This window comes from Doryrhamphus excisus, chromosome 16 (assembly GCF_030265055.1).
Source record: "Doryrhamphus excisus isolate RoL2022-K1 chromosome 16, RoL_Dexc_1.0, whole genome shotgun sequence".
Taxonomy (NCBI): Eukaryota; Metazoa; Chordata; class Actinopteri; order Syngnathiformes; family Syngnathidae; genus Doryrhamphus; species Doryrhamphus excisus.
The window spans coordinates 16,664,023-16,808,201 of NC_080481.1; the positions used below are offsets into that span (position 1 = coordinate 16,664,023).

At 36.5% G+C, this 144,179-nt stretch overlaps 7 protein-coding genes across 13 annotated transcripts in view; 1 reads left to right on the plus strand and 6 right to left on the minus strand.

Moving 5' to 3' along the window:
- Nucleotides 1-7,185: 7,185 nt before the first annotated feature.
- On the minus strand, nt 7,186-24,235 carry calcrlb (calcitonin receptor-like b). Its single transcript, XM_058051599.1, has 15 exons — nt 24,193-24,235; nt 23,463-23,506; nt 23,247-23,392; nt 21,817-21,888; nt 21,601-21,739; nt 21,404-21,514; nt 19,142-19,254; nt 18,946-19,037; nt 15,785-15,911; nt 15,538-15,691; nt 15,400-15,460; nt 13,067-13,133; nt 12,750-12,968; nt 10,359-10,400; nt 7,186-8,044 (listed from the first exon to the last, which is right to left on the minus strand). The coding sequence occupies exons 4-15, from the start codon at nt 21,883-21,885 to the stop codon at nt 7,838-7,840; spliced, it is 1,401 nt and encodes a 466-aa protein (XP_057907582.1). The 5' UTR covers nt 21,886-21,888; nt 23,247-23,392; nt 23,463-23,506; nt 24,193-24,235; the 3' UTR covers nt 7,186-7,837.
- Nucleotides 24,236-24,769: 534 nt separating this feature from the next.
- fam171b (family with sequence similarity 171 member B) lies at nt 24,770-34,917 on the minus strand. Its single transcript, XM_058052382.1, has 8 exons — nt 34,378-34,917; nt 33,989-34,222; nt 30,925-31,017; nt 30,690-30,842; nt 30,431-30,601; nt 28,775-28,888; nt 28,583-28,706; nt 24,770-28,521 (listed from the first exon to the last, which is right to left on the minus strand). Exons 1-8 carry the CDS (start codon nt 34,565-34,567, stop codon nt 27,297-27,299), a joined length of 2,304 nt encoding a protein of 767 aa, XP_057908365.1. The 5' UTR covers nt 34,568-34,917; the 3' UTR covers nt 24,770-27,296.
- Nucleotides 34,918-35,742: 825 nt separating this feature from the next.
- LOC131104447 (glycerol-3-phosphate dehydrogenase [NAD(+)], cytoplasmic-like) lies at nt 35,743-51,019 on the minus strand. 3 transcript variants are annotated; one of them, XM_058051627.1, is made up of 9 exons: nt 50,706-51,019; nt 44,748-44,911; nt 44,345-44,522; nt 42,136-42,276; nt 41,924-42,062; nt 41,734-41,846; nt 39,482-39,715; nt 37,530-37,636; nt 35,743-36,499 (listed from the first exon to the last, which is right to left on the minus strand). In XM_058051627.1, exons 2-9 carry the CDS (start codon nt 44,840-44,842, stop codon nt 36,403-36,405), a joined length of 1,104 nt encoding a protein of 367 aa, XP_057907610.1. In that variant the 5' UTR covers nt 44,843-44,911; nt 50,706-51,019; the 3' UTR covers nt 35,743-36,402. The 3 variants fall into 3 exon arrangements, with proteins under 3 accessions (XP_057907610.1, XP_057907609.1, XP_057907608.1); XM_058051626.1 differs by lacking the exon at nt 50,706-51,019 and adding an exon at nt 50,297-50,325; XM_058051625.1 differs by lacking the exon at nt 50,706-51,019 and adding an exon at nt 45,000-45,180.
- LOC131104446 (oxysterol-binding protein-related protein 11-like) lies at nt 45,394-60,031 on the plus strand. Its single transcript, XM_058051624.1, has 13 exons — nt 45,394-45,776; nt 46,008-46,076; nt 46,164-46,339; nt 47,926-48,005; nt 50,735-50,920; nt 53,388-53,586; nt 54,222-54,355; nt 54,419-54,559; nt 56,093-56,555; nt 56,636-56,822; nt 56,889-57,071; nt 59,280-59,433; nt 59,510-60,031. Exons 1-13 carry the CDS (start codon nt 45,661-45,663, stop codon nt 59,564-59,566), a joined length of 2,145 nt encoding a protein of 714 aa, XP_057907607.1. The 5' UTR covers nt 45,394-45,660; the 3' UTR covers nt 59,567-60,031.
- A 3,921-nt stretch (nt 60,032-63,952) lies between these two features.
- orc4 (origin recognition complex, subunit 4) lies at nt 63,953-73,975 on the minus strand. The gene is made up of 14 exons (XM_058052251.1): nt 73,925-73,975; nt 72,734-72,800; nt 72,524-72,600; nt 72,365-72,455; nt 72,211-72,286; nt 72,050-72,135; nt 70,724-70,772; nt 66,249-66,400; nt 65,988-66,161; nt 65,827-65,913; nt 64,585-64,693; nt 64,427-64,522; nt 64,301-64,368; nt 63,953-64,229 (listed from the first exon to the last, which is right to left on the minus strand). The coding sequence occupies exons 2-14, from the start codon at nt 72,788-72,790 to the stop codon at nt 64,047-64,049; spliced, it is 1,305 nt and encodes a 434-aa protein (XP_057908234.1). The 5' UTR covers nt 72,791-72,800; nt 73,925-73,975; the 3' UTR covers nt 63,953-64,046.
- Nucleotides 73,976-78,683: 4,708 nt separating this feature from the next.
- Nucleotides 78,684-102,156, minus strand: LOC131104611 (methyl-CpG-binding domain protein 5-like). 4 transcript variants are annotated; one of them, XM_058051970.1, is made up of 11 exons: nt 102,104-102,156; nt 97,873-98,091; nt 97,530-97,763; nt 94,340-94,442; nt 93,943-94,114; nt 89,622-91,961; nt 82,531-82,763; nt 81,329-82,456; nt 79,778-79,851; nt 79,633-79,708; nt 78,684-79,565 (listed from the first exon to the last, which is right to left on the minus strand). In XM_058051970.1, the coding sequence occupies exons 3-11, from the start codon at nt 97,640-97,642 to the stop codon at nt 79,503-79,505; spliced, it is 4,302 nt and encodes a 1,433-aa protein (XP_057907953.1). In that variant the 5' UTR covers nt 97,643-97,763; nt 97,873-98,091; nt 102,104-102,156; the 3' UTR covers nt 78,684-79,502. The 4 variants fall into 4 exon arrangements, with proteins under 4 accessions (XP_057907953.1, XP_057907954.1, XP_057907951.1 ...); XM_058051971.1 differs by having other exon boundaries at nt 97,530-97,681; nt 97,829-98,091; XM_058051968.1 differs by adding an exon at nt 101,757-101,929 and having other exon boundaries at nt 97,530-98,091; nt 102,104-102,143.
- A 2,827-nt stretch (nt 102,157-104,983) lies between these two features.
- The window catches only part of acvr2ab (activin A receptor type 2Ab), a 65,453-nt gene continuing 26,257 nt past the window's right edge, over nt 104,984-144,179 (minus strand). The window contains exons 4-12 of one of the 2 annotated variants that reach the window (XM_058051972.1): nt 142,512-142,666; nt 127,538-127,561; nt 121,949-122,092; nt 121,686-121,829; nt 115,962-116,107; nt 115,756-115,870; nt 115,550-115,688; nt 115,333-115,463; nt 104,984-112,656 (exon numbers count right to left, since the gene is read on the minus strand). In XM_058051972.1, the coding sequence (XP_057907955.1) occupies nt 112,462-112,656; nt 115,333-115,463; nt 115,550-115,688; nt 115,756-115,870; nt 115,962-116,107; nt 121,686-121,829; nt 121,949-122,092; nt 127,538-127,561; nt 142,512-142,666 (1,193 nt within the window). In that variant the 3' untranslated portion in view covers nt 104,984-112,461. The remainder of the gene's footprint in view (nt 112,657-115,332; nt 115,464-115,549; nt 115,689-115,755; nt 115,871-115,961; nt 116,108-121,685; nt 121,830-121,948; nt 122,093-127,537; nt 127,562-142,511; nt 142,667-144,179) is intronic. The other variant, XM_058051973.1, reaches the window with a different exon arrangement.

The following is a 144,179-nucleotide window of genomic DNA, read 5'->3' on the forward strand; positions in this document are numbered from 1 at the left end:
ATCGGTTGATATCAGTATCAGATTTTTTTTCCTGATCATGAAAGCCAATATTTTAAAAAACGTTGTTTAAAATAAATAAATAAAATACTCTCAATTTTTGATACCGATATGTGTGTGTGTATATATATATATATATATATATATATATATATATATATATATATATAATATTTTTTATTATATATTTTTTTTTAACAACATTTTTTAAAATATCGTTTTTCATGATCAGGAAAAAAAAAATCTAATACTGATATCAACCGAAAGTTGAAATGTTGATACTAATAACAGTAATACTCGTGTATGACACGTACGAAAAATTCAAACAACGAAAAAATGATGACAAAAACAGCAAAAAGGAGGAAAAGACGAGAAAAAGTTGAAATATTGACACTAATAAAGTATTTAGGGATGTCGATATCAACCGATAATTGCATTTTTATGCTGATATCGGGCCGATAATTACTTTAAAAAAGTTGAAATGTTGATACTAATACATTTCAAACAAGAAAACTACAAGAAAAGAAGAACAGCAAAAATGAAATGAAAAAGAAAAAGGCGATACACCATAAAAAAAGGTGCAAATTAATAAATATATTCTATTTTTAGCATATCTATCTTTTTGAAATATGCCCTGGAAGAAGCACGGCTGCCCTAAAACGCTCCAAGTTTGTTCGCATGGCACCTCCTTTCCCCCCACGGGGTCTCCTTCTAACGCTTCCGACTCCACCGAGGAGCCTCCCTGGAAGATTTCCCAGCAACTCCTTTTCCTTCCTGCACGTTCCTTCGTAAGCCCACACATTAAATTTCCACTCCAAAACACAACAAGGAAGAATAAGCCGCTACTGCGCCTTTAAGATACGATAAAAGTGCCGTACAGGTTTAACGTCGCCATTTTCAATTCCTGATTGATCCCCTCACACGCTGCGTGTCACACATCCCTGATTGGGAAAGGAAAGCCAGCGCTTGAAGGCCTCACCTTTTCCCAAGTGGGAGGAGCCTACCCGGTGGCGGCACACGGGACAATGGCAGGAAACTGGAAGAGGAGCGAAGGAGTTCCTGTTGGCAAGACCGCGCCGACGTGGAGGGCGGCGACACGCCTCGCGCTTACCGCACGAGTGCAGGACGTCGAGGTTTACAACCTTCTAAAAATATAGATTTTTTAACATCATTAGAGCCCTCTGGACATGAAATAACACCCCTATGTCATCTTTACAGTCCTATTACCCAATATAGTAGAGTTTTAGCTTGTTGTGTGTGGTCTATGATTATGATAATTATGATAATTATGATAATTATGATAATTATGATAATTATGATAATTATGATAATTATGATAATTATGATAATTATGATAATTATGATAATTATGATATTATGATAATTATGAGAATTGTGATAACTATGATAATTATGGTAATTATGATAATGATAATTGTGATAATTATGATAATTATGATAACTATGATAATTATGATTATTATGTTATTATGGTTATTATGATTATTATGATTATTATGATTATTATGATTATTATGATTATTATGATAATTATGATAATTATGATAACGATGATATTATGATATTATGATTATTATGTTATTATGGTTATTATGATTATTATGATTATGAGTATTATGATTACTAAGGGGTGGCCCAACCAGTTATTATGTTTTCACACCACCGTATATTTATATATAATATAAATAATATATAATCGGAATAATATGTATTATTAATTATATTAATACATATTGATAAAATTATAAAAAATATCTATTGTGTATGGATATTATATAAAAATAAATGTATTAATAATTTAAATATATAAAACTTTTGTTGTGACATTTAATTTGGGTTTGAACATTTTTTGCAGAATTAATAAAAATTATATTTAATATCTATTATGTATGGATATTATATAAAAATAAATTCATAAATGATATTAATACTTTAAATATATAAAACTTTTCTTGTTACATTGAATTTTAATTTGACCATTTTAAGCATTTTTAACCAAAACATTGCAGAATTAATACAAATTCTATGTAAATATTAGATTGAAACATTTAATTGTGATTAATGTCACTCGGTCCATAGTTAACTCATAATTAATCGCATTAATCACAGATTTAAAAAAAGGTTTTATTGACTGTATCATAAGTAGGGATGTAAATCTCTGTGGTAAATGATTCAATAACGACCCTAATGAGGATAAGCGGCATAGAAAATTGAGGAATGGGTGGATGGATTCCAAAACAAAATGGCCGTCGACGCCAATGGTGGATAAAATGACGAAATGGGGAGATACGACTATGAACGCGTGACTTTGGTCTCCTTTGCAAGGAAGTAAAAAACCCACCCAACCCGACTGAGATGACGCCATCATCGATGACATCATCACGTGATGACCGCCTCCAACCGCCGTGACCCCCGCATTAAAGCTCGTGGGTCCGAGAGAACCCTGTCGACTTCCCTGCGTCCCCACCCTGACCGGGTCACATCCACAGAGGTGGACCGCATAGCTCACCCTTGAGCTGCATGCACCCCCCCACGCCCCCCCCCCCCATCGCCCCCCCACCACCACACCCTTAAGTACGGCCAAGAAGTCGTTCCATTGTTCTCAAGAGCACACAAGGGGCGACGTCACCAAGCACATTTGGGAGGGGCGTGTGTGTGTGTGTATGTGTGTGTATGTGTGTGTGTATGTGTGTGTGTGTAGGTGTGTGTGTATGTGTGTGTGTGTATGTGTGTGTGTTCTCGTCTTCCATCGTTTGCGGTCCACGGCATATTCCAAAAACACTTCTCTTCCTTCTCTTCACTTCGCAAATATTTCATTTTTACGACTTTATTGCCATAATATTTTCATTTTATTCTTGCCTACTTTTCTTTAATATTTCAACTTAATGCTACTAAAATGTTTTCTCATAATATTATAATAATAATATATAATAATATTAATATATAATATATTATATCAAATATTAAATACATTATATTAATATCGTGTATTAAATATACTATATTAAATATTAATTTATTAATATATTAATATATTAAGAGGAAGAGTCAAAATATCAAGGGAAAAGTATAAGAGAATAATATATAATAATTTTAATATATATTAATTATTATATATTCAGAGCAAGAGTCAAAATATTAAGAGGAAAAAGTATAAGAGAATAATATATATTAATTTTAATATATATTAATTATTATATATTAAGAGGAAGAGTCAAAATATTAAGAGGAAAAAGTATAAGAAAATAATATATATTAATTATTATATATATATTAATATATTAATATATATTAATATTAAGAGGAAAAGGTACAAGAGAATAATATATATTAATATTAATTATTAATTATTATTATATATCATTTTTTACTCTTAATATTTTGACTCTTATTATATACTCTTATTATTATTATATATATTAATATATTAGTATTAATATATATATTATTCTGTTATACTTTTTCCTCTTAATATTTTGACTCTTCTTATTAAATATTAAATATTAAATATTAAATATTAAATATTAAATATTAAATATTAAATATTAAATATTAAATATTAAATATTAAATATTAAATATTAAATATTAAATATTAAATATTAAATATTAAATATTAAATATTAAATATTAAATATATATTATTCTCTTATACTTTTTCCTCTTAATATTTTGACTTTTTTGTTCAAGGTCGCAGAGGTGCTGGAGCCTATCCCAGCTGTCTTCGGACAAGAGGCGGGGTACACCCTGGACTGGTGGCCAGCCAATCACAGGGCACATATAGACAAACAACCATTCACACTCACATTCATACCTATGGACAATTTGGAGTCGCTAATTAACCTAGCATGTTTTTGGAATGTGGGAGGAAACCGGAGTACCCGGAGAAAACCCACGAGGAGATGGCTGAGAGTGGAATTGAATGCGGGTCTCCTAGCTGTGTGTCCTCTGCACTAACCACTCTTCCTCCGTGCAGCCATATTTTGACTTTATTCTTGTTTTGTTTACTTTTATTCCTGTTTTTTCTTAGATATTACATTTTTAGGCATGTGACCTTTGACACCCCTTAAGTGTGCGTAGTGAGAAGTTCCAAAAGAATGAAGGTCATGGCAAATGGAGGTCAGTAAGGGAGGGGTGGTCATCATCAACAAACAAACAGTCAACATCCTGCTTGGTGTGTGGAGTTCGCAGGTGAACCTGAACGCCTCATTGATGGCTTTTGCAGACCAGGAAGTCCCGCCCTTTCTTAAAAGCGTCAAAAGAGAAATAGTCTCTTCCTTTGCCAGTCGACAGAGTCAACGTTTATTTACAACCTTTTTATGATGTTTGTCCATACATGGGATGTATCCACAGTCGCTGTCTGAGAACGCACCCAAAACAATATATATATATATTCTTATTATTAAATTATCTATATTATGTCTAATTGCGTCCATGTTAATATTTTGTAAAGCAATATGCTAACAAGTTATGGATGTATCAAGGAAAAAATGCATCTCAGCTTTTTCATATACTGTAGGTGAAAAAGCCTATATATAGTATATATAGTGTATATATATATATATATATATATATATATATATATATATATATATATATATATATATATATATATATATATATATATATATATATATATATATATATATATATATATATATATATATATATATACTATATATATATATATAGTATATAGTATCAGCCTCACTCTTTTTATACTCCAAATATTCCAACTTTCCGAAATAATCTTCTCATGATATTATGACTTTATTCCCATAAACTTATTCTCAAACCCAATTTACTTTTTATTGTTTTGTTTACAAATTTAAATTATATATTTTTATTTTTTTATAATTTATTTTTATAATTTTTTATTTATTTTATATTATATTTATATTATAATAATAATATAATTTATATTATTATTACTATTATTGGTTTGAATGACTTCAAGAATGCAAACAATGCTAACATGCTAACAAAATATATACATATTTTTTATAATTTATTTTAAATTTTATAATTTTTTTATATATTTTATATTATATTTGTATTATATTTACATTTTTGATTTGCACACTAAAATTAGTCCCAAATTTATTTTAATATCTACATATTTACTGTATTTACTATATTATTGGTTTGAATGACTTCAAGAATGCAAACAATGCTAACATGCTAACACCTACAAAAATAACACAAAGTGTTTATGTAAGTGCTGACCACTGAAAACCATAAACATGTTAGCAAAATGATGTTAGCATGCTAACACCTAGCATTATTGTGATAATATTACTAAGCTAACATCGAGCATGATGACGCTAAGTGTCTGCTCAATTTAATATTCATGAATATGAATATGCCGGTATGCTCATGCAATGCTAACATGCAAAGGTTAGCATGCTAATACCTAGCATGAAAGTGTTCATATAAGTGTCCAGCCATTAAAATGGGTTGTAAACTTATTTAGTTTTGCTGGTTTCTCATCATACAACTTTTTTTGAAGCCAACTAATATACGGTTTCAAATAACAAACGTTACTCTACAAATGTTACAAGTTCAAATATTAAGGGAATAAAGTCATTATTAAAAGATAAAAATTACAAGAAATATTAAATAATTGGACATTTTGAAAAAAAATTTGCAAGAAGAAAATTTACAACTGGAATACTGGAATAACATTTACTGGAATAAAATTTCTAAATTTCATTTAAAAAAAAAGTTGTAGTCTAAAGAGAAAAATAGGTTGCAATATTATGAAAATAAACTCATAAATAATAATAATAAAGTATAAAATGAACTATTAAGAGAAAAAATAGTCATTTTAGTAGCATATGGTTGAAATATTTAAGATTTTCAATTTTATTTTAATGTTATTAGAAACAAAGTTGTAATTTTTTGAACATTTGGTGAAACTGAAAAATATTATTGAAATAAATTCATAATTACGAGAAGAAAATTTACAAGAAGAATGTTAAAATAATTGAAAAAAACACCTGAAATGCCAGAAAACAGCTACAATTTTAGAAAAATAAAGTCAAAATATTAAGAGAAAAATGTATTGTAAAATACATATAATATAAAAAATAATAATAATAAAATAATATTAAAAAAATATATACATATATAAATATATATATAAATATATGAGGAATATATAATATATATGAGGAAAATTTTTATTTAAAAAATTACATTATTGTTTTTTTAAATACATAATATGTAAAACAAAAGTAGATTTTTGGAAAATGAGGTTGGGCAAAAAGTTATATTATGGGAATAAAGCCAAAATATTCAGAGAAAAATGTATTGTAAAATACATATAATATAAAAAAATAATAAAAGAATATTAAAAAAATATATACATATATAAATATATATATAAATATATGAGGAATATATAATATACATGAGGAAAAATTTTATTTAAAAAATTACATTATTGTTTTTTAAAATACATAATATGTAAAACAAAAGTAGATTTTTGGAAAATGAGGTTGGGCAAAAAGTTATATGATGGGAATAAAGCCAAAATATTCAGAGAAAAATGTATTGTAAAATACATATAATATAAAAAAATAATAAAATAATATTAAAAAAATATATACATATATAAATATATGAGGAATATATAATATATATATGAGGAAAATTTTTATTTAAAAAATTACATTATTGTTTTTTAAATACATAATATGTAAAACAAAAGTAGATTTTTGGAAAATGAGGTTGGGCAAAAATTTATATTATGGGAATAAAGCCAAAATATTCAGAGAAAAATGTTTTGTAAAATACATATAATATAAAAAAAATAATAATATAAAAAATATATACATATATAAATATACATATATATACATACATATATATATATATATATATATATATATATATATATATATATATATATATATATATATATATATATATATACATATATATATATATACATATATATATATATATATACATATATATATATACATATATATATATATACATATATATATATATATATATATATAAATATATGAGGAATATATAATATATATGAGGAAAAAATTATTTAAAAAATTACATTATTGTTTTTTTAAATACATAATATGTAAAACTAAAGTAGATTTTTGGAAAATGAGGTTGGGTAAAAAGTTATATTATGGGAATAAAGCCAAAATATTCAGAGAAAAATTTATTGTAAAATATATATAAGATAAAAAATAATAATATTAAAAATATATATAAATATATATATAAATATATGAGGAATATATAATATATATGAGGAAAAAAATATTAAAAAAATTACATTATTGTTTTTTTAAATACATAATATGTAAAACAAAAGTAGATTTTTGGAAAATGGGGTTGGGTAAAAAGTTATATTATGGGAATAAAGTCATAATATTACAAAAAGAACAAATACAAAAATTGAAGTTTCAAAAACTAATAAATACAAATGAAAAATGAAGTTTTTGTCCACTTACAGTATATGACATAATTGACATGCATTTTTTTTTCGTGAAATGTATTCTTAGCATCGCTACACGTGTTGCTTTACAAGATATCCAAGCGGCAGAGTCATCATTCTTCCGGCTGGAAAAAGTTTTGGACGCGTTGGCTTAAGTGGAAGTGGAGTTGATCATCTGACAAGGTCCTCAACAGCATTTTGGAATCATCACCACCTGAAGCTCAGCGTTGTTGCAGCTACTGTATATACAAAAACGTTTTCTCCATCGTGCTTTCATTCGATGACGTCTAAACGTGCAGACGAACGCCAATGGAGTCACGGCTAAATCCACCGGAGTCTGGAATCCTCGTCAGACAAAAGGGCTGTCTGATCGGAAAATGTCGGAGTAGCTTTTGCCGTTGGTCTGCTCGGTGTGAGAGTCGATGCTGTAGCAGCGGTGGACCTCGGTGAGCGACGACGCCGCAAAGGACGCCGAGCGGAAGAGGTCGGCGTTGGCGAACGTGCCGGCGAACTGCATCTGCTGCTGGTTCCAGTGTCTCCGCACGACGCTCTGCACCTTGAGGCGGGGCGGGGGTCCCCCAGGTCAAAGACAGGCAACAGTTGCTGGGTCTCGAATTGAAGTCATTGAAAAGTCGACAAGCCGTCGATGCGGACCAGCTCATTATTGATCAGTTTAGAATACTTTGAATGCATCTTCTGAATACTTTATATTTGTATTTGACTTCATTTTGCCAGTTTTATGCATAAAAATACTAATCATAGGCAAAAAATATGTACAACTTGCTTAAATATGAATTATTGTTGGAATAACAGGCTGTATTCAAACACGAAACAGCATGATTTATTTATTAAAGAGGACCTATAATGCTCATTTTTCGACCATTTGTATTGAGTTGTGTTCTCCTGTAGAGCAGCTACACACAATAACCCGCATAGAAAACCTTTTAGTTTTTGCAGAGTCTGCACTTTTTCCTGTTTTAATGTATTCCATCCACTTCGCCGTGATTGGTCACACGACCAAAGTGCTTCCTAACTCCACACTCTTTATTGCTCTCTGTTTTCTACCATATCTTACTTATTGTGTGGAAATATAAGCTAATAACTATAAAAGCAATCTTCACTCGCTAAATGTACTGCAAAAAAGGCCAGTAAGGATAATTCATAATGCCGCCTACAGAGAACATACTAACTCCTTATTTCTAAAATGACAAATACTTCAACTTGCTGATATAGTTCATCTTCAAACAGCTAAAATAATGCATAAGGCTAAAAATAACCAATTAGCTAAAAATGTTATTCCAATACTTCTCTACAAGAGAGGAGAAATATGACCTCAGGGAAGAAGTACATTTGAAACATTTATATGCTAGGACTACGTTAGCGTTAGCATAGCATTTCAGTATGTGGAATCTCGAACCTCGTACTTCGGTACGTGACTAAACTAAACTAAACTAAACTAAACTAAACTAAACTAAACTAAACTAAACTAAAATAAAATTAAATAAAATTAAAAAAAAATAAATTAAATTAAATAAAATTAAATTAAATAAAATAAAATATAAAATATATATTAAAAAATATATATTATAAAAATAAAATATTAGGAAAGCAGGAAGTGAACAAATGTAACAGTTACTGATTGTAAAAGTACCAGATGGAGGGGTAGGATTTAATAAGCTTTGCTTCTTCCTACTCCTTTTCCACATGTGGAACTGTTGATGCATGTTCAAATGAAATAAAACCATAACTATGAACCATATCAGGAAGTCCGCCCCTCTGTGACATCACAAAAGGGGCAGTTTTACCACGCCTTCTGAAACGAAGCGTTTTGAGCCATATCAAACTTCTTTCAGGACTCACTTCCAAATGCGCAAACCTCATTATCTGAAATTTTGGCATCGTTTAACACGAGAATATAACATTCTAACAACATTTATAGGTCAGAAAAGTGGAAAAAGCAGAATAGGTCCTCTTTAATATATTTAGGAATAAGTGAAGCCTTGATATTCAAAGGACGACTGGACATAAAAACAGGAAGCAAAGTCAGCTCCGTCGTCCGAATATAAAGTCATGCATTTCTCATAATATTCCAACTTTTAATAAAAAAAACTAATTTTCTTTAATATTTCAACTCTATTATTGTCATAAAATTTTCTCATTAGAATACAGATTTTTTAAAAAATATTTTGAGGCCTCTTGTTGTTCATTTTAACTTTATTCTTGCAAATTGTCTTCTGGTAATTATGACTTTATTCCCATGATATTTTGACTTTATTCTTGTAACAAGAACAGAACCTTTTCCACACCCTAATTTAAAAAAAAAAAAATTCTCATAATATTCAACTTTTTAAAATCCCCTCCACACAGTGATGGCTGAGGGTGGAATTGAACTCGGGTCTCCTAGCTGTGTGGCCTGCGCGCTAACCACTCGTCTGCTGTGCAGCCCAGTGTCAAAAACGTGAACACATATTTTATTTTATTTTTTTTATAGTTAAAATTACTTTTAAGACATGATGAGGGAGAGAGACACCACCTTCCTGTTTTGCCATGACTTATTTCTTAAATTCAACATCGTTTCTCATTTTCTTTATTAAAAAATGCTACTTTTTTGGCTCCATTTGGGCTTATTGTTGCAGCCGTGATTAGAAGAAAAGCAGGTGAGTACTGGAGTCAAGAAATAACTCATGGCAAAACAAGAAGGCGGTGTTGACATGAGTCTGCCAGTCCGAGTTCTGCTGTATCACATGTTTTTTTTGAGACCATAATTGCTTGTTATCTACATGCAAGATTTCAAATGTGTCATTAAATACGAATGGGTGGGGTTAACACTGGTGGCGTATAAGTAAGTGGTGAAATCATGAGTGGCTTACCTCCCCATTGAAGAAGCAGAAGATGGTGGACACTAGGAGTCCCTGCAAGTGTAAAAAAAAGTTTTTTTTAATTTCATGAATCATGAATGTGTCCAAACCCTTCTGGAAGTAAAAGCATACAGTCACGATTCGACTCTCCCAGCTCCACAATTTACTGCACCCGACGTCATAACAATATGAGTTCAAATGTGCAACATGTATGTACCACTTTTTTTTTGTTTGTTTGTTTAATTCCTTGGGGCGCCTCAGATTTTTCTGTTGCTTTAGTTGTAAATTACAAAAAAAATATTATTCTCAAACACGTGGCCCGCGGGCCAGATGTGGCCCGCAGGACACTAGTTTGAGGCCCCCGCCTTGATATGAAAGTTGTTTGATATGGATGCTGTATGGTATCATGTACCCAGAAAAAATTATTACGTTTCATTAATGTTCATGTTAAAGGTTAAATAACTGTTAATAGTTATCCTCCCTATCCGTGTGGAAGTGGTACGTTTTTGGCTATTTAAGTTGAAAGGAAATAACTTGAAGGCTACCATATAGGTCGCTAGCTCTCTAGTTTGCGAGTTAGCATGTGTCTCAAGACCCTGCAGTTGCGCAATATGTTGTAAATAAAAAGAGTATAAATGTGACTATAGTCGTGTTTTGTCATGTCTACAGGGCTCTAATAATGCTTTGTTCAATTTAATCTGAAAAAAAATAATTTTTTTCCTTTTTATTATTTTTTTTTACTTTTTTTTCACCTTTTTTTCCTTTTTATTATTTGTATAATTCATTCATTCATTCATTTTCTACCGCTTTTTCCTCACGAGGGTCGCGGGGGTTGCTGGAGCCTATCCCAGCTGTCTTCGGGTGAGAAGCGGGGTACATCCTGGACTGGTGGCCAGCCAATCACAGGGCACATATAGACAAACAACCATTCACACTCACATTCATACCTATGGACAATTTGGAGTCGCTAATTAACCTAGCATGTTTTTGGAATGTGGGAGGAAACCGGAGTACCCGGAGAAAACCCACGCATGCACAGGGAGAACATGCAAACTCCACACAGAGATGGCCGGGGGTGGAATTGAACCCTGGTCTCCTAGCTGTGAGGTCTGCGCGCTAACCACATGACCGCCGTCAATGCTAACATAAGCATGCTAAAATTTATTTTGCTATTTTTATGAATTTCAACTAAAGTAGAGATGGCCGAGGGTGGAATTGAACCCTGGTCTCCTAGCTGTGAGGTCTGCACGCTAACCACGTGACCGCCGTCAATGCTAACATAAGCATGCTAAAATTTATTTTGCTATTTTTATGAATTTCAACTAAAGTAGAGATGGCCGAGGGTGGAATTGAACCCTGGTTTTCAAGCTGTGGGGTCTGCGCGCTAACCACTTGACCACCGTGCCGCACCAGAACATATATTTAATATTTATTTTGTCTAATTTTATTTATAAAAGTGTTATACTATCAGCTGTTTTTTTTGTATCCAAAATGTATCCAAAGTCGCTGTCTGAGAACGCATATATATATATATATATATAGTATAGTATATAGTATATAGTATCATATAGTATCATATAGTATCAGCCTCACTCTTTTTATACCCCAAATATTCCAATTTTCCTAAATAATCTTGGTATATTTTCTTCTCTTTATTCCCATTAACTTTTTTTACTTTTTATTGTATTTTGTTTACAAATTTAAATTATATTTTTTATGTTTTTTATAATTTATTTTAAAAAAATTTAAAATTTTTTTAAATATATTTTAAGAAAAGCACTCAGAAAGTGCAGAGCTCCGCCCCCATAGCCCCCCCCCCCCCCCCATATTTACATTTTCAATTTGCACACTAAAATTAGCCCCAGGTTTATTTCATATACATATACATATACATATACAGAATGGTTTGAATGACTTCAACAATGCAAACAATGCTAACATGCTAACACATGCTAACAATGCTAATATGCTAACACCAAGAAAACTAACACAAAGCGTTCATATAAGTGCTGACCACTGAAAACCATAAACATGTTAGCAAAATGTTAGCATGTTAGCATGCTAACACCTAGCATTATTGTGATAATATTACCGGGCTGTATTTTGCCCACCCCTAATGTATGTGTTAGCGGCCTGTATAAAAGCATGGAAATAGCGGCTGAAATAGCGAGATGTTTACAGCCACGTTGAGAAAACTGATTGCTGATGGTTATGTATTCATTTCAAAACGGATGAGATGATATCGGCAAAAAAGCCGACATCCCTACATATGATCCCAAATCGGAATTGACCAGCGACGTCCTGTATTGACTAGCCTCATATTTACATTTATATTGTTTATATTTTTAAGCTTGAAAATGCAAAACATAAGCAAAAACGACGTAAAAAAGTTGTAGCGCTCACCTGGTAATGTATGAGGATCTCCATGATGTAGAGGTAGATCTCAGAGACCCAGTGCTCCTGAGGCTTGTAGGGCAGCAGCACGAACTGAATTCCGAGCAGAGGGATGAGGATGAGCGTGGCCCTCACCGCCCTCATGTAGAGGCTGGACTCGGCCTGGTGGGTCACTCTCAGCTTGGTGATGAGAACCCGCACGATGTTCAGCAAGAAGAACAGGTTCACCTTGACGAGGAAAGATAAAAAAAAAAGGTGGATGACCGATGACACCTGAGCGAGACTTTTCGTGAGGGTGGGGGCAGAGGTGGGGGGGTGATGCTTACCACCAACGCGGCGCAGATGGGACCGTGGATGATGTATAGAAGGGACGTATCCGAGCTGACCCAGCATCTGTCAAAACAAACATCATAGGAAAACAACATCATTCATTTTCTACCGCTTTTTCCCAGCTGTCTTCGGGCAAGAGGCGGGATACACGCCAGCCAATCACAGGGCACATATAGACAAACAACCATTCACACTCACATTCATACCTACGGACAATTTGGAGTCGCCAATTAACCTAGCATGTTTTTGGAATGCTAAAAACATGCACAGGGAGAACCTAACCCTAACCCTTTTTTCCACAACCTAATTAAGCCTTACCGGTACATTGAGCTATCATGCAATATTTGCACAGTAGCATTTTTTGTCATACGTAGAAACTATTATAGTAGCTGTTAGCATGCTAATGCATTTTTTGTCATACGTAGAAACCATTATACTAGGTGTTAGCATGCTAAAGTCAGCATGTTAGCAATGCTAACATTCATTCATTCATTTTCTACCGCTTATCCTCACAAGGGTCGCGGGGAGGGGGTGCTGTCTTCGTGCGAGAGGCGGGGTACACCCTGGACTGGTCGCCAGCCAATCACAGGGCACATATAGACAAACAACCATTCACACTCACATTCATACCTATGGACAATTTGGAGTCGCTAATTAACCTAGCATGTTTTTGGAATGCTAAAAACATGCACAGGGAGAACATGCAAACTCCACACAGAGACGGCCGAGGGTGGAATTGAACCCTGGTCTCCTAGCTGTGAGGTCTGCGCGCTCACCACTCGACCGCCGTGCCGCCCCTGGTTTGTATTTTTGATTTTTCATTCATTCATTCATTCATTCATTTTCTACCGCTTTTTCCTCACGGGGGTCGTGGGGGTGCTGGAGCCTATCCCATTTTGACATGTGGGCCAAGTTTTTTTTCCTTTTAATTATTTTTTTTCCCGTTTTTTCTCCTTTTTTTCCTTTTTATTATTTTTTTTCCCGTTTTTTCTCCTTTTTTTCCTTTTTATTATTTGTATAATTCATTCATTTCATTTTCTACCGCTTTTTCCTCACGAGGGTCGTGGGGGTGCTGGAGCCTATCCCATTTTGACATGTGGGCCGCATTTTTTTTTCCTTTTTATTATTTTTTTCCTGTTTTTTCTCCTTTTTATTATTTGTATAATTCATTCATTCATTCATTTTCTACCGCTTTTTCCTCACGAGGGTTGCAGGGGGTGCTGGAGCCTATCCCAGCTGTCTTCGGGCGAGAGGCGGGGTACACCCTGGACTGGTGGCCAGCCAATCACAGGGCACATAGGAAAGCAACTGGTTTGTATTCATTCATTCATTTTCTAACGCTTTTTCCTCACGAGGTTCTCATATTATAACTTTTTCCACAACCTAATTAAGCCTTACCGGTACATTGAGCTATCATGCATGCTAATGTTAGCATTTCAAGCATGCTAATATTTGCACAGTAGCATTTTTTGTCATACGTAGAAACTATGATAGTAGCTGTCAGCATGCTAATGTTAGCATTTCAAGCATGCTAATATTTGCACAGTAGCATTTTTTGTCATACGTAGAAACTATTATACTAGGTGTTAGCATGCTAATGTTAGCATTTCAAGCATGCTAATATTTGCACAGTAGCATTTTTTGTCATACGTAGAAACTATTATACTAGGTGTTAGCATGCTAATGTTAGCATTTCAAGCATGCTAATATTTGCACAGTAGCATTTTTTGTCATACGTAGAAACCATTATACTAGGTGTTAGCATGCTAATGTTAGCATTTCAAGCATGCTAATATTTGCACAGTAGCATTTTTTGTCATACGTAGAAACCATTATACTAGGTGTTAGCATGCTAATGTTAGCATTTCAAGCATGCTAATATTTGCACAGTAGCATTTTTTGTCATACGTAGAAACCATTATACTAGGTGTTAGCATGCTAAAGTCAGCATGTTAGCAATGCTAACATTCATTCATTCATTTTCTACCGCTTATCCTCACAAGGGTCGCGAGGGTGCTGGAGCCTATCCTAGTTGTCTTTTGGGCGAGAGGCAGGGTACACCCCGGACTGGTTGTCCAGCCAATCACAGGGCACATATAGACAAACAACCATTCACACTCACATTCATACCTATGGACAATTTGGAGTAGCTAATTAACCTAGCATGTTTTTGGAATGCTAAAAACATGCACAGGGAGAACATGCAAACTCCACACAGAGATGGCCGAGGGTGGAATTGAACCCCGGTCTCCTAGCTGTGAGGTCTGCGCGCTCACCACTTGACCGCCGTGCCGCCCCCATTTTTTTTTTTTTTTAATGAAAGCCTCACTTGTCATTGTAGTAGCAGTGGCGTCCAATTGAATGTAAGACTGCTGGTACCAGCGGGAAACCTGCACAAAAACGATAAACACATGCTGGACTTATTTGAAGGAAAAACAGGCAAGCATTCGGGCTGCTCCATGCTCACCCCAGCCTAGCAAATAATACCACACCAGATGCTGCTTCTCAGCAAACACGGCCACCACAATCAGAGTGTGCAAGTAGATGCCCTCACACAGCATCCAGAAGTAGTTGCAGCTCAGCAGGTAGAGGTGCACGAACATGAGGAGCTTGCAGCTCGCCTGTCGGTAGAACAGCATCTCGGTGATGATGTGACCTCAACACGTGGAGACGACAACAATAACAATAACAACAACCGGTTGGAAATGGCTCACCGAGTCGTTATGCGCGTGCGCCTGTTTCTTCACCACAGTTGTCAGCCACACCACGGTGATGATGGAGTTCAGAACAAAGGACACAAAGAGGTTCTTGTGCAGCGTGATCCTCTGGCAGCTCAGACTCCTAGGAGACATTTAACTTATACCAGCCGTCTTCAGGCGAGAGGCGGGGTCCACCCTGGACTGGTCGCCAGCCAATCACAGGGCACATATAGACAAACAACCATTCACACTCACATTCATACCTATGGACAATTTGGAGTCGCTAATTAACCTAGCATGTTTTTGGAATGTGGGAGGAAACCGGAGTACCCGGAGAAAATGCACGGGCAGAACATGCAAACTCCACGCAGAGATATCCGAGGGCGGAATTGAACCCTGGTCTCCTAGCTGTGGGGTCTGCGCGCTAACCACTCGACCGCCGTCAATGCTAACATAAGCATGCTAAAATTTATTTTGCTATTTTTATGAATTTCAACTAAAGTAGACTTATTAGCTAGTTGTTAGCATGCACACGTTAGCTTAATTATAACATTTTCAGCATTTTCAGATGTAGGCACTTAAATAAACACTTAGCGCTGTTATACTAGGTGTTAGCATGCTACTCTTAGCATGTTAGAATTGTTAACTTTATGTCTTGCAAAGCCTCCCATGGTTTGTTTTCATTGTCAGGGAATGGCGCTAAAATAAATAAAAATAAAATAAGGTCTTTTTATTCATAATATTAGAATATTCGTTGCAGATTACGACTTGTTCCTCATTTTTCTTGTTGCTTTATTCCAAAATTACTGCAGATCGTTCCATTTTTGCTGTTGTTGTTGTTGGGGCTATTTTGGATTACCTCCATTTAAGCGTTTTAATGTTAATATTTTTCTTTTATGCAAGCGTTTTTTCTGTCTGTGTTCAAAAATAAGTCGAAAAGTTCTGAATGGATTTGGATGAAATTTTCAGCAATTGTTGAAAATGAGATATGGAACAACTAATGATATTTTTGGGGGGTGATCCGGATCACCGTCTGGATCGAGGGTGTTTTTTTTTTTTTTAAAGGATTCTTTTAACATTGGGAGTGTCATGATTTACTCAACTTCGTCTGCTGCCCTTCTTCACACATTTTTTGTTATTTCGTTAACCTAGCATGTTTTTGGAATGTGGGAGGAAACCCGAGTACCCGGAAAAAAACCCACGCATGCATGGGGAGAACCTGCAAACTCCACACAGAGATATCCGAGGGCGGAATTGAACCCTGGTCTCCTAGCTGTGAGGTCTGCGTGCTAACCACTCCAACGCCGTGCAGCCCCTAAAGATATTATGTACCTAAAAAAAGCATTCAGAGAGCGCAGACCTCCGCCAAGTTCTTTAGCCCCCCCCCCATATTGTGATTGGCATCAAAATAATAATCCTATATTTTTGGATCAGGAATAAAAAACATAAAAAGGAATACTAGCAACATGGCAGTAGGAAACAAAAAATTGGTGAAGAAGGGCAGCAGACAAAGATGAGTAAAGAATCCTTTAAAAAAAAACATCCTGGATCCAGACGGTGATCCGGATCACCCCCCAAAATATCATTAGTTGTTCCATATCTCATTTTCAACAATTGCTGAAAATTTCACCCAAATCCATTCAGAACATGTCTAGTTATTTTTGAACACAGACAGAAAAAACGCTAGCAAAAATTAAAAATATTAACATTAAAACGCTTAACAGAGGTAATCCAAAATAGCCCCAACAACAACAACAGCAAAAATGGAACGATCTGCAGTAATTTTGGAATAAAGCAACGAGAAAAAGTCGTAATCTGGAACTAATAATCTTCTAATATTATGAATAAAAAGACCTTATTTAAAAAAAATTGAAACTAGAAAAGCAATCGGCGAGCGCCATTCCTTGACAATGAAAACAAAGTAATCATGTTTCCTCCCACATTCCAAAAAACATGCTAGGTTAATTAGCGACTCCAAATTGTCCATAGGTATGAATGTGAGTGTGAATGGTTGTTTGTCTATATGTGCCCTGTGATTGGCTGGCCACCAGTTCAGGGTGTACCCCGCCTCTCGCACAAAGACAGCACCCCCACGCGACCCTTGTGAGGATAAGCAGTAGAAAATGAATGAATGAATGTTAGCATTGCTAACATGCTGACTTTAGCATGCTAACACCTAGTATAATAGTTTCTACGTATGACAAAAAATGCTACTGTGCAAATATTAGCATGCTTGAAATGCTAACATTAGCATGCTAACAGCTACTATAATAGTTTCTACGTATGACAAAAAATGCTACTGTGCAAATATTAGCATGCTTGAAATGCTAACATTAGCATGCTAACAGCTACTATAATAGTTTCTACGTATGACAAAAAATGCTACTGTGCAAATATTAGCATGCTTGAAATGCTAACATTAGCATGCTAACAGCTACTATAATAGTTTCTACGTATGACAAAAAATGCTACTGTTCAAATATTAGCATGTTTGAAATGCTAACATTAGCATGCTAACAGCTACTATAATAGTTTCTACGTATGACAAAAAATGCTACTGTTCAAATATTAGCATGTTTGAAATGCTAACATTAGCATGCTAACAGCTACTATAATAGTTTCTACGTATGACAAAAAATGCTACTGTGCAAATATTAGCATGCTTGAAATGCTAACATTAGCATGCTAACAGCTACTATAATAGTTTCTACGTATGACAAAAAATGCTACTGTTCAAATATTAGCATGTTTGAAATGCTAACATTAGCATGCATGATAGCTCAATGTACCGGTAAGGCTTAATTAGATTGTGGAAAAAGTTATAATATGAGAATATAAATTTTAGAAATAATAAATAATAAATCCAAATTGCAAGAAGAAAATTAACAAGAAAAACAACAGCAAAAATTGAATAATATGCAGTAATTTTAGAATAAAGCAACGAGAAAAACGAGAAAAAGTCGTAATCTAGAGAGAATAATGTTCTAATATTATGAATAAAAAGACCTTATTTAAAACCTAATGAGGGTTCAAATAAAATGAGAAGTTTTATGGGAATGAAGTCAAAAATATAAAGAGAAAAAAGTAGCAATTTTATGACAATAAACTTGTTGTCCTGTACCATCTCAATCACATGATTATTAGTAATATTGCTAGTTATTGTTGCACATGCTTACTTAAAATGGAAGAATATGGCGAGGGATATGGTCAGCGAGACCAGTGAAAGTCCGTGTCCGATCATGACCAGGTAGAAATGAGTCATCGCCGCCTTAAAAAAAAAACAAAAAAAACCACAAAGTTTCCAAATCCCGCTAAAGACATTCCGTTATAAGCTGCGTGTGTTTTTCCGGCGTCCATGTGATCGACTCTCACCGTGCCGTGGTGTGTGATATTGGCTCTACAGTTGGTAAAGTTGGTCCATGTCCGGTTGCTCTCCGGGTGGCGCCACCACTCGCCCGTTTCCGTGCAGACTTTGGACGCCGTTGCTGCCGGCAAACACGCCGATGAGTGGATTTTTACCCAAAGTAAGATTCCTTATTTCTAAATGGAATATTTTTGTAGTTACAGCACAGAAAGCCTGTACATTATTAGAGCCCTCTAGACATGAAATAACACCCCTATAGTTACCTTTACACTCCTATTACCCAATGTAGAAGAAATAATAACAGAAAAGAAGACATAAATAAGACCTGTTCTGGTGTGTTATTATATTATATTATATCATATCATATCATACTATACTACAATAAACTATACTATACTACATATTATCATACTATACTATACTATACTATACTATACTATATTATATTATATTATATTATATTATATTATATATTATATTGTATATTATATTATATTATACTATATTATATCACACTATACTATATTATATTATATTATATTATACTATACTATAATACACTATACTATACCAAACTATACTATACTATACTATACTATACTATACTATACTATACTATACTATTTCCCCAAAGTAAGATTCCTTATTTCTAAATGGAATATTTTTGTAGTTACAGCATAGAAAGCCTGTACATTATTAGAGCCCTCTAGACATGAAATAACACCCCTATAGTCACCTTTACAATCCTATTACCCAATGTAGAAGAAATAATAACAGAAAAGAAGACATAAATAAGACCTGTTCTGGTGTGTTATTATATTATATCATATCATATCATACTATACTACACTAAACTATACTATACTATACTATATATTATCATATTATATTATATTATATTATATTATATTATATTATATTATATTATATTATATTATATTATATTATATTATATTATATTATATTATATTATATTATATTATATTATATTATATTATATTATATTATATTATATTATATTATATTATATTATATTATATTATATTATATCATACTATATTATATTATATTATCTTATATCACACTATACTATACTATACTATATTATATTATATCATACTATACTATACTATACTATACTATTTCCCCAAAGTAAGATTCCTTATTTATAAATTTTTTGTAGTTACAGCATAGAAAGCCTGTACATTATTAGAGCCCTCTAGATATGAAATAACACCCCTATAGTCACCTTTACAATCCTATTACCCAATGTAGAAGAAATAATAACAGAAAAGAAGACATAAATAAGACCTGTTCTGGTGTGTTATTATATTATATTATATCATATCATACTATACTACACTAAACTATACTATACTATATATTATCATATTATATTATATTACATTATATTATATTATATTATATCACACTATACTATACTATACTATATTATATTATATTATATTATATCACACTATACTATACTATACTATACTATACTATACTATACTATACTATATCATACTATACTATACTATACTATACTGTACTATACTATACTATATTATATCATACTATACTATACTATACTGTACTATACTATATTATATTATATTATATTATATTATATTATATTATATTATATTATATTATATTATATTATATTATATTATATTATATTATATTATATTATATTATATTATATTATATTATATTATATTATATTATATTATATTATATTAGCCTGTACAGTACAGTACGGAATGTTTCACTTACTGACACCTAGTGACCAGAGTAGAGAACTGAATGTATCTTCTGAATGCCTTATATAGTATATGTATTTTACCTCATTTAACCATTTTTATGCTTGAAAATGCTTAATTTAGGCAAAAACTACATTACATTTCTTTTAATATGCATATTTTTGAAGTAATTATAGGCCTATTGAACCATAAATTAACCATGAATCATTAATTAAACTGCGTATTTTTGATTTTGAAGTTGTGAAATGCAAACCCTGGCAACGACACAATTTTGAAAGCTGCGCATTTGTATGTGGCACAAACATCTATACAATACTGTGGACATAAATGGTAACACTTTACAATAAGGTACAGAAAATTACAGTATTTAATGAGTACCTCATTGGTTCCTCAGTAACTACTCTAAATTGATGTGCGTTATTAGTTCCTCGTTAGTTCTTCATTAGTTCCTCAGTGTTTTGTGTACATTATTGTAAAGTGAGACCAATGAATTCATAAACTCACCATAAGTGTCAAAGTCTTTGAAATAGTCTGGGCAGCTCTGCTCTACCGTGAGTCCACGCTCGGTTTCATCCCAGCACAGCCAACCATCCCATGTTGTGTTGCACACGGCTCCTGCAGGCAAAACAAACAAATAATGAACCTCACACGCGAACGTGCCGCTTTGCGTGTTCCGCCAACTCGCCGCCTCACCACCTCACCCGTGGTCTTGGCTCTACGGTGCCAGTCTCCTCTCACCATACGCTGAAAGCACTCGTACTGGGCCGTGACAATTTGGATTCTTGTGGCCAGATGTTCCCCGTGATGTTCCTGATCTTCAGAACTTTCAGCCATCAGAAGCTGCTTGAAGCATCACGAGTAGTTAGAAATTTTTCATTCCCGCGTAAAAAGCAGCTTTTGTGTGCGTCTTTGGAAACCTTGCTCAGGGAGAACATCAACAGGAGGAACGTGACGCCGTTCAAGTCCGTCTGTGCTGACAGACGCATGGTCTGTGGGAAAACACATGGGAAACGTATTGAACCCCTTTGGTCCTTTTCCAGATGGTACGACTCTAACCGGAACGTACTTTAACCAAATCCATTTGTCACTTGGTATTTCTTCTGTTTGGAAAATTTAAAAAGCCTACACCAGGGGTCTCAAACACGCGGCCCGCGGGCCAAATGTGGCCCGCAGGACACTAGTTTGAGGCCCCCGCCTTGATATGAAAGTTTAATGTTTGATATGGATGCTGTATGGTATCATGTAAACAGAAAAAATTATTATGTTTGATTAATGTTCATGTTAAAGGTTAAATAACTGTTAATAGTTATCCTCTCTATCCGTGTGGAAGTGGTAAGTTTTTGGCTATTTAAGTTGAAAGGAAATAACTTGAAGGCTACCGTTTAGGTGGCTAGCTCTCTAGTTTGCGAGTTAGCATGTGTCTCAAGACGCTGCAGTTGCGCGATATGTTGTAAATAAAAAAAGTATAAATGTGACTATAGTCGTGTTTTGCTCTAATTTTAATTTTAATCTGAAAAAAAAAATTGTCTACCCACTAACTATATGTGGTTTCTTAAGTTTTTATTATTTGCCGTTTTATTATTATTATATTTATTTATTACTGATTGATTGATTTTCTTTATTCTTGATTTGTTTATTTAATTTTTATCTTATTTTGTGTAGAAAAATAAAAATTAAGATATTTGAGAACAGTGGAATGTTTTATCAGAGCTTTTATTGTAGAAAATTGGAACCAAAGCACTGAAAAAGTTTGTATATTTTTCTGTTTTTAATAAATTTTATTAATTTTTTGGGGGGGGAAACCTGATGCGACCCAGCCTTGCCCAGACCCTAACTCCAGTGGCCCCCAGGTAAATTAAGTTTGAGACCCCTGAGTTAAACTAATAATAAATGTGAGCATAATGTTTATTCTTAAACTGACACATTGACATATACTACTGTATATTACATAATCGCCCTAATAATAATAATCATACCATTAGAATGCTGCAGCTTCAAAACCCAGCGTTATTTATTTAACAGAGAGTGAAGTTTTGGTGCGTACTATTAGATTATGTGGTCATAAAGTTGAAGCTTCTCTCTTCCCTTGTCCACCTCAGCTTCCTTCCTGTATGAGTTATGCGTGTTAAGCAAGTTTAGCCACACAAGTCCCAATGCAGCCCGAAAACCTGCAGCGACTTCCTGTAAATACCCCATTATTAGATACAGTTGACCCCAAAGAATGCATATATGGTTGTTACTAGAACATGGAAGCATTTATTTACCATCACTAGCTCTACTTGAATCCATTTTAAATAAGATTTCAAATGACACTGTGTGTACAATGAAAGTATAAACACCATCTTACCTTTTTGCAGGTGAGTCGTAAAAGAGTCGCCTAATCCTGAGACTTGTTCGTTCGGTCTTGGTGTATAATAAAAATGGTTCAGGTTCAGAACTTGATGGGGGTCCTCAGTGTGTCTGGTAGTGTTTCCCTGCACAGTCTGAGCCGTCCTGATAAGATACAGTGTGGATGACATCTCCACATGGGAATTTCGGCTCTTTAAATCGAGTCGCTACTTACGAGTCGGTTCACTGACAACAAATTTTCGGCTCCTGAATGGCTACCTATAAATACAACACAATACACTAAATAAACAAGATACATTTAATAAAAAATATATACACCGTACATTACTACAATACACTATATTATATTTGCAGCTTGACTTCGAAGAGCCGAATCTAAGAGCCGTTTCGTTCACGACCGACACACAAGAAATGACGTCATGAGAAGTGGAGGGACACCCTCGAGCTAATCTTTTTAGTGAAACTACACCGTTTGATTCAACTTAACGAGTAATATAATAACTTATAACAACTTATATAATAACTTTAGCAATGTGTGCCTTTTTTAACTTTTAACTTTTAACCCACTAAGCCTTTCTACTGTGTCATTTTGATGCACTAAATATACCCGTTATTCTCAAGTCAAGTTGCCAACTCGCAACTCAATTATTCTGTCGAGTCGTATAAATAAATAAAGTAAAAATACATTATGATCACATACCTTTTGTTACGTTATTGCTGATTTATGTAAAATAAAGCCGTATTGTAACAGCGTCCTCTGCTGGCTTTTGTGTCGTCACACCGCCATGGTTTCAATCATGGGCGAACTTTTGATTTCAGAGTTTGAGAGCGTATAGAATTGGAATATATGGTCGAGAGACCTCATTTACAACACTTTGCCTAAAGTTCTGTAATGAAACTTAAGTAAAGCAGTAAGGTTTTGTTTCTCTGGTGAAGTCACAAACCTCGGTCACAGTTGTTTACCTTTCTCCTCATTCAGCCATCTTGAATCTCAAACACTTCCTGCTTGCCGCAGTCTCAACTTAAACATGTAACTGTGGCGCCATCTTGTGGTCAAAATAAAGCAGTGTCTTAAAATAGCATGTGGAAACACCACAACGTTATACAAAGCCTAAACATATCAGCTTATATCTCGTGTAAAAGTACAAAAATAAGTAGAAAATATGAAAATATGAGACATACATTTATTGATTGGTATATACGATCTGGTATATATGACATATATATGACTGATATATATGATATAGGACTGTGATTCAGTGTCGTTCTTTTACTGGGGAACTTTTATTTTGAAGGTCTGGTTTTACTGAAAGATGTACTTGTGAGAAACAAAACCACAAGTTAACGTGGTCCCTCTTTGTTTACTCCTGTGACGATTTATTTATTTTGCAATCGAGCAAAGAAACGGGACAAAAAAAAGTGACAGATGCTACCCAGCATGACTTGCGGCAGGAAAATCAGTCACACAAGCTGGTTTGCAAGTCATATTTCAGCTGTTGTATGTTATTAAAATGATAGGAATGACAATTTTGATAAGTTTAATAATTTAAAGCACACAAAGTGATACATAAATATACACCACCGACAGGAAGTAAGCTATAAATACACAAATACAAATACATTCAGCAAGTTAACGAGGAGCAAACGACTACTGTACTTTATATCTTCAACGTGTTCATTCATATGCCCGATGACTGATTTAAGTGCTCGACGTGTTGCTACATTTAAAAAGAACGTAGATAATATAGATAATATATTACAGCAGCGTTTTGTTCTGAAGTAAACAAGAGAACCACACAAAACAAACACTATCACAGTCACCGTTTTGGACTATTTACACACAAATAAACGAATCTCGCTGTAAAACCAAGCTGGAATCCACAAAGGAAGACAACATTTGGTCGAGCTTTAAACATCTATTTTGCTGTAAATATTGCTGGGTTAGGAATTGTGCCGAATTTGAATCCTGAATGGAAATTACAATGAACGGGGTCTCCTGCGCAAATTTATTTATACACAAAATAAGTCTAGAAATGCTTAAAGCAAATCTCCAAGGCACAAAACGTAGTTTAACAAAAAAAAAAAAAAAAAAAAAGAATGTACTTCAATTCGGGCTCTGCTAACTCGGTAAATTTGAAAAAAGGAAGCTAGGTAACATGGCAAGGTCGTGGTTAAATGCGAGACTTGTACATGTGTGAGTTTACGCGGCTACTAGACTTATCACGCTAACACATTTTCCTGGTTGATAATTGTGACATGTCATTATTGTAATTCACATTTCAACCACCAGATGGTGCTAAAGTGTAGTGCACCTGTGTTGAGCCACATTAGCTTAACACAGAAGTACTATTCATTCATTTTCTACCGCTTTCCCTCACGAGGGTCACTTGGGGGGGGGGGGGGGTTGGAGCCTATCCCAGCTGTCTTCGGACGAGAGAGGCGGGGTACACCCTGGACTGGTGGCCAGCCAATCACAGGGCACATATAGACAAACAACCATTCACACTCACATTCATATCTATGGACAATTTGGAGTCGCTAATTAACCTAGCATGTTTTTTTTTTTTTTGGAATGTGGGAGGAAACCGGAGTCCCCGGACGGGGAGAACATGCAAACTCCACACAGAGATAGCCGAGGGTGGAATTGAACTCGGGTCGCCGAGCTGTGACGCCTGCATGCTAACCACTCGACCACCGTGCAGCCGCTAATCATATTCATTCATTTTCTACCGTTTATCCTCATGAGGGTGGCGGGGGTGCTGGAGCCTATCCCAGCTGTCTTCGGGCGAGAGAGGCGGGGTACACCCTGGACTGGTGGCCAGCCAATCACAGGGCACATATAGACAAACAACCATTCACACTCACATTCATACCTATGGACAATTTGGAGTCGCTAATTAACCTAGCATGTTTTTTTTTTGGAATGTGGGAGGAAACCAGAGTACCCGGAGAAAATTGGACTTGAACCCTGGTCTCCTAGCTGTGAGGTCTGCGCGCTAACCACTCGCCCACAGAAGTACTATGTTGTTTAAAATCAATTTTTATGTAAATTACGTTGTTGTTGAGAAAAATCACTTTGTTCATTCTGTTTAAAACCGAGGCTGAACGAGAGGTCTCACTCTGTATGTTTATTCCACTATAGAACCAATGCGCACAAACAGATGCAGAGTGAACCCTCTTGTCATCCAGAGACCTTTTTTTTGTATTATTATCGTTCGATTTATTGAAACAAGTGATTGGTGACTCGAGTGAATCAAGGATCCGATTCATTTTATGACAATGATTCGGGTAGCCGATGCACATGTGCGAGTTTCTGCACTCGGGTAAATTGAGTACCGAATCCACATATGTTCGTGACTAGTGATTCATGTGCACCGAGTACCCGATTCACAACTTGTAAAGCTCCGTGATGGATGACCTGAGTAAATTGAGTACCTGATTCACGCAAGTGACTTCAGTGTTCGGAGTAGCCGATTCATTCGAGTTTCCACACCGTATGTATTTGTTGCACATGAGCGACTCTTGTGAATCGAGTACCCGAGTCACGTAACGTTCGCCAGGTGCACTTGGTGATGGCTGATCCGAGTTAATCGAGTACCTGATTTACATGCGTTCAGTAACGAATGACTCCTAAGAGAATCAAAAGAATCAATTTTCCCTAACAACATTCCTAACAACTAAACTACAAATATTCCATGCAAATGAACATTTCCGAAGCGAAAATTCAAAATGGCACATGAGTTCACCCCTGCTGGAAGTTTTTTCTTTTGGAGGGAAAATCTAAGCCGCAACGACATACGTTGTTCCGTGTTGTGTCCGTCCTGAAAAAAGGCACCCTCAAGTGTTGGGAATTGTGGATCATTGAATCCATGAGAGGAATCTCGCTGGTGATCTTCACAATATGTTTGCAGGGACTCCATGCCTCGCTGTTGGGATTCTTTGGAAAAGTTGTAGAATTCCACATTTGGACTACAATGATGCCGGTCAGAGGAAAAACAAGCTTGGATCACTTCCGAATCCGATGTGGGAATGAACTTCAGGCTTTTGTTTAGCGTCGCTTAGTCAGAGGCCGTCCCTCTCGAATGTGCTTTGTATTCCGTTTTTCCGATTTCACCTTCTCCCGTCCTTTCCTCAGACGGCGTGGAGGCGGAGTCCCTCTCGCCTCGCTGTCATCCTGAGTGCTGGACGTATCCATCCCGTCTTGCTCCTCGGGAATGTTGGAAATAACACCACTGCTTCCGTCGAGAATGTTCCTGAGGGAGGGGTCTTCTGGCGTGCAGGTGGCAGTGGTGCCGCTCTCACTGCTGCTCAAGTCCTGGTCTTCGCTGTACCTTCCGCTTCTTCCGGGATGCGGAAGCGACGAAGCCCTGAGCGACGGCCTTTCCCGCTCCACTTCACGGATGTTATGCTGAGGCTCGTTCATATCCACACCGGAATCCAGGCTGGTGTCGTTGCTGCTGGGGGGGCGGTGGCGGCTCTGCAGCTCAATTATGGAATGCCGCACCTGAGCGGCCGGTTTTCCATCTAAGGAGACAAACCAAGCTCTGGGATGGGATGACGACGATTTTCCCCGCGTCAGCTCCAACAACGTGTGCTCTGAGATCAGTTGCAGCTGTCTCGGAACGCCGTGACCACCGCTGAAGGCGTCCATCCCGGCTGCTTCGTTGAGGGTTCCCGGTACTGAGACCGAGGACTCGAGGAGGTTACTATAGCGACCCCACTCTTTGCTGGGCGGAGTTTCCAGAGACTTGGGATCATCCTGGTTGCTTTCCTGTTGGTCGTTTTGGACTTTTCCGAGTGTCTGAGTGTAGCTGTCTTTACTCGGAGCCTCGGAATCAAACTCGTTTCCGTTGCGGGGGAATGTCGCCGACTTGCAGCCGGCTTTCTGGGAATCTTGGGGTGCCGGAATGATTGCCACCGACTGGTTGTAAATATGAAGCAGCTTATCCGGGAAGTTTATGTTGCTGTGTTCTATTCTGCTCCGAAGTCGAGATACTTCCTCGTTGCTGATGTAGTGAGGATGAGGAGTTGAAATATTCTCGTAAAAAGGAGCCGTCCGCCGCCCGGATGGATCCTCGACGTAAATATTGTAGTTGGCTTTGTGCCTCGGAGTGGAAGAAGGATCACATTGGACACTGCAGGAAGCTAGCATGTTCTCACCTGAGTGGAACAGCAGACCTTCTTCCATGTGCATGGAGGTGGTTTGGTCCTTTTTCACCACTGTGAGTTTGGAAAAACGGGCACGCCTTTTCCCGGGATCTCGGTGGGAATTGCTAGAAAAACATTTCAGTCAATTATTAGCAAAACATTATCGTAATTAATTAGATTTCTTACCCGCAGTGACACAACAGGAGTGACAGAAATCCAATCACGACAACAAGCGTTCCCGCCAGTATTCCCGCCAACAGGAGCGTGTGGTGGGACATGAAATCCAAAAAGATTCCATAGCCATGGTGATCTAACACATGATCATACAGAACATCAGCATCGAATACAACACCGAAGCAACCTCACATTCATATTCACCATTGGATGGTAGGGGGGCGGCGATCCAGCATCCCAGGTGGGAAGCGGTGTAAGTCCAAACCAGCTCCTCACCGGCTGTCTTCACTACTCCCAGACCTTGATTCTCCCAGGCACCTCAAAGTAATCATTCAAGAGATATTATATACTGGACTTGGGTAACCTTCCTGGTCCGGGCACCAACATGGGCTCCGACTGAGAACCTTCAGAATGTGAGTCAGGCTGAAGACCCAGACTGGCTTTTATGGTAATGGTAATGGTAATGGTAATGCTAATGATAATGCTAATGGTTTAATTTCATTTGAACATGCATCAGATTACAATTGAATGCATCCCATAATCAGTTCCCAGTTCCACATGTCCAAAAGGAGTAGGAAGAAGCAAAGCTTATTAAATCCTACCCCTCCATCTGGTACTTTTACAATCAGTAACTGTTACATTTGTTCACTTCCTGCTTTCCTAATATATATATTTTTTCCCATCCATCCATCTAACCCTAACCCTATTAATTTTTTTCCCCAAAACACAAAAATAAATAAATAAATAAAAAATATACAAATCCTAATTTTTGCCCACTAGTAAGCGCCCCATGGAGAAAAGAGTGGACAGTGGTGCGCTATGGGAGGGGGCGCTCTCGTAGAGACCAAACATGGGGAGATTGTCCCCGAACAAGAGGGTTCCGCAGGGCCCCTGCTTCCGGAGACCGGGGAGGGGGCCGGGCCCAGGGGAAGGACCGTGCATTTCCCTCCTCCTCCTCAGCTAGAGGGGGAGGGGCGGATTCTGTGCTGACGCCTAACCCTAACCCCTAACACTTAACCCCTAACCCCTAACCCCTAACCCTACCCCTAACCCTAACCCTAACCCTAACCCTAACCCTAACCCTAACCCCCTAACCCTAATCCTAACCCCCTAACCCCGAACCCTAACCGTAGCCCTAACCCTAACCCCCTAATCCTAACCCCCTAACCCCCTAACCCTCACCCCCTAACTCTAACCTCCTAACCCTGTAACCCTCTAACACCCCTAATCCTAACCCCCTAACCCTAACCCCTAACCCTAATCCTAACCCCCTAACCCCCTAACCCTCACCCCCTAACTCTAACCCCCTAACCCTGTAATCCTCTAACACCCCTAACCCTAACCCCCTAACCCCTAACCCTAAACCCTAAACCCTAACTCCTAACCCCCTAACCCTAATCCTAACCCCCTAACCCTAAGCCCTAAACCCTAACTCTAACCCCCTAATCCCCTAACCCCGAACAATAACCGTAACCGTAACCCTAACCCCCTAACCCCCTAACCCTAACCCCATAACCCTAACCCCCTAACCCAAACCCCTAATCCCCTAACCCCAACCCTAACACCTAACCTTAACCCTAACCCCTAACCCCTAACCCCTAACCCTAAGCCCTAACCCCTAAGCCTAACCCCCTAACCCCTAACCCCCTAACCATAACCCTATGGACAATTTGGAGTGGCCAGTGAACTAAACAAGACTGAGCAGCGAGAGCTAGTTGGTCATGGCTGGTCCCACCAACTATAAATGTAATTTTTGCACTAAAATGTATCATTCGCTATCAAACAAAAGAAAATACAACGTACTTATGAAAGTTGAGATATCATACCAGGGACCCTTTAATGCGTGACAGTGACTCCTACCTGTCTGGAGGTTGAAGGCCCAGGCTGGTACGGTGTCGGAGGCGCGGAGGCGGGTGCTGCCCCCGAGAGGCACGCTGACCTGGATGGGTCCTCGAACCTGGAGCTCTTTTCCACCCACATAGAGAAGGACACTGATCGCAGCCACCGGTTTCAGCTCAATGCTTTTAAAACCTGGGTTTGATACCGACGAACTGTAATTTGACGGTTGCATGTATAGAACGTACTATGCAGTTTTTCCGGTCCGGTACTTGACACCCACCTGATCCGTTGGCGACAATGCCTGGCGTGCAGTTGTCACAGTCCTTGGCTATCTGTGGCACGGTCAGGTAAGCCGTCACTGACGAGATGTTGCTCCTGTCGGGTTGTGCCAGGAGGTTCTTGGGGAACATTATCTTTGGTTGGGAGGCACTGTCTGTGTGAAAAGGGACCCGAAACAACCGCAGTTACCTTTTTCTAACGGCAAGACTTCCCACTTGGGCCCTGCGCTGACTTACCGGGTAACTTGGCTGTGATCAGCACCGAGTCCTCAAACAGCCAGATGTTGCCTTGCCTCTGAGGGATCAGCAGCAACGTCACAGCGGAGAAGACTGAGGGATGACCACATCCATTAGAACATTGAATGGGAATCTTGCAGAGAAACACTTTGTTAGCCTAGTTATGGGTTACCACTTCCACACAGAATGCGAGGAGAGACATTGAGCAGATAGCACTCAACTCTGAAGGGCTTTTTAATGTTAAATTTGACTCTGTTTTCTTCGAATTTAACAAAGGAAGACACCAAAAATCTACCACTTCCACACAGACTGCGAGGAGAGATATTGAGCACAGAGCACTCAACTCTGAAGGGCTTTTTAATGTTAAATTTGACTCTGTTTTCTTGTAATTTAACAAAGGAAGATGCCAAAAATCTACCACTTCCACACAGAATGCGAGGAGAAATATTGAGCAGATAGCACTCAACTCTGAAGGGCTTTTTAATGTTAAATTTGACTTTCTTTTCTTTTAATTTAACAACGGAAGATGCCAAAAATCTACCACTTCCACACAGATTGCGAGGAGAGACATTGAACAGATAGCACTCAACTCTGAAGGGCTTTTTAATGTTAAATTTGACTATGTTTTCTTCGAATCTAACAAAGGAAGACGCCAAAAATCTACCACTTCCACACAGAATGCGAGGAGAGATATTGAGCAGATAGCACTCAACTCTGAAGGGCTTTCTAATGTTAAATTTGACTCTGTTTTCTTCGAATTTAACAAAGGAAGACGCCAAAAATCTACCACTTCCACACTGAATGCGAGGTGAGATATTGAGCAGATAGCACTCAACTCTGAAGAGCTTTTTAATGTTAAATTTGACTTTGTTTTCTTTGAATTTAACAAAGGAAGATGCCAAAAATCTACCACTTCCCCACTGAATGCGAGGAGAGATATTGAGCAGATAGCACTCAACTCTGAAGGGCTTTGTAATGTTAAATTTGACTTTGTTTTCTTTTAATTTAACAACGGAAGACGCCAAAAATCTACCACTTCCACACAGAATGTGAGGAGAGACATTGAGCAGATAGCACTCAACTCTGAAGGGCTTTTTAATGTTAAATTTGAGTCTGTTTTCTTCCAATTTAACAAAGACGCCAAAAATCTACCACTTCCACAACGAATGCGAGGCGAGACATTGAGTAGATAGCACTCAACTCTGAAGGGCTTTTTAATGTTAAATTTGACTCTGTTTTCTTGTAATTTAACAAAGGAAGACGCCAAAAATCTACCACTTCCACACAGAATGCGAGGAGAGATATTGAGCAGATAGCACTCAACTCTGAAGGGCTTTTTAATGTTAAATTTGACTCTGTTTTCTTGTAATTTAACAAAGGAAGATGCCAAAAATCTACCACTTCCACACAGAATGCGAGGAGAAATATTGAGCAGATAGCACTCAACTCTGAAGGGCTTTTTAATGTTAAATTTGACTTTCTTTTCTTTTAATTTAACAACGGAAGATGCCAAAAATCTACCACTTCCACACAGATTGCGAGGAGAGACATTGAACAGATAGCACTCAACTCTGAAGGGCTTTTTAATGTTAAATTTGACTATGTTTTCTTCGAATCTAACAAAGGAAGACGCCAAAAATCTACCACTTCCACACAGAATGCGAGGAGAGATATTGAGCAGATAGCACTCAACTCTGAAGGGCTTTCTAATGTTAAATTTGACTCTGTTTTCTTCGAATTTAACAAAGGAAGACGCCAAAAATCTACCACTTCCACACTGAATGCGAGGTGAGATATTGAGCAGATAGCACTCAACTCTGAAGAGCTTTTTAATGTTAAATTTGACTTTGTTTTCTTTGAATTTAACAAAGGAAGATGCCAAAAATCTACCACTTCCCCACTGAATGCGAGGAGAGATATTGAGCAGATAGCACTCAACTCTGAAGGGCTTTGTAATGTTAAATTTGACTTTGTTTTCTTTTAATTTAACAACGGAAGACGCCAAAAATCTACCACTTCCACACAGAATGTGAGGAGAGACATTGAGCAGATAGCACTCAACTCTGAAGGGCTTTTTAATGTTAAATTTGAGTCTGTTTTCTTCCAATTTAACAAAGACGCCAAAAATCTACCACTTCCACAACGAATGCGAGGCGAGACATTGAGTAGATAGCACTCAACTCTGAAGGGCTTTTTAATGTTAAATTTGACTCTGTTTTCTTGTAATTTAACAAAGGAAGACGCCAAAAATCTACCACTTCCACACAGAATGCGAGGAGAGATATTGAGCAGATAGCACTCAACTCTGAAGAGCTTTTTAATGTTAAATTTGACTCTGTTTTCTTCGAATTTAACAAAGGAAAATGCCAAAAATCTACCACTTCCACACAGAATGCGAGGAGAGACATTGAGCAGATAGCACTCAACTCTGAAGGGCTTTCTAATGTTAAATTTGACTCTGTTTTCTTCGAATTTAACAAAGGAAGACGCCAAAAATCTACCACTTCCACACTGAATGCGAGGTGAGATATTGAGCAGATAGCACTCAACTCTGAAGAGCTTTTTAATGTTAAATTTGACTTTGTTTTCTTTGAATTTAACAAAGGAAGATGCCAAAAATCTACCACTTCCGCACTGAACGCGAGGAGAGATATTGAGCAAATAGCACTCAACTCTGAAGGGCTTTTTAATGTTAAATTTGACTCTGTTTTCTTTTAATTTAACAAAGGAAGACACCAAAAATCTACCACTTCCACACAGAATGTGAGGAGAGATATTGAGCAGATAGCACTCAACTCTGAAGAGCTTTTTAATGTTAAATTTGACTTTGTTTTCTTTTAATTTAACAAAGGAAGACGCCAAAAATCTACCACTTCCACACAGAATAAGAGGAGAACTTTTCTCTATTATGTCATGTCAGACTGCACAGATCCATGGCTGCAAGTTAAGGTAGTGCAAAGTCATAATGCATCAATGTAACACCTGAATACTACATATGAGTCATATTTTAATATTTTTGACTAATAATAGTCCATGTTCTAGTTCCAGCTGGTGTTATACTCACCGGGTCTCCTTGTGGTACTCCAAGGCAGTGATCTGGGAACGTACCCTTCCATGGTGCCCACCAGGGTGAGCCTGAGCCCGGGACTGTAAGGCACCCAAAGCACAGCATCACCTTTCTCCCCGATCCGGGTGGAGCCGCTCAGGGTGTGGTTGACATAAACCCCCACTGAGGCTCCTGGCAGCAGCTGGCGTGTCACCAGGTCTCTCACCAGGACCTTGAGGGCAAACCGGGGATCTGGAAATCACACAATAACACCAAGCAGCCCCCCACCATTAAGGTGGGATACTAATATGGATGCTTCCCAAGCAAATATGTGCCAAAAATACCGAAAATAGCAACAAAAGACATCCAATTTCGACATGTGTAATTATTACAAACGATGACATCACCTTCGGTTAAGGCGGTGGCCCCGGGGGAGGGAGGCGCGGTGGCGACGGTAAGGCCATTGTCCCCGGGCGATGCGGGGGGAAGGCCGCCGCCCTCCTCCGCGGCTCCCACTGTCGCATCCAGGCAGGAAACCAGAAGCAAGGACGGCACAAAGAGCAGCAGTGGAGTCAGGCGGCGCTCCGCATCGGGCATGGCGAGACGGGGAGCAGGCCCAAAGACATAACGGACGGCTAGGAGCAGGGGGTGCGGGCCATAAAGTGGGGGGGCTTACGTGCTGGTTCTGGTCCGTGTTGTTATAGAGCCCGAGTGGGTTGAAGATGCGCTGGTGCTGAGGCTGGGCGTGTGTAGCCCGAGATCGTTTACGCTGAAAAGACGTATCACTATTTCCCGACGATTCTACCGAAATGAGTCCATTCCTCTGCCGACCATTTTTAATAATGTGTAGCCTCCTGTGGGACTAAAATAGATACATTGATTAAATAGATAAACCTCGGAGAGACTGAAAAGGGAAGCATCAAAGTGGGACGTCTTCCCATAGCCGCGTCTTTGGTCGAGGGCTGCTGTGACGTCATCGCGCACATTGTGCATGCTATGGTTGTAGCTAACCCCGATAGCACAGGGGGCCAAAACATGAAGGTTACTTTAGGTTGTGGGCCGAAATGGACATTAACCCCCCCCCCCCCATTAACCCCACCCCCACCCACATGAAAAGTGCATTTTGTTCGTGTCCATTCAGTTTCTACTTTCCAATAGTCTACAGTTTACGGATATACGACTATGGTTGTTTTGGCGTAGTTGTTCGTTTAAATAAAGTTTTTGTTGGTCGACCGCCTCTTCATCATTATGTCATTACCCGGAAGAGGCTACAATATTTTGACAACACAAAAACATCACAGTCTGTGAGATGTCGAACCCGGAAGTGTCTGCATCTGTGGAATGGTCAGATTATACATTTCCCAGCATGCATTGCTGTAGTTAAAATGATCACTTTTGACTGTCTTTTGCCTTTTTTAGGTTTTATTTTGTACAGACTGAGTGTAATAGATAAAGTACTGCCATTTATTGTAATGTACAGTTAAGTTATTTTGACTTTTGTCTGTGAATTTAGCACCCTAATTAAGAATAGTTGTGCATTTTATGCTATATATAATAATATATAATAATCAGTTGTAATTGTACTCTTAGTATTCTCGGTTTGCTCCAAACGTTACTTTATTCAAGGTCCCGGAAGTGGGCCAACTCCAGGCTATTTTCAATTACAAAAAAGGCAATTTGGGTTCTTGTAACAAAAAAAATACACAGTAGCATAAAGTTTAAATATTAAATTTGTGTCTCTTTATTTCTTTTAAGTTGGAATATGAGAAACAAACAAAAGAACACATGAAGTTGTACTTTTTTTTGGAAAATTAATTTGCAGAAAATGGCATAATGTTACAAGGGTTTCAGTCAAAATATCTTGGGAATGAAGTAATAATTCTGGGAATAAAACAATTTTAAAGAACAGCAAAAATGCACAAAAAAATGCTGTAATTTTACAAGTCAAAATATATATTAAAAATAAAGGTATATTCTAGTCACAATTTTCCAAGAATAAACATATAATGTAATGAGAAAAAAATAATAAATATCTAAATAAATGTGTAATTTTTAGGGGGGAAATGTTTGAATATTTTGTAAATAAAGTCAAAATATTATGGGAATAAAGCCATAATACTATAAAATGAAATTCATGAAGACTATTTCAGAAAAAAAGCAGCAAAACTAGGTGCAAATTAAGAGCAAAGACCAAAGTTCATACAAGAAATACACTTTTTCACCTGTAACACGAAGCTGAGATGCATTATTGTTCTGGACATAGATAAGATATAACCCCTGCGGTCCTTGCTGGAAAAACGTTCAACTAAGACAGATATTACGTTACATTTGAAAAAAATGAAAGAAATAATGCTGGTTTTGTTCGTCCTTTAAAAGGTCACAAATATCCACAGGAGGAGCAGAAAGGGTCTCTCGCACACATTCGAGTCCCATTAAACGTGCTCCGGGTGGTTCTGCAGGCAGGTGATGAACTCCTTCACCTCTTTGCCCTCGAAGCAGATCAGGTAAATGGCTGCAAACAACGGGAATCTAACCAAGGGACAGAAACACATTTTTAAACTACACTCTAGAAAAAGAAAAACGCAACACATTAATGAGTGGCCTTTTAGTGTGGCCAGGTGTGCACTTAGTCATGCTGTCCAATAGCAGGATAAATAAATATATAAATAAATAATAAATGAATAAATAAATATATATATATATATACATACATATATATATATATATAAATTTATATATTTAAATTTAAAATAAATTAAAATTAAAATTAAAATTAAAATTAAAATTAAAATTAAAATTAAAATTAAAATTAAAATTAAAATTAAAATTAAAATTAAAATTAAAATTAAAATTAAAATTAAAATTAAAATTAAAATTAGACTTTATTTCCAAAATATTCAAACATTTCCCCCCTAAAAATTACACCTTTATTTAGATATTTTTTAATTTTAATTTTAAGATTATATATATATACATATATAATATATTATAATAATATATTTTAAGATAAATATATATAAACAATAATAAATAAATAACAAATAAATTAAAATTAATATTAGACTTTATTTCCAAAATATTCAAACATTTCCCCCCTAAAAATTACACCTTTATTTAGATATTTTTTATTTTAATTTTAAAATTATATATATATATATATATATATATATATATATATATATATATATATATATATATATATATATATATATATATATATATATATATATAAATATATATAAACAAGAATAAATAAATAACAAATAAATTAAAATTAAAAATTGACTTTATTTCCAAAATATTCAACCATTTCCCCCCCTAAAAATTACACCTTTATTTAGATCTTTTTTAATTTTAAAATTATATATATATAAGATAAATATATATAAACAATAATAAATAAATAAATAAAGGATAAGCGGCATAGAAAATGGATGGCTAGTCCTATGGATGGATGGATGTATTCAGTGTCTGTCAAGTAACAAGAAGCAGTCACGGCACTCAAAATACACGATCCAATACACGGCAAAATACACGATCCAATGGCCGGATGACTTACTTGCTGACCAGGTCCTTCTTCTGAAGCATCTTGTAGACCTCAGCGGACGTTTGTGGGCCCTGCAGTTTCTGGCCATTGAGCATTTCGACCTCCAACTCTGTGATGGACTATTGAAAGAACAGCCACAAGATGTATGAGAAATTGGCATCTCCACTGCTCCATTTGTAGCACTGTTTAAAGTAAATAGATAATAGTCATCGTCATTATTATATTATATTATTATAGTGTTGTGTTCAGTAACCCCTCGCTTATCACGGTTAATTTGTTCCACAATCCCAAAGCTAGGGTCTGGGTGAAGCTGGGCCGCATCAGGTCAAATAAATAAATAAATAAAAAAAAACAAAAAAAATTATATATATATATATATATATATATATATATATATATATATATATATATATATATATATATATATATATATATATATATATATATATATATATATATATATATATATATATATATATATATATATATATATATATATATATATATATATATATATATATATATATATATATATATATATATATATATATAATTAAAATATAATGTAAATGTTAATAAATATTAATTATATATATTAATATATATATATATATATATATATATATATATATATATATATATATATATATATATATATATATATATATATATATATATATATATATATATATATATATATATATATATATATATATATATATATATAATAGTCTTCTATGCTTTTGCTATACCCTCCACTTTTTCAGTGCTGTGGTTCTTTGGAAAAGCTCTGATAAAACATTAAATTATTAAAAAATATTATAAATTATGATAAATTATTTTTTATTTATTATTAAATTATTAAGCAAATGTTTAATGTTAATTTTTTGACACAAAATAAGAATGAAAAATGAATAAGCAAATCAAAAAACAAATGAAAGAAATTAACTAATTAATTTTTTATTCATTATTAAATTATTAAATAAATGTTTAATGCTATTTTTTATTTTTCAACCCAAAATAAGATGGAAAAATAAATAAGCAAATCAAAAAACAAATGAAACAAATTAACAAATTAAACTTTCATATCAAGGCGGGGGCCTCAAACTAGCGTAAGTTTGAGACCCCTGAGTTAGAGTATGTTTACAACCTTCTAAATAACCATTTTTAACATTATCAGATATGATAATGCCTTCTAGATATGACATAACATAACCCTTATATCACTTTTACACTCCCATCGACTCCTCAGAATAATTAAAAGTACAATTCAAAAAGATTTAAAGAAGCAAATTTAAATTCCGCAAAATTCCGCGGGCCAAATGTGGCCCGCAGGACACTAGTTTGAGGCCCCCGCCTTGATATGAAAGTTTAATGTTTGATATGGATGCTGTATGGTATCATGTACCCAGAAAAAAATATTACGTTTGATTCATGTTCATGTTAAAGGTTAAATAACTGTTAATAGTTATCCTCCCTATCCGTGTGGAAGTGGTAAGTTTTTGGCTATTTAAGTTGAAAGGAAATAACTTGGAGGCTACCGTTTAGGTCGCTAGCGGTCTAGTTTGCGAGTTAGCATGTGTCTCAAGACCCTGCAGTTGTGCAATATGTTGTAAATAAAAAGAGTATAAATGTGACTATAGTCGTGTTTTGTCATGTCTACAGGGCTCTAATAATGCTTTGTTCATTTTAATATGAAAAAAATCATTTGTCTACCCAAAAACTATATGTGGTTTCTTAATTTTTTATTATTTGCCGTTTTATTATTATTATTATATTTATTTATTACTGATTGATTGATTTTCTTTATTCTTGATTCTTATTTTAATTCATTTAGCCACTTTATGGCTTAAAAAGGACTTTGGTTATATGTAAATATAACAGCACAACTTATGAATTATTATCTTTTTGAAAAATCGTGATAAGTGAAGCTGCAAAATGAGAAGCACACCGTCAAAACCCACCTTAGATGTTTTGACAAAGGCCTCCGCAACTTTGCGGTTTCGACCCCCGTAGCAAGTGGTGACGAGGTCAGCGACGCCGCAGCTCTCCAGGAAGGTGCTGGAGTCCACTTGGCCCTGGCAGAACAACTTGGCGAAGGCGACCATCTCCATCAGACCCAGCCTGATCACCGCCGCCTTGGTGTTGTCCCCGAACCCGAGGCCGTCGCAGAACCCCGCCCCCACTGCCACAATGTTCTGACACGGCAAAAGGGTACAAAGTGTCATTTTTTGTTTTCCATGTGATTGTGTTAATATTAGCTATAATTATGCACGAACATAAACATCTATTTCTGCTGAGATTAATTTAAAAAAAAAACAGCAAAATTTAATAAATTTTTAAATAAAAATTTTCATTAAAATTAATCATTTTACAAGAAGAAACTAAATATATAAAAGGGGACATATTATACTCATATTTCAGCTCTTTGTAATAAGTTGTGGACTTCTTTGGGATCCTTAAAATAAAATTTTTCATTAAAATTAATCATTTTACAAGAAGAAAGTAAATATATATATATATAAGGGGACCTATTATTATATTATACTCATATTTCAGCTCTTTATAATAAGTTGTGGACTCTTACACGATAATCCACACAGAAAGCTTTCTAGATCTTCCAGAATCTGCACCTATCCAGCTGTATTTCTTTGGGATCCTTAAAAAAAATGTTTTCATTAAAATTAATCATTTTTACAAGAAGAAAGTAAATATATAAAAGGGGACCTATTATTATATTATACTCATATTTCAGCTCTTTGTAATAAGTTGTGAACTCCTAAACGATAATCCACACTGAAAGCTTTCTAGATCTTCCAGAATCTGCACCTATTCCAGCTGTATTTCTTTGGTATTGGATCCCGAAATCCATTCCGGAAGTAGAGACTAGACCAGGGGTGGGCAAACTACGGCCCGGGGGCCACATCCGGCCCGCCAAGTGTTTGAATACGGCCCGCCCAATCTTTCTTCGCATCATGGCCTGAGCCAACCTTTTGATGGTTGTATCAATTTCGTTGTTTGACATGGTCTGTTGTTTACAAAGTGCTCCTGAAAAAAGAGACACAAGCACATAATAATAATAATAATTAAAATAATAATTATTATATTATTATAACTATTATGATTATTATATTTATTATATTAATGCTAATTATTATATTAATTATATATAATAATATTGTTATATTTGCATATTTTACATAATAATAATATAATAATTATTATTTTAATTTTATTTTAATTATTATAATATTTTCTTATTTTTAAAATATTTAAATATAAATATAAAATAATAAATAATAATAGCTGTTACTGGACTGTTACGTGTAAAATATATAGTCTGCCCCCCCCCCCCCCCTGGAAATTTTGTTATATCAATGCGGCCCGCGAGTCAAAAAGTTTGCCCACCCCTGGACTAGACAGTCATTGTGTGACATTGTGTTTGTTTTTATGTATTAAAAATGTTATTTTTCAAAGGTACACTTATATAAATAAAAATGTAAAACCACTCGACCACCGTGCCACCGTGATTAATCACGATCAAATATTTTAATCGATTTTAACCATTCATTCATTCATTAATTCATTTTCTACCGCTTTTCCTCACGAGGGTCGCGGGGGTGCTGGAGCCTATCCCAGCTGTCTTCGGGCGAGAGGCGGGGTACACCCTGGACTGGTCGCCAGCCAATCACAGGGCACATATAGACAAACAACCATTCACACTCACATTCATACCTATGGACAATTTGGAGTCGCTAATTAACCTAGCATGTTTTTGGAATGTGGGAGGAAACCGGAATACCCGGAAAAAAAAACCCACGCATGCACGGGGAGAACATGCAAACTCCACACAGAGATGGCCGAGGATGGAATTGAACCCTGGTCTCCTAGCTGTGAGGTCCGTGCGCTAACCACTCGACCACCGTGCCGCCGTGATTAATCACGATCAAACGTTTTAATCGATTTTTTATCACGATCAAATATTTTTAATCGATTTAATCACGATCAAATATTTTAATCGATTTAATCACGATCAAATATTTTTAAGCGATTTAATCACGATCAAATGTTTTAATCGATTTAATCACGATCAAATATTTTAATCGATTTTAACCAGTCCAAACTGTATTCATCCGCACCAAGAACTCTGGTCTCTTGTCTAGAGTATGTTGGCGCTAACGGCAGATTTTCCCCGGACGCCGCCCCTTCCTGGTACCTTCAGGGCTCCACACAGCTCCACCGTGTCGCTCTCCCGCACCACAGTGATGCGAAAATTAGGAGTCTGGAACAGCTCTTTGAAGACAAGCCCGTTTGCCTCATTTGTTGAGCCTACGGTTTTGGAAATAGAACGTTCACAAAGCAGGACAGCGTAGATACGAAGCAGTGATCATGAAGAAGTGACTCACCGATGGTGGTTTCACAGAACTTCCCGTCAGCCACCTCACTAGCGATGTTGGCTCCCATCAGCACGCTGACTTCTATCTCCAGTTTCTCACGAATGATGTCCGAGATGAGCTTCAGTCCATGCGGACCCTCGTCAATGCCCTGCAATGAAGCCATCTTTGAATGTTCGCTGTTGTGTGCAGAACATAATGATGCGATATTATGATGTTCTCACTTTGATGAGGGAGATGCCGATAGCTCCATCTGCAACGTGAGGTTTTATCTGGTCGCAAACCGAGCCGATGAATTGATGCGGGACGACAAAAACCAGCAACTTGGCTCCTTTCACGGCATGAGTAATGTCTGGAACAGCCACCTGTCCAAAGCGTCAGGAACAACGAGAAGGCAGACATTAATTTCCTGTTTCGTAATGTTTCTCCACTTTGAATATATTTAGGAAAAACCCAAAAAAGAGTGAAGCCACATAAGTTAAAGAGCAAAGCAAGCAGTCAAACTTCAGTTTTAAAACACCTTAGTTTTTGTGTGATTCGGTTTTAGATGAAAATGTTTGACACAAATTGCCCTGGGCTGTATTTTATTTTTCTTTTATATTTTTGGTTGTTTATTTTATTTTATTTATATTTTATTGTCTCTGGCAACACAATCCGAAATAATAATAATTAATAATAATTAATAATAATTTACAATAATTAATAATAATTAACAATAATTACTAATAATAATAAATAATAATAATAATAAATAATAATAAAAAATAATAATAATAATAAATAATAATAATAAATAATAAATAATAAATAATAAATAATAATAATAATAAATAATAATTAATAATAATTAATAATAACTATTAATAAGAATTAATAATAATTAATAATAATTAGTAATAATTAGTAATAATTAATATAATAATTTTACCAGAATAAAATAAAAAAAATCAAGAAAAATGTTTCAATTTAATAATAAAAAAATTGTAATTTCACAAGAATAAAGTAATATTACAAGGAAAAATAAGTCGCATTTTAGTAGTTGAAAAATTAAAGAAAAAATATAATTTTTTTCAAGTCATAATATTATGAGAAACAAACAAAAGTTCATTTATCCGTTTAATTCATCACGCATCATTATTTCACATTGTTTCTGCATGTAGCGCTATAATTACTCTCTATAAATTTTATTTTTATTTTATATTTTTGGCTGTTTATTTTATTTATATTTTATTGTGTCTGGCAACACAATTCCCAAAAAATTGACGAAAAAAAACCAACTAAATACCAATAATAATGGAAAAATTCCTAATAATTTTACCGGAATAAAGTAAAAAAAAATCAAGAAAAATGTTTCAATCTAATAATAAAAAAAATTTAATTTCACAAGAATAAAGTAATATTACAAGGAAAATAAGTAGCATTTTAGTAGTTGAACAATTAAAGAAAAAATAAAAAAATTTTCAAGTCATAATATTATGAGAAACAAACAAAATCCATTTAATTCATCACACATCATTATTTCTGCATGTAGCGCTATAATTACTCCCTATAAATTGTATTTTTCTTTTATATTTTTGGCTGTTTATTTTATTTATATTTTATTGTATCTGGCAACTTTATTTCTTGTTTTCTTTCTCATAATACTACATATTTTTTTCTTTAATATTTTAACTCTATGCTGCTAAAATTATATTATTTTTTTTCCTCATATTACCAGATTATTCTCATCAAATTGCAACTTTTTTTCTCATTAGAATAGCAACATTTTGACTTTATTCTTGTCAGATTTCCGCTGTTGTTTTTTTTTAACTATAATTTTACATAATTTCACCTTTCTTATTATTATTCTTCTCATAGTATTTTCACATTATTCCCATAATAGACCTTTTTTTCCTAGCCTAATTTTCAAACAATTAGAATGTATTTTTTGGTTTTGTTTGTTTCTCATAATATTATGACTTGAAATATTTTTTTTCTTTCATTTTTCAACTACTAAAAAACTACTTATTTTTCCTTGTAATATTATTTTATTCTTGTGAAATTACAATTTTTTTTATTATTAAATTGAAACTTTTTTCTCTTCATTTTTTTTTACTTTATTCTGGTAAAATTATTAGGGATTTTTCCATTGTTTTTTTTTGTCTAATTTTTTGGGATTGTGTTGTCATTTTTGGAAAATTAGGTTGTAAAAAAAAGTTAGAATACTACAAGAATTGAAAGTAGAATTGGAAAAAAATAATAGTTGGAGGGGAAAACACAGCAGAAATCGAATGAACAGTTGGAATTTCACGAAAGAAAAGCAGAAATTCTCAGATTTAAAAGTAACTCAATGAGATAAAACTAATATCATGTCAGTCGCATCCCCGAACCCTAACGTGAACTTCTTATTTTACAATTCCCAGTTATTCCCATGTGTTAATACTGGACAATTACCACATTCCTCGGCAGCTTGTGGCCTGGCAAATATTTCAGATTTTCATGCTCTGTGTTGATAATCTCCGTCAGTTTTCTCCCAGAGACCATTTCCTCATAAACCCACATGTTGACCACTGGGTCGAACCGGTTGGAAGATCTGACGTTGCATCCGACAATTTTGGCAATTGAAGAGCCCCTTAAGAATAAACAACAGTAGAATGAAAACATTTGCATTAAAGCTAATTAATTAATCATTCGGTGAATAAACAAATGCAAACTAATCACAGCTACTAAACGAATCATGTCAAGTGTGCTTTCATGCTATAAAACTGACTTCTAACCAAGTCAAATAGTTTTTTTTCGACTCGAATTAGCAATTATAAAAACACAAAAATAAATATATGATAATATGAAAATGTACCAATTTCCTGATCCCACGATGCAGACTTTTTTCCCAGGCATTTTGTCTCCTGTGACGCTTTTCAGACTATGAGCTGTAGTGTAACAATACTTCATTTCTTCCGTGTATCGTAACTTCCTTATACGCCCACGCAGTGCCAGTGAATCAGGAACAACACATTTCCACTGCAATAAAAAATAAACATTTGAACAAGATTTTTAGTTTTTTTTTGGTAAAATATCTAATAGCAATATTTATTTCCTACACGCTCACCATTCGATGTGAACGGATTTGACTGCGAATTGCATAAAGTACGATAAACATATTTTCACCTTACGCACACAATATGTACATATATAAGTTATACTACTTTTTTTTATAAATTATTTCCATAAACTACACCTGCGGAAAGCGAGAAATAGCGTCAAAATGTTACTATTATTTACAACAGCGTCACGCCGGAAACGAGTGTTCCAGGAACTTCCGGTGACAGTGTTAAATACAAACAAGTGCGCATTCGGATAGAATATTATTAAATATATGTACATTATTATTTATATGCATTCATTAATTAATAATTAAATTTAGTTTATATTATACATTTATGTATGTTGTTAATTTTATTAAGACTCAAACAAAGACGAGTCGGGTCACGTGATCTATTTCCGGTCCACGGACGTGAGCTACCAGGAAGACAGTCAAGCTAGCTCACTCAGCTGGGCATGTTTTTATCAAGTATTGCCGAATAGAGCAAATAAACAAGCGGTCTGCTGTGGCATGTTTGGCGAATACGAGATGAAATTCCAACGCCGCTCTACATTTTAAAAGGAACCTCTCCCTCTTTTGTTGTTTTTGTGAGCTAGCTTGACGGGTTAGCTTCAGGCCAGTTTAGAGGCTGCGGCTAAAAAAAGGTGGTGGTGTGTTGCCAGTGACTATGCAAGGGGAAACCACGGCAATAAGAATCACGGAAAACGAAGGTAAACTGGATGTATTCCCCCAGAATAGGACTCCAAGCTCGGGTAGAGCAAGTACCAAAAGCTGGCAGTATAGGTGAGTGTTTTTAGCATGGTGAAGCTCTTGACTGAATAGTATTGTGTGTACTTCACGGACATCCATACTTTAAAGTGCTTGAATTGACACACTGCTATTGTTTTGGATTATTAGTCACACTATAATAATGTAATAAAACTAGAACTCGCATCCATTTTCAAAGAAATTAGCAGTAGAAGTGTATATTCTGATTGTTTTGATCTGTTTTTATATTATAACATCACTTGACAGTGACCACATGGAGAATATTGATGGCTACTTGATGAAGTATACCAACCTGGTGACAGGCTGGCAGTACAGGTGAGGTGTCAATCATTCACAACTGCTGATGCAATTTCACTGACATTGAGTTGCCACACCTATTATTATTGTTGTTGTTTTTTTTAGGTTCTTTGTTCTGAACAATGAGGCCGGATTTTTGGAGTACTTTGTCAACGAGCAGTCACGGCCTCAGAAACCACGTGGCATGCTCGCCCTGGCTGGGGCGGTCATCTCCCCCAGCGACGAGGACTCGCACACTTTCACTGTCAATGCAATCAGTGGCGAGCAGTACAAGCTCAGGGGTGGGTTTGAAAAGTCTTATTCTAATATGCGTTGGGAATAATAGTAAATTAATAATCATTAATCAAATTATAATACAGTAATTCCTGATTTATTGCAATTAATTGGTTCCGACCATAAGTGAATCTTCTCAAATTAGGATTCCTTATTTAGAAATGTAACTAATGACCAATTCTTTTTGCCCGAAGGCAGCTGTGATAGGCTCCAGCATACCGGTGACTCTAGTGAGGATCAATGTAACATCACTGACACCTAGTGGCTATTTTAGAATGGTACATATCGCAACATGTCTGACTAACGGAGTCCGTTTACAGGAAGCTTGTCTTTTTATTGGCTTGCGGCACATTCTAAAAATACAATTTAATGAGAAACAAAAAAAATCTGCAGTATCATTATAAGAATAAAGTACAAATATTAACAGAAAAAGTTCTAATCGAAAAAGAAATAAACGTTTTTTTACATGAATAACATTGCAGAAATATAATGGAATTTTTGTTGCATTAAATTTACGTTTTTTTTTAAACTTTTTTTAAGTCGTAATGTAGGACACAAAACAACAAAGTTTGGGGAAATTAACTTGTGGAAAAAGTTATATTACAAATATAATGGGAAGTCAGTCATAATTTTGACAACAAAATTCAAAATAAAAGAAGTTGAAATAAAAAAACAGCAAAATTAAACAGCTGTTATTTTCTAAAAATAAAATGGAAAAATTACAATGTGTAAAATATATTGTGTACATAAATATAATAAAAAAAAACAAAAATGAGGACATTAACATTTATTTTATAAGAAAATCATTCTAAAGAAAAAGTTGCAATTTTACAAGAATGAACTAGTAATATGTTATGATTAAAAAATTTCATTTTAGTAGCATAGAGTTGAAATATTAAATAAATCTTTTTAAATGTAACATGAAAAACAATACAAAAATACATTTTTAAAATTAGGGGAAAAACTCTAATATGGGAATAAAATAATATGATTTTTTAAAATTTACACAAATTAAGAATTAACTTAAAAAAATACCAAATTTCATACCAATAAGAGCCCTTTTCACCTATATTAAAAAGCTGAGTTGCCGTTTTGACAATGCCTAATTTAGGCACAAAATGAGTACAATTTGCTTAAATATGCATATTTCTCATGAATTATGAGCCCCAATTCAATCGCAAAAACAGCAATGATTTATGAATTAAGATATTTTGAAAAACAGCTGTGACATTCAAAGTGCAATGTCACAACAAACTTGTAGCGCATAATGAACACATTATGCGTATTTTTACAAATAAACACTTAGCAACAGTATAACCGACGAGGTTTCACTCTGTTTGCAGTTGTTCTACGGAATGCCACGGTTCTCTTCCTGCCTGTTTAGCGGCAAGGAACCTGACATGGAGAACGGCAAAATTATTGCGTTCATTTTCATTTATTGTGTATTTAATTCAGTTAGTATCGTCTTTTTCAGAACGTTTTCTAGGAAAAATGTATAATATTCAGAGAAATGCTGATCTTTACTGGTAATTATTCATTGGTGATTCCTGTCTGCTTTTGGGAAAGTAACGCTGACGTGCGTTTTTGCCCTCAGCCACCGACGCCAAAGAGAGGCAGCACTGGGTGAGCAGACTGCAAATCTGTACACAGCATCACACAGAGGCCATGGGGAAGGTAAGACTCATTTTTTTATTGGTCTGCAGTACGCACTAAATACACTAATAAAACTACAGACGGCGAATACTCATTATATGAAAGAAAAATGGGAAAAAGAGCTCAAAAGAAATATTACAGAAACTGCATGGTTGGGTATGATTATGACCCAAAACACCACAACATCATCTCGGGTCTGGAGGGAGCATTGCTGCAAGAATATACAGTAAACCTCGGATATGTCGGATTCAATTGTTCCCAATTGGTTTTGTCCGATATAAGCGAAATCCGTTATATGCGTATACCGGAAAATGTCCGTTTTCCGCATATATCGGATTTATATCCGGTATATGCGTAAATGGGATTTTATCCGTTATAAAAAGGCACTTCCTTGACTATGTTTCCAATGTACCTGGACGCGCAGGCAACGCTGCAAATGACGTCGTATAGCGGCCTGTCACGATTCGGATTCGAATCGGAGCGCCACGATGCGGCCATCCGATATATGCGAGGGAAATTTCATGGAAATGCATTGGAACGGGACTGGAGATTTTGTCCCAAATAGGCGAAATCCGTTATAAAAAATCCGATATATGCAATGAATTTTTATTGGAAATGCATTACAGAAAAATCGCTTCTTTTTTATCTGTCCGTTGTGAGCGAATTTCCGATATATCCGAGTCCGATATATCCGAGGTTTACTGTATTAATAAGCAAATGTGAGTTGAAAAAGCTGACAGTATATAGCTTTGAAATTGAGCTTAAATAATAGAGATGCACAATATATTTTTTTTTTACTTTTTTTTTTTAGCTTTTCAAGACCCATATGATAACTTTTTTAGATAAACTTTTTCAAAAAATTAGATCTAACTGTAGTTTGTGCACACTCGGAGGTAAGAAGGACTCCAAAAAATTTGACGTGTTTATTTGTCAGCATGTTTTTGGAATGTGGGAGGAAACCGGAGTACCCGGAGAAAAGCCACGCATGCACGGGGAGAACATGCAACACGTGTCACGATGTGGGTGTTACCCCCTTGTGACAGCTCTTTTAGTTCCTTCTTTGCCTCAGTTCCTAGTTCATACCCTTATTTTGTATTAACTTCCTGTTTTGCTCTGTTCTGTTTTCAGTTGATTTCCATTATCTCCCGCACCTGTTTCCCATTATTTGGGATTCCTATTTAGGAAGTCGGAATGTGATAGGTGGAATCGACCTCGGGTTTTTGACAAAAACGCAATAGAGTGTGGGAGTGATGTAGCAAGGGGCGACTATTATAGAGGACCAAAACTGCCAAAATAATAAATAAATAAATAAAAGTGGAAATAAAAACAAAAATGACAAAAAATATCAAAAAATTAAATACAAAAAATAAATATAAATGGAAATAAAAACAAAAATATATATACATAAATAAATAAATAAAAGCAAAAATAAATACAAAAATAAAAAACAAGATTCAAAAATAAAAAAAATAAATGTAGAAATAAATACAAAAATAAATATATAAATAGAATTACATATCAATAAATAAATAAAAGCACTCTGCTCTCATATGTATTTATTTCATGCTGCAGACAATGTCAGCTTGAAATGCAGAAGGAAAAACTATTCAAATGAGGGGGCGGTCCTAAATGTGTCTTGGGTTGAACTCTTCGCCTATTGGTTGATCGACATGTGAGTGCGAAAATCGACTAGGTATGCCTGCAAACGGCCACAGCAAGAGGAAGTCACCACACCACTCTCAATGGCGGTAAATATGGCTGCAATCTCCAGGGATCTCCGTTTGCTAGCAGATATTTCGGATAATGCTTCCCCGGATTACCTGCTTTTCCGGGTGGAAGCCTTATTGGAGCCTGATCTCTCTCCTCCCCAACGGAGCTTTTTCGCACTCACATGTCGATCAACCAATAGGCGAAGAGTTCAACCCAAGACACACTTAGGACCGCCCCCTCATTTGAATAGTTTTTCCTTCTGCATTTCAAGCTGACATTGTCTGCAGCATGAAATAAATACATATGAGAGCAGAGTGCTTTTATTTATTTATTGATATGTAATTCTATTTATATATTTATTTTTGTATTTATTTCTACATTTATTTTTAATTTTTGAATCTTGTTTTTTATTTTTGTATTTATTTTTGCTTTTATTTATTTATGTATATATTTTTTTATTTTTGTTTTTATTTCCATTTATATTAATTTTTTTGTATTTAATTTTTTGATTTTTTTTTTTCATTTTTGTTTTCTTTTCATTTTGTTTTATAAAAAACTACAGACGGGCAGTATCAGAACCCCTCGTATCCTTCAATTTTCACCTCATTTCATGTTGTGTGTTTCGGCGTAGAGCAATCCTCCACCCAAGTCATGATATGTAATTCTATTTATATATTTATTTTTGTATTTATTTCTACACTTATTTTTGTATTTATTTTAAATTTTTGAATCTTGTTTTTTATTTTTGTATTTATTTTTGCTTTTATTTATTTATTTATGTATATATTTTTTTATTTTTGTTTTTATTTCCATTTATATTAATTTTTTTGTATTTTTTTTTCATTTTTGTTTTTATTTCCACTTTTATTTATTTATTTATTTATTATTTTGGCAGTTTTGGTCCTCCATAGTTGACGTTTTGTTTAAAAAAATATATAAAAATAAAGTATAAAAAAAAAAAAACTACAGAAGCAGTATCAGAACCCCTCGTATCCTTCAATTTTCACGTACCTCATTTCATGTTGTGTGTTTCGGCGTAGAGCAATCCTCCACCCAAGTCACGCAGCTACTCCATGGTGTCTCAAGGCAGCAGCAGCTCCCCCATGTCCCTTCGCCGAACCAGCCAGAACCCTGCCGCCTTGTTCAACTGGCAGACCCACAAGGGCTCGTCACTCTACTCCAGCAAGCGGTCCCTGCTGCCGGACCATCTAATGGATGCCAGAGAAGTAAGCCATTCAGCACCTGCAATCAAACCTGTATTATCATATAGTATTATAGTATCTTATAGTATTACCTTTTTCCAACGATAACGTTTACTACGGTCTTACAGAAGATTCACGGTTCATTACTCGTATTTTTTTTAAATTACCAACATTTGTTTCAACTCTCAAGTAGAGATTTTAAATAATATTTATGTAGTGCACATGCTTCATTTTCTGCTGTGCATAATTAAAACTTCATACAAAAGCAAAACGGTATCTTATATAATAAATAATACAGAAAAAATTAATGGCAATATTGCCTTCATAGATTCAATAGTATTTTAATCAAACATTAGCCTTAGTTACTTCATATACATGTACATATGTAATATGCTATTAAAATATTACAATTATGAAATAAACAATTTTATTTTTCTTTTATATTTTTTGGTTGTTTATTTTATTTTATTTATATTTTATTATCTCTGGCAACACAATCCCAAAAAATTTGACAAAACAAAAAAAAAACTAAATACCAATAATAATGGAAAAATCCCTAATAATTTTACCCGAATAAAGTAAAAAAAAAAAATAAAGAGAAAAAAGTTTCAATTTAATAATAAAAAAAATTGTAATTTCACGAGAATAAAGTAACATTACAAGGAAAAAGAAGTAGCATTTTAGTAGTTGAAAAATTAAAGAAAAAATATAATTTTTTTCAACTCATAATATTATGAGAAACAAACAAAAGTTCATTTATCCATTTAATTCATCACGCATCATTATTTCACATTGTTTCTGCATGTAGCGCTATAATTACTCCCTATAAATTTTATTTTTATTTTATATTTTTGGTTGTTTATTATATTTTATTTATATTTTATTGTCTCTGGCAACACAATCCCAAAAAAATTGACAAAAAAAAACAAAAAACTAAATACCAATAATAATGGAAAAATTCCTAATAATTTTAAAAAAATTGTAATTTCACGAGAATAAAGTAATATTACAAGGAAAAATAAGTAGCATTTTAGTAGTTGAAAAATTAAAGAAAAAATATAATTTTTTTCAAGTCATAATATTATGAGAAACAAACTGTACATGTACATATCTAATATGCTATTAAAATATTACAATTATGAAATAAACAATTATCCAAATCACAAAGGCAACACATAAAAATCTTAAGACATAAGATATTTTTTTTTAATTATCATCCAATCATATGAACAATAACAAGTGTAGAAAAGCACGTTTCCATAATGGAGTTTTGTTGAGGTTTTGCATGGTGCCAGCCCCCACAAATGCAATAATAATCCATAATAGCTGAGAAAAAGTTCTACTTTTATGAGAGTAATGTAATACTACATGAAAAATAATGTGATTATTAAGTTGAAATATAAAACAAAACATATTTTTTAAAGTTATAGTATTATGAGAAACTAACAAAACAATGAATAAAGTTGTCATCTTTGGTTAAAAATAAATGACAACTGTTATTATATATAGATATTTGAAATGTCGGATTATCTTCAGAAAAAACAGGATATAATTTATTGGAAGGAATATTATGAAAAGAATATGATTTAAGGAGAAATATTTACATTTTTACATGTTTGTTAAATGTTTCCTATCGTCAAACAAATGTAAATATTAGTCAATGACAACACAAATTAACACACAATTTGAAATAAATTTATGAAATAAACAATTTATTAAATAAAATAATAATAATAATAATTTATTTATTTATTTGATTTTTATTATTAGAATATAATTATAATTAATTTAAATTAAACTTATATATAACACCCTTGCATCCAACATTCAAATATATCAAATACGCATCATTAGATACTACTAACTAAATATCTCTCCCCCCCCCCCATAAACTCAATGTCAATAAACTCCAAATATTATGAAAAGAACATTTACGAAGATGATTTAAGGAGAAATGTTTACATTTTTACACGTTTGTTAAATGTTTCCTATCGTCCAACAAATGTAAATAAATATATGAAATAATTTATTAAAGAAATTAATAATAATATTAATTAATTAATTTATTTGATTTTTATTATTATAATATAATAATAATAATAATTAATTTAAATTAAACTTATAACGCCCTTGCATCCAACATTCAAATATATTAAATACGATGACTTAAGGAGAAATATTTACATTTTTACACGTTTGTTAAATGTTTCCTATCGTCAAACAAATGTAAATATTAGTCAATGACAACACAAATTAACACACAATTTGAAATAAATGTATGAAATATTTTATTAAATAAATTAATAATAATAATATTAATTTATTTTGTATTATTTATTTGATTTTTATTATTTATTATTATAATATAATAATAATAATTAATTTAAATTAAACTTAGATATAACGCCCTTGCCTCCAACATTCAAATATATCAAATACGCATCATGAGATACTACTAACTAAACATCTCCACCCCCGCCCCCCATGCTAGATGATGAGCCAGGCTCAGGGCCAACACAAAGACTTGATCCAGGGCATCGAGTGCCTGCCCGCCGCCCACGGACTCTCCGCTCTGGACCAGGACCTGCTAATGCTCAAGGCCACCTCCATGGCAACCATGACCTGTCTCAACGAGTGCCTGCACATCCTCAACCTGCAACAGGTGGCCAGGCAGAGAACGTCGTTTGGAGGTGAGTCTCGATACCGTATCTACGTAACATTGGCGTATCGGAAACGGAACGTGTGCTGACTAGAGCGAGTCTTTGTGACGAGTCGTAGCGACACAGTACACAAACAATGGAATCATTTTGAATTATTGATAGGAAACCGTACCTGTTGTTATTATTACCACCTGTAATAAAGGTAATTGGATCTCAGTCAGTTAAAATGTCCGTCTGGAGGGCTGCCGGGACAGGAAGCTCCTCTCATCTAAGGGGGGGGGGGGGGGGGGGGGGGGGGGGGGGGTACAACATGTTTGACAGGACATAAAAACGGCGAAAAGGCCCATTTTTTTTTCTGCAGCAGATCTCATGACTCGATGCATATTTCATCAGGCGGCGCCAATCAGATTAAGTTGCCCGGCAACACGTCAGGTGGACTTAAAATGGGCTACCCCCCACCCACCCGGCCGCCCGCCCCCTCGCACATCACAAACATGCATAAAAAGATGCCACACCGGGACGCTTAAACCAATAGGAGTAGGGGGGCGGAGGTTTCCTGTTGGCGGGGCCGACTTGCACTCTACCGGGTTCCGAGGGTGGGAAGGGGGGAGGTTACTACACAAGTACCTCTGAACCTGCTGCTCTGCACCCCCACCCCATGGCAGGGTCCACCATCGAGTGGCTGGAGCCCAAGCTGCCCGACATCCTGAAGAACGGCAGCGACTCGTTGGGAAGCGAGGGCCCGCTGGAGGACGGCCGCCCCGAGCTCAGCAGCCCGGAGTCGTGCAGCTTCTCCGGGGTAAGACGGGCAGGAGTTGGCTCCTGGAAACTTGATGAATTAATGATGGTGTCGCTGTGACAGGAGCAGGAAGACATCGATGGCGAGGACGAGATAGCGGACTTGTTCACCGACAAAGAGGAGGAGCTGGGGGCTGTGGAGGAGGAGCGCAGTGTCATCTTACACCTGCTCTCGCAGCTGAAGCTGGGCATGGACCTCACACGAGTAGGTCAAGTTCCACGTGTGCAACTTTCCATTTAAATATGGGCTAATAACTATAAAAGCAATCTTCACTCATTCGCTAAATGTACTGCAAAAAAGGCCAGTAAGGATAATTCATAATGCCGCCTACAGAGAACATACTAACTCCTTATTTCTAAAATCACAAATACTTCAACTTGCTGATATAGTTCATCTTCAAACAGCTAAAATAATGCATAAGGCTAAAAATAAGCAATTAGCTAAAAATATCATCCAATACTTCTCTACAAGAGAGGAGAAATATGATCTCAGGGAAGAAGTACATTTAAAACACTTCTATGCTAGGACTATGTTAGCGTTAGCATAGCATTTCAGTATGTGGAATCAAACTATGGAATGGAGTAAGGAAATCAAACAATGCACAACTAAAATAAAATAAACAAAAGTACAATAAACTAAAATAAACTAAACTAAAATAAACCAAAGTAAATAAACTAAACTAAAATAAACCAAAGTAAATAAAATAAAATAAACTAAAATAAAGTACAATAAACTAAAATAAACCAAAGTAAATAAAATAAAGTACAATAAACTGAACTAAAATAAAGTACAATAAACTAAACTAAAGTAAACTAAAATAAACCAAAGTAAACTACAATAAAATAAACTAAACTAAAATAAAGTACAATAAACTAAATTAAAATAAACCAAAGTAAATAAAATAAACTAAAATAAAATAAAGTACAATAAACTAAAATAAACCAAAGTAAATAAAATAAAGTACAATAAACTAAGCTAATATAAACTAAACTAAAATAAACCAAAGTAAACTAAAATAAAATAAAGTACAATAAACTAAAATAAACCAAAGTAAATAAAATAAACTAAAATAAACCAAACTAAAATAAAATAAACTAAAATAAAGTACAATAAACTAAAATAAACCAAAGTAAATAAACCAAAGTACAATAAACTAAAATAAAGTACAATAAACTAAACTAAAATAAACTAAACTACAATAAACCAAAGTAAACTACAATAAAATAAACTAAAATAAAGTACAATAAACTAAACTAAAATGAACTAAAGTAAACTAAAATAAACCAAAGTAAACTACAATAAAATAAACTAAAATAAGTACAATAAACTAAAATGAACTAAACTAAAATAAACCAAGGTAAATAAAATAAACTAAAATAAAGTACAATAAACTAAACTCAAATAAACTAAAATAAACCAAAGTAAATAAAATAAACTAAAATAAAGTAAAATAAACTAAACTAAAATAAAATATTAGGAAAGCAGGAAGTGAACAAATGTAACAGTTACTGATTGTAAAAGTACCAGATGGAGGGGTAGGATTTAATAAGCTTTGCTTCTTCCTACTCCTTTTGGACATGTGGAACTGGGAACTGATTATGGGATGCATTCAATTGTAATCTGATGCATGTTCAAATGGAATTAAACCATTACCATTACCATTATGCTGGAGAATATTATATGATATCTGATATCCGCTAATACGGAGCATCATAAATCACGCTGACTGTCCTCCAGGTCGTCCTGCCCACCTTCATCCTGGAGAAGCGCTCCCTGCTGGAGATGTATGCAGACTTCATGTCGCACCCGGACCTCTTTGTGGCCATCACGGACGGCGGCAGCCCGGAGGAGCGCATGGTCCACTTCGTGGAGTACTACCTCACCTCCTTCCACGAGGGCCGCAAGGGCGCCATCGCCAAGAAGCCCTACAACCCCATCATCGGCGAGACCTTCCACTGCTCCTGGAAAGTCCCCAAGAGACCGGAGGCCGCGTCTGCTGAGCCCCCGCAAGGAAGCCCGGACCCGACTGCCTCCCAGGATTCCTACCAAGTGCGCTTTGTAGCGGAGCAAGTGTCGCATCACCCCCCCGTGTCGGGGTTCTACGCCGAATGCCAGGAAAGGCGCATGTGCGTGAACACGCACGTGTGGACCAAGAGCAAGTTCATGGGCATGTCCATTGGGGTCTCCATGATCGGCGAAGGTGAGCACCCACTTTTTTTTTAACCTCACAATAATCCCGAGGTCATCAAGAAATGATTTGGGTGCTAACGGTCTCGTTAGGTTGCCTGACCTTGCTGGAACACGATGAGGAATACACCTTCACGCTGCCCTGCGCTTACGCACGCTCCATCCTCACCGTCCCCTGGGTGGAACTGGGCGGCAAAGTCACCATCAACTGCGCCAAGACGGGCTACGCCGCGGCCATCACCTTCCAGACCAAACCCTTCTACGGCGGCAAACTACACAAGTGAGGACTCTGACCCGGGCGGAGACGCGACTCCGAGCAGCATTGAACCTGCGTCCTCTCCTGCAGGGTGACGGCCGAGGTGAAGCACAACCCCACCAACGTGGTCACGTGTCGCGTTCAGGGGGAGTGGAACGGCGCGCTGGAGTTCACGTACACCAGCGGCGAGACCAAGGTGATCGACGTCACCAAACTGCCGGTGACCAAGAAGCTGGTTCGGCCCATTGAGAAGCAGGGACCCACTGAATCCAGGTCAGTGTGTGCGGGCGGGGGGGGGGGGGTCCACTGGATATCATTGAACAAGAAAATGTTAAAAATAAATAAATAAGTTGTAATATAAATAGCAGCATTTTTGAAACAGAGTTGAAATATTAAAGAAAAAAATACTATTATAAGAAACAAATCAAAATAAAGTTTTGAAAAATTAGGTGGGGGGGGCCACCGGATATCATTGAACAAGAAAACGTTAAAAAAATAATAAATAAGTTACAATATTATGAGACTCAAGTTGTAATAAAAATAGCAAAAAATAGCATTTTTGGAACATAGAGTTGAAATATTAAAGAAAAAAATACTATTATATTTCAAGTTGTAATAAAAATAGCAAATATTAATATATATTAATATATAAATATACAAATATTATATAATATATAATATTATTAATATATAAATATTAAAGAAAAAATACTATTATATTTCAAGTTGTAATAAAAATAGCAAATATTAATATATATTAATATATAAATATACAAATATTATAATATATAATATTATTAATATATAAATATTAAAGAAAAAATACTATTATATTTCAAGTTGTAATAAAAATAGCAAATATTAATATATATTAATATATAAATATACAAATATTATATAATATATAATATTATTAATATATAAATATTAAAGAAAAAAATACTATGAGACAAATCAAAATAAAGTTGTAATTTTTGAAAAATTAGGTGGGGGGGTTGTCATTGAACAACATGAAGAAAAACAAAAAAATAAAATAACTAAGTTGTAATATTATTAGATTCAAGTTGTAATAAAAATAGCAAAAAATAGCAGCATTTTTGGAACATAGAGTTGAAATAAAGAAAAAAAATACAACTAGTAATTTTTGAAAAATTAAGTGGGGGGGGTCCAACGAATATCATTGAACAAGAAAACGTAAAAAAACAGCAGAAATTGAAAATAAGTTGTAATATTATGAGACTAAATTTGTATTAATATGAGGAAAAATAGCAGTATTTTTGGAACATAGAGTTGAAATATTAAAGAAAAAAAATACTATTATAAGAAACACATCAAAATAAAGTTGTGATTTTTGAAAAATTACGTGGGGGGGGGGGGGGGTGTCCACCGGATATCATTCAACAAGAAAACGTAAAAAATATATAATAAATAAATTATAATATTATGAGACTAAAGTTGTAATAAAAATATCAAAAAATAGCATTTTTTGAACATAGAGTTGAAATATTAAAGAAAAAAAAACTATAAGAAACAAATCAAAATAAAGTTGTAATTTTTGAAAAATTAAGTGTGGGGGGGTGGGGGGGGGGGTGTCCACCAGATATCACTGAACAAGAAAACATAAAAAATAAGCAGAAATGGAAAATAAGTTACAATATTATGAGACTAAAGTTGTAATAAAAATAGCAAAAAATTGCATTTTTGCAACATAGAGTTGAAATATTAAAGAAAAAATATACTATTATAAGAAACAAATCAAAATAAAGTTTTGAAAAATTAAGTGGGCGGGGGGGGGGGGGGTGTCCACAAGATATCATTGAACAAGAAAACGTAAAAAAAATAAAATAAATAAGTTGTAATATTATGAGACTCAAGTTGTAATAAAAATATCAAAAAATAGCACGCATTTTTGGAACATAGAGTTGAAATATTCAAGAAAAAATACTGTAAGAAACAAATCAAAATAAAGTTGTAATTTTTGAAAAATTACATATCATTGAACAAAAAAACATAAAAAAATAAAATAAATAAATTGTAATATGACACTCAAGTTGTAATAAAAATAGCAGCATTTTTGGAACATAGAGTTGAAATATTAAAGAAAAAAATACTATGATAAGAAACAAATCAAAATAAAGTTTTGAAAAATTTGGTGGGGGGGGAGTTACGTTCATAGAATGAAGTCATAATATTAACATCATAATATTAAGTCCATCACTGTATGTATGATATTAAGTTCTATGTGAAGTATTTCTATAATGCCTCATATTAACCGACTAGCAAGATCTCATAGTGTCTAGACTGGTCATATATTTCATATTATTTCATATTATTTGTATATAACTCTGGGTAAAATTGTTGATTTGTTAATACTTGGGTTTTTTATATTGTGTATTTAGTACTGCTTAACTGATAAGCATAATGCAAATTTGCCCACTGAGGGACGAATAAAGGCTTATATTATCTTATCTTCTGATCCAGACGCTTGTGGCAACACGTAACCGAGGCCTTACGGCAGAAAGACATGGAAAAAGCCACGGAGCATAAGAGACTCCTGGAGGAGCGACAGCGGACGGAGGAGCGGCACCGCTCCGAGACCGAAACATCATGGCGGACCAGATACTTCAACAAAGAGGTTGAAGCGGCTGACTCTTGTACGAACTTGTACGATCGATGCACTGACGCGGCTTTTTTTTTTTTCTTTCTCTCAGGGCGACGCCTGGATTTACCACAAACTGCTCTCCAAAAGCTCCGCCGCCAAAACCTAATTCCATACCAGCCGTAGCGGAATCGGGACGGCGCTTGCATGCGGAATGGGAGCAAGAGGACTTGCACTGATTTACAAAACGGACCCGTACTATTCACAAAGCCTCCAAGCTTTTTGTATCGATTATATACTGTATATACACAGTATATGTAATACTATGTTAATACAACCTATTCTTGTACAGGTATTCTATAGCCTTAAACTAGTCACATGAATGAGGAATGACATTATAGTCACAGATTATGATTATGCATCGAGCCTCATGCTGGAATGCCCCCCCCCCCATCCCCCACCCCAACTTGACCTCATATCCTGCGTGGTTTTGCAGTGGAGAGAAGAACTTGCTGTACGTGCATGTTTGCTTCTCTTGCGTCTGCGCTACGCATTTAAACGTGTTGTAAAAGGTTTTAAGCTAATGTTGTTTTGTAATGCAAATAAATATCATTTTCTTTAAATGTGCTCTTTTTGGTTAAGGAAGACAGTTTTGGTGCATTCAATTGTGCTGTGCCTTTAAGTTTCTACAACTATGAACTAAAATAACCAAATTTGGGGTCTCAAACTTGCGTCCCGCGGGCCAAATGCGGCGCGCAGGATGCTAGTTTGAGGCCCCCGCCGAGTTTGATATGGATGCCATATGGTTTCATGAACCCAGAAATGACACACCGCACACAATTAAATAACCAAATTTCACTTCAGCACATAGGGGTCTCAAACTTGTGTCCCGTGGGCCAAATGTGGCCCGCAGGATGCTAGTTTGAGGCCCCCGCCTAGTTTGACATGGATGCCATATGGTTTCATGAACCCAGAAATGACACACCGCACACAATTAAATAACCAAATTTCACTTCAGCACATAGGGGTCTCAAACTTGCGGCCCGCAGGATGCTAGTTTGAGGCCCCCGCCTAGTTTGATATGGATGCCATATGGTTTCATGAACCCAGAAATGACACACCGCACACAATTAAATAACCAAATTTCACTTCAGCACATCGGGGTCTCAAACTTGCGTCCCGCGGGCCAAATGCGGCCCGCAGGATGCTAGTTTGAGGCCCCCGCCTAGTTTGATATGGATGCCATATGGTTTCATGAACCCAGAAATGACACACCGCACACAATTAAATAACCAAATTTCACTTCAGCACATAGGGGTCTCAAACTTGCGTCCCGCGGGCCAAACGCGGCGCGCAGGACGCTAATTTGAGGCCCCCGCCTAGTTTGATATGGATGCCATATGGTTTCATGAACCCAGAAATGACACACCGCACACAATTAAATAACCAAATTTCACTTCAGCAAATAGGGGTCTCAAACTTGCGTCCCGCGGGCCAAATGCGGCGCGCAGGATGCTAGTTTGAGGCCCGGCCTAGATTAATATGGATGTCATATGGTTTCATGAACCCAGAAATGACACACCGCACATAATTGAATAACCAAATTTCACTTCAGCACATAGGGGTCTCAAACTTGCGTCCCACGGGCCAAATGCGGCGCGCAGGATGCTAGTTTGAGGCCCCCGCCTAGTTTGATATGGATGCCATATGGTTTCATGAACCCAGAAATGACACACCGCACACAAATAACCAAATTTCACTTCAGCACATAGGGGTCTCAAACTTGCATCCCGCGGGCCAAATGCGGCGCGCAGGACGCTAGTTTGAGGCCCCCGTCTAGTTTGATATGGATGCCACATGGTTTCATGAACCCAGAAATGACACACCGCACACAATTGAATAACCAAATTTCACTTCAGCACATAGGGGTCTCAAACTTGCGTCCTGCGCCAAATGCGGCCCGCAGGATGCTAGTTTGAGGCCCCCGCCTAGTTTGATATGGATGTCATATGGTTTCATGAACCCAGAAATGACACACCGCACACAATTAAATAACCAAAATTCACTTCAGCACATAGGGGTCTCAAACTTGCGTCCCGCGGGCCAAATGCGGCGCGCAGGATGCTAGTTTGAGGCCCGGCCTAGATTAATATGGATGTCATATGGTTTCATGAACCCAGAAATGACACACCGCACATAATTGAATAACCAAATTTCACTTCAGCACATAGGGGTCTCAAACTTGCGTCCCACGGGCCAAATGCGGCCCGCAGGATGCTAGTTTGAGGCCCCCGCCTAGTTTGATATGGATGCCATATGGTTTCATGAACCCAGAAATGACACACCGCACACAATTAAATAACCAAATTTCACTTCAGCACATAGGGGTCTCAAACTTGCGTCCCGTGGGCCGAATGCGGCGCGCAGGATGCTAATTTGAGGCCCTCGCCTAGTTTGATATGGATGCCATATGGTTTCATGAACCCAGAAATGACACACCGCACACAATTGACGCGATTTTGCCCCGCCCATACGTAAGCAAACGAGCCCTTCCTGTTTTGCTTTTACTCTCATCATCCATGACTGAGATCAAAACACTGAAAAAGTGTTGTTGTTTTTTTTTTTTTAAACCAGACCATACCTTCAGTGGCCCCCAAGTAAATTGACTTTGAGATCCCTCAAGAGACGTAGCCAGAATGCGGTAAAGATACAGTACACAGACGCCGCCGCCATATTGGATGTGGCATAAAGGGACGCCTCAGTGGCGCCTTGTTAGGTCTGAAGAACTGAGGAACAAAACAATGAAAATAAAGTTATTTCTCTTCACTTCTGCACCCCCCCCCCCCCCCCCCCCCATCGATACCAACCACGTTGTGAAGCAAAGAAAGGGAGAGCTTGTTTTAATGGAAATAAATGGTAATAAACACAGATTTTATATTTACAACGTTTCACAACACTGCCAACTAGTGGCCAACATAAGTAATGGAGTAGGGGAGAGAAGGGAAGGGAGTAATTAATAACACGTGAAAAGGTATTATGCTTACAAAAGTTAAAAACACATACCTGAGTAACAAAAGAATGAAAATAAAGTTATTTTTCTCTTCACTTCACATAAATTACACAATGTAACAAAACCACCACGGGCCTAGCGTAAATCCCACCAGACGTGTAAATGAAACGAGGCCCTTTTAACTAAAAACAACGCTCAAAATAACGTAAAACCACTTAAAATGACAAATATATCGACATAAAAACAATATACACAACACATATGACCAAATATTAAACTAAACAACAAATTTTGTCTTAATTGGACCTACCTTTATCAATGCCAACCATGTTGTGTAGCAAAGAGAAGCAGAGCTACAAGAGCTAGGAGCAACTACGGAAGCCCGGAAGGACCGGAAGTGAATAAAACAAAGCACATACAAGAAAAGTTACGAAAATATAGTAAACACGATAAGAAAAATAAATAACTCATTGAGATAAAATTCACACAATTACTAAATAATAATAAATTCACACATTTAAAAAATAAACAATAACGTGCATTTTTAACTAGTGGAATTCAGTCCAAACCAGCCTTCAATTGATTATCTATCACATGTAGGATTAAAGTAAACAATACTTGTGACTATTTTGCCATTATAACCTCATTTTCCGAACATAATTTGCTAGCTTTGTGGCTACATCGATGAAGTCCTACACATAAGACTGTTAAGTGCCACATTCCTTTTAATAAAACCAGTTTACGACGTTCTACAAAACGTGTTAATATTATTCAAGCCCTCTAGACATGCAATACACAATAAATACCTCATATGGCCACCTTTACATTCGTAATACCCACTAAAGTAAACAATATACGATTAAAACGTGTGCTAGTGTTACTATAAATGTATTCCGACTCGACCAGGAAGTGACGACTGAGGTTTGGAGTTGCTACTGCGCATGCGTGTGCAAAAGCTCTTTTGACACGTGCTGTCTGATACAGCTGAGTTCCATTTCGATATTGAGTAAAATTTACGATGGTATCAGCGATGGCTATACGTGGCTTTGTACAGATTAAAAAGTAGTATTTTTATAAACACAGCATGCAAATACAAGTTATCAGAACAATACAGTTACTTACTTTAAAGTTACTTATGCATTAACTATATAGCTATAGCTAACGTATTAACAATAATAGCCAAGCTAATAAGCCAAAAAGAAAGGACTAAATCAAATAAAATGTTTATTATATTAATTAAAAAAAAATAAAATAGTAGTACAATAAACGGTAGCTAATTTATCCGAGCTGTAATGTAAATATCTTGTGTAATCGTATAAATTGCATCATTAAACCTACAGGATATGAAATGTATTAAGCGACGTATATGCAATACCTTAGTTCACCACCAGATGTCGCCAAATATTAAAGTAGTACTTGGAACCGACATGGCAGAAATGACATTGGGATATCAACATAAAGTATGTCTTATAACTAATAAAATATGAATATGTTGGTGTATGTTATTTTTGAATGAACAACAAGCCATTTATTAATATATTTTATTGTGATTTATTAATATATTTTGGAAAAAGTGTGAAATAAAAAATGCCTTTTATTTGGTTTATTTAACACTTAACATATTGCATCATATTGAATCCTATCCAAACGCGGACATGCCCCACTGCTTGATGTCTGTGGGGCATTGTGGGTACTTCTGTAGGGCCTCCATGATCTGACTGTGGTCCAATGCCAGTCTCATCAGCTGGTATTCCCTTTGCGTTCTCGCCGAGGAACCGTCCACCGGTCGGATCAACTCCAGCTGCTGCAGACGCTCGAAGGCCTGTGGGGAAGAACGAAGGAGCTTCAGATGAAGACGCTGTCGCTTTAAGAACCACGGCCGTTTGAACCGACCTTCATGATAACCGCTTGCTCAAAGTTGTACACGGAGTTGGACTTTCTCTGCAGGAACTTCTTAAACTCTGTAAAATGTTTTATTTTTGAGTTTGATCTGTCTGTTAGCGATAAACGTGAAGGTACCGTTGTGGACCATCTGGAGGTTGAAGGGCTCTCCTTCGTAGACGTCGTTGAGGTGCTTCATGGCGATGACCAGGCACAGCTCCAGAACGGACAGACCTGAAGGCGAACATCAAGGTTCTTGCTCGGTGTGCCAGTCCAGGTTCTTTCGAGCATCTTACCATGAAGCATGTTGGACTTGGCGTCGCTGAAACAAAGTCTGCTGGCTTCCAACACGTCTGCGGGTTTGATGGTGGGATTGGCGACCGAGACGCGACTGATGACCAACATCTGGAAAGAAACCAAGACGCTTGGACCATCTGATTCCGGGGAGGCTGCTTTCATACTAGCTTTTGTGCAACTTCCTGTCCGCAATGAATGAAGCGTTACATAAAACTGCTACATTCAACTTGAGCTACAGTAATCCAGGGGACTCGAACACGCGGACGCTAGTTTGAGGCCCCCGCCTTGATATGAAAGTTTAATGTTAGTGCACCCCCCGCGCAAGTTTGATATGGAAAAAATGATTACGTTTGATTAATGTTCATGTTAAAGGTTAAATAACTGTTAATAGTTATCCTCCCTATCTGTGTGGAAGTGGTAAGTTTTTGGCGATTTAAGTTGAAAGGAAATAACTTGAAGGCTACCGTTTAGGTGGCTAGCGCTCTAGTTTGCGAGTTAGCATGTGTCCCTGCGGTTGCGCAATATGTTGTAAATAAAAAGAGTATAAATGTGACTATAGTCGTGTTTTGTCATGTCTACAGGGCTCTAATAATGCTTTGTTCATTTTAATCTGAAAAAAATCATTTGTCTACCCACCAACTATATGTGGTTTATTAAGTTTTTATTATTTATTATTATTATTATATTTATTTATTTATTCATTACTGATTGATTTTCTTTATTCTTGATTTGTTTATTTATTTTTCATCTTATTTTGTGTAGAAAAATAAAAAGATATTTGAGAACAATGGAATGTTTTATCAGAGCTTTTCTTGTAGAAAATTGGAACCAAAGCGAAATTTACATTTTTTTTGTTTTTAATAATGCGTTAATAATAAATAATTGTTAATAATAAAACATTTAATAATGTTTTTAATGCGTTTTTTGGGGTTTTTTTTTTTTTTGGAAAACCTGATGCGGCCCAGTTTCACCCAGACCCGAGCTCCAGTGGCCCCCCAAGTAAAGTAAAAGTAAAAGTAAAGTTTGAGACCCCTGCTCTAGACAATATAGAATATTTTAAATTCAGTTACATTCATGAAATAATGACTAGTTGTGCAATTTGTGTAATTTTTTTTTCTTTTTCTCTTTTTCTGAAAATAGGTGAATGTGACGAGGGTGAGGAATATCCGCATGATGACGTCAGTCCAGGTAAGGACAGTTTGGTGGGATGTTGTGTTGTGTTTGAGTGCCAATTCTCTCACCAGTAACACGTGCAAAGAGCGGAAGTCTTTACTGGAGTTAAAATGTCTCCGGAAACACTCCTCCACCGATTTGTCTTCACAAAGACTCTGCAAAAAAAATAAAAAATAAAATAAAATACGCACAATGTTTCCCAAATGGTCGCTGTCACAGTGGTCCTCACCTGGACGCTGGCGTTCCAGTCTTCGGCGAACTTCCTGTCAGGGAAGCAGTCTGACAGCCTGAGCCGGGATCGAACTCGGTCCAGGTACTGAGTGAAGCTCAGGCTGCTGAGAAGGTGGATCTGACGGTGGGAAAAACGCGACTTCACCCGCTTTTCCAGCAACTCCAGGACGTCCTGTGAACCCGCACCGCCACCCCCCCACACAGATCCAGTATATAAATAAAAGAAAATCAATTACGTGATTCCACACACACAACTCACCAGTCGACAGGTGAGGCCGACTACAGCCACAGGAGCCTGTGCCGACTGGGACACGTCCAGCAGGTTGTAGAGCAACGTCTGGTTCTTGTGGTGGGCGAACAGGTCAAACTCATCCAGGACAAACAAGACCGGGCGGGTGCTGCTGCGATCCCCTGCGTGCGTACAGACATGCGGACACGTGTCAGACACGCAAACACGGCTATGAAAACCCAAACATACGAAAACCAAAGCATAAGAAATATAAGAAATCTGACAGAACCAAAGAACCAAGGCGATTTTTCTCATATAAAATAAAACGGTACCTCGGTTTTTGTTAGTCATTCATTCCTGAAGGTCAGACAAAAAGCGAACTGTACGATAATATTAACTTTTTTTTTTTTTTATGTTTTTGTTTTTGCGAGTAATCCGTTCCAAAGTCATTTTTCTCATAGGAACTATAGCGGTCCCTAGGTTTTCGTTGGATTGGATGAAAACGGAAATGATTTTTCCATCGGAAACACGGTGGTGTATTGGTTTTCGTGATTTCATCCAAAAAACTTGACAACATCGAAATGTACGACAACCAAAGTTGTAAATTTATTCTAAAAAATCGGATGAAAACCAAACCGTACGAAAACTGAAATTACTTTTCCATTGGAAATAGTTTTCCACTGGGTTTTCATTTGTTCTATAAAAACCAAAACAAACAGTACCGTACTGTAGTATTTTTATTTTTGAGAGTAATCCGTTCAATAAGGTCTACTGAAATCCAAAGTCATTTTTCTCATAGTAAACATAGCGGTCCCTAGGTTTTCGTTGGATTGGATTATTGAAGATTGGATGAAAACTGAAATGATTTTTCCATCGGAAACACGGTGGTGTATTGGTTTTCGTTATTTGATCCAAAAGATCTGACAAAACCGGAATGTACGACAACCAAAGTGATTTTTCCTATTAGAAACGGAGTGGCATCTCGGTTTTTGTTAGTAATTCGTTCCAAAAGGTTCCGTATGAGAATAAACTATTTTTCATAGAATATATATATAGCGGTATGTTGGTTTTCGTGGAAAAATCAGTTCCAAAAGGTCTGACAAAATCCGAGGCAATTTTTCCTAAGAAGAAATGCCGTGGTTCCTAGGTTTTTTTTTACCAACTATTTTTCCATAGAAAATAAAGTGGCATTCTGGTTTACTTTTTTGTTCCAGAAGGTCCAATGAAAACCGAAATGTACCAGAACCAATTTGTCTTCCAGGAAATACAGCCGTCTCTTGGTTTTCAGCAGTAATCTGTTCTTAAGTGTCAGATGAAACCCAATACCTTCAAAAACCCAAGCAATTTTTCCATAGAAAATACAGTAGTATCTTGGTTTCTGTGAGCGATCCACTCCAAAAGGTCTGACCAAACCCAAACCGTATGAGAATAAACTATTTTTCATATATAGCGGTATGTTGGTTTTCGTGGAAAAATCCGTTCCAAAAGGTCTGACAAAATCCGAGGTCATTTTTCCTAAGAAGAAATGCCGTGATTCCTAGGTTTTTTTTAACAAACTATTTTTCCATAGAAAATAAAGTGGTAGCCTGGTTTACTTTTTTGTTCCAGAAGGTCCAATGAAAACCGAAATGTACCAGAACCAATTTGTCTTCCAGGAAATACAGCCGTCTCTTGGTTTTCAGCAGTAATCTGTTCTTAAGTGTCTGATGAAACCCAATACCTTCAAAAATCCAAGCAATTTTTCCATAGAAAATACAGTAGTATCTTGGTTTCTGTGAGCGATCCACTCCAAAAGGTCTGACGAAACCCAAACCGTATAAGAATAAACTATTTTTCATAGAATATATATAGCGGTATGTTGGTTTTCGTGGAAAAATCCGTTCCAAAAGGTCTGACAAAATCCGAGGTCATTTTTCCTAAGAAGAAATGCCGTGGTTCCTAGGTTTTTTTTAACGAACTATTTTTCCATAGAAAATAAAGTGGCATTCTGGCTTACTTTTTTGTTCCAGAAGGTCCAATGAAAACCGAAATGTACCAGAACCAATTTGTCTTCCAGGAAATACAGCCGTCTCTTGGTTTTCAGCAGTAATCTGTTCTTAAGTGTCTGATGAAACCCAATACCTTCAAAAATCCAAGCAATTTTTCCATAGAAAATACAGCAGTATCTTGGTTTCTGTGAGCGATCCATTCCAAAAGGTCTGACCAAACCCAAACCGTATGAGAATAAACTATTTTTCATATATAGCGGTATGTTGGTTTTCGTGGAAAAATCCGTTCCAAAAGGTCTGACAAAATCCGAGGCCATTTTTCCTTAGAAGAAATGCCGTGGTTCCTAGGTTTTTTTTTACCAACTATTTTTCCATAGAAAATAAAGTGGTAGCCTGGTTTACTTTTTTGTTCCAGAAGGTCCAATGAAAACCGAAATGTACCAGAACCAATTTGTCTTCCAGGAAATACAGCCGTCTCTTGGTTTTCAGCAGTAATCTGTTCTTAAGTGTCTGATGAAACCCAATACCTTCAAAAATCCAAGCAATTTTTCCATAGAAAATACAGCAGTATCTTGGTTTCTGTGAGCGATCCATTCCAAAAGGTCTGACGAAACCCAAACCGTATGAGAATAAACTATTTTTCATAGAATATATATAGCGGTATGTTGGTTTTCGTGGAAAAATCCGTTCCAAAAGGTCTGACAAAATCCGAGGTCATTTTTCCTAAGAAGAAATGCCGTGGTTCCTAGGTTTTTTTTAACGAACTATTTTTCCATAGAAAATAAAGTGGCATTCTGGCTTACTTTTTTGTTCCAGAAGGTCCAATGAAAACCGAAATGTACCAGAACCAATTTGTCTTCCAGGAAATACAGCTGTCTCTTGGTTTTCAGCAGTAATCTGTTCTTAAGTGTCTGATGAAACCCAATACCTTCAAAAACCCAAGCAATTTTTCCATAGAAAATACAGTAGTATCTTGGTTTCTGTGAGCGATCCACTCCAAAAGGGCTGACGAAACCCAAACCGTATAAGAATAAACTATTTTTCATAGAATATATATAGCGGTATGTTGGTTTTCGTGAAAAAATCCGTTCCAAAAGGTCTGACAAAATCCGAGGCCATTTTTCCTAAGAAGAAATGCCGTGGTTCCTAGGTTTTTTTTTTACCAACTATTTTTCCATAGAAAATAAAGTGGCATTCTGGTTTACTTTTTTGTTCCAGAAGGTCCAATGAAAACCGAAATGTACCAGAACCAATTTGTCTTCCAGGAAATACAGCCGTCTCTTGGTTTTCAGCAGTAATCTGTTCTTAAGTGTCTGATGAAACCCAATACCTTCAAAAATCCAAGCAATTTTTCCATAGAAAATACAGCAGTATCTTGGTTTCTGTGAGCGATCCATTCCAAAAGGTCTGACGAAACCCAAACCGTATGAGAATAAACTATTTTTCATAGAATATATATAGCGGTATGTTGGTTTTCGTGGAAAAATCCGTTCCAAAAGGTCTGACAAAATCCGAGGTCATTTTTCCCAAGAAGAAATGCCGTGGTTCCTAGGTTTTTTTTAACGAACTATTTTTCCATAGAAAATAAAGTGGTAGCCTGGTTTAGTTTTTTGTTCCAGAAGGTCCAATGAAAACCGAAATGTACCAGAACCAATTTGTCTTCCAGGAAATACAGCCGTCTCTTGGTTTTCAGCAGTAATCCGTTCTGATGAAACCCAATACCTTCAAAAACCCAAGCAATTTTTCCATAGAAAATACAGCAGTATCTTGGTTTCTAAAAGGTCCAACAAAAGCCAAAAGTATTTTTCCCCCCGTAAGAAATAAAGTTGAACCTTGGTGTTCATTAATCATTTCTTCCAAGACATCAGACAAAAACCGAAATCCACAAAAACCCACAGGAAATACAGTGGTACCTCGGTTTTCGATGGAAATCCGTTCTGAAAGGTCTGACAAAAACCGAAGCAAATTTTGCCACAACACCGTAGTACCTCAGTTTTTGTTATCGATTTCTTCCAAAAGGTCCGTCCAGAACCAAATCGAATGAAACCCCCCCTAATTTGCACCACAATACAATGATAATCAGTTTATATTATGAATTTCTTAATGTGGAACCAAATCGTACAAATACTGAATCGATCAAAATGATATAATATAAATCCAATTAATATTTTCGAGATGCTAAAAATGTCCGATCAAGATTTTTGGCCTCGGCTCCTCGAGTACAATATTTTCACTAAAGTCCGCCTATGTAACGATGACGTGAATGACTTATTATGCTATGATATTCATGCTAACATATGCACTTCTATAGCTTTAGCATCTTACACATTAGATTGTGGGCTGCATAGCCATGTGAACTACACACCGAATCCACGCTACGATGCTACAGATGCACAACTCGACAAGAGTATGTGACACTTAAGCGTAGCTCCACGGTGACGTCAAAAAGCGATTAATACAAAAACGGGAGCGTTGGAAATGTACGGTTTAACTGTAGGCATTGTGGTGTCACCTGACCTTTCTTCAGCGCCTCCAACAGGAAAGCCAAGTTCTCTGCAAAGCTGCCCTGAAATGATGAAGCAACAATCAAGGTTCTGATATAAACACACATGACATCAAATATTTATAACGACTCGTGTGTTTTACTTATTGACTTTATTTACTTTCACAAATATATGAGTATATATATATATATATATATATATATATATATATATATATATATATATATATAGTATATATGAGTGTTTTTTTTAAAAAGATTAGAAAAGGATTTGTTTTGGTTTTGTTATTTTGCTCAAACAATCCTACAGAATAAAAGGGAATCATGTTATTGTTTTAGATTTTAGATTGTAATTATTTGCATCGACCAGCAGAGGGCGACATTAACTAAATAACGATAGCCCTTTGTGTTTGATATTACCAGTGTTATATAGAAAGTATAAATACTGTACTTAAGTCATTACTATTTCTGTAGGAAGGGATATCCCCCTCGTTACTTTTTCTTTAATTTCGGCAGCCAATGACAGCAACGAGTACTACGATGTCGCAAGCCAATCAATCCAAAGAACAAAAAGAAGGGCTGTGATTGGTTGCTTGAGTGAAACGTACTAGCTTGTAGCATTTTTTTTTACACGTTCACATGCGATAAGGTATTGACATATACACGCTAAACGGCATCGACTACAAAATACTGTACTTGAGTCATTACTATTTCTGTAAGGCCCGGCTTTGCTGCTTCGACATCCGTTTATTTGGAACAGGAAATGGATATGCCTCTCGTTACTTTTTGTTTAATTTCGCCAGCCAATGACAGCAAAGAGTACTACGATGCCGCAAGCAGGAAAAAAAGAAGGGTTGTGATTGGTTGCTTGCGTGAACTGACGTACTAGCTTGTAGCATTTACGCTAAACGGCTTCAACTACATAATTTTTTTGTTTTATTCATTAGTTTTTAACAGTTATTTTGTTGATTAGTCAACTGGTCTCCACATATTGAGTTTAAACGTTTTCTGCTGGGTCGAAAACAGACTTTAGGAGGACTTTATTTTAATTTTTGCCCTTGCAGCGTGAGTTAAAGCTTCATTAAAAAGTTGTACTTGCTAGTTTTGTGTGTAACTTTACCTTCTATACTTAACATGCTTAGTTGGACTTCAGAACAATAGATTGCAGCTACTTTTAGCTACTTAAGATATATTTGCTTTTACTCAAGTATGGATTATTAAATGTATTGTTTTTAGTAGTTGTAGTATATTATTATGTTAGAGTATTATTGTAATACAGAAAGACTATGAATACATCTTAAAGATGCATTATGAACATGGGCTCCTATCTAGACACTTACAAACACTTTGTCCCCAACAACGTTTTCCAGGTTGAGTTGTCGCGTTATTTCTTTCAGGGCCGTTCGGTCATCAGTCTGCAACAAACCTGCATCAAACAAAACCACAAACGTGTTTGGCCGCACACAAGAACTAGTCCGCTGCGAGGAAACGGCTCACACACCGTTGAGTTGGACATGTAAGAGGTTCTTCTGTACTTCATTTTCCTGCAGCAGCTCTCTTAGCACACACTTCAGGAGCTGGAGACAAAAGACCCGGCGGATGTTTTACCGCACCGCACTGTCATGACAGCACAACATCTGGTGGAAGAGTCTCACCGCGGTTTTCCCCGACCCCCTGGGACCGACGATGAGCACCGAGTTGCTTTCCCCATGGACAGCGGTCCGTTTGAGCAGCTCCAGGAGGTGTCTGGAAGGACAACGTTCAATGCGGAGACATGCGGTGGAAAAAGCACAACGCTCCAGAGAGGAACCCACTTGTGTTGGGCCTCCGACGCCTCCAGCCTGCTGGGGGGTTGCTGGCGGCAAAATCGTTCCCTCAGACACTCCTGAAGCTGTCAATGAACTCTTATATTAAAAACATACATGTTCGTGCAATTGATGCCTGCAAATCTACTGATTTTTGGTCAACTACTGTACAGTGCAAATGCTACAAATGAGCATGCATCGTCAACAAAGTCAGCAAACCTGTCTGATGCATTCCCCGATTGGCACTGGAGCATCTTTGCTTTTGCGTTTGCTCATGGTCACGTAGCTGTTACAATAACAGTATATAGCAATTAGCATTTTTAATGTGTTTACATGCACAAGTATGCAATACACCCTGATGTTGCACTCAAAACGCCCCAAATGGTGAGTGGATAATATATACAGTCTTAGTACAAAATATCAAAGTGGCCACTGTAAAATTTCATTTTTCAGTATGTGGCTCTCGCTGGAGAAATACACCCGTGATAAGTGCAACATCCGAGCAAGCCAAATATTCACCGTTTTTTTTCTGAACTGAAAATATTATATGAATCACTGAAGCTGATATTCAAAAACAGAAAAGCACTGAAAACCTTTCATACATTGGAGAACGTTCTAAAAACAATTCATATGAAGAACAAGCTTAAGTGACATGTTTTCTATTATTTTTATTTTGTTGTTCTTATTTTCAAGCAATATCCCTCGCACATTCCTTTCTTTGTTATTTACTTTTTTATTTGTTATTGTTCTTTAGAATTGCACTTTTATGTTCCTGTAATTCTGCTTATAGTGTTTTGTAATTGAAGATTGTAATAAAATATATATTTGGAAAAAAAAGGTGCAACATCCGGGTACTGATTGCGTACTGCATTTCGAGGTACTTCTTAGTGTTAACGCCAACTTATGACTTTAAAGTACAGACCATAGGCGGGGTGTCGAACTTGGGAGAGAACTTTATTATTTTATCGAACATTAACTCGAACTCATAACATAACAGTCGACCCTCGGCAGCAACCACAACAGAAAAACTTTTCCCTCACGCCCACCCCTCCGGGTGGCAACCACTCCCCTATCATTCGTTCCGGGGTGAATTATGTATAAGCAACCGAACACTACAATAGCTTTTTTTATAGTTTAATGTTTGTTTCGACAACTGAAAACCCTCCTTTATAATGCTTACCAATATGTCTTTTACATATTAGACTGTACTTGCATGCAGCTATAACAAATAGGTCCATAAAAAAGCTCGTCTGATTCAAATAGGAAGTTAAGCTACAGTATGCCATACAAAGTGGCGTAAAAAGAACCAATAATGTTGATATTATTGTTCACGCTTCCAAAATAACACACCACGTTCGTGTTGTTACACACAAAGTCACTGGACGACTACTGTAAAGAAAACATACTTACAGTAAAAGCAGCGAATGCAGGTCTAAACCGCGGCGGGAAAGAAAGTGAGTGTAAAATGACAACTTCCGGGCTTTTTAACGTATTTCCGCTGTTGTCGTCGCTGATTGGTTGCAACCGGTGACTCCGTTTTTAATGACTTGTAGGCATGATGACGCTTTCTTTCATTGTCTTTAACGGTGAAAGAATAGTTTTAAAAATTCCTCAAAGATGTTGAACAACATATGAAAAAATGTTCAGATTTAACTTTTGTTATTTAATGTAACCCCGTTCTTTGTTTTTGTTATCTGTATACTTTTGTTTGTTGTTATTTTTTAAGGCGCTGTGAAGAACCGTCGCCATCTTGGCTACGTACCGGAAGAGGCGGGACTAACTTGATCAGACGTGCAGTGGACGTCCATAGGAGGGCGGTGTGCACCACCGGATGCCGCCTGGCTTTAATGCCCCCCCCCAACCTTTTACAAATGTACAGAGACAAATAGTTTATTCAAGTAAGAGTGACCAGGTTTTAATATCTTAAAACATCTGTGCAACATTATTCCAAAATGTTACACCACTGCATGACCTGTAATGTCTCACGATATTTACAAAAATGCTGCTTACATCAAACCATTAAAAAAAAAAATTATAAAGTCCCAAAAATATCAAAATAATGGACTCGGACAAACTATTTATATAGCTCACATGAATGCAGATAGAAAGAGGAGCAATCGTCTTCATACTTCACACGATTCTTTTCTGCTTAGTATATATTAGTGAGGAAATATATACTCACAAATAAAATACTGACAATGAGGTTGGAAGAGGACAAAAAAAAAGTAGAGATCAACACACACACACACACACACACACACACACACAGTAGGCAGAATGAACTTCACCTTTCCTCGCCATTGATTACACTTTGAGGAGCCTTAGCTTTTGCTTTAGCTTGACCTATATTGCTGCTACCAAATGTCTTCAAGTTGCACAGGATGTCTCGTACAGTACTACTGGCAAAGCGAGCGGAGATTTGTTCGTGAAGGCGCGGAGGTCATGACAACACGCGCGGCGGCGGCGGGAAAGGTCAAGTTGCGTGAGGTTTCGGGGGAAGTACCGGTAACGGGTGCGGCGGTCAACGTGTGCGTCAAGTGGCTCGCAGCAAGACGGGGGGGGGGGGGGCTTTGCTAGAGGTGGGACGTTGATCTCCACTGCTCGTTTTATTGCACTGGTTTCATCCTGTAGCGATTCCGGCACAAGCCTTCGGTAGTGTGAAACGTTTATTTTCCACTTTCTTGCTCGAGCGTTTGCCATAAATAAGACATTGTGGAAGAAAATTAAAAAAAAAAAAAGCAAACATGACCTTGCCGATGAATAAGAGATCTTGGGTTTAAACAAAACATACATATACATATATAAGGCTCGAGTTCTTAACTCTTGGTAGTGTTATTGCCATCTAGCATATTTGTAAAGCTTCAAATAAATATCAAGAACTGTACAGAAATAATTTACAACAAGCACACAAGAGAAAACAGAAGATCTCTTAACACGATGTGATGACGGCGCTCGAGGCGCTCGAGAAGACATTCAAATGGCAAAAAGGTTCAACCAAGACGGAACAATCCCCACAAAAAAAAAAAAAAACTGCAAGGCTTTTTAGGCTGGAGTTCATCAACAATGTATGGAATTCAAACCAATGAAAATACAACATGGCAGTTCTAGGCTCCGTCCCACTCGGCTGTTTAACCCGGATCCAACCTTTGGTCAAATATTTACTACAGTAAACCTCGGATATATCGGACTCGGATATATCGGAAATTCGCTCACAACGGACAGATAAAAAAGAAGCGATTTTTCTGTAATGCATTTCCAATAAAAATTCATTGCATATATCGGATTTTTTATAACGGATTTCGCCTATTTCGGACAAAATCTCCAGTCCCGTTCCAATTTCCATTTCCATTAAATTTCCCTCGCATATATCGGATGGCCGCATCGTGGCGCTCCGATTCGAATCCGAATCGTAACAGGCCGCTATACGACGTCATTTGCAGCGTTTGCAGCGTTGCCTGCACGTCCAGGTACATTGGAAACATAGTCAAGGAAGTGCCTTTTTATAACGGATAAAATCCGATTCACGCATATACCGGATATAAATCCGATATATGCGTAAAACGGACATTTTCCGGTATACGCATATAACGGATTTTGCTTATATCGGACAAAACCAGTGGGAACAATTGAATCCGATATATCCGAGGTTTATTGTATTTACTTTTTTTTTAGCATGGATTCTGTACAAAAGCATCGAACTGCGACTAACCACTCTTTTCTTCATCGACACGACAATGAATACAAAATATTTCGCTAATCGACAACTATTTTGGTATTGGATTTTTAAATTTAAATGTCCAATGTTCCACCATGCAGACGAGTTATAATATTATATATATAATAAGGAAAACTAATTTTAGTACCATAAAAGAGCCATTTTTTAAAAAGTCATAATGACAAAACCACAACGAATTTAAAAAAAGTGAGTTTAGTAAGAAAAAGTTATGAGAATAAAATATAAATATAAATATTATAACAATAAAGTAATACGGCACTCACTGTTTGTGTTAGCGCCAAGTGGCCAATTTAGTCAGGGGTGTCCACAGTGCGTCATGGGGGCCATTTGCAGCCCGCAAAACATTGCGGAAAAATATAATTTGACAAGAAAAAGAAAAAAACTGTAGCATCTCACCTTTGTGATGTCTTACTTTTAAATACATTTTTATTATTATTGCAGAAAATAAATCCTAAGTAGCTCTTAGAGTGTTTGTGAACATTGGTGTCATGGAGCCACACTGGAGGCTTTTCCAACATGAAGTGCCAGCATCTGAATAGGATTCAGGTCAGGACTTGGACTAGTCCACTCTAAATCATATTAATGTCCTAGACCAGGGGTCGGGAACCTTTTTGGCTACAAGAGCCATGAGGACCAGATATTTTAAAATGTGTATCTGTGAGAGCCATATACATTTTTTTAAACATTGAATGCAATAAAATGTGTGCATTTTTATGTAAGACCAACAGTTTTTTTATATAATGGGCTCTAATTATGTAGACCAGGCACACTACCCCACGCCAATGGGGTGTGGCCAGCACACTTTCGTGAGCAGCGCAGTGTCCAATAATAAATCAAATACTTGCTGCCATTAATGCAACTTCTGCTGCTGCATGGTTTTGCACCATACTCAGTATATTTCATTCTTTTGGCCATCTTCGTCAGAAGGCTTGGTTCTGCAGCTTTAGCTAGGTGACTATTTGACTAAAGGAGGAGAGTTTACATTTACATGTTTTTTTGACATCTCAATGACTGAGGTAGACTACCACATTACCCAGTAATAATCGAGTTTTGGTGTTTGACCTGGAAAATATCATCAGGAAAGATAGATATGGTCGGCCGTATTGCAGTAGAAAATAGATTAAAATGCATAAGAAAGTTGTTGATTTTTAATATTATTTTTAACAGTGATTTCTGTGATGTTTACTTTAAAATGTTAGCAAAAATACATTTTTATTGTGGTATGAAATGCTTGAGAGCCAGATACAGTCATCAAAAGAGCACTACCTGGCTCCCGAGCCATAGGTTCCCTACCTCTGGACTAGATTAATGTCATAGATTTCAAGAAAAAAATAAAAACCATCTCAGCTTTTGTGGTCTAGTATGTGGAAGAACTTGGGTTGTCAATACTTTGCTAATACTTAGGTTGTTTAGATTGTTTATTTTTTTATATTGTGTATTTTGTACTGCTTAACTGATTCTGTATTCTTGCTGGTGTGCAATGCAAATTTCCCCACTCGGACGAATAAAGACATATCGTATTATGTCGTATTATTATCGCTCTATTCACATAATATTTTGACTTTATTTTCATATTACTACTTTTCCCCCCCAACCTAATTAAAAAAAAAATTTTTTTTTAAATATTACCCCCATGGAATATTATTATTTTGGACGATCCTGCCCAACAGCCATGAAAGTCGAAACTGAGTAATGGTAAAAGGGCAAAAAAAAACGTACCGTATGAGAATGAGTATGGAGGACCAAAACTGCCAAAATAAAAAATAAATATAAATGGAAATAAAAACAAAAATAAAAAAATATTTATGTATATATTTTTTTATTTTTGTTTTTATTTCCATTTATATTTATTTTTTTTAAATAAATATAAATGGAAATAAAAACAAAAATAAAAAAATATTTATGTATATATTTTTTTATTTTTGTTTTTATTTCCATTTATATTTATTTTTTTGTATTTAATTTGTTGAGTTTTTTTTTTCATTTTTGTTTTTATTTTCACTTGTATTTATTTATTTATTTATTATTTTGGCAGTTTTGGTCTGCCAAAACTAGTTTTTCCTTCTGCATTTCGAGGACCAAAAACTGCCAAAATAATAAATAAATAAAAAAATAAATACAAGTGAAAATAAAAACAAAAATGAAAAAAAAATATATCAAAAAATTAAATACAAAAAAATAAATATAAATGGAAATAAAAAAATATATATACATGAATATTTTTTTATTTTTGTTTTTATTTCCAATTATATTTATTTATATTATATTTAATGCAAATATATTATATTATATTCATATATCATATTATATTCATTTATATTTATTTATATTCATTGGAAATAAATACAAAAATAAAAAAATATATACATAAATATATATATATTTTTTTTATTTCCATTTATATTTATTTTTATACTTTTATTTATTTATTTATTTATTTATTTTGGCAGTTTTGGTCCTCCATAAATGAGAGCCAGCAATGGAAAAAGAAAAAAACAAACAAACCAAAAACGCTGGTTTCTCCAACAGAAGGGTTAAACTGCATCGTGGGACGGAGCCTACAACAACAACGGCACTATTTGCTGGTAAAGTTCATTCTGTCTTCGTTTTCCGTGAACACTTTCTGGCATGACGTAACCAACTTAGACACCACTCGCTCTCGCCACAACATGAACAAAAACAAAAACAAAAAAAAAAACAAACAAACTCAAAGCACCCGCCTGACTGCCGTGTCATATAAAAAGCCGTGTTTTTTTCCGTGTGTGCGCTCCTATGCGAGTGCACGTCTGAATAGAAAGCGAGACGTCAGTACACTTTGCTTTGTTTTTGTACAACAAAAGATAAAATGTGCATTAAGTACGCTTGTACATTACATTTTACAATATTTACATACAATTCTTAATAATTTGACATTTCAGGGTTACCCTATTTACATCATGAAAATGTATCAGAAATATTTGGACTGTCTATTTTTCTTAAATATGTAAGGTAATGCTCAGGTTTTTTTTTGTCTTTTTACTATCTTATACTACAAAAAAATAGTTCAGCGAGCTGTCGATAAATTGTAATTTTTATTTTTTTTTTTGATGGTTCTCTCAATTTGTTCACTCAACTGTGTCGGCGATTGGAAGTTCCAGCACCTCAATGATGGATCAATGGGGGATCACGCGGCGTCCATGCGTAGCACCGAGGACAGCTCAGACGGCAGCGAGGCACCTCCGGAAGGCGTTGAAGACGGCGACACATTCATTGTTATCTGGAGATCTTTCGCCTCTTGGGCTTCGGCGCCTTCGTCGGCCGCTCTCTCGACGGGATCTGGCGGCAGAGGGGAGCGTGAGAACGAGGCAAAGACGACATTTGGACGGGCGGCGAATTGACTCACAGTGGCCGACATCTTGTCCAGCTCGCTCATGGCCTCGTGGATAGCAGCTTCCAAGTGATTATTCAGTTTTCCTGGCCTGGCGGACAAACGTTTATATATGATTAGCGCCGATGTTTGCGTCGCATTCTTATGTTGTCTTACTTACTTTAAGCCTCTTTTGGCGACTCGGTCAAGTGCTTCCAAGTCATGTGTTAAAGTTTTTAGCTTTTCTGGCTCCATCTGTAAACACAAAGTCAAGACGTCATGAAGTCTTCCATACCTGTCGCTTACTCTTCACATTTTAGTTCATCATCCATGTACAGTAAACCTCGGATATATCGGAAATTCGCTCACAACGGACAGATAAAAAAGAACCAATTTTTCTGTAATGCATTTCCAATAAAAATTCATTGCATATATCGGATTTTATACATATATATATAATTTTTTATCTGTCCGTTGTGAGCGAATTTCCGATATATCCGAGGTTTACTGTATCTATATAAAACATACCCCGAGTTTAATTATAAAATATTAGCAAGATTGAATGTGATCTTTTTCCTGTTTAAATTTATCCCGGGTGCGTTCTTTCAGCGCATGCTCAGATATGAAAATTTATAAATTTTAATAAATTTCAAGACTGGACAGACGAAAAACTGACAATACGGAGTTATTCCAACAAGTGAAAGAAAAACTTGCTCACGTGATGTTGATGTTTACGTTTTTCTGGGCATGCCCTATTGACTATTCTGTTTGATTTTCACGGCGCATGTAGACAAGAGATTGGAATATTCCTTTCTATGGATACCATTGTTTCCCGAAAGGTCATTTGGAAAGAGAAAACTCGTCATGTAAAAACGTGGCTACTGTCAAGTGTCATGTGACATTTTGTAACATTTTTGTTTTTTTCCAATGTAAAAAAACGTGCCGTGGCTCAAAAAAGGTTGAAAAACACTAGTCTAGGGAGTACGTGTGACTTTCAGACTTTAGATAATTGCTTTCTAGTGTCTACAAAATGAACTTTAATTGTCTTATTTTACATAATACAGTAAACCTCGGATATATCGGACTTGGATATATCGGAAATTCGCTCACAACGGACAGATAAAAAAGAAGCGATTTTTCTGTAATGCATTTCCAATAAAAATTCATTGCATATATCGGATTTTTAATAACGGATTTCGCCTATTTTGGACAAAATCTCCAGTCCCGTTCCAATGCATTTCCATTAAATTTCCCTCGCATATATCGGATGGCCGCATCGTGGCACTCCGATTCGCCGAATCATGACAGGCCGCTATACGACGTCATTTGCAGCGTTGCCTGCGCGTCCAGGTACATTGGAAACATAGTCAAGGAAGTGCCTTTTTATAACGGATAAAATCCGATTTACGGACATTTACGTAAAACGGACATTTTCCGGTATACGCATATAACGGATTTCGCTTATATCGGACAAAACCAGTGGGAACAATTGAATCCAATATATCCGAGGTTTACTGTAGTTCATGAAGTACGGACCACTTACCTAACCTACACCACCTGTATATGTTGGACTAGTGAGAATAATAATATATTGTACGCACACAAAAAAAAAGTGTTCCTGTAGCACAAGCCATATTTATGTGACCTCATTTCTAGTATCCAAGTTAGAAATTCAAGGTAATTTTTTGTAGTTTTTGTAGTTTTGGTGTTGCATGCAAGTCCGGTGCCTCACCTTAGCCTGCTCCCGCAGTTGCATGGCAGCACCGTGCATCTGTTCCTCCCCCGCCAGCTTAGCCGGCCAGGGTGGGAAGCCTTTCAACTGGCCCCACACCAGTTCTCCCATATTGAAGGTCCTGGAGCGGTAGTGGAGGAGCTCCGAGGAGGGCGAGTCCGGCTGCCGCAGGTCCTCCTCGCTGCTTAGACTCTTAGTGTCCGAGGGGCTGGGCGCCATCCCGTTGAAGTGGCCGTTGTAGTGGCTGTAGTCTTTAACGCCGGCCAGAGGTCCTTCCAGGCTTGTGGACGAGCTGGGGGACTGGTCGTCGCCTGTGAGTTCTTGTCGCGGGGGTCCGAGGACCTCTCCATAACCCCGTGTGTTAAAGAGCGATGTTGCGCCGTTAATGTGAACGCAACGTTCCACCGTCTGCTCTAAGCGCTCCTTATAGTTGGTATGCGTCCGGCTGCAGTTGTTGAAGCGGTAGCTATCGTCGACAAAGGGCTTGCCGAGCGCCAAGGCCACGCCGTGGTCATTGGTGGCGTCAGTAGGGCAAGGCGGGACGGGCACTAAGTTCGTACTTCGCTCCATGCAGGGACTGCTCCTCACCTGGGTGGAGCACTCCAAGAACTCCTCCCCACCCCAGACGCTGCTGTTGCCGTGCGCGTCAAAGCCGCCGCCATGATGGATTTCCCCATCCCACTGCCCCCTGGGAGTTCCGCAGCCAGGGGGTCGGAAGTACTCGTTAGCCTCCGGGACATCTGCGGTGCCCTTCCCTGGATCCATGTTCTTCCGGCCTCCGACGGGCCACGCCTGCCTGGTTCTGGCTTGCTGAGGTAAAGCGTCCCCTTCTCCATGCAGAACTGCACTGACCGCCTGGGGGAGGTTCACGGGCTCCCCGATGGAGGCAGTGAAGGCACTCATGGCGCTGAGGGCAGGCACAGGACTCGCCTGCGTGGTCTCACTTACTGTCGTGGTGATGGTGACACTCATGCCTTTACTGGCCGCGTCCACCACGGCTCTGTAGATGGCGTCCACCGACTCCGAGCCTCTGCCAGGTCCGCTGTCTGTCGCTGGTGTTCCCGTTCGCAAGCCCTCGCCCTGCTGCGGTTGCCCCTCACTAAACGGAGGCTGCGGCATCATCCCCTGCTGCAAAACAACAGCACGGTTACAAAACGGCATTTACTCTGAAAAACGGCGTCCATTTCACCGAATCGTCCCACCTGGTAATTCTGGTAGCGGAAAACCATGGAGTCGACGTTTGCATTGCTGTTGTCTGCATAAGGTGGGTTGTCAGGAAAGTGCTGCTGACTCTGGTAGGCAGAGTGGGAGGTCCCGTGGGAGGCCCCGCCCTGCTGCATGACCTGGTTGACGTGCTTCTGGTACATCTGTCGAGCGCCGGCGTTGACGTGAGGCTGCAGGCTGCCCACATTGCAGCCATGCGAGGAAGCGTTTCCTACGGAGAACCAAGGACAGAGTACGCCAATCAAATGCGGAGAAGTCACGTCGCAATGACTTTCAGGCAAAAGTTCCACTTCTCGAAATGAGGACCTGCACTCAAACGCAACTTTTTTTTGCACATTTGTCTTTCTGATTATGTTTTCACCAATAAAGGTTGAACAAATGTTATTTTAAGCATTTTTTAAAAGGCATCAGACGCCTAGTGTCCTTTCTGCTGAAACACACGCGCCGTACAATTAGTTTGTTAGAAGGAGAGGGGGGGGGGGGGGGGGGGCATGTATGAATGAACCCAATGGAGCAGCAGTGTAATGGAGACAAAGCCGGCGCAGACAAGCGGGTGTGTGTGCGTGGTGACCAGAGCAGCTGGTGTGATGCTGCGTCGCTGAAGGGCAGCTGTGGGTGTTCATTATTTTCTTCCCTTCTTTCTTTCTCACCATACCCCCCCCCCCCCACACACACACACACACAACGCTGGGAGCCACGACACCGAGGGACCCCTCCCCCCCGCCCCGTTCTCCCCCTCGTACTCCTCTACTGCTATGATATAGTGACGACTGTTGCCAGGGGATGTTGCCATGGGAACCGAGTGATGATTGGTGGTGCTGTCCGCTGCCAGGGAGGCTTGTTTGGGGGGGGGGGAGTGGGCTAGGTGGATATAGAGTGGGGGGTTGTGTGGGTCAGGCGGTGTGATTTTAGCCTGCTGGGGGATGTGGGTTGGTCAGCTGGGTGGCAGGGGCGTCAGAGGCTGGGGGGGGGGGGTTTACAAGCGGCGTGTTTGCAACCCTCGAGAAACAGATGGTTCCGGGCTAAGAAGCCACTTTCCAAATGCGGGAGCAAAAGTATATCTGCTATTATATAACAGAAACGCACCTAAAATGATAAATATAAATGTGATAATTGAAGTTTTTTTTTTTTTTTTTTTTACCTTGTCTGACTGACAACACAGTGTTTCCATGGTGACGAGAAGCAAGAGCTTTCTGGATATGATGTCAAAAACAAATCTGCTCCTGCTACAGTAAACCTCGGATATATCGGACTCGGATATATATCGGAAATTCGCTCACAACGGACAGATAAAAAAGAAGCGATTTTTCTGTAATGCATTTCCAATAAAAATTCATTGCATATATCGGATTTTTTATAACGGATTTCGCCTATTTCGGACAAAATCTCCAGTCCCGTTCCAATGCATTTCCATTAAATTTCCCTCGCATATATCGGATGGCCGCATCGTGGCGCTCCGATTCGAATCCGAATCGTGACAGGCCGCTATACGACGTCATTTGCAGCGTTTGCAGCGTTGCCTGCGCGTCCAGGTACATTGGAAACATAGTCAAGGAAGTGCCTTTTTATAACGGATTAAATCCCATTTACGCATATACCGGATATAAATCCGATATATGCGTAAAACGGACATTTTCCGGTATACGCATATAACGGATTTCGCTTATATCGGACAAAACCATTTGGGAACAATTGAATCCGATATATCCGAGGTTTACTGTACTTGTTTTCTTCACTTTCAACATTTATGATCACTACGATGGCGGGGGGGAAGCAGGCCCCAAATGTGTTGTGAGGGTTTTCAACTCACACCTCCAGAAGCGCTCCATGTTCGGAGCGAGGCGGAGGACATTTGCGTCCAATGCCTCCATTATCAAGGTGGTAAGGCGGTCAAGCCCCTGTCGTGGCGTTAATCCCAGTTCTGGCAGTTACTGCGGCAAAAACTCGGACATTGAAAAGAAGTAATGTCTCGTTATATCAATATTCTCGGGAGTCGGAAAAAATATCGATATAACCGGACTATCGATATATCCGATCCTGCGCCGAACTGCATTAAAAAGTCAACATTTATTATTTTCATAACGCACTCTTGCAATAGTGACTCTGAGTAAATATTCAATAATGCACTCGACATTGTTCTATACCAGGGGTGGGCAAACTACGGCCCGGGGGCCACATGCGGCCCACTAAGCGTTTGAATCCGGCCCGCCAGTTGCTTTCTATGGTCATGGTTTTATTTCATTTGACCGTGCATCAGATTACAATTGAATGCATCACATAATCAGTTCCCAGTTCCACATGTCCAAAAGGAGTAGGAAGAAGCAAAGCTTATTAAATCCTACCCCTCCATCTGGTACTTTTACAATCAGTAACTGTTACATTTGTTCACTTCCTGCTTTCCATAATACAGTTTAAGGTTTTTTTTTGTTTTTTTTTAATAATGTACCTCGTACCGAAGTACGAGGTGATGTGACCCTACAATGACATAATAATTTGATCACTTCCTGCTTTCCATAATACAGTTTAAGGTTTTTTTTTTGTTTTTTTTTAATAATGTACCTCGTACCGAAGTACGAGGTGATGTGACCCTACAATGACATAATAATTTGATCACTTCCTGCTTTCCTAATATGGTTTAAGGTTTTTTTTGTTTGTCACGTACCGAAGTATGAGGTGATATGACCATACCATGGCATAATGGGTACCATAGTAACTGTCAATATAGTGATTTATTGTATTTATTAGTGATTATTTAGCAAACATCAACTGCTTCTAAATATTTCAAATTTTAACAACAGCTGGCAACATAAGTCAAGTCGGATGTTTGATTCAGAAAAAACAAAACTGTAAAATTAAATTTCGTAATTTGCTGTGGTCTGATAGTATGATTTACAGATAAAATTCGACTAATAATTCAATGCGGACTGTCAGAATTATAAGCGTAAAATAGTGTGTATTAAATATATATTCTGCCCCCCCCGGGACAATTTTGTTAAATCAAAGTGGCCCGCGAGTCAAAAAGTTTGCCCACCCCTGTTCTATACACACGAGAGAAACCACGAACGCCAGCATGTACATATGAAAAACAGTGATTATTGCAAGCGATAAAAAGATATCTGAATACAACACAATTAAATACATGTATGGAAAACAAAAACTGCAACGTTTACATTACTTAGTCTGCAATACTTTAAAAAAATCTCGCTTCACAACTCCAATTTATACCTGCTTTCATCCCTTTTGATGTTTACTAGTATTGTACATTTACTTATCATATTAATCTTTAAGATACAAGTGTATTGATTTATTTCAAACAACAAGAGACTGCTTCTTTGATCAAGCAATACCGTAAGTTTACTTTCATAATTTAGCAGTAAAGCTAGTGCCAAGAATATTGAACACATCTGAAAACACTAAGTCTATTCACTGAATCTTCCCTCTAAATTATACAAATATTTACTCCTTTACTTCTAAAGATTGTTACTTACCTCATATTAATTACCTGTAATCCTCTAATTACCGTCTTATCGTAATTATATCATAAAAGACTAGAAATTTGCCGGGAAATGAAAATAGTATCGTAATAAGCAGTACTATCGATATAACCGATATTGATATAACGAGACTTTACTGTATTTGTTTAGTTAGCCATCTTGGATCACATACCCAACCCCAGGGCTCGACAATAACGATGTACCGATGGCCCGGGGCAAGTTAAAACAAAATTCGGGCAAATAAATCCAATCAGTGATATTCCCGTCGGGCAAGTGCACTTCAGCATGCCGTACTGCCAAGAGTTTTTTTTAAAGCGGTTCTTGTTGGGTGTTGGTAAAACACGGACTGCGTAATTCCGCTGATAATTTGCAAAGCAATCCTTGCAAATCTTGAAATGGACCAATTAGAATAGTTTATTTAGACCGCGGTCCGTAATCCACAGTCCGCGTTTTACCCACACCCGTTGTTCGCGATCAACCAATCAGCGATCGTTTGACTACGAAAACATCCATCATGGCGTCGCTGCCAACATCGTCCAATTCTGAGGGAAACAGCAAAAAGTGATGAACCAGTGCCTCCTAAACAAGTATTTTTTTAGCGGTTAGCAAATCAAATGAAGGCACAGGTGAGTGAATCACTTTGCTGTGACAATTTGAAGTGGTCACAATGAAACACCACCCATTAGATCCAATACCAAGTGCTGATTTTGCACAAGCTACAAAATCTAGCGCTTCCATTTCTCTGTGTATTTTTCTCACCTTTCCTTCACAAATTATTGTTTGACCATTGAGCTTTTTTTCTGGATTAAAAACACTTTACTAGTACACAAATGTGTCTATTCAATAATGTTTCATTGTGGTGCACAACTTATAAATATCACTGCTTACTACGACTACCATGTGTAAGGTATTATTTATTATATTATTTTATTTATTTGAGATTCTCATGTGATGCCACAAAAAATTACATGATATCATTATGGCAGTCTTTTCATTTTACATGGGGCAAGTTCGGGCAAGTAGTTCTCACCTTAAGGATTCCCTATGGGCAAGTCATTTTTGTTTTTAATGTAGAGCCCTGAACCCCAATTCTGGCAATGCTTTTTTGTATGATTTCTACGCAATGTTTTATAAATGAGACGCCTGGGTCTTTTCAGTTACGTCAAAAATAAATGCACCCTTGAATGCATTGTGGGCGCGCACACACATACACACACACATAGGAGCACACAAACAGTAATACAGACGTGGTCACAGACTGCACACTCAGCCATTCAAAGAATCATACAGGCCTAAACCCTCATCAAAGGCTTCACTCTGCTCACTATTCAGGGTTCATTGTTACTATAGCGACCAGCGAGTTGGGAGAAAAGCATGATACGGGTCTTATTCGCATCTTTTTTCACCATTGACAGATGCAAGCGTGCATATGGCGACAAAGGGAAAGAGACTATTACGAGTTACCAAAGGTGGTCGAGTCATCCTATCTTCATCCCAATATGGGGTTCCAATGAGCAGGGAAATGGGCTTATGCAACAATGACTTATAGCAGGGGTTCTAACATAATTACAAATAATATAGAACATATTTAAGCAAAGTTTTCAGTGACTTTATAACGTAAATAAAAAATATGACGTTTTATGGCTGGCTGCTTCTCCTTCACATCGAGAGGAGCCAGTTGAGGTGCCTCGAGCATCTAGTCCGGATGCCTCCCGGTCACCTCCCTGGTGAGGTGTTCAAAGCATGCCCAGCCGGGAAAAAGCCCCGGGGCAGGCCTAGGACATGTTGGCGGGATTATGTCTCACAGTTGGCCTGGGAATGCTTTGGTGTCCTCCCGGTGGAGCTGGAGGAGGTGGCCGGGGACCGGAAAGTCTGGGCTTCCCTACTGAGACTGCTGCACCACGACCCAGACCCGGATAAGCGGAGTAAAACGGATGGATGGATGGCCAATATTAATCATTAGTCTTCGGGTGCTTGCAAATTAATCCACCAAGCAAAGTCTTCATTAACACTGTAATGATGTTAAGTCTTCTGACAGTCACTTTAATCGAGATCGTAAGCAATCATATTATTATGTTCAATTATGTATACTTTGAACTAGTTTGTAAAACAAATTGGGCTCATTTTCAGTTACTGGGCTCATTTTCTGTGCAAGGATTCCAGGGTGCCAAAGGAGCAAAGGAGTCTTCGTATTCCCGTATTCCCCGACCATCTTCTCCAGTTCCACCAGGTGGCCACAGAGCCATTCCAAGGCAAGCTGTGAGACATCATCCCCAGTGTGTACTATTATGTCTGCCCCAAATGTGGCCCGCAGGACACTAGTTTGAGGCCCCCCGCCTTGATATGAAAGTTTAATGTTTGATATGGATGCTGTATGGTATCATGTACCCAGAAAAAAATTATTACGTTTGATTAATGTTCATGTTAAAGGTTAAATAACTGTTAATAGTTATCCTCCCTATCCGTGTGGAAGTGGTAATTTTTGGCTATTTAAGTTGAAAGGAAATAACTTGAAGGCTACCGTTTAGGTCGCTAGCGCTCTAGTTTGCGAGTTAGCATGTGTGACTATAGTCGTGTTTTGTCATGTCTACAGGGCTCCAATAATGCTTTGTTCATTTTAATCTGAAAAAAACAATTTGTCTACCCACCAACTATATGTGGTTTCTTAAGTTATTATATTATATTCATATTATATTTATTTATTTATTACTGATTGATTGATTTTCTTTATTCTTGATTTATTTATTTTTCATCTTATTTTGTGTAGAAAAATAAAAAGTAAGATATTTGAGAACAGTGGAATGTTTTATCAGAGCTTTTCTTGTAGAAAATTGGAACCAAAGCGAAGTTTTTTTAATTTTTTTTTTTTTCTTTTTTTGGAAAACCTGATGCGACCCAGTCTCACCCAGACCCTAGCTCCAGTGGCCCGCAGGTAAATTGAGTTTGAGACCCCTGCAGTAAAACCTCCCCCACAATGTAACAGATCCAAGATGGCAGAGTTTGGAACCAAAAAGTCTGTTTGTTCAGTCATATTTTTCATTGTACTTTTCTTAAAATTCATGTTAAAATCTTGTGGACCCAATCTCATGCATTGTCTCGTTTCCTGACACCCTACTACTAAGTTGCACATTAATAGATTGTGTAAACAGACACAACTTTCCTAGCTATATGTATGTGTAGTGGCGCTGGGTGGCAGAGTCTCAAAAACTAACCATATGCCCACTAAATGTTTGTTCCTCGAATGCCATATTAAATTTACTGTGTTGAACCTTCTTAACATGCTCCCATAGAAGCTCCACACGGCAGACATGTTTGTTTTGGGGTTTGTCACCGTGTTCCTGTTCCCAGGCTGTGTGCCATAGATGATCGTTTTTTGTTTATCGGCGCTACAAGGCAAAGATCTATGCCGATTTCATAGTTTTCAAATGAAATTGGTCGATACTCATCGGAACTGATCGTTCGATCGGTCAGCAAATGGCCTTCGTACAACGCCATCGATGATGGGTGTAAACACAGCTCAGTTGTGAGGAACACAAGACGCTCAAATATTACAGCTTGTGAATGTTGATTCTCACCTGTGTCAGAGATGTTCTTTGTATAGCTCCCATCTCCACTCGGTATCAGCACCATATTAGTCCGCCCTACAACGTGATGGAGAGTCTGCTGCGAGGGGTGAGGCCCAGAATGAGACAGCGGTGGGGGGTTAGCGTTGGGGCGTCCGTGTGGCATGCCATCGGGGCCTACTAGTCCACTGCCTGGAACCAGAGGCCCACAGGCTGAAGTCTGAATCTGGCCCATCATGTCGGGAAACTGGCCCAGGCGAGAGCCCAAGTGGGCCCCGGCAGCGGCGTCAACGTTTGGACAGTGCTGCATAGCTTCTGCTGGGACTCGAAGCCTCTGCTGGCCAATGAAGTTCTGCTGTGAGCCGCAAGTGATCTTGGACGTAGTGTCGTTGTACTGGAGTTGAGTAGCTCCTTGAGAAGAAGGTCCTGGGCTGAGGCCAGGTCGGTGGTTGTTGCCAGCCATGTTGTGGGAGCTCTGGTTGCTCATGGACTGGAGGAGCTGGGCCATCGAAGTGTTCGGTGGGAGGTTTCCAAGACGGACCATTTTTCGCATCTGCTCTGAACTGGGAGCGGGCATGTGGGCTCCTCCCATGCTAGGCTTGTTATGCATGTTGTAGACCATGTTGTTGTTGCTGCTGTCATGGCCGACAGATGTGCTCCCTGATGACTGCTTCCTTTTGCGTATGGGGTCCCTCTGCTGGGCCATCAGCTTATCTCTCAGCGCCGCGCGGCCACTCTGACCCTCAGGGCAGTTGAGCAGCATGGTGGAGTTTGGTGGGAGCATGGGATTTAAAGTGCTGTGTCCGTCCATGCCACAAGGGCTGCTCATTGAGCCGGGGTGCCCGCCACCCCCTCCATTACTTCCGCCACCTGGTGCTCCACCTGCCATACCAACAGCAGCGACCACACCAGCAGTGCTGTGTTTGTTTTGATTTGCTAGCTGTGCTTTGGCTGCTGCTGACAAGAGACTGCTGGCCGGGAAGGAGGCAGCATTCTGTTGGTTTAGAATCTGGTTTAGAGGCATGCCCAGGAGTCCTGGGTGGCCCTTCTGGGAAGCACTCGGGGTGGGCAAGGACGAAGAGGACGTGGAGTTGGGCGAGTACATCGAGTTTTGCTGCTGGGTGCCAAGCGAGTTTGCTATCCCAGGAAGCAGCTGGGAGTCTCTGTACTGGTGGAGGGAGTCATTTTTGTTGGTGGAGGGGCTGGAGGGCATCGCCGGCCTGGGAGAGCCCATTGCAGATCTGGGCGATCGAGGGGGAACCTTCATGCCGCCGCAAGGAGCCTGATGCCCTGACGGCATTGCAAAGTTCCCGTGGTCAGAGGAGGTGGAGGAGGACCGGGAGCGATGGGGGGAGACTTCCACCCGAGCGAGGGAGGACCCCGCCATGTGAACAGGAGAGGTGACCGGGGATGGCGACACTGAGGAGGCTGGACCGCTCTGTTGAGTCCTTTGAACGTGGCTACTGTGGCCCACGGGCCCGGGCTTTACTGTGGGCAAGGGTAAGTTGCTTGGCAAGGGGACGATGGCGGGAGGGGGTATGTTTACATTCATCATTGATACCTGAGTGTGGATGTTAGGTTGAATGTTAGCTGGGGGCTGGCTGATAGGCTTGCTGGGGATGGGGTCGAGGATGCCTAAGGGGTCTTTTTCTGATGTCACCTGTCTTTTTTGCAGGACACAGGGCGGCGGCACAGAGGGAGACGGCGGTACAGGGTGGATGGATGGTTGGACTTTATGGTGGAACACCGTATTGGGCATGTCCACACCGGAGGAGAAGTTCCCGCGTGGCATATTCATGTTCATGACGGGGCTTTTGGCAGTGACTGTGGGTGAGAGCGGTGTGCTAGTCCTTCCTGTCATCGCACAGGATGCTTGACTTGCAGGGGAGCTATGAATCATCATGCTAGGTGGAGAAAGTGGGGTCCTGGAATTTCCGTGAATGGAAGCAGACCCGGGACTGCCAGCTCCAGAATATCCGCAAGGATTGCTTCTCGGATAGCCCTCCGGGCTGGACAGCGTGTCTGCACGGGGTGACTGTGAGCCATCTCCGCATGGCTTAGCGCTGGAGACCGGCGGACTCAACATGACTCCATAACCAGCTCTGTAAGGAGACTTGGGGCCTGGGTCACTGCTGGGAAGCCTCTGCGGCCTGGGGTACCCAGCACAGAGCTCTGACTGCTGGCCTCCGCCCATCTCCTGGGGTGGATATAGCTGCTGTTGGTGGCCAGACGACATCATCATCTTGTAGGGATTCTTGCAGTCTGGACCAGCAGCGGTGGGCAGACCCTCGTGGGGTTTAGTCCTTATTGCTCGATGTGGTGTGGAATGCGATGCGACCACCGATGACGTACCTAAAGGACAAAGAACGCACATTCATTTTGATGTTGACATCTTAAAAGAAGACTGTAGACAATAAAGTTGACCAGGAAACGGACAATGTAGTAAGAAGAGCTTTTTCCTGTTTGAGCTTGTTTCAATTATCATGCGCCGAGACGAATTTGCACAATTATGCACCAATTTAATATATATATTAAATATATATGCACGCAATATAACATCAACTCTCTGTCGACGATCCACGACTTTCATTTTGGCTCATTTATTGAGGGCTGACTTCCTGTTTGTGTTGGAACATGTGGATTCTTTAGACCAGGGGTCTCAAACATGCGGCCCACGGGCCAAATGTGGCCCGCAGGACACTAGTTTGAGGCCCCCGCCTTGATATGAAAGTTTAATGTTAGTGCACCCCCCCGCGCAAGTTTGATATGGATGCTGTATGGTATCATGTACCCAGAAAAAATTATTACTTTTGATTAATGTTCATGTTAAAGGTTAAATAACTGTTAATAGTTATCCTCCCTATCCGTGTGGAAGTGGTACGTTTTTGGCTATTTAAGTTTAAATAACTTGAAGGCTACCGTTTAGGTCGCTAGCGGTCTAGTTTGCAAGTTAGCATGTGTCTCAAGACCCTGCAGTTGCGCAATATGTTGTAAATAAAGAGTATAAATGTGACTATAGTCGTGTTTTGTCATGTCTACAGGGCTCTAATAATGCTTTGTTCATTTTAATCTGAAAAAAAATAATTTGTCTACCCACCAACTATATGTGGTTTCTTAAGTTTTTATTATTTGCCCTTTTATTATTATTATATTTATTTATTACTGATTGATTTTCTTTATTCTTGATTTGTTTTTTTTTAATCTTATTTTGTGCAGAAAAATAAAAATTGGAACCAAAGCACTGAAAAAGTTTGTATAATTTTCTGTTTTTAATAAATGTGTTTTTTTGTTTTTTTTTTTGGAAAACCTGATGCGGCCCAGCCTTGCCCAGACCCTAGCTCCAGTGGCCCCCAGGTATATTGAGTTTGAGACCCCTGCAGCGTTAACTGCATTTTGCTGCAATCTCCACAACCACCATGTTAATGCTAAGTGCTCTGTATCGGTTCTCATCGAAGGATAAATCCTGATATCAACCGATATTAAATTTTTAGGTCGATATGGGGGCGATATCAGAGATCCCCAATTATTATGTATTTTTGTGTACATTTATTATTTCACTGAAGGTAATTACATTTTTTATTTAACATTATTTTAACAGAATATTCAAGCGGCAACCTGGAGTTTGTGCACTTATTTTCTGAATAAAAATATGAATAAAAATTTTTTTTTTGGATTAATCGATTAATCAAAACAATAGTTGCAGCCCTTGTAGGAACAGGGTAAGTGCAAGAACACCGACTAACTGACACTGCTACGGCTGGAGTCTTTGTATCGACTGTAAACATTTACAGAGGCGTTAAATACCAACGAATGTTGTTGGCTATGTGTTAAGTCTTCCTGTTAAGGAATTAATACCCAATGTCCCTTATTATATATATTTCCTGTAATTTTTTTTAGAGACTTGATAGCCTACTTTATTATTTTTATTGTGTTTATTGTCTGTTTTTTTAATAGAGACACAAAGGGAGGGTGTATTTTAATTGGGGGTAGACTTTTCTTGTTTATTATGTTGTTTAATTTAATTATAAAATAATTAAAAACTCTCGCCATTCCAATTACAAAGTTACATGCTCTTGAGAAATTAATGTTCATTGCTTTTAATACAATGTACTCGCATTATTATGCCATATAATTCAGGAAAAAATGTCTAAAAAAATGTAGTCAATATCGATTATCGACAATAATTTGTAGGAAAATTATTGTTGTTGGCCAATTGGTGCCCTAATAAACATAAATGCACAGAATTAAGTGTTAGAATTTTTCTGATGTCCTTCAATCTGTGGTGTGCATCTTCCCTCAGCATAAACGTTCCAGACTTCCATCAAACACGTACCTCCAGCAGGACTTGTTAGCGTGAGAGGCGGGTGACTCTCCATGCTCTTGTGCAGCGTAGCCACAGCCAGGAGTTTCCTCTTGTGGATGCAGAGCTTGGTGACGTCCTCGTCTGCCTTCACGTCCTCTGCTGTCCTCTGTTTGACCACGGCTCCCCGGTCAAAGTTGAACACCTGAGGGAGGTAAAATTGTCTCAAAATAATGTTGACAATTTTATAAGAGAGAATAATTTGTATGACATTATTGCTATAATTAGTGCTAAAAATGTTAGCTTTGTCATACTAACTCATTTTCTCTCTTTGGAATGCACAGAGAAAGAAAATAAATATGTGTTGATGTGGATGCTTCCTTTAATGTCAAATGAAAGGTTGTGGCAATGCGGTTGTGAGTTTGACTACCTTGTGGAGGACGAGCGGACACTCCAGACCACATTTGCAGGTTCCATCTGTCAGAAGGTAGGTTTTCACCTGCTCCAAGCTGGACAGCACTGAGCCACTGGGACTGTGCACAGAAAAAAAACATACAGATGATATTTCACAAGAGAACAATGAATATACTGAAGCGTGAGCACCCACAGTTCCACACAAGCATACATTGCATACCGTCACATTCATATTTGTGCATATGGATGAGGCAAACTAATAACAAATAATACATTTTATTTGTATGGTGATTTTCAAGGCACTCAAAGACGCGTTACGGTGAGATAAGTAAAAAAAATAAATCTGAATTAAAAAAAACAGCACAAAAACATACAGAATTAAAAAGTGAGCACAACAGTGAAGTATAAAAAGATTTGAACAGGTGAATGAATTCCAGAGATCCTCCCCATCCGTGTGGAAGTGGTAAGTGTTTGGCTATTTAAGTTGAAAGGAAATAACTTGAAGGCTACCGTTTAGGTCACTAGCTCTCTAGTTTGCGAGTTAGCATGTGTCTCAAGACCCTGCAGTTGCGCAATATGTTGTAAATAAAAAAAAGTATAAATGTGACTATAGTCGTGTTTTGTCATGTCCACAGGGCTCTAATAATGCTTTGTTCATTTTAATCTGAAAAAAATAATTTGTCTACCCAACAACTATATGTGGTTTCTTAAGTTTTTATTATTTGCCGTTTTATTATTATTATTATATTTATTTATTACTGATTGATTTTCTTTATTCTTGATTTGTTTATTTATTTTTCATCTTAATTTGTGCAGAAAAATAAAAATTAAGATATTTGAGAACAGTGGAATGTTTTATCAGAGCTTTTATTGTAGAAAATCGGAACCAAAGCACTGAAAAAGTTTGTATATTTTTCTGTTTTTAATAAATATGTTCTTTTTTTTGGAAAACCTGATGCGGCCTAGCCTTGCATAGATCCTAGCTCCAGTGGCCCCCAGGTAAATTGAGTTTGAGACCCCTGATATAAGGTCTATAACCTAGTCCAACCCTACTTATTATCAAAATTAGCAAGTGGGGTTCGGCCTTAGTCCAGAGGTCCTCCGGAGCGCTACGAAGTGTGACCAATCACAGCGGAATGAGCGTGTCCGGAGGCGGGCTTTGGGTGGAATAAATGAAAACAGAAAATCTAAGGAAGTGCAGCTGGAATAGGTGCAGATTCTGGAAGATCTAGAAAGCTTTCCGTGTTGGTTATTGTGTGGAGCTGCTCTGTAAGAGTCATTTTTCCTCTTTCGGCTTTTCCCTTCAGGGGTCAGCACAGCAAATCGATCCTCCATCCAAGCCTGTCTTCTGCATCTGTCTCTCTCACACTAACTACCCTCATGTCCTCCTTCACTATATCCATAAACCTCCTCTTTGGTCTTCCTCTACGCCTCATACTATCATGCTATCATGCTATCTCTCCTCTGGACATCTCAGTCTGGCCTCTCTGACTTTATCGCTAAAAGGGCCTCTAACATGTAATGTCCTTTTAATGTATTTGTACCTGATCCTATCCATCCCGGTCACTCCCGATGAGAGCCTCAGCATGCTCATCTGTGGTACCTCCAGTTCTGCTTGCTGTCTTTTCCTCAGTGGCACTGTCTCTAGACCGGGAGTCAGCAACCCACGACTCCAGTGCCGTATGTGGCTCTTCAGCCTCTTTGTTGTGGTTCCTTTCCCCATATTTACACCAAAATGGGGAAAATATGCATCTTTGTAATGAGTTTTTAGAAAGGGAAGTGGCAAATTGGCTGACTGCTTTGGTTGGGATGTTACAGGTCTTCCCCCCAAAAAAATCTTGGGGGACTGGCAATTCGGTCTGGATGTGAGCGCCTTCCTGCACATTTTTTCAGGCGTCAGGTATTGAGGTTTGACCATGATGATACTGTCATTAACCTACGAGTTGGCATCCATTACACATGCCTGTATATTCAGTATGCCAGTATGCCTATATCCGTGTCAAGGTGAAGGTCATGACTTTTCACAAAACGTCTTTTTTCTCCCTTTTTTTGTTGAGAACTGATATTTTTCTAAAACTTACCTATGTTCTACTGCTGATTACTAAAAAAAAATTCCTGATGAAAGATGAGAGTCTAATCCAGGGGTGGGCAAACTTTTTGACTCGTGGGCCGCATTGATGACAAAATTTACAGGGGGAGGGGAGGGGGGGGCAGACTATATATTTTACACGTAACAGTCCACCTGGTATTATTGTATCTGTAAAATTGTCATGCAATCTGCTATTATTATTTATTATTTTATATTTATATTTAAATATTTTAAAAATAATAAAATATTATAATAATTACAATAAAATTAAAATAATAATTATTATATTATTATGTAAAATATGCAAATATAACAATAATATTATATATAATTAATATAATAATTAGCATTAATATAATAATTATAATAATTATAATAGTTCTAATAATAATTATAATAATCTAATAATAATAATAATTATTATTATTATTATTATGTGCTTGTGTCCCTTTTTTCAGGAGCACTTTGTAAACAACAGACCATGTCAAAAAACGAAATTGATAAAACCATCAAAAGGTTGGCTCAGGCCATGATGCCAGGTTGTATGTTGAGTTTAAATGAAATACTTTGGAAAGATTGGGCGGGCCGTATTCAAACACTTGGCGGGCCGGATGTGGCCCCCGGGCCGTAGTTTGCCATCCCTGGTCTAATCCTTGTTTTGGTATGGACCAAGTCTATAGCCCTATAACCCCACAATATTCCAAGTGAGTCAAAATCATCAAAAATGGCCGGAACTGAGAGGGACGGCTTTTGAAAAATGGCAACAGTAAATTGAAATATTAAAATTTTAAAATCCAGTCCGCCGCCCATGCAGACCACCGTCACGGTGTCAAAAAAATCCAAGGGAAACCCTGAATTATTGTCCAGCAAAATTCGTTATCGTGACATGCTAAGCTTTATTCAACCATGAAACAGCATTATTTATGAAATTATATATTTTTGAAAAATAAGATTGAGTGACATTGCAAAAATCCGAGTGGCGAGGGATATTGTTTGTTCAGCGGCTTCTTCATTGGTGTTATGCCGCCATTTTTTGCAGTCAACGGGCTAGTCGACCACCCAACGCAGGCATCGAAATGATACATTTTGTGTAAAATCAGTTGTTAAATGTTCCTACCTGATATATACGACGCCACCGCCATGATCCCGCTTGCGCTGCCAGCCAATGGGGACTTGGACGGGAACAGTCGGCCTCTCGTCTCCCGCCTCACAGTCCTTTCCGCCATTCATGGCTCCACTGGATTTGCACGCGACACCTCAAGGGTACTTCTATCAGACATCCACCAAAGTCTTTGCAACACACGTCATGTTTGTCTTCTAATGCTGTGCAGGGCAGCTTCAGAGAAGGACTCTGCTTTGGGAGGGAGGGGTCGGGGGGGTGGGGGTAGGGTGAGACAAGCTCAAAGTCGACCCTACCCTTTTCGCTGCGGCATGATTCCGGTGCTGAATGGCGTACGCACCTCCATTACTGCCTCTTGCCACCAGGAGCCATCCCCCCCCCGGGGAGAAAATCCGGAACTGGCGTGCGCTGCCCTGCACGCATGCAACTTTCTCACGCTCAACTTTTTTGCACCATTTGTCGTTTGCACAGTTGGGTTCACGTCACTCAGAGGAAGAAGCGCGGTGAGTTCAACATGTTGCTTCCCAGAGGCTGCTGGGTTGCGGTGTCCCCACGGTTCCTGTACAGGTAGCACAAGGAAAAGCAATTAAAACAATGAAACTTTTTTGTTTCTTCAAACATTCATCTGCCGAGTGTAACACTGGCTTGGCGGCTAAGCGTTCATGGTGACGTTGCTTTTTGATCCTTCGATATCGGCTCTTTCTACCATTTTGAAGCAGAAATCACCAAGCGTTGGATCATTCATCCACTAACAGGGAACGTGAGCTGGGTTTAGACCAGGGGTCTCAAACTCAATTTACTTGGGGGCCACTGGAAAATTTAAAAACTTTGCCTTGGTTCCAATTTTCTACGGAAAAAGCTCTGATAAAACATTCCACTGTTCTCAAATATCTTAATTTTTATTTTTCTACACAAAATAAGATGAAAAATACATAAACAAATCAAGAATAAAGAAAATCAACCAATCAGTAATAAATAAATATAATAATAATAAAACAGTAAATAATAAAAACTTAAGAAACCACATATAGTTGGTGGGTAGACAAATTATTTTTTCAGATTAAAATGAACAAAGCATTATTAGAGCCCTGTAGACATGACAAAACACGCCTATAGTCACATTTATACTCTTTTTATTTACAACATATTGCGCAACCGCAGGGTCTTGAGACACATGCTAACTCGCAAACTAGAGAGCTAGCGACCTAAATGGTAGCCTTCAAGTTATTTCCTTGAAACTTAAATAGCCAACAACTTACCGCTTCCACACGGATAGGGAGGATAACTATTAACAGTTATTTAACCTTTAACATGAACATTAATCAAACGTAATAATTTTTTCTGGGTACATGATACCATACAGCATCCATATCAAACTTGCGCGGGGGCGCACTAACATTAAACTTTTATATCAAGGCGGGGGCCTCAAAATAGTGTCCTGCGGGCCACATTTGGCCCGCGGGCCGCATGTTTGAGACCGATGGTTTTTAGACCATAGCGAGAGAGGTTAGTTTTACCCTACTGATGAGATTAGTATCTTTTCCATGAATCACCACTTTCTTGTGGTGGAGGGGTTTGAATGTCCGAGTGATCCTGGCAGCTATGTGGTCTGCGGCCATATGCCCCTTCTAGGGTCCTAGGTGGCCGGCCAGACCAAGAGTGATTTAGAAGACCCTACGAGCAAACACTGGAGGAGGGACCACAACTCGGCCGGACATGGGATACCGGGGCCTCACCCTAAAGCCAGGCCCGGGGCCTTCACATCGAGACCAAGTTGAGGTGGCTCGAGCATCATGTCCCTTGGATGCCTCCCTGGCGGATCTGTTCCGAGCATGCCAAGCCAGGAGAAAACCCAGTGGCAGACCTCAGACACCCTGGAGGGATTACCTGGGAACACCTTGGTGTTCTCCCGGTTGAGCTGGAGGAGGTGGCCGGGGACCGCTAAGTCTGAGCATCGCTACTGAGATTGCTGCCCTTGTGACCCGCACCGATATCAGCAGAGGAAAAAAGATGGATGGATGCGTTATTAGCATGTCTACCAATATTTCAGCCTGCCCGCCTTCACCCTGCAGCTTGTTTGGAATCGCTGCGAGTGACAAAGCCTCCCTGCAACCGCTGGTGTGCTGACTCATAAGAGGAGTGTTTGGCAACAAAGACGCTAACGTAACTACAAAGACGGTGAGTATGTAAGGTGAATTGTGCTGGCAATGGCAGCGCTTAGCTAGGGCTAACTAAAGTGTGGCCCGAGAGCCATTTGTGGCCGGCACTGTACTTTTATTGAGCTGCAGCACAATAGCATAGCATATTACATTTTTTGTAAAATTAGCTTGTACAAAAATTAATAATATTACTAGAATAAAATGCAAATATTAATAGTAATAATAGTAATTAGGGCTGGGCAATATATAGATATTTATTTAAAGCATGATCTCAAAAGCAAGCATATCATTGATATCGATATCGACTGGATGTGATGCGGGGTTCTCATGTTTCGATATGGCGTGGCCCGAGTGCTAGCTAGTGACGGTAGCCCCAAGTGTTTTTTTTTTTTTATTGTTTTTATGCCATACCGACCACATAAGCAATTGTGCAGCTATGGATGTTCATTTTCTTATGTTTGTAGCTAGCCGCTTTGTAGCTAGCCCATTGTTTACATTCAGGAGCAGCCGTTAGCTTTGAGCACCCCTTCGCTACATGGAACGATCAGATATCTCTGCTGTGGCATGGAGGAGGAGTGAACAGTGAAAAAGACGGTATAAAGGTTGCTGTATAAAGATCGTATAAATATTGTTTACTGTCATGGGGAACGTGATATGGAAGCGCTAACGGCGTTACCCGGCTGCAGAGAGACCACCGTGAGTGGAGCATGATTGCACATTATATTTAACTTTTTCTATATTTATTTTAAAAAAGAAGATTATCCATCCATCCTTTTTCTATGCCGCTTATCCTCACTATTGTCACAGGGGCATGCTGGTAATGCAGTTTAAATATTAAAAGGAAAATTCTGATTTTTGTCAGTTAGCTGTCTTTGGGCGAGAGGCAGGGTACACCCTGGACTGGTCGCCAGCCAATCACAGGGCACATATAGACAAACAACCATTCACACTCACATTCATACCTATGGACAATTTGGAGTCGCTAAATTAACCTAGCATGTTTTTGGAATGTGGGAGGAAACCGGAGTACCCGGACAAAACCCACGCATGCACAGGGTAGAACATGCAAACGCCACACAGAGATACCCGAGGGTGGAATTGAACCCTGGTCTCCTAGCTGTGAGGTCTGCACGCTAACCACTCGACCGCCGTGCCGCCCCGTCAGTCATTATATTTGAGGGGAAAAAAAACAAAGTTGCAATATTTGGAAAATTATGTTGGGGAAACTAGTATAGTAATATAGTACACTGTCAAAACATCACTGAAAGCTGTCAATCAATAATCTCTACAGTACTAAAACAAAACAGGCAACCATGCCAAACAACATCAGCAAACTCCTGTCCTTGCATACACGTACACACCGCTGGGATGAATGTCACGTTCATGGCCTCACATACGGTCGGAAATCACAAAACCCAACACATAAACTGTCAAGTTGCTACAGTAACCTTAAGGATGGTAAACGATCATAATATCTAAGCAGAATAGTGTTCCGTTTTTGTAAACACTGCCTTTTAAAGTGGCTTTATAGCTGCTACCTTTCGATGTTTAGTTCAAAATAAAGACTGCCTGCATCAGATAGTGGCTCACACCAGCACAAGTGAGAGGAAGACACAAACTGAATGAGCCACTGATGATTTAGGGTGAAGATCATGTAACATTCAGGTTCTTCGTCAAAAGTGGGTGACGCACAAATGTCAGCATTTTGACTTCATCCGGGGGACGCAATCAACGACAGGGGCTCAAAGGTTGACAAGCAGCAGCAAATTAGCTTTAGCCTGACTGTCTACCGACACAGCCAGGTGTTGCACTAAAACCCCTTTTGAATAGTTTTTGTTGTCTCCGAATTGACTTTGAATGCAACGATAAGACCGTAGTGAAACTACGGCAACGCACGTCTGGCTGTGATCTATATGATGCAGTGGTCACAGCTAGCTAGCCAACTAGCTGGAGGTTAGCATGCCAAGCGTCAGCTGTCTCGTTACCGTTAGCCAGCTAGCTTGTTCTCTTAAAAAAATGGCAGCTCGGGGTAAGTCGTGAAACGTTTACAAGCGTATACGTTTACCGAAAAGTCGCCGTGGTTGGGATATTCCGATGTGGGGGGCAAAAATGTCGACGGGAGGCGCAAGCTGCGCCCGCGACGGGCTTCGAGCCAAGGGGGCCGACGTAAGGCCGGGGCCAGGCCGAGTTAGCAAGGGTTAGCTTAGCATGCTAGCTAGCCGTGCCAAGCCGTTGCGTCTGCACAGAGAGAGAAGAGAGACGCTGTGAGCGGTAATGTCCGCGTCAAATCCACAAACATTCCCTTCTTACCCTAGCATTGCAGCGAATGCACATTGCTGACAAACAAGTCAAAGGGGAAACTAACGTTTTTTTCTTGTTTTACGGAAAAGAGGAAAAAAAAAAGAACCATACCCATTAGTTCTCTGCCTCTGCTGGTTCTCCTACACTGGGATATTGGAAATGATGGAGAGCTATACCGCGCATGCGTAGTGGCACCAGCCAGCAGACACAAGAGGTGATGCTCCCTCAAAACACAGAAAGCTCTCGTTCGAATGCATAAACAGAAGGGAGACATTAAGAGGATGGGGGTATGCTGGAGCCTATCCCAGCTGACTTCAGGTGACAAATAAATAAAGCAATGTTAGGTAAATAGATTTTCAGACATGTGTACCATCTCTTAATTTGATTAAAATTTTGGTACTGTTAATACCGTATTTTCTGGACTATAAGTCGCGATGGAGTATAAGTTGCACAAGGCCAAAAATGCATAATTAGATGGAAAAAAAACATACATAAGTCGCTCCGGAGTATAAGTCGCACAAGGCCAAAAATGCACAATTAGGTGGGAAAAAAACATATATAAGTCGCTCCGGAGTATAAGTCGCACAAGGCCAAAAATGCATAATTAGGTGGAAAAAAACATACATAAGTTTGCATAATTAGGTGGAAAAAACATACATAAGTCGCTCTGGAGTATAAGTCGCACAAGGCCAAAAATGCATAATTAGGTAGAAAAAAGCATACATAAATCGCACTGGAGTATAAGTCGCACAAGGCCAAAAATGCATAATTAGGCAGAAAAAAACATACATAAGTCCCTCCGGAGAATAAGTCGCATAAGGCCAAAAATGCAGAAAAAAACATACATAAGTTGCACTGGAGTATAAGTCGCCCAAGGCCAAAAATGCATGATTAGGTGGAAAAAAACATACATAAGTCACTCTGGAGTATAAGTCGCACAAGGCCAAAAATGCATAATTAGGTAGAAAAAACCCCATACATAAGTCGCACTGGAGTATAAGTCGCACAAGGCCAAAAATGCATAATTAGGTAGAAAAAAAACATATATAAGTCGCTCCGGAGTATAAGTCGCACAAGGCCAAAAATGCATAATTAGGTAGAAAAAAAACATACATAAGTCGCACAAGGCCAAAAATGCATAATTTGGTGGAAAAAAAACATACATAAGTCGCACTGGAGTATACGTCGCACAAGGCCAAAAATGCATAATTAGGTAGAAAAAAAACATACATAAGTCGCACAAGGCCAAAAATGCATAATTAGGTAGAAAAAAACGTACATAAGTCGCTCCGGAGTATAAGTCGCACAAGGCCAAAAATGCATAATTCGGTAGAAAAAAAAACATATATAAGTTCTGAATTCCTTGACTGACATGTCTCCTCAACATTGTGTGGAATTACCTCTGATTTTCCATACAGGGGTGCTGGTCCCCCTTTTCAAGGGGGGCGACCCGAGGGTGTGTTCCAACTCCCTGGGAATGTCTGTTCCAGAGTGACGGAGAGAAGGGTAAGACAGTTGGTCCAATCTCGGCTCCAAGAGGTTCAATGCGGTCTTCAACCCGGTCCCGGAACACTGGATCAGCTCTACACCCTTGTTTTCGGAGAACGTTGGCCTCCGCCAAGGCTGCCGTTTGTCACCCATTGTGTTCAAAATTTTCGTTGACAGTATTTCTAGCTGCAGCCAAGGTTTTGAGGGAGTCAAGTTTGAATGTGGGAGGAAACCGGAGTACCCGGAGAAAACCCACGCATGCACAGGGAGAATATGCAAACTCCACACAGAGATGGCCGAGGGTGGAATTGAACCCTGGTCTCCTAGCTGTGAAGTCTGCGCGTTAACCACTTACCGCCATGCAGCCCACAACACTGACAATAACATCAAATCCATAGGGCTCTCTTTATTTAGTTACTTGCACCCTCTGCTGGTGAATGCAAAGAATTACAATCTATGCAACCTTCATAGCACATTAGGCTTCGGCTATATTGAGTAAATAAATAAATACAGAGTGGTCATCACTGGTACCGATACATTTTCACGCTAATTGTTAACTAAGATAACCTTAGCAAATCTATGGTCATTTATTGTCCAGTAGATGTCGCCAAACAAGCAAAAACTAACCAACTTCTGATAATAATGCCCTCTTATGTCCACTAGATGTCGCCAAAGAAGGAAAAACTAATGAATTAACCCACTACTAATAGCAATGCCTTCTTTTGTCCATAGATGTCGCCAAAGAAGCAAAAACAGATGCATTAACCCACTACTAATAGCAATGCCTTCTTTTGTCCATAGATGTCGCCAAAGAAGCAAAAACAAATGAATTAACCCACTCCTGATAGCAATGCCAACACAATACATTCAAAAATTCAAATAAATTTCATTGGTTTTGAACCAATGAGAGCGTTACCACTTTAAGACGTAATTAGATGAAAAGGTACTAATTTACATATAATTTGGTCAATAGCAACCTTTCACACTTGCCCATAAAGCCTCAGAGGACCACCTGAACTGTGAAACCATCTTCATACATTTATATTATTTATTTTCACTGTGTATTTTGCTAACAAACTCATTGATAGGAGTTAAGGTGCAAATTTGAGTATACAACCATTGTATAATTATAATAATTATGTGAAATAAAACAATATAAAGGTGTAATTTTTTGGAAAATTAGGTTATCAGTTATAATCTGAGAATAAAGTCAAAATATTATGGAAATCATGTACCCAGAAAAAATTATTACGTTTGATTAATGTTCATGTTAAAGGTTAAATAACTGTTAATAGTTATCCTCCCTATCCGTGTGGAAGTGGTAAGTTTTTTTTTTTTGAAAACCTGATGCGGCCCAGTCTCACCCAGACCCTAGCTCCAGTGGCCCCCAGGTAAATTGAGTTTGAGACCCCTACTGTTCACTTAGCTTAAATAAGGAATTATTGTTATTGATATTTATCAGCGCGAATGTGGAGGCGGGGATTAAAAAACAGCCAACAGACGTCACAATCTAAAAACATTTATTTACATCAAGTGGATCACTTCAACTGATTAAAAACCTCCGCCGGCTCACACAAGCAGAGTGACGGCGCTGATCCCAAAGCATTCAGTCTCTTTTGGGACAAAGGTTCCAAGACTCCGGATCACTTAGTTTGTCACAGAATGCCAACATTTAAAAATTTTTTCATCAAAATCCTTGACAAAAAAAAAAAAAAAAAAAAAGGGCATCAAAATTTGTATTTTTTAAAATTTTTTTAAAGGGGAACCAGGAACCTTTTTCCCATTCACGTGCTGGATCAGCGCCGCACTTCCTTAGGAAAAATGGGATCATAAACCTGTAGTGTCTGCTTTTTTTTTATGTAGATCTGGCAACCAAACAGACCTTGGTTTTGGGATTCTCAACGACAGCGAGGAAAAGCGGGATGATTTCATGACCATGACCACATCGAGAGTATTGCGATTGTGACAAAGAAGGGGGGGAATCCGGGGAACGCCGCCCCTTTAAGTGCTTTCTGGGATGAACCTGGAGCGTTCAAGCTCGCAAATCTCAACCGTTGACGGACTGCAGGAACCAAAGAACACAAGAAGTATAAATGAATGTATAGGAAACACTGATTTTCACACGCACGTATAAAGGATTCAGCGCAAGAGTATATACGTATACTTGTAGTCCATCGAATACGTTCTCGGGTCTGGACTGGGTCCGAGCGAGACTCGTTCAAATAGAGTACAGAGACACAAGTGATTGACAGGTATTTTGTATGAAGAGCAAATGGAAGCCTTGGAGGACCTCGGGGTAGAAAAATGTTCAAATCCATTCCGTATCCCGTTGAAAAGTTCCACGGAAGATTGTCTCCTACGGTTTTCGGTCTTCCTGCGGTTTGAGGAACTTATGCTAAGCAAGCGTCCATTCTGGTCGGGGACTCACTCATTGTGGGGGGTGTATGAATACATGTAGATCCTTTTCATATCTACCTACGAGAACCGAGAACCGAGCACAATTCCACGACCTCTGAAAGAACGTCATGCTAGAACCCAGAACATTCATCAGCGGTCTAAGTAGAGAAAGACGCAGTTTGCATCTTTTGGTAAATGAATCGAGTAAAGTACTTCCTGAATATTACACCCAACTCCCGCCCCATTTCATGTGGACTCTCGCAAGTGAGCTATGAGCCCCCGGAACCTCAGGCCTGTAAAAGTCCAAAAAATAAATAGAACACATCAAATATGCAAGGATTACAAAGAAAAAAAAATAAAATCGACAATGCTACAAGTTATTAGCGTTTGTTCGGAAAAGTCACTCCTGCAGTGTTGAGTCGTTTGCGGCACCGGTTTGCATAAAACTTGCCAGAATGTAGAAAAGCATAGTACTGAATCCCTGAATCGTGTTTTTTTTTTTTTTTTTTTTAGCGCTTTGGGAACCGTTTCAACAATGCAGTTTCAAATTCACGCTGAAATAAACCGAAACGCGCCACAAATTGGGGAACACTGACTTTGAAAAGCGGAGGGCTTTTATTTTGGTATGTTTGCCACACTTCCTCCCTCTTATTCTGAAATCCCCGCCGGTTGAGGTAGCGCCTGTTGAAGAGCAGAAAAGCACGAGCCAATCGGTGCAAAGGTCGCGTACAATCATGGCTTGGACTTCCTTTAGGCCGACTTTGTTGCGTTCGAAAAAACGCAGAAAAACCCGGTTTGTCTGCACTGTACCGCATCATTCCGACAGATCGAGCGTCTAAACCAGGGGTCTCAAACTCACGGACCGTAGGCCAAATGCGGCCCGCGGGACACTAGTTTGAGGCCCCCTGCCTTGATATGAAAATTTAATTTAATTTGTTTCATTTGTTTATTTATTTTTTCATTTTATTTTGTGTCGAAAAATTAACATTAAACATTTACTTAATTATTTAATAATAAATACAAAATAATTTGCTAATTTGTTTCATTTGTTTTTTGATTTGCTTATTTATTTTTCCATCTTATTTTGTGTCGAAAAAATTAACATTGAACATTAATTTAATAATTTAATAAGAAATAAAAAATAATTTGCTAATTTGTTTCATTTGTTTTTTGATTTGCTTATTTATTTTTCCATCTTATTTTGTGCCGAAATATGAAAAATTAACATTAAACATTTAATTATTTAATGATAAATAAAAAATAATTTGCTAATTTGTTTCATTTGTTTTTTGATTTGCTTATTTATTTTTCCATCTTATTTTGTGTCGAAAAATAAAAATTAACATTAAACATTTATTCAATAATTTAATAATAACTAAAAATTAATTAGTTCATTTGTTTCATTTGTTTTTTGATTTGCTTATTTATTTTTCCATCTTATTTTGTGTCGAAAAATACAAATTAACATTAAACATTTATTTAATAATTTAATAATAAATGAAAAATAATTTGTTAATTTGTTTCATTTGTTTTTTGATTTGCTTATTTATTTTTCCATCTTATTTTGTGTCGAAAAATACAAATTAACATTAAACATTTATTTAATAATTTAATAAATAAAAAATTATTTAATAAAAATTAATTAATTAATAAATAATATTTTTATTCTATTTTTATTCTTATTTTTTCTGTTTTTTTAATATATATATATATATATATATATATATATATATATATATATAAAATCAAAATATATATACATAATCTAAATCGAGTTGGCCGAAGAAAGGTCCAAGTGCCCGGGTGAGGAACTACTAAATTTCAAGAGCAAACTGAGCGAAACCAGTTTTTGACCAAAGATCTTGTCCCGGTTTTTTACACCGTCTCGATGACTTATAAATGTAATTCTCTTCAAATTTTATTTTTTTTTGTCAATTTTGGGTGTATAAAACAAATACATTGAACTTACATGAGTAAGTGAAAGTGAAATCTTGGTTGCCGAATGCCCCAGTTTACAACTTTGACCTGGTTTTCAGACGCCGTCTTGGTTAGAGTTTGTTTTCTGCAAGTAAAACTAAAATTATTGTTTGGAAAAATTAAGTTATTTACATTAGAGTCAAACTTTGGTTTCTGAACACCCCAGTTTTCGATTCAAAGAGGACCTATTGTGCTAATTTCATTGTATTGAGTTGTGGACTCCTATAGAGCAGCGACACACAATAACCCGCACCGAAAACCTTTTAGATTTTGGAGAATCTGCACCGATTCCAGCTGAGTTTCCCTCGATTTGTGCTTGCTGCCAAGACGGTTTTAATGTATTCCAGCCACGACCCGCCTCGGGCACGCCCACTCTGCTCCGATTGGTCACATGAGCAAAGTGCTTCCTAACTATGAACCATATAAGGAAGTCCGACCCTCTGCGACATCACAAAGGAATTTCATTTAATATCATTCTACATGTCGACATATTTTTATTTTTGGGTGTTTGTAACGGATTGAAATTGTAATGATACCTTGGTTTAAGGATTCCCCGGTTTTTGCCTAAATATTTTTGCCCCTTTTGCTACACCGTCATAGTTACTTTGTAGTTCGGTTTCTGCGTGTAAAACCAGCAATTTTGGCAAAATATTTGGATGTCTGCAACAAATTAATTTGATTTGCATTACAGTCAAACCTTGGTTTGTGAACGTCCCGGTTTACAACTTAAGATTTTTTAATTTTTTTATTATTTATTTATTTTATTAATTAGATGTTTGTTGATATTGTTTACGTTATGTTGAAATCAAACGTTAGTTTCCTGATGCCCAAATTTTCGACAAAAGGTTTTGCCCTGGTTTTCATACACTGTCTCGGTTAGTGAATTTTCTGCATGTTGTTATTCTCTTCAAAATGTGTTTTTTAATATTTTTGTGTGTCTACAACGGTTTCATTGTGGCAACATATTTGGATGTCTGCAACAAATTAATTTGATCAAATCAACTTGCATTACAGTCAAACCTTGGTTTGTGAACGTCCCGGTTTACAACTTAAGATTTTTGCCCCGGTTTTCAGACAGTGTCGGTGAAGTAGTAGTTTACCGTTTGTAAAACTAGAATTATTGTTTACGTTACGTTGAAATCAAACGTTGGTTTCTTAATGCCGATATTTTTGACAAAAGGTTTTGCCCTGGTTTTCATACACTGTCTTGGTTAGTGAATTTTCTGCATGTAAAGTTATTCTTTTCAAAATGTGTGTTTTAATATTTTTGTGTGTCTACAATGGTTTCATTGTGGCAACATATTTGGATGTCTGCAACAAATCAATTTGATCAAATCAACTTGCATTACAGTCAAACCTTGGTTTGTGAACGTCCCAGTTTACAACTTGAGATTTTTGCCCCGGTTTTCAGACAGTTTTACCGTTTGTAAAACTAGAATTATTGTCTATAAAATAGGTGTTTGTTGATATTGTTTACGTTATGTTGAAGTCAAACGTTAGTTTCCTGATGGCCAAATTTTCGACAAAAGATTTTGCCCTGGTTTTCATACACTGTCTTGGTTAGTGAATTTTCTGCATGTAAAGTTATTCTCTTCAAAATGTGTTTTTTAATATTTTTGTGTGTCTACAATGGTTTCATTGTGGCAACATATTTGGATGTCTGCAAAAAATTTATTTAATTTGCATGACAGTCAAACCTTGGTTTGTGAACGTCCCAGTTTACAACTTAAGATTTTTGCCCCGGTTTTCAGACAGTTTCAGTGAAGTAGTAGTTTACCGTTTGTAAAACTAGAATTATTATCTATAAATTAGATGTTTGTTGATATTGTTTACGTTATGTTGAAGTCAAACGTTGGTTTCCTAATGCCCAAATTTTCGACAAAAGGTTTTGCCCTGGTTTTCATACACTGTCTCGGTTAGTGAACTTTCTGCATGTAAAGTCTACAACGGTTTCATTTTGGCAACATATTTGGGTGTCTGCAACAAATCAATTTCATCAAATTAACTTGCATTACAGTCAAACCTTAGTTTGTGAACATCCCGGTTTACAACTTGAGATTGTTGCCCCGGTTTTCAGACAGTGTCGGTGAAGTAGTAGTTTACCGTTTGTATAACTAGAATTATTGTTTACGTTACGTTGAAATCAAACGTTGGTTTCTTAATGCCGATATTTTTGACAAAAGGTTTTGCCCTGGTTTTCATACACTGTCTTGGTTAGTGAATTTTCTGCATGTAAAGTTATTCTCTTCAAAATGTGTTTTCATATTTTTGTGTGTCTACAACGGTTTCATTGTGGCAACATATTTGGATGTCTGCAACAAATCAATTTGATTTGCATTACAGTCAAACCTTGGTTTGTGAACGTCCCAGTTTACAACGTAAGATTTTTGCCCCGGTTTTCAGACAGTTTTACCGTTTGTAAAACTAGAATTATTGTCTAGAAATTAGATGTTTGTTGATATTGTTTACGTTACGTTGAAGTCAAACGTTGGTTTCCTAATACCCAAATTTTTGACAAAAGGTTTTGCCCTGGTTTTCATACACTGTCTTGGTTAGTGAATTTTCTGCATGTAAAGTTATTCTCTTCAAAATGTGCGTTTTAATATTTTTGTTTGTCTACAGTGGTTTCATTGTAGCAACATATTTGGATGTCTGTAACAAATTAATTTGATTTGCATTACAGTCAAACCTTGGTTTGTGAACGTCCCAGTTTACAACTTAGGATTCTTGCCCCGGTTTTCAGACAGTTTCGGGAATTAGTAGTTTACCGTTTGTAAAACTAGAATTATTGTCTATAAAATAGATGTTTGTTGATATTGTTGACGTTACGTTGAAATCAAATGTTTTTGCATTACAGTCAAACCTTGGTTTGTGAACGTCCCAGTTTACAACTCCTTAGCAGCTCGTCTTCTGCGTGTAAAAATACAATTTTTGTTCTTGTTTTCGTAGATTTTCGGTTTTGGTCTTAAAAATTCCGGAACGAATTAACGAAAAGCGAACTATTTTCAATTCATCGATCCTCCAACGTCCAGCTGCCAATTTGAAACTGCATCGAGAGAAAGCGACCCCAAAGCTCGAGGAGAGACTAGCAGTTGTTCGACGTCCCTCGGAGGAAATAAACCTTTCAAAACAAAAGCGTCGCCCCGTTGTGCGACAGATATACATCCGTTTGGCCAGACATCTACAAGAGGGGGCCGATGGTGGAAGGAATGGCACCGGAATCAAACATGCCCCCCCTCCCCCCCTGTCTGCTCTGGTCTGATGGCGGCACAGACGAGATGCGGTTTCCTTTGAACCGCGTGACAGGAGGGGTTGGGGGTGACGGGTGGGGACAGGAAGCAGCACATGACTGGCAGTTTTGTTTTGTGGGAATCGAACCTGAGCTGCGTGTCAACACAGCGATCAGAACCAGAACCTGAATTTATATAAAAAAAAAAAAAAAACAAGGACAGGAAGTCGTGTGACTTAACTGCCCGGGATTAGTATCGAAACGAGGCGAGACGAAGATGTCATCCTGGGGGGGGGGGGGGCCTGAGAAGGGGGCGACAGTGACGAGGATGGTCAGCAAAGATTCCTGAGGCGTACAAAAGTGAGAGTGAAAATCCTTGATAGTAGTCAAATAAGATATGTGCAAGCGTCACACACGGGATTCCAAAAAACGGGATCTCAAAAAAAAAAAAAAAAAAAAAAAAAAAAAAAAAAAAAAGCACTTCCCCCAACCTGAAACCTTTCAAAATAAAACGCATCAGTCGGGCTTATTTAAAGTCTTGCGTAGCAAAAGCTAACATGGCTCAACTGATCATGGACTCCCGTTACCCATGAGCACCTGGGGTTATGCTTCCATATAATGACACTTAACGGGAGTTTGGGGGTGGGGGGGGGGGGGGGGGGCAAGCAGAACGTGGGAACAGTGAGGGGAACTGAGGTATACCCGGTTGAAGGAGGTCTATGTTTTTTGTTTTTTTTTGTTGTTGTTTTTTTTTAACCGTCGGTAATGCTTGAAAATGAATCAGCCCCGCCCCCCTCTCTTCGCCCCTCCCCTTTAAAATAAAATGGATTGGGTCCATAATACACTATGTACAGCAGCGTTATACTCGGAACATTCAAAAGCCGATGCTTATTGGCAGAATGTTAGTTAATTCTTCAAAAATAAAAACACGCACACAAAATAAAAAAAAAAAATAAGCAAATGTGCTTATATATATATATATTTGTGTGTGTGTGTAGTACACACACACACACACATATATATATATATATGTTTTAAATGCACTGAGAGTTTGGTGAAATCCATGTTGTGTGGCTGTAGAGGACCGCGTAGAGCAGCTTGGTGTATAAAAACATTAGGTCGATTCCCGCCGTGGCACCGTCACTCGCTCCGTGCTAAATATCCAGAACGGTTCAAATCCTCAGGCATGAGGCGGAGATCCTCCGTTGCGGTGAGGTGGTCACATGGTATGTCCTGAGCGCAAGTGGCTGCCGGTAGTTTCAGAAAAAAAAAAAAAATAATAAAAAAAACACAAAAAAAAAAACCGAATGAAAAAGATAGAACGCCAACCGACCAGGGTTGGCTAATGATCTGATCTGGTTTGCGCTCGATTGGCTGATCATAAGCTGGACTCCTTAGGCGGGAGGTCCACGTTGGTGACCATGGTGACGACGGTGACGATCTCCTCGGGTCCGATGACGGGGGCCTGCCGCTGCATCTGGCCGATGCGCTCCTCCACGCAGCCGGCAGAGAGACGCGCCTCCGCCTCGTGGTCCCAGCAGTCCTCGATGGTTTCACAGAGCACGGTCAGACCCTGAGGGACGCCACATGTAAAAAAAAAAAAAAAAAAATTGTTTTATTGTGATTTTTAACTTTCACCTTGACGCAAATTCAGACTTGTTTATTTCGCCAAAATGTCTAAACGACGATGGTACAACAAAAACATGTTTTTTTTTTTTTTTTTATAAATCATGATTTTTAAAAATAATTTTCACATTTGCAACTCAACTACGTGTGCACGTGTGCATAATTAAAACATCCCTTCAATGCATAACCTACTACACGGCAACATGCCTTTTCACTTCCTGGTTGTTGCGGAGCATCGCATTCCATGGGAGACAAGCTAAAATTGTATTTATTTTTTTTTAAATTTTGCCTTATAAAATAAATAAATAATTGTTACATCATGACTTTTTTTCTCTTAATATTTTGACTTTATTCTCATCAAATTTAGAGGTTTTTTTCTTCCAATTTTCAAACTAGTTTGACTTTCTTCTCGTAATTAATATCAGCTCATAATATTTTTACTTTACTTTACTTTTACTTTCCCATATTATATGTTTTTCAGCAACCCAATTTTCCAAAAATTCCAAATTTATTTTGTTTTGTTTCACGTAATATTATGACTTTTTCTTGAAAATTTAAAATCTATTTTACTAAAACGATATTTTTCCTCATTTGACAAATTTAGGCTTAATATTTTGACTTTATTCTCATCAAATTACAGCTGTTTTTTTCTTCTTCCAATTTTCAAACTATTTTGACTTTCTTCTCGTAATTAATATCAACTCATAATATTTTTACTTTATTCCCATATTTATATATGTTTTTCAGCAACCCAATTTTCCAAAAATTCCAACGTTATTTTGTTTTGTTTCACGTAATATTATAACTTTTCGTTAATATTTAAAATCAATGCTTCTAAAACAACATTTTTCCTTTTTTTCTCTTACTTTTTGTTATTTATTCTTCTACAAATTTCTGACGTTTTTGTAAGGGTACATTTTTTTAAACTTTTTCATCCTTGGGAAATTGTCTTTTTTTCCTTACAACATGGATGACCTCATTCCTGTAAATTTACAACTTTTTTCTTAGAAAGTAAAAAAAAACTTTAAATTTATTTTTTATTTACAAATTTACGACTTTATAATCGTAAACGTACAATTTTGTTCTTGTAATATTACAACTTTTTTCCTCGTTTTATTCTCATAAATGTACGACAAATGTATGACCTCATTCTTTTTTCTTTTTTTTCCCCTTTTTTCTTTCTTTTTGTTATTTCTTCTACAAATTTCTGATGTTTTTGTAAGGGTACAACTTTTTCTAGTAAAATTTTAAAAAGGTAAAATTATGAATTATGACTACGACACTGTTTTGTAAATGTACAACTTTATCCTCGTAAATGCACGGCTTTATTACGTTTTTCTCACAAATGTATGACCTCATTCCTGTAAATTTACAACATTTTTTCTTAGAGAGTAAATTTTTTTTAATTTACAAATTTACGACTTTATAATCGTGAACGTACAATTTTGTTCTTGTAATATTACAACTTTTTTCCTCGTTTTATTCTCATAAATGTACGAAATTTCTTGCAAAAACTTGAATCGCGGAAAATTAAGATTTTTTTCCCAAATTTTTACAAATTTACGACTTTATAATATATACATTTTTCTCACAAATGTATGACCTCATTCCTGTAAATTTACAATTTTTTTCTTAGAAAGTAATCAAAAAATGTTTTTTTATTTACAAATTTACGACTTTATAATTGTAAACGTACAATTTTGTTCTTGTAATATTACAACTTTTTTCCTTGTTTTATTCTCATAATTGTACGACATTTTTTGCAAATTCGCAACTTTAATCTCGGAAAATTAAGATTTTTTTTTCGAAAAAAAAAATTCTTGTAAATGTTAACTCTTCTCATACGACACTGTTTTGTAAATGTACAACTTTATCCTCATAAATACACGGCCTTATTACGTTTTTCTCACAAATGTATGACCTCATTCCTGTAAATTTACAACTTTTTTTCTTAGAGAGTAAAATATATTTTTTTTAATTTACAAATTTACGACTTTATAATCGTGAATGTACAATTTTGTTCTTGTAATATTACAACTTTTTTCCTCGTTTTATTCTCATAAATGTACGAAATTTCTTGCAAAAACTTGAATCGTGGAAAATTAAGATTTTTTTCCCAAATTTTTACAAATTTACGACTTTATAATATATACATTTTTCTCACAAATGTATGACCTCATTCCTGTAAATTTACAATTTTTTTCTTAGGAAGTAAAAATTTTTTTTTTAATTTACAAATTTACGACTTTATAATCGTAAACATACAATTTTGTTCTTGTAATATTACAACTTTTTTCCTCGTTTTATTCTCATAATTGTACGACATTTTTTGCTAATTCACAACTTAAATTTTTTTTATTAAGATTTTTTTTTCGAAAAATTAAAATTCTTTCTTATAAAGTAAAAAAACATTTTTTTTTATTTATAAATGTACGACTTTATAATCGTAAACATACAATTTTGTTCTTGTAATATTACAACTTTTTATTCTCATAAATGTATGAAATTTCTTGCAAAAACTTGAATTGCGAAAAATTACGATTTTTTTCCCGAATTTTTACAAATTTATGACTTTATAATATATATGTTTTTCTCACAAATTTTTAATTTTTTATTTTTTTACCGTGTGTTTTTGCCAGCAGTCTCGAAGGCAGGGTCGCAGTTTCTTGTGGACCACCACCTCCTGCATGTCCTCCAGAGACGGATGCTGGCCCACCTCCTCCTCGAATGGCAGCATGTACTCGTCCACGGGGCCTGAGTGCGCACGATGGCACGGTTACACGGTTACACGTTTTCGTCTCTACATGACGCGGTCAAGGCGCATCGGCGCGGCGACTCACCGTCGGCGGCGGTGCATCGCGCCGCCAGTTCCCACAGAACGAGGCCGAACGCGTACATGTCGATGCGCAGGAAGGAGTCGCGCTGAAAGTTGATGGCGCCCTCCAGTACCTCGGGTGCCATGTACCGCCGCGTTCCCACCTTCAAGTCGACAGGAAAACGATTTAGGACGTCTCAAATCGAGATAACAGCACAATGTCGGACATACTTGTCCATGCGTGTCCCCTGCCGATTTTCCCGCCTCAAATTTAAGCGCAAGGCCGAAGTCAGCGATGCACGCCGTGAGGTTATTCTTCAGGAGCACGTTTTTGCTCTTGATGTCCCTGAAATAGAATCCACGGAATTTAAGGACGCCAGGAAGCGGTGAATAACTCAACATTCCCATTTGTTGTTTGAGGAGGAACGCCGCAGCACCTGTGAGCGATGGAGGGCTTGTGTCCGTCTTTGTGTCCGGGGATGTCCTCGTGGAGGTACGCCAGGCCGCGGGCGGCCGACTGCGCGATGTGGCACAGCTCGTTCCAGGAAACCACGTTGGCCTTCAGGTAGTCGGTCAGCGAGCCCTGTCGTGACACGAAGATCGTTGCGATTATACGACTTTTACGCTAACTCCGCCCACATTTCATCATCTTCAACCCCATGTCAGAAGGTTACGGACAGTCAGGCTGTCAATCAGTATTTAAAAAAAATAATAATTAAAAAAAAAAAATTATAATATATTTTTTTTCTCCCCACATTGTCAGTGTTCCCATTGAAAATGAATGGGAAATTTATTTGGCACCCACTATTTCATATTTTCAGTTTTTTCCTTGTTTTATTCTCATAATTGTACGACATTTCTTGCTAATTCACAACTTTAATTTTTTTTTATTAAGATTTCTTTTTTGAAAAATTAAAATGATTTCTTATAAAGTAAAAAAAAATTTTTTTATGTTTTATTCTCATAATTGTACGACATTTCTTGCTAATTCACAACTTTAATTTTTTTTATTAAGATTTCTTTTTTGAAAAATTAAAATGATTTCTTATAAAGTAAAAAAAAAAATTATGTTTTATTCTCATAATTGTACGACATTTCTTGCTAATTCACAACTTTAATTTTTTTTATTAAGATTTCTTTTTTGAAAAATTAAAATTATTTCTTATAAAGTAAAAAAAAAAAAAATTTATGTTTTATTCTCATAATTGTATGACATTTCTTGCTAATTCACAACTTTAATTTTTTTATTAAGATTTTTTTTTGAAAAATTAAAATTATTTCTTATAAAGTAAAAAAAATTTTTTTTTATTTTTTATTTACAAATGTACGACTTTATAATCGTAAACATACAATTTTGTTCTTGTAATATTACAACTTTTTATTCTCATAAATGTATGAAATTTCTTGCAAAAACTTGAATTGCGAAAAATTAAGATTTTTTTTCCGAATTTTTACAAATTTACGACTTTATAATAAATACGTTTTTCTCACAATTTTTTTTTATTTTTCTGTAACATGGCTCAGGTTGCTAGTTCAATCCTTAATCCCGCTCTAATTATTCAACTTATTTATTTCAATATTTTCATTTCATATCCCGCCGAATTAATCTAATGTTCCACTTCTACAGAGTGACATGGCTCAATTGGTAGAGTGGTCGACCCCCAAACCGCATGGTTGCTGGGCCGATCCTCAGTCCTCATGCAATCGCTCCACATATTTACACATTTCTATATTTCCCAAAATTTTTTTGTCCAACATTTTAAATTCTGCCATTTTTTTCCCCCTAGCGTTTTCACGTCGTTCCAACGTGTTGCTGGTTCTATCCTCAAAAATCAAAATACTATTTTTTTTTACTACAAGGAGAGTATCTTTGCTCATCCATGGAAGCCAGTGACATATACTTGAAATGCTACACAATAAACTTGTGTACTTAAAAAAAAAATAAAAAAAATAGAAACATCAGCAGTCATTTTTCAAGAATAAAGTCAAAATATTAAAAGGAAAAAATACACAATGAAAAAGTCGTAATTTTATGTTAATATAATACGAGGAAGTTATAAAAATTTGGAATATTATGAAAAACTAAGAAAATGACACAAAGTCAATTTTTTTGAAAAATTAGATTGTGAAAATTTTACATTTAATTATGGAAACAAAGTCAAATTACGAGAAAAAAATTTCCAAGACAAAAGTTAAAAGAGTTGGGAAATTAAAACAAAAGAAAAAATACATATACGAATAATACAAACAGAAAAAAGCAACCTAAAGACAAAAAAGGCGCAATTTGTATATTCATAATATTAAGAGGGGGGAAAATATTTAATATTAATTTTTAATTAATTAATTTCACAAGTCATAATTAATTAATTATTTATTTAATATTAAGAGGAAAATATATATTTTTAAGTTTTTGTATGACAAAAATAGGGAAATAGTTATAACATTATTGGAATAAAGTCATACAATTATTATTAAATTATTATTTATATGAATTAATATTATTATTATTAATTATTATCTTATATAAACAGAAAAAAGCAATCTAAAGACAAAATAGGTGCAATTTGTATATTCATAATATTAAGAGGGAAAAATATTTAATATTATTTTTTTATTAATTTTATAAGTCATAATTAATTAATTAATTATTAATTATTTATTTAATATTAAGAGGAAAATATATATTTTGAAGTTTTTGTATGACAAAAATGGGGAAATAGTTACAACATTATTGGAATAAAGTCATAGAATTATTATTGAAGAAGACTTGAATTGGAAAATGACAACAAAACAGACAAAAAAATTATGAATAAAAAGTCATAATGAATTTTTAATATGAGGAAAAACTATATCATTTTAGTAGCCTAAATCTGAAATATTGGAGAATCTAAACAACATTGGGTTGTAACATTATGACAAACAAAATAAAATAAATTTTTGGTGGGGGGAAAAAGTCATGATTTTACAAAAATAAAAATGTGTTAAATAATTTCGGAGGAAAATTTCGGAAAAAATTAAAAACTGAAAAGTTCATGTGAGAGAGAAGCAAGCATGTGATTTCACAGAGCGACCAACAGAGGGCGATCAGCATCCACGGGAGTCCCTGTGATGGTTTCAGCACACCGAGTGAACACTTGAGGTACTCAACTGTCAACAGGTGGCATCTTTATCAGAACAAAAAGAAGCCAGAAAGGTACGTGCAGGTGGCGTGGCTTTGAGGGCGACGCCCACAGCAAGCGTAAATAAATCAAGCCGTCGGCTCCAGCTGTGCTCCAGCAGCTGCAAGGCCAAAGCCGTTTTTCAAAGCCGCTCTTTAAAACGGCAGAAAGGGAAGACGGGGAGTTCTGAAGCCTCTGTGAAGCCTCTCAGACCCCCCCCCCAACCCCCCCCCCCCCGCTGAGAAAAAAAAATTACAGAAGGGCGTCTGATTTACCAAGCACTTAACTCGTGCAACCTTGCCAAAAAGTCCTTCAGCGCAAATGTTTGCAGAGCCGTTTCCACTCCGAGTGGATAAACAGATGAGTGGACTACTACGGTTACACAACGGCTGCGTCCAAATTCAAGGTCCCACGCCGCAAATTTGGACGCAATTTATAAAGGAAGCGCTCAATGCCGCCGGCCAGGGAGACGGATGTGTAGTTTTAGCGTAGGGGTGTTCAAAGTGTGACCCGAGGGCCATTTGTGTCACAGCTGTTTTTTTTTTATTGACCCAGGGCATAAACTAAAAATAGAATTTAGCGCAAAAATAAACAAAAATGGACAAATCAGCAGGAATTGTACAAGAATAAAGTAAAAATGTAAGAGAAGTCTTAATATATAAAAGAAGAAAAATTATGAGATTGAGGAAAATTTGTTTTGTGATTAAAAAAATATATAAAATTTCAACATTTTTCCATGTAAATTTTCTTCTTATGACTTCATTCCCACAAAATTTTGACTTGATTCTCAATTTATCTGCAACCTAATTTTCCCCAAAATGTGTTTTCTTTCTCATATTACAGCTTAAAAATTATGAACATAAAATTTGGACTTTCCAATATTTTCATATATATTATACATATAATATATATATATTTATTCCAATAATATATTTTCTATCCTTTTCTCTTAATATTTAAAAATGAAAATAATTATGTGTATTTTTTTCTTTAATATTTAAACTGGATTCAACTAAGGAGTTTATATTTTCTCCTAATATTACAAGTTTATTCTCCTAAAATGTGGACTTTATTCCCATAATATATTTTCTATCCTTTTCCTTTCATATTTAAAAATGAAAATAATTATATGTATTTTTTTCTTTAATATTTAAACTGGATTCAACTAAGGAGTTTATTTTTTCCTCCTGATATTACAAGTTTATTCTCCTAAAATTGCAACAATTTGTCTGTAACTATTTTGACTACAATTTTGTAAAGTTATAGCTGTTTTTAAAAAAAATGTTCATTTTGTCTTGTAATTATGACTTTGTCATAAAATCTTTAGTTTTACGTGATTATACATTTTCCCTAAATTTCATCAAATTTTCCTAAAAATGACAACTTTATTTGTTGTTGTGTTTCTCAAAATATTACCACGTACAAAAATGTATTTTTTTGTCTGAATTTCAGCTTCATGCGACTAAAAATGACATTATTTTCATTATAATATTACATGTCTCATCTCATGAAATTGTAACTTTTTGTCTTGCTAGAATATAAAAATTTCCCTTAATATTATGTCATTATTCTAATAAATTTTTTTTTCCATCTCTGCAGTTTTTAATTGTAAAAATGTTCTAATTTTTCCTCGAAATATCATTCTCTTAAAATTTTTCCTCATTTGACTAGAATGTTTTCTGGCAATATTTAAACTTTTCTTTTTTTTTTATTAGACTATTATACATTTTTTGTTCATTTTGTCTTGTAATTATGACTTTGTCATAAAATCTTTACTTTATTATGTTATTATGCATTTTTCCTAAATTACATCACATTTTCCTAAAAATGACAACTTTATTTGTTGTTGTGTTTCTCAAAATATTACCACGGACAAAAATGTATTTTTTTGTCTGAATTTCATCTTCATGCAACTAAATATTACATTATTTTCCTCATAGAATATGACTATTTCCCTTAATATTATGTCATTATTTTAGTAAAATTACAGCTGTTTTTTCCATCTCTGCAGTTTTTTTTTCTTAAAAATGTTATTATTTTTCCTCAAAATATTCTCTTAAAATTAAGAATTTTTCCTCATTTGACTAGAATGTTTTCTGGCAATATTTAGACTTTTCTTTTTTTTTTATTAGACTATTATACATTTTTTGTTCATTTTGTCTTGTAATTATGACTTTGTCATAAAATCTTTACTTTATTATGTTATTATGCATTTTTCCTAAATTACAAATTTTGCTAAAAATGACAACTTTATTTGTTGTGTTTCTGAAAATATTACCACATACAAAAAAATATTTTTTTGTCAGAATTTCAGCTTCATGCGACTAAAAATGACATTATTTTCCTCATAGAATATGACTATTTCCCTTAATATTATGTCATTATTCTAGTAAAATTACAGCTGTTTTTTAAAATTAAAATTACAGCTCTGCAGTTTTTTTTTCTTAAAAAATTTATTATTTTTCCTCAAAATATTCTCTTAAAATTAAGAATTTTTCCTCATTTGACTTGAATGTTTTCTGGCAATATTTAGACTTTTCTTTTTTTTTTTAATTATTAGACTATTATTAATTTACTGCAGATTTTTCCATTTTTACTGCAGTTACTTTAATTTTCTTGTTAAATATAAATATGCTTAAACTGTGCCGTGCAACACCCCAAAACAAGAAAACCAAAAAAAAAAACAGCACCTTGGACAGTGCCTCAGGGAGCACGATTCAGGAAGTGCTAATCAATATAAACCTTGCCGGCTTCCAAAATTGACAACTTTTTCCTCGCTCCCTGGAGCGTTGCAGATGTGCATGAGAGAAGCGTGACCAACTTAGCCGCCCACTAAATCACAAAATGCGCGTGAAGATGGGACATATTCTTGGATTGTTGTGGCGAATACACAAACATGAGGCGTTTTTCTTCCTCTTGCTAAATATTATTAAAATTCAGTACATCCTGTGGCGTGTCGAGACAATAAGACGTGAAAAAGTCGACGCTTCGCAGGCAGCCTACCTTGTCGTGGTAGGTGGTGATGAGCCACAGCTCCAAGTCGAGGTTGTTGTTCCTCTTCTCCACGCCGATGAAGTGGAGGATGTTTTCGTGCTTCATGCCGCTCACGCTGTAAATCTCATACTCGTTCTGCCACGACAGCTTGTCCTACGAGAGACACACACGGCAACATTGTAAAAAAAAAAAAAACGTTGCCGAAGAGAAGGCCGTCGGTAAACAACGGCTTCATTCAGACGGCTGAGCGGAGGAATACTACTTATGGACACCTGAATTGGAAAGATCTTCACGGCGACGTATTCGCTCAGCAGCTGGGCCTTCCACACGCAGCCGAAGCGACCCCTGGCCTTCAACTCGATCAGCTGCAGCGGCTTGTGTCCCAGGATGGGAGAGGGCGGCGACGGGCCGGGATCCTGCGGAACGGAGCAAAGATGTTATTTGATGAAAGATGTTCTAGCAAGCATTTCCCTACAAAAAGTTGGAATTTCGTGAGAATATTATGAGGAAAAACTGTCCTTTTAGTGACATAGATTTAAAACAGTGGTCTCAAACATGCGGCCCGCGGGCCAAATGTGGCACGCAGGACACTACTTTGAGGCCCCCGCCTTGATATGGATGCTGTATGGTATCATGTACCCAGAAAAAATTATTACGTTTGATTCATGTTCATGTTAAAGGTTAAATAACTGTTAATAGTTATCCTCCCTATCCGTGTGGAAGTGGTAATTTCATGGCTATTTAAGTTGAAAGGAAATAACTTGAAGGCTACCGTTTAGGTCGCTAGCTCTCTCGTTTGCGAGTTAGCATGCGTCTCAAGACCCTGCAGTTGCGCAATATGTTGTAAATAAAAAGAGTATAAATGTGGCTTTCTTTCAATTTTCGATCAGGGGTGTCCAAAGTGGTGTCCAAAGTGCAGCCTAGGGGACATTTGCAGCCCGCTGAACATTTTAAAAATATAATTTAACAAAAAAAAAAAGAAAAAAAAAAGAAAGGAACAAAATCAGCAGTAATTTTTCAAAAATAAAGAATAATAAATACTAAATATTGAGGGAAAAGAATGAGAAAAAAATTGTAATTTCATGAGAATATTATGAGGAAAAATTGTCTTTTTAGTGACAGATTTAAAACAGTGGTCTCAAACATGCGGCCCGCGGGCCAAATGTGGACCGCAGGACACTACTTTGAGGCCCCTGAATTGATATGAAAGTTTAATGTTTGATATGGATGCTGTATGGTATCATGTACCCAGAAAAAAATATTACGTTTGATTAATGTTCATGTTAAAGGTTAAATAACTGTTAATAGTTATCCTCCCTATCCGCGTGGAAGTGGTAATTTTTGGCTATTTAAGTTGAAAGGAAATAACTTGAAGGCTACCGTTTAGGTCGCTAGCTCTCTAGTTTGCGAGTTAGCATGTGTCTCAAGACCCTGCAGTTGCGCAATATGTTGTAAATAAAAAGAGTATAAATGTGGCTTTCTTTCGATTTTCGATCAGGGGTGTCCTAAGTGGTGTCCAAAGTGCAGCCTAGGGGGCATTTGTGGCCCGCTGAACATTCTAAAAATATAATTTAACAAAAAAAAAAAATTGGGAAAAAAAAGAAAGGAACAAAAGTGGAGAAATCAGTAATTTTTCAAAAATAAAAAAAATGATAAAAACTAAATATTGAGGGAAAAGAATGAGAAAAAAGTCGTAATTTCATGAGAATATTATGAGGAAAAAATGTCCTTTTAGTGACATGGATTTAAAACAGGGGTCTCAAACACGTGGCCCGCGGGCCAAAAATTACTACGTTTGATTAATGTTCATGTTAAAGGTTAAATAACTGTTGATAGTTATCCTCCCTATCCGTGTGGAAGTGGTAAGTTATGGCGTCTTCTTCTATTGTTCATTGGCACCTGGCAAGCAGCTCACACGTTTAGCTAGCTTGCTAACGATGGCGATGACGACAACAGGAAACGGTATGAAGGAGATGGATTGGCGATGGTCTACGGGCCAATTGAGACGCAAAAGACAATGGGCGGTACAGACAGAAGACAGAGCCATCGCGTGCTTAAGCACAGAAATACAACACTCAACTTCCCACAATGCACTTCTTCTTAAAGAGCCAAGCTCGTCCTATAATGTAATGTAAAAAAGAAAAAGTAAAAAGTCAGCAAAAGGGCGAATACTCAAAATATGAACCATGATGGAGAAAAAGGGATATTGTAATATTACGAGAATAAAGTACTAGGAGAATAGCCATAATTACAAAGAGAAAAAAAAGCAGAAATAGCTGTAATTCCACAAGGATAAAGTTAAAATATTAAGATTAATATTAAGTTTAATCCAACAAGGATTAATGGGATTAAGGATAGAACACTATAGAATTTGACAAGAATAAGGATTTTTAATAAGTTATAAGTCATAATAATAGCGATTATAATAATTATATTAATAATTATATTAATGATGATTAATTAATAATTAATTAATTAATATTAATAATTATAGTAAAAATTACTAATATAATTATAATAATCATATATATAAACATTATTATTATTATTATTAATATAGTTATTAATATAACTAATAATTATTAATTAATAATTCATTAATACATAATAATCATAGTACAAATTATTGATGCAATTAATATAATATATAATTAATTGACTATAATTATTAATAATTATATATTATAAATATAATTATATATAAATATAATAATTTAATTATTAATATGATCATTAATATAAATAATAATTAATGATTAACTAATAAGCGATTAATAAATATTAATAATTATATTAAAAATATTAATATAATTATTAATATGTATTAATAATATAATTAATAATATAATTATTATAACCACTATTATTATGACTTATAACTTATTATAATTATAATAATTATTATAATCATTATATTATAATAATATAATTATATAATAATTATAATTATATATTATAATAGTCATTAATCATTTAGTCATTTTAGTGGAATTTCACTGAAATCACAAAGCCGAGATGCAGTTTTTTTTTCTGAAATACAAATAATAATAATAATAATAGTAATAATAGTAATAATAATAATAATAATAATAATGATAATATCCACGTGTTGCTTTACAAAATATCAAAGTGCATCCTTTCATTTTGCGCTGTGGCCCCCTTGGTATTTGGACACCCCTGCCCTCAACCCTTCTGGGAACCAACTTAAACTTCTTAAACGTCATCTCAGTGATCAACCCCCTTGCCTACATGCTAATGCTAACAGGTAACGCTAAGACCCTTTGTGTCCCTGCCCAGCGGTCAGAGCTCCCTCAGGAGTCACCAGATCCTCCCCTCCCCCGTCAGCTCGCACGGCGCCACTGCCTCCAGCGGAGGCGCATTACACTTAGTCAGCACACCGCAGGAAGCGGGCGTGGAGAATCTGCTGCTTCACGCCGATCCTTCCAGCCATCATCCATCTCGTATGCACTAATCCAGTTACAGCCTAATATTAGCTTGTTCCGTCACACACTCACGGGAGGGGCAAGTGGGGAGAACACAGTTGACGGATTTAACCTTCCTCTTGTCTTAGCTTTCTGGTATCATCTCTTATGTTAACGGGTCACAAACACGCGGCCCGCGGGCCAAATGTGGCCCGCAGGACACTACTTTGAGGCCCCCGCCTTGATATGAAAGTTTAATGTTTGATATGGATGCTGTATGGTATCATGTACTCAGAAAAAATTATTACGTTTGATTAATGTTCATGTTAAAGGTTAAATAACTGTTAATAGTTATCCTCCCTATACGTGTGGAAGTGGTACGTTTTTGGCTATTTAAGTTGAAAGGAAATAACTTGAAGGCTACCGTTTAGGTCGCTAGCTCTCTAGTTTGCGAGTTAGCATGCGTCTCAAGACCCTGCGGTTGCGCAATATTTTGTAAATAAAAAGAGTATAAATGTGGCTTTCTTTCGATTTTCGATCAGGGGTGTCCAAAGTGGTGTCCAAAGTGCAGCCTAGGGGGCATTTGCGGCCCGCTGAACATTCTAAAAATATAATTTAACAAAAAAAAATGGAAAAAAAAGAAAGGAACAAAATCAGCAGTAATTTTTCAAAAATAAAGAAGAATAAATACTAAATATTGAGGGAAAAGAATGAGAAAAAATTGTAATTTCATGAGAATATTATGAGGAAAAATTGTCTTTTTAGTGACAGATTTAAAACAGTGGTCTCAAACATGCGGCTCGCGGGCCAAATGTGGACCACAGGACACTACTTTGAGGCCCCTGAATTGATATGAAAGTTTAATGTTTGATATGGATGCTGTATGGTATCATGTACCCAGAAAAAATTATTACGTTTGATTAATGTTCATGTTAAAGATTAAATAACTGTTAATAGTTATCCTCCCTGTCCGTGTGGAAGTGGTAAGTTTTTGGCTATTTAAGTTGAAAGGAAATAACTTGAAGGCTACCGTTTAGGTCGCTAGCTCTCTAGTTTGCGAGTTAGCATGTGTCTCAAGACCCTGCAGTTGCGCAATATGTTGTAAATAAAAAGAGTATAAATGTGACTATAGTCGTGTTTTGTCATGTCTACAGGGCTCTAATAATGCTTTGTTCATTTTAATCTGGAAAAAATAATTTGTCTACCCAAAAACTATATGTGGTTTATGAAGTTTTTATTATTTGCCGTTTTATTATTATTATTATTATTATATTTATTTATTTATTACTGATTGATTGATTTTCTTTATTCTTGATTTGTTTATTTTTTTTTCATCTTATTTTGTGTAGAAAAATAAAAAGTAAGATATTCTTGTAGAAAATTGGAACCAAAGAGAAGTTTTTTAAATTTTTTTTGTTTTTAATGAATGCGTTTTTTTTTTTTTTTTTTGGAAAAACTGATGCGGCCCAGTCTCACCCAGACCTGATCTCCAGTGGCCCCCAAGTAAATTGAGTTTGAGACCCCTGCTTTATAGTCATATTATTATTATAACCGGGTCGAAAACCGACTCTAACAATACAGCGGTCATAATTTCAACCAGACCATTTTAAAATGCAGTAAAAAAAAATTTTTTTGTTTTTATTTTGTTGAAATCGAGTTTCCTGACAAAGTCAAAAAGCCTTGATGCAATAACCAAATGTTATGTGATTTTTTTTTTTATGCATTAAAATGTAAAAACGGGACGGTGCCGACGCTAACACAAGAGGAAGGTTAAACATGGCCTTGCAACTACCTTTATTTTTGTAAAATTGGGAATAATCACTCTTCTACTATCCCGGTTTGATTCCTTCTTTTTGCAATTCCAAGTTCTACTTAGAACCTCGGTGAAAAATGTAAATTCTTGCAATTTTCCAAGTTTGATCAGGAGTGTATTTGGAAAAAAACATGTTAGTGGTTTGTGACAAATTCACAAACCAGATTCAAACCACATTGAAACATCTTCCAGAACAGAAAAACACAAACATTTTTAGTTATTCTACACCCTTGTGTTGTTGTGGGAAATTGCACCTCTCGCTGATACCGTTCTGTAAACATTACACACACAATACAGTACATAAACATCACATGTGGACATTCACACGGAAAAGTGGGGTTTGGGGGGGGGGGCAGCATTTGGGGGTGTGAAGTCGCCACTTTCCACCATGCACGACACACAAAACATGTTCATGCGTGCAATAAATGCAGGCAGCAAAGTAAAAAAAAACGACAAACACCAAAAAAATTTAAAAAAAAAAATTGTGCATTAAGAAAACAACGCTGTGAAAAAGTGATAATAATCATATAATCATAACAGCCGGGGTCCAAAAAGGTGGAGAATTCATATTGAACCCAAAAAAGGGGGAGAAATTAATGCTTCAACTGCAATTGAACTTCTCTTACCTCCACCATAATGTGAAAGGGGTGCTTCATGAAAAAGAACATAAGAAGCAAACACAGAAATTATTGGTAATTTTATCCAGAAAATGGAAAAAAGAGAGAGAATGAGTCAATGACGGAAGGACCGCTTCCTCCCCTCCTCTTACACCAAACGTTGTGTCATGTCTGGGACCACTGATGTGGCCTCAATTGACGCTGCGCGAGCAAGTAAGATGTCCGTCAAAGTGATGGGGAGGACTTTCTCCTCATGGTCGCGTTGACCGCCACAAGGTCGGCGTTTTAAAGAGGTTGAAAAACAACAGCAGAAATGGAAGAGAGTGCTTCGACTCGACAAGAATAATTGCAATTTTTTTCTCATTAGAAAAAAAAATTGCAAAAAAATGTTTGCAATTTTTTTCTCATTAGAATACTTAAAAATATTGTGTCCTTATAGATAGAAGAAAGTCAATCTATCTATAAGGACACAATATTTTTAAGTATAAGGACACAATATTTTTAAGTATTCTAATGAGAAAAAAATTGCAATTTTAGAAGAGAGTCTATCTATAAGGACACAATATTTTTAAGTATAAGGACACAATATTTTTAAGTATTCTAATGAGAAAAAAATTGCAATTTTAGAAGAAAGTCTATCTATAAGGACACAATATTTTTAAGTATTCTAATGAGAAAAAAATTGCAATTTTAGAAGAAAGTCCATCTATAAGGACACAATATTTTTAAGTATAAAGACACAATATTTTTAAGTATTCTAATGAGAAAAAAATTGCAATTTTAGAAGAAACTCTATCTATAAGGAGACAATATTTTTAAGTATAAGGACACAATATTTTTAAGTATTCTAATGAGAAAAAAAATGCAATTTTAGAAGAAAGTCTATCTATAAGGACACAATATTTTTAAGTATAAGGACACAATATTTTTAAGTATTCTAATGAGAAAAAAATTGCAATTTTAGAAGAGAGTCTATCTATAAGGACACAATATTTTTAAGTATAAGGACACAATATTTTTAAGTATAAGGACACAATATTTTTAAGTATTCTAATGAGAAAAAAATTGCAATTTTAGAAGAAAGTCTATCTATAAGGACACAATATTTTTAAGTATTCTAATGAGAAAAAAATTGCAATTTTAGAAGAAAGTCCATCTATAAGGACACAATATTTTTAAGTATAAAGACACAATATTTTTAAGTATTCTAATGAGAAAAAAATTGCAATTTTAGAAGAAAGTCTATCTATAAGGAGACAATATTTTTAAGTATAAGGACACAATATTTTTAAGTATTCTAATGAGAAAAAAAATGCAATTTTAGAAGAAAGTCTATCTATAAGGACACAATATTTTTAAGTATAAGGACACAATATTTTTAAGTATTCTAATGAGAAAAAAATTGCAATTTTAGAAGAAAGTCTATCTATAAGGACACAATATTTTTAAGTATAAGGACACAATATTTTCAAGTATTCTAATGAGAAAAAAATTGCTATTTTAGAAGAAAGTCTATCTATAAGGACACAATATTTTTAAGTATAAGGACACAATATTTTTAAGTATTCTAATGAGAAAAAAATTGCAATTTTAGAAGAAAGTCTATCTATAAGGACACAATATTTTTAAGTATTCTAATGAGAAAAAAAATTCAATTGCTAAATTGCAATGCTAAAAATATTGTGTCCTTATGGATAGAAGAAAGTCTATCTATCCATAAGGACACAATATTTTTAAGTATAAGGACACAATATTTTTAAGTATTCTAATGAGAAAAAAATTGCAATTTTAGAAGAAAGTCTATCTATAAGGACACAATATTTTTAAGTATAAGGACATAATATTTTTAAGTATTCTAATGAGAAAAAAATTGCAATTTTAGAAGAAAGTCTATCTATAAGGACACAATATTTTTAAGTATTCTAATAAGAAAAAAAAATTGCAATTTTAGAAGAAAGTCTATCTATAAGGACACAATATTTTTAAGTATTCTAATGAGAAAAAAATTGCAATTGCTAAATTGCAATGCTAAAAATATTGTGTCCTTATGGATAGAAGAAAGTCTATCTATTTATAAGGACACAATATTTTTAAGTATTCTAATGAGAAAAAAATTGCAATTTTAGAAGAAAGTCTATCTATAAGGACACAATATTTTTAAGTATAAAGACACAATATTTTTAAGTATTCTAATGACAAAAAAATTGCAATTTTAGAAGAAAGTCTATCTATAAGGACACAATATTTTTAAGTATAAAGACACAATATTTTTAAGTATTCTAATGACAAAAAAATTGCAATTTTAGAAGAAAGTTTGTCTATAAGGACACAATATTTTTAAGTATTATAATGAGAAAAAAAATGAAATTTTAGAAGAAAGTCTATCTATAAGGACACAATATTTTTAAGTATAAGGACACAATATTTTTAAGTATTCTAATGAGAAAAAAATTGCAATTTTAGAAGAAAGTCTATCTATAAGGACACACTATTTTTAAGTATAAGTACACAATATTTTTAAGTATTCTAATGAGAAAAAAAATGCAATTTTAGAAGAAAGTCTATCTATAAGGACACAATATTTTTAAGTATAAGGACACAATATTTTTAAGTGTACTACTTAGAAAAAAATTGCAATTTTAGAAGAAAGTCCATCTATAAGGACACAATATTTTTAAGTATAAAGACACAATATTTTTAAGTATTCTAATGACAAAAAATTGTAATTTTAGAAGAAAGTCTATCTATAAAGACACAATATTTTTAAGTATAAAGACACAATATTTTTAAGTATTGTAATGAGAAAAAAATTTCAATTGCTAAATTGCAATGCTAAAAATATTGTGTCCTTATGGATAGAAGAAAGTCTATCTATCCATAAGGACACAATATTTTTAAGTATAAGGACACAATATTTTTAAGTATTCTAATGAGAAAAAAAATTGCAATTTTAAAAGAAAGTCTATCTATAAGGACACAATATTTTTAAGTATTATAATGAGAAAAAAAATGCAATTTTTGAAGAAAGTCTATCTATAAGGACACAATATTTTTAAGTATAAGGACACAATATTTTTACGTATTCTAATGAGAAAAAAATTGCAATTTTAGAAGAAAGTCTATCTATAAGGACACAATATTTTTAAGTATAAGGACACAATATTTTTAAGTATTCTAATGAGAAAAAAATTGTAATTTTAGAAGAAAGTCTATCTATAAGGAGACAATATTTTTAAGTATAAGGACACAATATTTTTAAGTATTCTAATGAGAAAAAAATTGCAATTTTAGAAGAAAGTCTATCTATAAGGACACAATATTTTTAAGTATAAGGAAAAAATATTTTTAAGTATTCCAATGAGAAAAAAATTGCAATTTTAGAAGAAAGTCTATCTATAAGGACACAATATTTTTAAGTATAAGGACACAATATTTTTAAGTATTCTAATGAGAAAAAAATAAAATTTTTTGAAGAAAGTCTATCTATAAGGACACAATATTTTTAAGTATAAGGAAAAAATATTTTTAAGTATTCTAATGAGAAAAGAATTGCAATTTTAGAAGAAAGTCTATCTATGAGGACACAATATTTTTAAGTATAAGGACACAATATTTTTAAGTATTCTAATGAGAAAAAAATAAAATTTTTTGAAGAAAGTCTATCTATAAGGACACAATATTTTTAAGTATAAGGACACAATATTTTTACGTATTCTAATGAGAAAAAATTGCAATTTTAGAAGAAAGTCTATCTATAAGGACACAATATTTTTAAGTATAAGGACACAATATTTTTAAGTATTCTAATGAGAAAAAAATTGCAATTTTAGAAGAAAGTCTATCTATAAGGACACAATATTTTTAAGTACTAGGACACAATTTTTTAAGTATTCTAATGAGAAAAAAATTGCAATTGCTAAATTGCAATGCTAAAAATTTTTGTGTACCTTGATGTAAAGTGTTACCCAGTTTTATAAGAATTAACTTCCAAACTGTTTTTGTATTTTGGGAATATTTCTTGTATATAATGTGTGTTTCAAGAAAGTAAAAAAAAAGTATATGCTAAAAAAACATACTGTGATATATAGTATTTTTTATCTCAATATAAGAATAACAAATCCATCCCTGGTCCATGAACAAACATTAATTCAATGATTCTGCTACAGATGCATTCCAAACTGGATGGGGCTGTTTTGCTAACATCCTCCAGCCCCGTCATCTTCCATTACCACCCCCCCCCCCAAACCCCCATGTCAAGCTGCAGGAATGAAGTTGCTTCCAATTACTTTCGCAGTACATCGTGCTTTATTGCGGTTAATTGGTTCCAGACCCGGCTGTGATCATTGAATTTCCACAAAGTATGCTGGCTTATTGATAAATGGAATTATTTTTGTAGTAGAAAACACATTTGCTACCTTATAAATGTGTTTTTTTAATATTATTAGAGCCGTCTCGGTATGAAATAACACCCTGTACAGTCACCTTTACACATCTATTATTAATAGACATAATACCACTCTAAGATGTGTTTCGGAGCTACGACATTTAGCCATTTTTTTATGCTTGAAAATGCTTCATTTACGACATTTTGAGTAATAATAGTCCATATTCAAACTTGTCATACTTTTCTGACATATAAATGTAGTTAGAATGTTCTCATGTTAAATTATGAAATTTCAGACACTGATGTTTGCGCATTTGGAAGTGATCCGTTTTTGGGAACATGAATGGGAACTATCCGCCAAACTGTTGTTGAAGCCAAAAACGGTGTACTGTCGCTGGGAAAGGTGCATTAGCATCGGACATGCTGTGTGTTTACGCTGACGTCCATGGCACCAATGGTGCCTCTGACAAAGTGTGTCCGACAATGAGTGCTCCTCCTCACGCAGGCGAGGTTGGAGGCAAGCCCACAACGTCCGGATGCTCCTGAGTTCCACTGCACCGTGGGGTGCCTACGTTACCAATCTGAGTTCGTTCACGGTTAAGTGAGGGGTCTCCAACCGGTAGATCAAGAGCTGCTAGTAGCGCACCAAATTAGCTCTCCAAAGACTTTATCAAATCCTATATGCACTATATTAGAAAGCGGGGTTCGTTAGTAGTAGGGAAGCACTTTGGGCGTGTGACCAATCGCAGAGGAGTGGGCGTTCCCAAAGGCGTTCCCAAAGGCGGGAATAAATTGAAAGACCGTTTTGGCGGGAAGCACAAATCCAAGGAATAGGTGCAGATTCTGGCAGCTCTATGAGTCCACAACTCAATACAAAGGGTCAAAAAATTAGCATAATTGGTCCCTGTTAATATATATATTTTTAAAAAGTGGCTTATGATTCTTGTTTTTGTGCTGTATCTCCAATTTAGCATGGTATTAGCTCTCCAAAGACTTTATAAACTGACTTTAAACTGACTTTATAAATTGAAAGACCGTTTTCCAAGGAATAGGTGCAGATCCTGGCAGCGCTACGAGTCCACAACTCAATACAAAGGGGCGAAAAATTAGCATAATTGGTCCCCGTTAATATATTTTTGAAAAAGTGGCTAATACCATTTAGCATGGTATTAGCTCTCCAAAGACTTTATAAACTGACTTTATAAATTGAAAGACCGTTTTCCAAGGAATAGGTGCAGATCCTGGCAGCTCTATGAGTCCACAACTCAATACAAAGGGGCGAAAAAATTAGCATGATTGGTCCCCGTTAATATATTTTTTTTTAAAAAGTGGCTTAGGATTCGTGTTTTTGTGCTGTATCTCCAATTTAGCATGGTATTAGCTCGCCAAAGACTTTATAAACTGACTTTATAAATTGAAAGACCGTTTTCCAAGGAATAGGTGCAGATTCTGGCGGCTCTATGAGTCCACAACTCAATACAAAGGGGCGAAAAATAAGCATGATTGGTCCCCGTTAATATACATTTTTTAAAGTGGCTAATACCATTTAGCATGGTATTAGCTCTCCAAAGACTTTATAAACTGACTTTATAAATTGAAAGACCGTTTTCCAAGGAATAGGTGCAGATTCTGGCAGCTCTAAGAGTCCACAACTCAATACAAAGGGGCAAAAAAATTGCATAATTGGTCCCCTGTTAATATATTTTTTAAAAAGTAGCTTAGGATTCGTGTTTTTGTGCTGTATCTCCCATTTAGCATGGTAGCTATGCATTGTTTTGACGGTTGCCGGGGGTGTCGACACGGTGTATGTACATAATGTGCGTCCTCAATTAGTTCAACGTCTTTGGACAAGCATCAAGAGCAACTTAAAGGGATATACGCTTAAGCATTAAACGGAAGAATCGATAACGCGTGTTAAGCACGGAGCTACTTTTAATTTCATGTATTTTTAAATAGCGACCGGTGCTCATCGCCTCTCCACCGATGATAAACGTTTTCACGAAAATAAATAAACAAGCCAAGACCGTGGCTTCTTTTTGGGGTTTAATTGCAAAGCACCTCCTGTCTTGTAACCTTCTTAAAAGTCCAATCAATAACTCAAGAAGCACCGGTGCGCCATGACTGCGCCATCTCCTTCCAGAAAACCATACAAGCTCATTATGCAGTCATATCATATTACTATTACATAAATGGACGTGACCTCATTTTAATCTGGTAGATTGTGTGTACACCGTCTACGCCAGGGGTGGGCAAACTACGGCCCGGGGGGCCACATCCGGCCCGCCAAGTGTTTCAATATGGCCCACCTGTTTTTTCCAAATATTTCATTTGAACTCAACATATAACCTGGCATCGTGGCTTGAGCCAACTTTTTGATGGTTGAGGTAACTGCTTTATCAATTTTGTTATTTGATGTGGTCTGTTGTTTACAAAATGCTCCTGTAAAAAGGGACACAAGCACATAATAATAATAATAATAATAATAATAATAATAATAATAATAATAATAATAATAATAATAATAATAATAATAATGTTGTCGATAACGATAATAATACTACTATTATATTAATATTGTTGTTAATAATATTAATATAATAATGGTAGTAATATTACAAAATACTCCTGGAAAAAGGAGCACAAGCACAATAATAGTAATACAAATATTATTAATATTGTTGTTAATAATATTAATATAATAATGGTAGTAATATTATTATTATAACAAAATAATAATAATAATAATAATATAATAACATTACTATAACTAATAATAATAATTCTAATAAAAATAACAATAATAATAATAATAATAATAATGTTGTCAATAATGATAATAATACTACTATTATATTAATATTGTTGTTAATAATATTAATATAATAATGGTAGTAATATTACAAAATACACCTGGAAAAAGGAGCACAAGCACAATAATAGTAATACAAATATTATTAATATTGTTGTTAATAATATTAATATAATAATGGTAGTAATATTATTATTATAACAAAATAATAATAATAATATAATAACATTACTATAACTAATAATAATAATTCTAATAAAAATAACAATAATAATAATAATAATAATAATAATGTTGTCAATAATGACAATAATACTACTATTATATTAATATTGTTGTTAATAATATTAATATAATAATGGTAGTAATATTACAAAATACTCCTAGAAAAAGGAGCACAAGCACAATAATAGTAATACAAATAATGATAATACTACTATTATATTAATATCGTTGTTAATAATATTAATATAATAATGGTAGTAATATTATTATTATAACAAAATAATAATAATAATATAATAACATTACTATAACTAATAATAATAATAATTCTAATGAAAATAACAATAACAATAATAATAATAATGTTGTCAATAATGATAATAATACTACTATTATATGAATATTGTTGTTAATAATATTAATATAATAATGGTAGTAATATTATTATTATTATAACAAAATAATAATATAATAACATTACTATAACTAATAATAATAATTCTAATAAAAAAAATAATAATAATAATAATGTTGTCAATAATGATAATAATACTACTATTATATTAATATTGTTGTTAATAATATTAATATAATAATGGTAGTAATATTATTATTATAACAAAATAATAATAATAACATTACTATAACTAATAATAATAATAATTCTAATAAAAATAACAATAATAATAATAATAATACATTGAGAAACACACTTTACATCAAATAAATGATTTCAAAGTGCACATATAGCAGATTGCATGACACTTTTACATGTAAAATATGTGTAAAAATATACGTGTAAAAATGGACTGTTACGTGTAAAATACTACATAATCCCCCCCGTCAATTTTGTTAAAAGTTAAAAGTTTGCCCACCCCTGGTGTACGCAACCCGATGCCTCTTTCAGTGTTGTTTGTTTGCTTGAGATGTTGAGATGTATTATTTAACTGTTTCCGGGTAGGATCTTTCATAAGCTTCTACCGGCGGTGTATTTTCCATGCCATTAAATGCGGTAGTGTTTTCCCAGCTACGGCGCCGTACCAGATTCAAGCCAACAAAAAGTCTTGCATGTCTCTTTTCCCTGCCTCCCCCGCAACGGGCTCCATCCACCCACCCACCGACCCATCCATCCATCTATCCATCCATCGGCGCTCTCCAAGGTAGTGCTGCGAGCGTCTATGCGTTTAGTTTTGTTTGCCAATATAAAGCATTATCAATAATGCAGAGACCCCCCCCCCCCGTGTTTAAACCGCCTTCCAAACAAAATAAAAATAAAACGGTACAGCAAAGATTACAAAACGTGTCCCCGATGACGCTACATGAAAACGTTCAACTAAGCAGCTATGGAGCGTGTTGGCAAGCGAGGCGGGCATCATAGAGGCGATGTTTGTGAGAGGGGGGGGGGGGGGGGGGGGGGTCACAAACCGGTTAGGAGTCGGTACAGATTGTAAGTCAGAACTATGCTCTGGTAATTTAAATTATTTTCATTTTAAGCGTGTTATCATGTAAAATAAGACAATTAAAGCACGTTTTTTTTACATTGGAAAAAAACAAAAATGTTACAAAATGTCACATGACACTCGACAGTAGCCACGTTTTTACATGACGAGTTTTCTCTTTCCGAATGACCTTTCGGGAAACAATGCCAATCTCTTGTCTACATGCGGCGTGAAAATCAAACAGAATAGTCAATAGGGCATGCCCAGAAAAACATACACATCAACATCACGTGATACCGGCTTCAGCAAATTTTTCTTTCACTTGTTGGAATAACTCCGTATTGTCAGTTTTTCGTCTGTCCAGTCTTGAAATTTATTAAAATTTATAAATTTTTATATCTGAGCATGCGCTGAAAGAACGCACAAATTTAAACAGGAAAAAGATCACATTTAATCTTGCTAATATTTTATACAGTAAACCTCGGATATATCGGATTCAATTGTTTCCCAATTGGTTTTGTCCGATATAAGCAAAATCCGTTATATGCGTATACCGGAAAATGTCCGTTTTACGCATATATCGGATTTATATCCGGTATATGCGTGAATCGGATTTTATCCGTTATAAAAAGGCACTTCCTTGACTATGTTTCCAATGTACCTGGACGCGCAGGCAACGCTGCAAACGCTGCAAATGACGTCGTACAGCGGCCTGTCACGATTCGGATTCGAATCGGAGCGCCACGATGCGGCCATCCGATATATGCGAGGGAAATTGAATGGAAATGCATTGGAACGGGACTGGAGATTTTGTCCGAAATAGGCGAAATCCGTTATAAAAAATCCGATATATGCAATGAATTTTTATTGGAAATGCATTACAGAAAAATCGCTTCTTTTTTATCTGTCCGTTGTGAGCGAATTTCCGATATATCCGAGTCCGATATATCCGAGGTTTACTGTATTATAATACTTAAAGGAGACCTATTATGCTTTTTCCACTATTCTGTTCAATATAGTTCAAATGTTGTATTCCCGAGTTAAACAAGTACAAGCTTGCAAGAAGCAAAAAAGTCTGTAAAATTAAATAATTTTTTAAAAAATCCAAAAATTGTTAACTATAATGATGAAAATGGCAATATTAATGATGATTATAATGATAAAGATTATAACAATAATAATGATAATAATAATAATATTACAATGATAATAATAACAGGGGAAAACAAGACAGTGGCATGAACATGATTATATCTTGCAAAAAGGGGTAGGCATTTATAAGCCTGTCACGATTCGGCGAATCGGAGCGCCACGATGCGGCCATCCGATATATGCGAGGGAAATTTAATGGAAATGCATTGGAACGGGACTGGAGATTTGTCCGAAATAGGCGAAATCCGTTATAAAAAATCCGATATATGCAATGAATTTTTATTGGAAATGCATTACAGAAAAATCGCTTCTTTTTTATCTGTCCGTTGTGAGCGAATTTCCGATATATCCGAGTCCGATATATCCGAGGTTTACTGTATTATGTAAAATAAGACAATTAAAGTTCATTTTGTAGACACTAGAAAGCAATTATCTAAAGTCTGTGCAGTCACACGTACTCCCTAGACTAGTGTTTTTCAACCTTTTTTGAGCAGCGGCACGTTTTTTTACATTGGAAAAAAACAAAAATGTTACAAAATGTCACATGACACTCGACAGTAGCCACGTTTACATGACGAGTTTTCGTCATGGAAACAATGGTATCCATAGAAAGGAATATTCCAATCTCTTGTCTACATGCGCCGTGAAAATCAAACAGAATAGTCAATAGGGCATGCCCAGAAAAACGTAAACATCAACATCACGTGAGCAAGTTTTTCTTTCACTTGTTGGAATAACTCCGTATTGTCAGTTTTTCATCTGTCCAGTCTTGAAATTTATTAAAATTTATAAATTTTCATATCTGAGCATGCGCTGAAAGAACGCACCCGGAATAAATTTAAACAAGAAAAAGATCACAATCAATCTTGCTAATATTTTATAATTAAACTCGGGGTATGTTTTATATAGATACAGAAAACCTCGGATATATCGGACTCGGATATATCGGAAATTCGCTCACAACGGACAGATAAAAAAGAAGCGATTTTTCTGTAATGCATTTCCAATAAAAATTCATTGCATATATCGGATTTTTTATAACGGATTTCGCCTATTTCGGACAAAATCTCCAGTCCCGTTCCAATGCATTTCCATGAAATTTCCCTCGCATATATCGGATGGCCGCATCGTGGCGCTCCGATTCGCCAAATCGTGACAGGCCGCTATACGACGTCATTTGCAGCGTTGCCTGCGCGTCCAGGTACATTGGAAACATAGTCAAGGAAGTGCCTTTTTATAACGGATAAAATCTGATTCACGCATATACCGCATATAAATCCGATATATGCGTAAAACGGACATTTTCCGGTATACGCATAAAACGGATTTCGCTTATATCGGACAAAACCAGTGGGAACAATTGAATCCGATATATCCGAGGTTTACTGTATATATACGTATATATAATATACTACTGATACTGATGAATATGGATTAATGGTACATTTTTCATATTATATATAATGCCAGTGGCAAATAATATAAAGCTAATACTGTTATCATTAACTCCATCGCATTTTTCAAAAAACATCCCTCTCGGCCCCCCCGGCCATATTTTGGTGATTTTAACTGATTATTCAAGAAACACAGAATATTGTGTTCTAGGGCTAATTAAACATGGTACCTGCCAAACTAAATATTAGACTTCCATCAGAAAAAAAAGGTTTCTACTTTTTTCTGTTCTTTAGTCATTAGCGCACGAACACAGATAAGTTTCAGCAAAATTACATTTTTCAACAAAAAAGTAGCGGGGAGACCCGAGTTCGATTCCACCCTCGGCCATCTCTGTGTGGAGTTTGCATGTTCTCCCCGTGCATGCGTGGGTTTTCTCCGGGTACTCCGGTTTCCTCCCACATTCCAAAAACATGCTAGGTTAATTAGCGACTCCAAATTGTCCATAGGTATGAATGTGAGTGTGAATGGTTGTTTGTCTATATGTGCCCTGTGATTGGCTGGCCACCAGTCCAGGGTGTACCCCGCCTCTCGCCCGAAATACAGCTGGGATAGGCTCCAGCACCCCCGCGACCCTTGTGAGGATAAGCGCTAGAAAATTAATGAGTGAATGAACCTCCTAAATGTGTTTTTTTAACATTATTAGAGCTCTCTAGACATGAAATAGCACCCCTATAGTCACTTATACACTCCTATAATTCATTATTTACGACATTACACAACTCTTTTGCCGGAGACCCGAGTTCAATTCCACCCTCGGCCATCCCACATTCCAAAAACATGCTAGGCTAATTAGCGACTCCAAATTGTCCATAGGTATGAATGTGAGTGTGAATGGTTGTTTGTCTATATGTGTCCTGTGATTGGCTGGCGACCAGTCCAGGATGCCTTCTTTTGTTTTTTCTTCTCATACATTTTTTCCTGTAATATGTATTTATTCTGATAATATTTTGACTCTAGTATTGCAATACTATTACTTTAACTCAATGTATTTTTAATTGCAATTTCTTTGTTTGTTTCTCATGTTACAACTTGGCAAAAAATATTTTAAAATTGTAATTTTAACATTTCAACTTTTTCAAAAAAAAAACATTTAAAAAAATTCCTCAATTATGACTTTATTCTACTAATAATTTGTTTTTATTCTTGAACATTATTGACATTTTTTTTTACATTTATGCTTTTTATGGCTCCCGTGTCATACTTTGGACACCCCTGGCCGAGACCCCAAAGTGGGGTAAGGAGTACATGAATATAAAGTGAAAACAGAGTGATTACATTGGTGCTCAAATTAACGTAAATTAACGTAATGTGCGTGAACGCCTCATACGAAGGTTAAAGACTCAAAAACACAATTCATAGATTTTTTTTTTATGACGGTGAATGTGTATAAACTGAATAAAAATTTTGTTAGCAATTTGTAATTTTTCAAATGCACGTGCATTTTGCTGAAAATAAATACATTTTTAGCGCAGAAAAAAAATTCAGTTACATAAATTGAGCATCTAAAAAACCTTCATAGATGACATTCTGTGTCCCTTATACAATATAAAAAAATGAGTAAGTTGTTTAATCTTGAATAGTTAATTGACTATTTACATTCTTGTGACTAATTAGTGCATTTTTCTGACTGGACACACTTAAATAAGTTAAAATTTTTTGCATATTTATGTTCTTTATACTGCAGTAATAATGTGTTTTTTTTTTCCTGGTCTTACAGCCGCTTTGTTCAGCGGTCCTTGGACATGCCATAGTTGTGCGCTCCGTGACGCAGATTGAGATTTATGTGTATGACTTTCTCTGCAGGGTTTTCCGTTTCTTTCACCTCGTCCTTGTTCACAAATGTTAACACTGTTAACATTTGGGGGGGCCAGACTCGATATTTTATATGTAACAGTCCAGCTGGAATTATTGTATCTGTAAAAGTGTCATGCAATCTGCTTTATGTGCACTTTGAGATCATTTATTTGATGTAAAGTGTGTTATAAATTTATAATAATAATTTTTTTTATTATTATTATTTGTTATTATTATTATTTGTATTATTATTATTATTATATGCTTGTGTCCCTTTTTTCAGGAGCACTTTGTAAATAACAGACCACATCACATAACGAAATTATTAAATCTGTAAGTGTCATGCAATCTGCTATATGTGCACTTTGAGATCATTTATTTGATGTAAAGTGCATTATAAATTTATAATAATAAGAATACATTTATCATTATTTGATATTATTTATTATTTGATATTATTATTTTATTATTATTATTATCAGTATTATGTAAAGTGCATTATAAATTTATAATAAGAAGAATAAATTTAGTATTATTTTATATTATTTGTTATTATTATTTGTTATTATTATTATTTGTTATTATTATTATTATGTGCCTGTGTCCCTTTTTCAGGAGCACTTAGTAAACAACAGACCGCATCAAATAACGAAATTATTGTATCTGTAAAAGTGTAATGCAATCTGGTATATGTGCACTTTGAGATCATTTATTTGATGTAAAGTGTGTTATAAATTTATAATAATAAGAATAAATTTATTATTATTATTATTGTTATTATTATTATTATTATTATTATGTGCTTGTGTCCCTTTTTTTACTTTGTAAACAACAGACCGCATCAAATAACAAAATTGATAAAACCGCCAAACCATGAAAATGTCGGCTTAAGCCATGATGCCAGGTTGTATGTTGACTTTAAATGAAATACTTTGGAAAGAACGGGCGGGCCGTATTCAAACACTTGGCGGACCGGATGTGGCCCCCGGGCCGTAGTTTGCCCACCCCTGTTCTACTACCTGCACGAGCAGCAACATTTAGGCAAGATGGCAACGGATAATCAGGTGAAATAGAATGCTAATGAAAGCGTGCCGAGGATGAGCGATGACGATGGTCGCAAGTACAGTAAACCTCGGATATATCGGACTCGGATATATCGGAAATTCGCTCACAACGGACAAATAAAAAAGAATTTTTCTGTAATATTTCCAATAAAAATTCATTGCATATATCGGATTTTCTGCAGAGATGGAAAAAATAATGTAATTTTACTAAAATAATGACATAATATTAAGGGAAATAGTCATATTCTATGGGGAAAATAATGTCATTTTTAAGTCGCATGAAGCTGACATTCTGACAAAAAAATAAGTTTTTGTAGTGGTAATATTTTGAGAAACACAACAACAAATAAAGTTGAAATTTTTAGGAAAATTTCATGTAATTTAGGAAAAATGTATACTAATGTAATAATGTAAAGAAGTCATAATTACAAGACAAAATGAAGGAAGAATCAAGGCTCAAAATCAAGGAAGTGCCTTTTTATAACGGATAAAATCCGATTTACGCATATACCGGATATAAATCCGATATATGCGTAAAACGGACATTTTCCGGTATACGCATATAACGCTTATTTCGCTTATATCGGACAAAACCAATTGGGAACAATTGAATCCGATATATCCGAGGTTTACTGTATGTGCATGCATTATGTTTCCTTACGTGTGTCGGAACCAGGGCTGCAGGATAAGCCAACTTGTGGTGCCTCCACATCCAGAAGGAGAAGAGCACAACGGCGGCCAATCCGATGATAGGAACCAGGGAGTAAAGCAGAGTACTGAAGAGCTGAGGCTTCTGGGAAAATGGGTTGGATGTGGCTGCAATGAAAAAAAAACAACAAAAAAAACAACAACAACGTGAAATCTTCATGAGTCTTTATCGGATCTCGGTCGCAACTTGCTTCATACAAATGCATGAACATGAACGCATCCGCACAGCAGGTACGAGCAAATCCATCTTGTGACATCACATAATCCCCCCAGCCAAAAATAACAGTGCTCTGAACTGTGTCTGACCCCTGTAGGAGCTTCAGGGTGGCGCCTGCTGGCCCTGCGTACCCACCCAGTGAAGGGTGGGACGGGCTTATCAGACCTCAGTGGTCAAAGCAATGACAGCAATGAAGAAAAGCCGCAACATTTTTTTTTTTTTACCTGACTTAGGGCTGTGCGGTATATATGGTAAGGTGGTGAAAAATTTTAATTTCATTGGTTATTTTTAGCACATCATGACTGCACGGTGGTCAAGTGGTTAGCGTAGACCTCACAACTAGGAGACCAGGGTTCAATTCCCACCCTCGGCACATCTCTGTGTGGAGTTTGCATGTTCTCCCCGTGCATGCGTGGGTTTGCTCCGGGTACTCCGGTTTCCTCCCACATTCCAAAAACATGCTAGGTTAATTAGCGACTCCAAATTGTCCATAGGTATGAATGTGAGTGTGAATGGTTGTTTGTCTATATGTGCCCTGTGATTGGCTGGCTGGCCACCAGTCCAGGGTGTACCCCGCCTCTCGCCCGAAGACAGCTGGGATAGGCTCCAGCACCCCCCGCGACCCTCGTGAGGAAAAAGCGGTAGAAAATGAATGAATGAATGAAAATTAAAAATTAAAAATTAAAAATTAAAAATTAAAAATTAAAAATTAAAAATTAAAAATTAAAAATTAAAAATTAAAAATTAAAAATTAAAAATTAAATCATGAATAATAAATAATAAATCATGAATAATAAATAAAAAATAAAATTAATCATGAATAATAAATAATAAATAATAAATGTGGAGAATAAATAGATAGACATCAAATATGAACAATGTACAGTGTAAACATTTTTAGACTTATGCATTATTTTAGCTGTTTGAAGATGAACTATATCAGCAAAAAATATTTTTTTAATACTGTGAATTTGAAGTACCTCCACATTACAGAGATACTGCTAATTCGCTTTGCTTCGACTGAGATGCACAAGCATAATTTTAGAATAAATTAAGTCTCTGAATTGATTCATTTTAATAATATACTGATACTGCTGCACGGTTTTGCACCATACTATGCATCATTCTTTCTTTTCACAATCTTTGTCAAAAGGGTTTGTTCTGCAGAATTAGCTAGTTTGAAACCAACTTCACCACTAAGGTTGTCCGATATACGGACACAATTGGACACAATTTCACTCTTTGGACGGACAGCCGGTTCATTAAATGAATGTTTGCTTTGCGAAAGAAATGTTGCATAACTAGCTAAATATTCAACAGAGCCTGTTCGTATTTGCTGGCGTACAAATGACCCTCAACTATGTACAGTGCATTAGCATATTCGCCATACCATGCATGTGTGTG

Coding starts and splice junctions, on each gene's coding strand:
- calcrlb (XM_058051599.1), bottom strand. CDS start 21,885: ATGCGTCTGTCAGCACAGACGGACTTGAACGGCGTCACGTTCCTCCTG. Junction 21,740..21,816: donor TGATGTTCTCCCTGAGCAAG/GTTTCCAAAGAC, acceptor TGCTTCAAGCAG/CTTCTGATGGCTGAAAGTTC. Junction 8,045..10,358: donor TCTGCTTCTTCAATGGGGAG/GTAAGCCACTCA, acceptor CCCCGCCTCAAG/GTGCAGAGCGTCGTGCGGAG.
- fam171b (XM_058052382.1), bottom strand. CDS start 34,567: ATGCCCGATGCGGAGCGCCGCCTGACTCCACTGCTGCTCTTTGTGCCG. Junction 34,223..34,377: donor GGCCACCGCCTTAACCGAAG/GTGATGTCATCG, acceptor TGTGATTTCCAG/ATCCCCGGTTTGCCCTCAAG. Junction 28,707..28,774: donor CGCCCCCCTACCATCCAATG/GTGAATATGAAT, acceptor ATCATGTGTTAG/ATCACCATGGCTATGGAATC.
- LOC131104447 (XM_058051625.1), bottom strand. CDS start 45,050: ATGTTTATCGTACTTTATGCAATTCGCAGTCAAATCCGTTCACATCGA. Junction 42,063..42,135: donor TCGGCATCTCCCTCATCAAA/GTGAGAACATCA, acceptor GCTTCATTGCAG/GGCATTGACGAGGGTCCGCA. Junction 41,847..41,923: donor GTTCTGTGAAACCACCATCG/GTGAGTCACTTC, acceptor CCAAAACCGTAG/GCTCAACAAATGAGGCAAAC.
- LOC131104446 (XM_058051624.1), top strand. CDS start 45,661: ATGCAAGGGGAAACCACGGCAATAAGAATCACGGAAAACGAAGGTAAA. Junction 54,356..54,418: donor AGTCGTGCAGCTTCTCCGGG/GTAAGACGGGCA, acceptor TCGCTGTGACAG/GAGCAGGAAGACATCGATGG. Junction 59,434..59,509: donor CCAGATACTTCAACAAAGAG/GTTGAAGCGGCT, acceptor TCTTTCTCTCAG/GGCGACGCCTGGATTTACCA.
- orc4 (XM_058052251.1), bottom strand. CDS start 72,790: ATGAGCAAACGCAAAAGCAAAGATGCTCCAGTGCCAATCGGGGAATGC. Junction 72,287..72,364: donor GGGGGTCGGGGAAAACCGCG/GTGAGACTCTTC, acceptor TTTTGTCTCCAG/CTCCTGAAGTGTGTGCTAAG. Junction 64,230..64,300: donor AGCAAGCGGTTATCATGAAG/GTCGGTTCAAAC, acceptor TCTTCCCCACAG/GCCTTCGAGCGTCTGCAGCA.
- LOC131104611 (XM_058051970.1), bottom strand. CDS start 97,642: ATGAATGGCGGAAAGGACTGTGAGGCGGGAGACGAGAGGCCGACTGTT. Junction 94,443..97,529: donor GGTGGCGTCGTATATATCAG/GTAGGAACATTT, acceptor TTCTGTGCACAG/TCCCAGTGGCTCAGTGCTGT. Junction 79,566..79,632: donor TGGACAAGATGTCGGCCACT/GTGAGTCAATTC, acceptor CTCTGCCGCCAG/ATCCCGTCGAGAGAGCGGCC.